At 34.0% G+C, this 144,179-nt stretch overlaps 2 protein-coding genes and 1 pseudogene across 3 annotated transcripts in view; 1 reads left to right on the forward strand and 2 right to left on the reverse strand.

Moving 5' to 3' along the window:
- Positions 1–9,610: 9,610 nt before the first annotated feature.
- LOC145297660 (mitochondrial intermediate peptidase-like) lies at positions 9,611–106,369 on the forward strand. 2 transcript variants are annotated; one of them, XM_080143829.1, is made up of 20 exons: positions 9,611–9,733; positions 25,968–26,270; positions 29,194–29,367; positions 43,121–43,209; positions 49,705–49,852; positions 56,003–56,121; positions 60,298–60,361; positions 63,812–63,968; positions 65,315–65,363; positions 69,376–69,439; positions 72,516–72,571; positions 73,965–74,118; positions 81,272–81,349; positions 86,032–86,236; positions 89,934–90,004; positions 92,495–92,593; positions 100,161–100,298; positions 102,052–102,173; positions 103,550–103,623; positions 106,165–106,369. In XM_080143829.1, the coding sequence occupies exons 2-20, from the start codon at positions 26,064–26,066 to the stop codon at positions 106,230–106,232; spliced, it is 2,136 nt and encodes a 711-aa protein (XP_079999955.1). In that variant the 5' UTR covers positions 9,611–9,733; positions 25,968–26,063; the 3' UTR covers positions 106,233–106,369. The 2 variants fall into 2 exon arrangements, with proteins under 2 accessions (XP_079999955.1, XP_079999954.1); XM_080143828.1 differs by lacking the exon at positions 9,611–9,733 and adding an exon at positions 9,873–10,153.
- On the reverse strand, positions 99,250–99,366 carry LOC145301510 (5S ribosomal RNA; annotated as a pseudogene).
- Positions 106,370–121,796: 15,427 nt separating the features above from the next.
- LOC145297659 (transmembrane protein 94-like) overlaps positions 121,797–144,179 on the reverse strand; it is a 222,808-nt gene continuing 200,425 nt past the window's right edge. Inside the window, exons 22-29 of the mRNA XM_080143827.1 lie at positions 143,306–143,414; positions 141,493–141,670; positions 139,163–139,408; positions 136,385–136,530; positions 135,171–135,268; positions 130,145–130,238; positions 127,847–128,008; positions 121,797–122,533 (exon numbers count right to left, since the gene is read on the reverse strand). Of these exons, the coding sequence (XP_079999953.1) occupies positions 122,461–122,533; positions 127,847–128,008; positions 130,145–130,238; positions 135,171–135,268; positions 136,385–136,530; positions 139,163–139,408; positions 141,493–141,670; positions 143,306–143,414 (1,106 nt within the window). The 3' untranslated portion in view covers positions 121,797–122,460. The remainder of the gene's footprint in view (positions 122,534–127,846; positions 128,009–130,144; positions 130,239–135,170; positions 135,269–136,384; positions 136,531–139,162; positions 139,409–141,492; positions 141,671–143,305; positions 143,415–144,179) is intronic.

The raw sequence follows: 144,179 nt of genomic DNA on the forward strand, positions 1-144,179 counted from the left end.
ATTTAAATTGTAGAGAAGAAATTTGTTTTTTTTTAACTAAAGCCTATTGATCCATTTCTCATCAAGCAAGACTAGTCAGATGAGTACAAACACAAAATGGCTATTTACAACAAGCTTCATATTGTTGCTGTATGGGTTTGACCGCTCCATTTATTTAGAAGTATTGCACACCCTTTCTTCTACTATTTCCTTAACAAAAATGCGTGCATTTCACTTTTTTACACCTGTTTATCACACCTAATCAACTACTAGCACCTAAATGTTGACCAAAAACTATGTAAATACAATCAACCAACACTTTAGATATTTCTTACTAAACCAAATTTGGTCATTAGTTAATTATAATTATTTGTTTGTTACTCAACACCTCCGTGGTAATATGCTTTCTATGAAATAAATACAGTGGACTTTGATTAGAAAAAGCACATTAAAAATCGGCCTTGTGCCTAATTTGCTCGGTGAGGGAGCAAATAAATACCAGGCTTAAACCAAACGGCCAGAGAGAAGTGTAGTATCTCTTCCGGCAGATACTGCAAGCAAAGATCATATGTGGGAGCATTGAACTTGGTCAATGTAGGGGCAACCCTTCATACCAATTGCAACGATTCAGCTCCCCTACTCCCCGGGGAACTGGTTTCCATTTCCCCTTCACTCCTCACATTAAAAATCGGCCTTGTGTCTAATTTGCTCGGTGGGGGAGCAAATAAATACCAACCCCACATATAAGATCATTGCCCTTATGGAAATCAGTTATTGGTCAATGTAGGGGAAACCCTTCATACCAATTGTAACGATCCAGCTCCCCTACTCCCCGGGGAGCTGGTCCCCATTTCCCCAATCTCTCCATATTAAAAAATGGCCTTGTGCCTAATTTGCTCAGTGGGGAAGCAAATAAATGCACAGAGAGTCAGGAGAACCCTTCTTCTGGCTGTTTTATCAGTTGTCGAATCCAGGAACAGGAGAAGACACCACCAGTAGCAGCAACAAATCAAGTTGTCATTTTCATGGTAGTTCAAACTACTCAAATGTGATTTAATTGCTTACACCATTCCTGTTGCCTGCTTCATCCTGACTCCAGTTGTCCTCCCCAGTTTCTGTTTCAACTCCTGCTCCAGTTCCCCCTCTGAATCCTGCAGCCCCTTTTCCAGCTCACTCCTTCAGCTTCTTCTCCAACTTGCTCACTCATGCAGCTCCTTTTCTATCTCTGGCTAACTCCTACTGCCAGCGCCTCATGTTCCAGTGGCTCCAGCTTCTTTCTGTGCTAGCCCTTCCAGTGGTTCCTGCTCTAGCTCCTTCCAGCGGTTCCTGCCTGTAGCCTCTAGCTCTCTGTTCCAATGCCCATCAATGTCCTTCTCTCTGTTACAGTGCCTATCAATATCTGGTTCCTTGTTCCAGTGCCCGGATCCTTTTCCATTCCTGCAACCTCTGTTCCTATCAATCCAGCCCTTAGTCGCATCCACAAACACTGGACTTACCTGAGATATTTTATCACACCTCAGTAATTGAAGGTAACGGAGATTGTATATACAGGATCAATCTGTGTGAGATGCGATCAATTGCTAGAAACTGGTCAGTGGGAATGGAAACATGTAGCTGAACATCAGTGGCTAGTGAAAGCTGCAAGAGGTATTGGAAGTTGCAAGAGGAGCTGGAGGCTGCAGAAAGTGCTAGAAGCTGTAAGAGGAGCTGGAGTGAGCCGGAGTTTGCTGGTTGTTAAGGCAGGCAGAAGTAGAAAGTGAAGTTTGCATAGAGGTGGTTTGTGGTAGTTAGCCCTGAAAAGGACTGTTTGAACTATTGCTACTGAGACCCTTCGGCTGCTGAGCTCAGACTTGACTGGGAGCATCAAAATCACATAGCTCTCTTTATGAAGAGTGCTGAAGTTTGAGGAATGGTGCCAATGAACAAAACAATGACTAAAATTAATTCCCGACCAAACTTCTCATAATCAAAAGTGTTTCAGATGTACATTGACTGTGTTTATATTAATTCCGTTTCAAAATCTGTTATTTTAGTTTATTTGTGAAAAGTGAAGTTCTATGTGTGTGAGTTCCCTCAATTGTGATAGAAACAAAATGGAAGTCGTTAAGCATGCATGCATGGGACGACTAAGAGAATTGTCGGTCACATGTAACAAGTATAACCATTATTTGCTTTTTTTTTTTTTTAAATTTTTAAGTGGAAGCTTTGATCTGACATACACAATGACAATTTGATCAGCACCCAACCATCAGCCCTCTGCAACAGTATCACCGCTACAACATCTACAAAATCTTTTAGATAAAGGATGATAAATGAACCCCTATTTTCCCTACACTTTTGAAGGCCTTGTGTATAATTTTTGGGTACTCCTGCAGTATTTTACCCACCGATTTCACGATCTTAGCCGAGCGTTGATCGACATCCGTCAGAAAACGCCGGAACATGGCGAGCGGTACGATACTCTATCAGCCAATCAGGGCGCTTCAAACGAACGCGCAGCAGACGGATAATTTTCATTGAAATTACACACATAGCGTTTCATTTCAGTTATTTTATTGTTCAAAGTAAAAATACACAGCCTTTCATTTCAGCTATTTAATTTAGCGATAAAAAAAAAAAAAACCGGGAGCTGTTGGAAACATATTTATGCGAATTTATGTGGAGACAAAAATTTGGACACAACTCTTCTTTTGTCTCCATAATAAATCAAATCGCGGAAGGCTACCCGGTTTGGGAAGGAGCTTCTTTCCACATCCTCTGAAAACCCTTTGCTCCCTACTTTGCCTCTCTACAGTCAGTAGAAAATCTTCCAGTCGGAACTAAAGATAAACAGTAATTGTTGCCCCCCCCCTACAAACATTACTGAAAAAAACAAAAAAAACAAAAACATTGTTGTTACTGTTTAATAACGTTTTGTTAAAAAAAAAAATGAACCAAAAAAAAAAAATATTCAACAAAATAAATTTATTTTACTTTAAAAAAACTTACGGTAAATGTTTGTGATTTATTTTATCCAAATTTTTTGTATTAATTTTATCCATTTTGTTGTGTGTTTGTGTAATATCTTTTCCTTGTAATGTTGTTGCTATTCACATACTTTTAGCGTTCTTGCACCGTAGCTCCGAATTCTCGGCTTTCGTCGGCGTTAACGCCGAAAGCGTTCGTCAACGCTCGGCTAAGATCGTGAAATCGGTGGGTAAAATACTGCAGGAGTACCAATTTTTGACCTGAATGTAAATTTTTATATTTTGTGCAAATAAATATGCAAAATGTAGTATTTGCTTTAATACAATGCTTTATTTTTTTCTGTCCTCGGCCACTGAAGAAGAAATCATTCCAGAGTGAGACAATTTAAATTTTGTCCCAATCCAGAGTGCTTTTTGGGAAGAGGGGAATGGATTTTCCTCACATTAAAAACTGACTTTGTGTCTAAATCAACCTTTGTGAGAGAAGCAAATAAATAGAGACTAACAGTCCCAGATTGTCAATGAAATGTTGATCCTGGTCTTGGTGGTCTACCTTACGAATTATATTTGAAGTTGTCGACCATTTTTGTACCCTTGTTGGCCTTAATATTTAACTCATGGTTTAGGAATGGGTGCATTCCTCAGTATTTTACCAAGTAAATCATTAATTTGCTACACAAGGATAAAAATGGAGGGGATTGGATAGGTAATTTTCGGCCCTTAATGATGTTAAACACAGTTAAAGATTTTGGCCAAAATCTTAGCAAACCGTCTGCAACTTGTCTTGCATCAACTTAAGTCTCAAACAGAGCCAAATAATTCAGGATAACTTGCACATGATATGCTTGATCACAGAAAAAGTCGACACTGAAGCTGAGCTGATAAATTTAGATCAGTCCAAAGTGTTCAATAAGGTCGATCATTGTTACCTGGAGGCAGTTCTTTCCTCAACTAGATTTGGTCCTCAATTTCGCTCCTGGATTTGCCTCCTTTATGCAAAACTTAGTGCACTGGTAAAGGTGAATGGTGTGAGGTCAAGACCTTTCAATTTGTCTAGATCAATTCATCAGGGTTGTTCACTTTCACTGATGCTTATGTGCTTGCATTAGAGTCTTTCCTTTGCAGGCTTAGGGTGAATCCGGTTCTTCGTGGTATTATTCTGCCAGGTGCTTTCACTATAAGTAAGCCAGCCTATGCTGATGAGGTGACAGTGCTTGTAACAAGCACTGCTGAGCCTAGAGTTATTGACATGGAAATAAGACGGTATGAACAGGTGACAGGTGCCAAAATCAAGTCTGTGGGCTTGCGAATTAGTGCTTGGAACAGGTCCCTTCAGGGGTCCTTTGACTGGACAGATGGACCTTGCAAAATACTCAGCATTTGGTTTGGTCCCGCCCTCCAGTTGAAGAAAAATTGGTTGGAAGCATTGGAAGTGGAAGCGTTTGTGGCCCCTGAGGGGTGAAAAAAAGCCTTTCTGACAGCCAAATATTGTCTCGTAGGGCGCTATATAGGGTTATAGTGGCAGGATCTGTTCAAGATGATAGGATTGAGAGGGTTGGTTTTGCAAATGTGGAGAGTTGTTCAGTATGGCCTTGGGCGCCTGGGATGAGGTGCCTCGATAATTATGAAGCTTCACTCACCTGGCTGATAATTAGAGATGCTCTCTGGGTCGTCAAAAAACTCTTTGCAGCAAACATGGTGGAGACATCAAGTTATGTATGATGTGGGGACTTTTTGTTGTTTTTATATTTTGTCGCCGAGACAAAATGAATGTGGAAGAGAAAGAGAGAGAGAGAGAGAGAGAGAGAGAGAGAGAGAGAGAGTATAGAAGAAAGAGGGAGAGGTGAGAAACACGTTTAGAAGACAAGCTAGTGAGTTGGTAGGTGACCCGGTCAACGACACACTTTATGACCCCTGCTAGTTACTAAGCAACAAAGAAAGAAAAGAGAGGGATAAGAAATGCATAGAGAAGAGAGAGAGAGAGGGAAAAAGAAGAAAAGAGACAATTTTGGGAAGGAGATGAAGTTTAAATATGAAAAAATAATTAAAAAAATTATAAAAATAGTAATTCTTTTTTTAATCTATAAAACAGTCTAAATGTATTTAGAATAGATTCTTACATTTTTATGTTGGCAAAATGTCCATGTCTTTCAGTGGACACAAACCACTCAAAGATTTCAAGAGTGTCATGAGTAAATTACTGGAATCCATATTAAATAAAGAAGTAGTCAAGCACTTCAGCAGAAATAACCACCTTAGTGACATGCAATATGGTTTCCGTTCTGCTAGATCTACAGCTGATGTGCTAACAGTTATATCACATAAGATTAGTGAATCTCTCAACAAAGGCTTCCTTTCTAGGGCAATTGCTCTTGACATATCAAAGGCCGATAAGGTTTGACATAAGGGCTTACTTCACAAGATTTCCAGCTATGGTATAACTGGAAATGTTTTCTCAATAATTAAATCATTTCTCTCTGATATGCTGATAAGAGTAGTGGTTGATGAGCAGCAGGGGTCCATCCTGGGCCCAACTCTCTTTCTGATCTACATCAATGATCTCCCAAAACACATACTTAAATCATTCGTTGACATCTATGCTGATGATACGACCATCTATGGCAACACATCAAAGGCCATAAATGACATAGCTCTCTCTGATTCCCTCTCTTCTGATCTTGAGCACGTGGTACAGTGGGGGAAGAGGTGGCTGGTTACTTTTAATGCATCTTAAACTAAGCTCCTATCTTTACATCATCAATGCTCTGTTCCTCATCTAACATCAATTGAAATGGATGGCTCTCGTCTTGGGGAGGCTTCATGTTTTGATGTTTTGACAAGCTCCTGGGTTTGACCTTTACTCCTGATCTGAAATGGAACACGTATATCAAGTCTGTTGCCCGGGCTGCTAGGAAAATGGTGGGATCCTTCTACTGCTCCAGAAGATATATTACTACTGATGCAATTTTCTATCTGTATAAAAGCCAAGTACATCTAAAGATGGGGTACTGCTGCCACATCTAGGTTGGAGCTTCTAAAAACAGCCTATCCTGCCTTGACAAAGTACAAAATAGACTTTGTGGTAGTAGAGGATGCCCTTTTCTCTTCCCTGCAACCTCTCTCCCTCAGAAGAGACGTTGTGAGCCTGTCTTTGTTTTATCGTTATTTCCATGGCAAATGCTCATCCGAGCTCCAGTCTCTGGTCCCCCCTCCCCAATCTTTCACAATAAACACCTGTCTAGCTGAAATCACTGTCAGTAATTTCCCCCACTCTTTATCTGTGCCTAAATCAAAACGTAGATTCCATGAACAAAGCTTCTTTCTGAGAAGTGCACACCTGTGGAATTCTCTTCCATCTCCCCGTTTCCCACCTGACTACAACTTGGATGTCTTTAAGTCCAACATAAACAAATTCCTGATTTAAGACACTTTATCAAATCTCCAATACCAACTATTACTACAATATTATCCCATTGATTATTGTACATACAATAACCCTTATCCCCGAGTGGCTAAGATAAGAGGTGATCCTCCATTTAAAAAAAAAAAAAAAAAATACCCAACCAAGTTTAATTTTACAATCAGGCCACCGATCGGGTGTGCAAAAACAAATCTCCGAAATCAACCCAAAAACTCTATTTGTCCCAACCAACCATTCATTAAATCTGGCTTGTGTACATGCCGCTTCTGTAGCGGTTCACTCTGTTACATTTTTTTTTTTTTTTGCATACTGGACCGATTATTCTCATTCTTTTCTGCATCTACACATCGCTGAGACATCTTGATTCAGTTGACCAGTCTAAGTATCAAGCGGACTTTGGTAACTAGATGGAGTAGTCGAGCAGATGCTGTAAATGTTGTGGTAAAAAATTATTGGAAGTCGTCATTGCCCTGGAACAGCTCACAGAAGAAGGAGAAAATGCAACCACAAAATCAGATGCATCTGTAATTCTCAACTCGGTATTGTCGTTTCGTTTCTTTTATTTCTGAACCTTTGGAAAACTATTCTCTCAGAAATCAATAATGCCCAGAAGTATTTTCAAGAAAAGGGGCTGGATCTGCAACAAAGTCCTGTCAGGCTGATGGCGTTCAGAGATTGCCTTCTTCAGAATAAAGAAAAGATGGTGGATACTACAATAGACAAGTCAAAAAACTCTGCTCTGAAATGGGGATAAGCATGGAGAATCGTATCCGCAAAAAGAAATGAATGGATGGTGAAGGATTGTGATACAGCACTGGGGTTTGATACTGAATTGAGATGGAAAATGCTGTCTGTCATAGACAGGTTGACTGAAGAAATATCTTGCAGGTTTCAACAAGTTCACAATCTTGCAAGTAAATATGCTTTTCTTACACCGTCAAATCTGCTTGATAATAATTATGATTGTCAGCTTCGTGAAGTTGACGAAGATATAGATAAAGATAAATTCTTTGCCAAAAAGAAGAAATTACAATATTTGTGAAAACTTCAGGAAAAGATAAAATCAATGGACCTCTTTAACTTTTGAACTTTATACAGAGATAACACCTTGGGGATTTTGTCCCTATTATTGTGATCTTGCTGTGCATTTTCCTTACCCAAGCTATTAGCATTGCAAGCTGTGAGCGCTCTTTCTCAAAGCTGAAGCTCATAAAAAACTACCTTGGATCAAAAATGAGCCAGACAAGGCTTACAGACTTTGCAATCCTCTCCATAGAGAGGGAACTTGTCGATAGAGTGAATTTTGACAGAGTTATTGATAACTTTGCCGAAAAAAAATGCGCAAAAAGTATGTTTGTAAATTTTTAACCGACTTGATGCCTTGAGATAGTTCTCTCACGAAAAATAAATTTATTTTCAATTCATAAATACATTTATTTAAAAGAATTTTGAAACTATTTTTAAAAAGCTTGAAACATTATTAACAACAACAAATTTCTTAAATTTTGCATTTAAACCAAGCCATTAAACACACGGATTAAAAAAAACATTGATACAAGACATTTTTTCTCTTTGGGAGGCTTGACCTCTTAATAATAACATTATGAAGAAAAAGAAAAGAAAACTACATCAGAGTAACCGCTCTTTGATACAGCCATGTTTTTTTTTTGTGAAAATTCGAAAATAACAACAATAAAAAAATAAATAAAAATGATTTTATCATTTCTTAACCTTTTCATGTTTTCAAATGTTCTCATTTAAATTTATAAATTCAAATTTCAAATATTCTCATTTAAATTCATAAAAAAAATGTTTTCTAAAATGTGTGACTTTCCATTTCTTAAGTTTTGTGCTTAAACCGAGTGATTACACACAAGGATTTAAAAAAGCAGCGATACAAGATATTTTTTTCTCTTCGAGAGGGTCGACCGCTTAATCATAACATTATGAAGAAAAAGAAAAGAAAACTACATCGGGCTATCCTCTCTTTGATACAGCCATGTTATTTGGTGAAAATTGTGACTTTAACAACTACAAAAAAGTAAATAAAAATGATTTTATCATTTCATAACATTTTCAGGTGTCCAAACGTTCTCATTTAAATTTATTATTATATTTGTTTGTGTATCGAATTAATTTAATTTAACATTTTTTTATCATTTGAATTATACATTTTTGTTTTGAAAAAATATTTGTTTTCTTTTGTTTCATATTAACATTTACATAATTCCCTTCAGATTAATGTTTACATACTTATTGTTGAAAGAAATTGTTAAATTAAATTAAAATAAAAAAAGGGGGGAATTGCGTAAACGTTAATCTAAACGGACTTGTGTAAACATTAGTTCAATGAAAATAAATATTTTGAGGGCTTTTTGGAATTTTGAAGGTTTTAACAGGTTGTCATATGCTAGCAGTGGAGGGCGGCGGCAAAAGAGGTAATCATATGCCAGCGGGGGGAGGGCAAACAAGGTAATCATATGCCAGTGGGAGGGGGAGTAAAAATTTAATTATATATCAGCCGGGGTACAAAACAGGTAATTATATGCCGGGAGGGGGGGACAAAATAGGTAATTATATGCCGGCGGGATGGGGTGGGCGGCAAATTTTACGACCGTCCCGGGAGGCAAAAACTGATGCTACGCCACTGGGTCAAAGTTAAAAAATTTTGACCTCTGCGGTCTCTACCAAGTTACTCAGCCAATTTCCGGTCTAAGCATTTGAAATTGTACATAAAGGGTGTTCAGAGATAGGACAAGCTTTTTAATCGGTTTGAGTCGAAAATTTGAGCTGCCAAGGAGCCAAAGTTCAAAAGATTTGACCTTTGCGATGTCTAGCAAACTACACAGACAATTTTGGCTCTAAACATTTGAAATTTATACATAACGCGTAATCACACATGCGGCCAGCATTTTAATCAGTTTTGGAGAGAAAATTTGCCTGCCAAAAGGTAAAAGTTGAAAGAATTGACTTTTGAAGATTCTACTAAATTTCTCCGCCAATTTAAAATTTTAAATTTTAGATCTAGGTAACTTGGAAATGGGTAAAACTTCTTTATATATATATATATATATATATATATATATATATATATATATATATATATATATATATATATATATATATATATATATATATACATGTGCATATAAAGTTATGAACAGTACATAGGGTCAGAGCAAAACCGGGCTGAACTGCTAGTATAATATAATAAATACGAAATCTGCATTAATCAAAATATCATATTAAAGCGTATTTTACGATCGGGCAATGCCGGGCGCGGGCGGCCTGCTAGTATATTGTTAGCCTTTGGGTTTGCTAAGTAACTGATTCATAGAGCGCCTGCGGTATTTTGGTGAAAGGCTAGGTAAGTTAACTAATGTTTACCCTCCTTCTCCCATTTTTTTTTAGCCCTGTGTCGCATTTTATATTTATTTATGTATTGTAAATTTTTATAACTAAATATCAACGTAATGCCGGCCCTATGTTACATGGAGGACCTTTTTTCTTTGCCACCGTTTGAACTTCAGAAAACTTCCTTAGAATTTAGCTTCCTAGTGAGTAGGCCTTTAACACATGGATTATTTGTTCATTTTCGACTTTACATTCGATACATTTTTTACTTAATTTAAATTACATTTTTTTTAAACTTCCACATAATATTATTTTTCTATTATTATTTCGTTGATACCTGTGTTTGGGGAGTTTTCTCCTCCCGCGTAAAGGTGCGATAATGGAGATTGTATTTATAACAAATGCGCAGATCGTGTTGAAATTCTTTTAATAAGTAAGTATCAATTTTTCGACCTCCCCTTTTTTTAAAAAAAACAAACAAACTGTTTTTGTCTTTTTACTATAATGAACCGTTTTTATTTTTATAGTGGTCATTTCTATGATTGAGACTTGAGGACGACAATTAAAATGTCATTTACCAAATTGGCTCCGACTTCTAAACCATGTTTTGATTTTCGGTACTTCAGCAGTTTACGGATCGTACCAAAATAATAACGTTATTATTTAGAAACCCTTCGTAACATGGGAGTTTGTTAACTATTTACTTTCATGTAAAAAATTAATAAACAAAAATACCGTAAAAATTGAATTAATCTTGAAAATCCTTACCCCCCCCAAAAAAAAACGCACCACCTGTAAACTGCAGACAGAAGTACTGTTTTTTTCTGCAAAAATACTTTTTAAAATATTTAAGTTCTTATTGCGAACTTTATTTTTGCACAGCCACAATATATATATATGTCGAAATTCAGTCAAGTTGAAAACAAAACAATAACATTCCATTCATTTTAATTTCTATGAATGGTTAGGTAATTAATGAATGGTATTTCAGTACTTATGGAGTCAATCCTGGGTCAATTTCGAAATGGTCTAAACATTTTACTATTTGAAAGACGATTTTTATTTATTTATTTGTAACCATAATCTAACCCTTCGTCTGCTATTTTTACATTTTTGCTTGGTAAATTTTTGCCACGTACCCTAGCGTCTATATGTCTAAACACCCCCAATCTCTCCATGTTAAGAACGGCTTTCGAAATACCCCCAACCTCGAAAGCCGTTCTTAACATGGGGGGGGGTATTCCGAAAGGCGTTCTTAACATGGAGAGGTTGGGAGTGTTTAGACTACGCTGGGGCAGGTCGTAAAAAAAAAAAAATACTTTTTTCTTGATGGCTTTTAAATTGCTTTTTTCGGCCAATTCTAGGACTAACTCGGTATTCTCCGTCAAGAGTATGTATGGCATAAATCCAAGAAAAACACATGGTGTAGAAACATGTTTTAACAGAAGTGGTCGTTAACGATGACGCCACCCGCTAAACATCCTTTTCTTTTTTGTTAATTTCTTGCGATTATTATAGATTAAGCGCTAAATTTTCATATTTTTTAGTTTTATGGTAATTAATCTGCTAAAATTTCCCCCAGTCAAGAAGTAATTATCCTCCTCTGACCAAAGACAAAAACAGATACTATATTTTTATTATAGCCCGAAAATTGCCGCGGTTCTAGCTTGTTTTTTGGGCAATGTGCAGTGTGCACTGGTTTAAAGGGTGTTTTATTCCGAAAGCCGTTCTTAACATGGGAAGGTTGGGAGTGTTTATTCCGAAAGGCATTTTCTTATTTTCAACTTCTTAAAGTTAAGTCTTTGGGTGGTCCACTGGTCCACCAGTGCACTTTCAGTTTTTTTTTAGTGAGTCCTCCCTCATGTAAAAATTACGTTCGTCTTATTGGTCTTTAGAGTCATGTTACGTTAAAAGGTTCATTTTGTAAAATAAAAGCACATGGACGTTCTTTCCTTTATTTTTGTATGTTTTTGAAGGCGTGACTTGTTTTCCCCTGGATATCATAATTTTTTTCTAATCCACAATCGAATACCCGAAAATTCCCGAAGTGTGTGTGTGTGTGTGTGTATGTGGGAGGTAACGTGTTCTCCACCCATCTCTTCTCAGGGCACATAAAGGTCAGGGTCAATAGTGGAGGCGCCCTTGAGAGGGGGACGACAGAAATCGTAAGAAATGTCTTACCCTTTCACATGAAACTCGACCTTGTATCAACTTTCACCTTCCAAGAGTTAGATTTTTATCGAATCTAAGGCGCAATGTTTCTATTGGACCTTTGTTGGTTATTGTAAAAAAAAAAAAAAAAAATGCGGGAAATAAAATGTACAACCATTAAATGTTACCAAAGGCAAGATGAGTTAACTTATCCAGGTAGGTAGAAGAGTTTCCTGTATGTTTTTATTTTAACGCTTTTTTTTTTTTTTTTTTTTTTTTTTTAATAGCGTCAAGTCTGTTAGAACAGAAAAAATAGGTCTCATTGCAGCCATGTGGAGCTTTGATAATTGCTCAAAAATCGAAAATTAAACTAAAATACTTGTTACTCTGGGAATCCTTATCCCAAATTCGGGGAATCTGTACTTGTATAATGTTGCATGTTTGGAATGCATATGCACACTACTGAAGGAAGTCTGTAATGTAAGAAATATTAATCTAAGAAGTCCTTTGAAATAATCACATCTTGGATTTGAGGTTTCATGCTGTGATTATAAGCCACTTGACTCCTAAAAAAAATTGATGTCCCTTTAGATAATGAGAAACTTATGCTTTATAGATAAACTTGTCCATGATTTTAAAATAGGTGGCTGATTGGTTCACCGCAAATGACACACATATGCATATATATATTCTAGTTAGGTGGGCAAGGAGGATCAGTTGGATTTCAGAGAGTGATAGGCTTTTAAACCTTAAGATGATGGACGATTTGTGTTCGATTGGAAGATAAGTTTGTCCTGATTTGCTAGTTTCTTTTTCAGTACAGACATCGAGTGTTGCATCTTATATAACGTTGACTTGCAACCATGAAAAGTTTGGTCATGGTCAGAATTTTGACAGAATTTCAACTTCAGATTTTTTCAAATTTTCATACAAGATGGATTTGATGCTCTTTAATAACAGTAACTCCCATGCAAAACTTCAACATGAGTGATCAAATTTTTCCATGGTTTAACTTTGGTAATTCTTCATGCAATACGGAAAAGTAAGGCCCAAATAAAATGTGATTATGTTAAGATGGAAATATGCAGTCTCACGGCTTATGTTCTTGTTAGTTTTATGACTGGGATTTTAGCTTCATTGTTGTATGCATTGGTGCATGTAAATTGGTATGTGTTAGTGATGTTATCTATAGTTGTTGTGTTAATCATCTTCGGTCTTTTAGTCATCTGTGAAGAGACTTGTAGTAAGTTTTTCTTAGAGCGGCAACTTTTTGTTGCAAGTACCAAATGAACACTCTGGAATTTCTCTCTCCGCCACATCGTTTTATTTTTTTTCTTCCTTTTCCTTGGCTCCCACTGTGACGTCATGCTCATGCCACTGATTGGTCATTTGCATATGTATTGGTAGCTTTGTTATATTTGGTCCCAAATAGAATGTGTTTGGCTTTGCATCAGTTTTGATGTAGCAAAATATGCATATTTGTAATTAGCGTGTTATTAGGAATGTTATTTTTCATATATGTTGATTGATTGGCAGTGGTTATGAAAGTTAACCCCTCCTCAAAAAAGAAAATCAAATAATTTTGAAATTCCTACATAATATGCTGTTGGCAACAACAGTAACCTCACTTTTTACTCAAATATGTTCGATATACAGGGTTAAATGATAAAATTGTCGCCCTAGAAAAGATGATTTCATTTCTGTTTGAATAACCGTTTTTTTTGTTTTTTTTTTGTTTTTTTTTTGTTTGTTTTTTTTTTTTTTTGTTTTTTTTTTTGTTTGTTTTTTTTTTTTGTTGCAGAGCATCTACTAGTTGGCCAGTTGTGTACAAATCCCAAGAGCGATAGAAGCCTTCTTTCATGTCTGAAAGTGACAATGTTCACTGAGTGAGATCGAAGATGCACTGCTGTACAACTCATGCTCTCTACTAATCCAAGTTATGACAACAGGACCATTGCCAGCTCTCAAAATGCAAATTTGGATGGTTCAACGCTTGAGGGCACAGCTCAAAGAAGTTTCTGGCCACAGTTATGGTCTTTGGTGTGGTGATCCCCTGGTGCAATCGGATGGCTGCTGTCAAACCCTGAGTGTAGCAGCAGGACGGCACTGACCCACAAGTCCAAAGAGACCCAGGTTTGGCTTCAGGAGTGCTACGATTTTATACCCTTATCTCACTAGCGCCCCTCTTCCCCTGATCTGAACTCATTGGGCTAGTTCATTTGGTCATATGTTGAGAACATCACCAACATGACCTCGTACAACACCAAAGCCAGCCTGATCACCGCCTCTCATTGAGCTCCTGCCAGCGCTTGTGGAGAAAGTATGCTCCAAGTTCCAGACCTGTATCGAGGTGGTGATTGAGGCTGAAAGCAGTTACATTGAACAGATGTCAGCTCTATTACATGATCAAGTTACTTGAATTGATTTTTTTCAATAAAAGTTTTAAAATAAAGCTGTAGTGTTGTTTTCTTTAGGATGACAAATTTATCATTCCACCCTGTAGAATACTAAAAGATAACATTGAATTTAAATTGTTACAGTCGCATTTGCGAGTGATTTTTTCAAAGTGGCGACTAGAAATAATGAAACGCTTATCTTTTGACGATTGCATTTCTTTCACCGACCATCTTCCAAAAAATGAATGAAAAAAAAAACATCTTTCATTTTTTATTTTTGTTTTTAATAAAACGAACAAAGTTAAATTATGTAAACAAAAGTTTAATAGAACAATAAGCTGTTTTTTTTTTGTTTTTTTTTAATAAGGCTGTTTAAAGAACATCTGAAGAAATTAAAATGTTTATACCTTCAAATATCAACATAAAATTTGTTGTATATTTAGAATTACACTTATTAAAACAATACAGAAAAATCTTTATGATATGCATACTCATCACAGAACGGAGATGTCGTATTCTAAAAATCATGTGGGTTTGGCTAGTAAATGAAAATACTTAGTTGTCAAAGCTCAATTAAAGATTAATTTGTCCATAGAGCCCTGTGTTGTGTGCTAGGATTTTCTTTTTATGATATTACTACAGTTGCTAGTTTGCGCATGAATGAAAGAAAGAGCTTATAAAATGAATAATCGTTTCTCCCTTTACTTGTATAAGATCATTTTCTTTATTTCTTTTTTTTTTTTTTTACTCTTGTTCATCTTAAACAAGGCATATTGCCACTTGGATTTAAGGAGCTACTATTTGGAATGATATCTTCAAGGGACTATGTAAGGAAATGAGCAAGATATTTGTTCACATTACATTTAAACTTTTGCATATCAGTATAGTCAAGGAAGCAGGGAAGGAATTCCAAAGTCTAGTAGTCCAAGGTTAGAACCTATTAGAGTAGAATCTTTCTGGAATCTAGGGACTTCTATAGTAAAGGAGTGAGAATTTATTTCAAAATGGGTTTGTTTTGGTATGTCAAGGGGTTTACAAGTACATCATCAGAACACATTCCATTAAAGTACTTGTCAGTTACGCAGATGCAGCATTGTGGTGATGGGAACGAGGTTGGTGTTTGACATTATGGGACCTATTAGATTGAAGACTCTTTTTTGGGGGTCTGTCTAAGAGGGAGAGACTAATGGTGTAAACACCAGTCTAAATGTAGCAACGATACTCCATAGATGTGTGAATAGTAGCTTTGTAAAGATACAGGATGCTCCCTGATGTGAATAATTTTCTAGAACAGTAGAGGAAAGGACCTCCTTTGCAATGTCTTCAATGTATTTGTTGTAGTTTGTTTGAAAATATTAAACCAAGGAGTTTGAAGGTAGTGTTATTAGTTGGGACTATTGGTGGTTAAAAAGGCTTTCTTGTAACTGTTAAAGGAAAGAAGCTTAGTCTTAGTAGTATTAAATTAACGTTTTAATGTAAAATAATTTTTGATTTTAGGGTCATTTTAACGTTTTAGGGCAGTGTATTCTTTGTCCCAGCTCCCATTGGGGTCTTGGTGTACTCACGGTCATTGATTCTGCCATGTCCTGTAAAATAAGGGCAATCGATGAATAAATAATGGAGATATCACAAAGTGTACACGGGGCCCGTTTTTTTTTGGGGGGGGGGTTACCCTGTATAATTGGAAAAGAAAGCTTGTGTTCGTGTTGAAAAAAGGTGTCGATTATCTAGTTGAAAATAGAAAGAAAGAAAAAAAATTAATTTAAACACAAGTGAAGAGAAAAAAAAAAGATGCATAATTAAAAATTATACACAACAATAAAAGTCCAAGAACACTTGATTGTGCGTGTGCAGGTCAATTGTATAAATATGTATATATAATGTGTAAAAAAAGACTATAAATAATTGAAATAAAGTGCACACGCATCGAACAAGAACTAATGAATATATACTATACGTCACGATCATTAGAGCAGCTATGAACATACACATAACTCAACATGCTTGGGTTGACCACGAGGGGGAAAAAAAGAAAGTGATCGTTAAAAGAAATAGCAAACACGCATTCAAACAGACAAAAAAAAAGAATCAAGATCGTCACAGGAAAAAACATAGTAGATAGATAAACAGATATATAACAAAGAAATACGAATGATTTCAATGGAAAAAAAAAACATTTTATGGAAAATGACAAATGAACATATTTTATGGAAAGTGACAAATAAACATATTTAGTGAAGAAAAAAAGGTAATGTAGATATGGTAAAAATGAAAAGAAAAAGACACGCAAAAAATGTATATGTATTATATGAGATATACATTAATATCGCCTGTTTACGAGTGAAAACAAAGGAATTGTGTGGAATTCACAGAAAAAAGAATGGTACTTAAAATTGTACTGAAAGTAAGAAAAAATGTTTTATTTAAAGAAAAAAAAAATTTTTTTATGCTAAAATGTGGTTGAATTGTGAGTTATAAAAGTAAAAAAAAAAGAAAAAAAGGAGGTTGATTTGCCATAAAGGAACAGCGGATAGTGAACGAAAAAAAGAGAAGCAAGGTTCAATGTGTGGGGTTTTGAATTGTTCGTTATGTAATGCCAGTGCGCATTGTTTGGTCTGTTGAATTTAATTGTTTTGTATTTTGATGTGAATTGTATTGAAAAAATGTTTATGTAATTGTGTAACCTTTGTTGGGGAAGTTCTCGCATTGACTTACGAAATATAGAAAATTATATAGAAAGAAAAAGAGAGTGGATGAGGTTATTTTTCATTCTTATAAACTGGTATTACCCGGAAATGAAAGTTTGTTTTAATGCGAGTGAGTTATAAATTTGTTGTTTTGACTGGAAAGAACTATAAAAAGAAAAAAAATGTTTTCGTGTTTCTGAACATCTAGTGAAGTAAACTGTTGTATTTTTTTTTTTACTGTTGTGATTTTGTGTAGATTATTGTGGATTTTTGTTGCATTTGAGTACATTATGATGATTTGTTGAACTGTGTTATTAGACGGCCACCTCGACATTATATATTTTCTCCTTATTTGTTAGCAATAGAATAAATATTAATATTTGTTTGAACTGAGCATGAGTGCACCATTTCATTCTTTTTTTTAAATCCTGCTACTAAAGTCAGTCTGAAGGGATGAGATTGTGCAACCATATCTATTTCTTATTTATTTTCCTCCACACGAGAGCAGAGTTAGATACAAGATGAGGCTTTGATGTTGAAGATCCAGCTCCCCAGAGAAGAGCACTCTGGATTTGAATAAAAATGAAAATTACCTCAGTCATTAAGGATTTCTCCTCATTGACCGAGCCCAGAAAAAGTGAAGTGGAGCATCAGAACAGATACTACACTGTGATACGGTCTTGAAAGCCAAGGAGTCAACTATCAGGTATTTCATCAGCCACAGAAAAGGAAAAAAAAAGATTTCATCATCTTTTAGATTGAAATGTGAAGCAAAGAAAAAAAAAAAAAAGGAGGTGAAAACCCTTCCTTTCCCCATTTCTGTTAGGATTTAGTCTCATTTCTCTGCGACCCTCAAGCAGCTATGACATGTCTCCACGTGTGGAAGCATAGGAAGAAGAAGTATACTGGCCAGAAAGAGGCGAATTGAAATGCTTAGCTATCTGTTTCCCTAAAGCAGAAAATATCCTAATTAAAAGTCATCGTGAAAACTGAAACAAATAACGGCAAAGACACCTACACCGAACGACGTCATAAGATATGAAGACAAAACAAAAAATGAGTTTAACATTTGAACTTTTTCGTCTTACTCTAAAACTGAATACATTATGAAGAAGATATAAAAAACAACTCGCTGTAAGTTGATATTGAACTATTTCTCATTTCCTTAGGACAGACTGAAAATCAATTTATTTTTTTTTTGTGTGTCTCATAATTTCCAGTTACATGATTTCTTTCTTTCATTTCAAGAATTTTGCTCAGTTCGTAATAGCTAGAAACACCTCAAGCCCCGTAATTCGAATATTTTCTTTCCTTCCATTTTTTTCCCTATCTGTTAATAAATTTATTGTTTGAATTGTGTTCGCTTCGTTATTTCTCGCATTTGTTATGTTCAACCATTTTTATTTTTGCATCTCGTTTGTCTCATAAGAATTGGTCCACTTTCTTTGGTTCGACCTTTCTGTAAGGAAGGAAATTGTATCCAATGCGACCTCACGAGTCATACTCCTTCGCGGAACTTGTTCCTGAAATACATATTTTATAAAAAAAAAACCTTTTAAAAAAATCCCTCTCTCCTTTTTTTTTTTCTTTTGTTTTTATATCCCTCTCTCCTTTTTTTTGTTTTTTTTTGTTTTTATATCCCCTTTCCTTTTTTTTTTTTTTACCCTTATCACATGTGCACCCTCCATATCTCCAAACAGGGAAGCATATATGACAGTGTAAAATCGATTTTGTTATGATTGAAAAATGTTGATGTGATTGTAATATTGGTTGTAAAACATTTACTTAGGAAGCCGTTGCACCCTAAATCGGTTGAGTTGATTTTAAGTAAAAGGAAGAGTAATATCTGAATAATTATAAAGAAAAAAAATGAATTACAAGATGGCTAATTGAGATATAGAGGTCAGCATGGGTTACGATGATAGGTTGAATATTGCACTATGGTCATGATTTATTTTATTATTTTTGGAGGTGATTCGCATGTTTTTTCTTTTTGTTTTGTTTCATGATTTTCTTTGGCTATAGATGGTTGCCAGGAAATTCAGGGTTCATATTCGCTATGGGCCAAAAGAAGCAAATTTTAGCTGAAACTTGGAGAAATTGCTTTTTCCACATAGTGAGAAAAGATGCAAGCAAGAGCCGCTTATGTGCCTCAGTGGGCTACAAATGCCTAACTTTGGAGAATACAGATTAATCCTCTGACATGGAGTGGATGGTTATAATGGCAAAGGATTGCTATTGGGTTGCAAATCACTGCTGACAAGAAGTGACGGGTGTATAAGATAAAAGAAAAAAAGGCCAGTATATGTAGCACGTTAATTAGTAGATTAAATCCCAAACAGGAGTGATAGTATAACAAGATACCTTATTAAGTCTTTTGATAAGTATATATGTGGGTTGACCATATTTTCGTACTCTACGCTTTGATGGAGATGTAGAAAAAATCACACATGGTCCGTTGAAACGATAGTTAGGGAAATAATGGGCACCATTTGCTGGGCGTCTGATGAGATTAAGGTTAGTTAGCGGTATAACATTTTTTCCAGATCTGTGCCGAGAGCTGTGGTTTTCAAAGCTTTGAAAATCTGGGTGATTAGGTACATAGAAGATATCTTGTGTCTTTAGATAGCTGACCATCATAGATCTGCAAGTAGGGGTTTCCATTTTGTTCCCCGGAATTATGGTGTGATTGAGATGATGTAATGTATAAGTTGATGATAGAAATACGAGGATGGTCTAGGACACCCGAAGGAAAGGGGAGTATCAGAAAATCCGGCGGACGAGTGAATTGTCGAGAGGTCAAGGATTGAGGTGTTTATGGTTATAGATTTTCTTCGACTTGATGAGAAGAGAGGCTCTTGTATTGAAAATCTGAGTTGATGAAGCTATGGGCTGTTTTAGCCAGCTGCAGTTATCGGCATAGTGTGATAGATCGCTCCACATAGCAGACAAAAAGCAAATGGGTTCTCGCTAAGGTAAAGTGCAGGTGGTGATGATTATGGCTGCAAAATTATAAAGTCCGGAACCTGTACATCTCCAGGACTTGTACAGATTAACTACCCATCGGAAATTCTTCTGAAACTACACATAGCTTACAACTTGAGATGATCAGATGACCATTAAAATATCTGCAGTAGAACGAGCTTGCCTAAATCTGTATTGTCAGTTAGAGAGAAGATTGGCTTTTACTGTGTAGTAGACTAGTGTTTGATTGATCAATGACTAAAAAGATTTTAGTGAAGAGAAGGGAGAGACTGATAATTGAGCAGCTCAGTTCTTTCACCAGAATTCTTGTATACTAGTACCACAGAGACAATTTTCTGTGATTCTATGCATTTTTTGGTTATTTTGATATGCCTACTTTTGACTGTGACTCTTTTGCTCTGACAATAATTTCTAGCAGCTATAAATTTTTACTTAAATGTACTTATAGTGTATGAATCTGCGGTATGCATGTCGCTTTTTGCATTGTAGCTGCATGGGTTGAAGTGGACCATGTGCTTCAATTCCATTCAGTTGCTTTATTTGCACATTGTTCAGCAGATAAGTAAAAAAAAAAATATTAGTACATGAGGCATCTCTGATGTCATCTGATGGCTTCCAAATCAACTTTTTTAAAGTATCCTCTTTTTTTTTCTCTCTCTCTATCTGTCCTTTTTTTTCTTCTTGTTTCTCTCTGTCCTCTTTTTCTTTTTGTTTCTTAAGTGTCCTCCTCTTTTAGCATTAAAAATGTTTTACAAAATTTAATTTAAAACTTTATAAGAGGTGGATATAAAATGTTAATTAACACATTCCAGGCTATTGTTTGCTGCAAGACTGTTACTGTTTACAGAAGCACGTTTGAACCAAAGTCAAATAAATATCTGATGAAGAGATCTTGAAATATTATAGAACACAGATATTCCATCAGACTGGCTTACAGGTAATCACTGTACAAATATAAATATAATGTGTATAAGAAATATATGAATATGTACACATGTATTTGTAATTTGTATTAATAAAACTTTTTCACCTGCTTCAGTTTGTCTTTCCGTTACCTCTGCATTGTACCGCCTTCTATATATTACATTTAATTAAAACTTTATGATAAGATTTTGTTTAAAAATTCAGTTTTATTATTATTAAGAAAATTTCCAAAATTAGCCAAGTATGGAAGCCCTAAGCTTGTATCTTTGTTATGAGTGAATTTTTACAAAAGATAGGTATGATACTTATAAAGACAGAATTCCCCCCACCCCCATAGCAAATAATAACAGTAAAAAATCTTGTAAAATAAAATTGATTAATTTTTGTTGTATTATCAAGAAGAAAGATTATTAAATATTTTTTTTACCCTCTATAAACCGGTGAAGTTTCAAAAAATTCCCCAAAAAGCTAAAACAGGGAAAAATGGAACTGATTGTTATTTCTACATATTTTGACATAAACAATGGAAACAACGCGATTTTTAAAATTCTCTCAAAAATCAAATAATTGATCAATTTCGTTTATTTTTTTAGACTTATTTAAAAAAAAAAAAAAAAGAAGCCAAACTATATATAAACTGAAATAAAATGATATTAAAAAAAAAAAGAATTCTCATATCCGCGCCCAACAACTACTGGAGTACTATGTAGGCATTTGGGCAGCAAGATGTCGGTTCACGTTACACTTGAACTTCTGCATGTCAGTACACTTGAGGAAGCAGGGACTTGGAATGGAATTCCAGAGTCTAGCGGTTCTGGGGAAGAAACTACTGGAGTAGAAAGATCTTTTACATCTAGGGATCTCTACTGTGTGGGGATGGGATTTAGCTGCCTGTCGGGTTTGTCTACGTCGTGGGGGCACAAGTGTCTGCAGCTCGCCAGAGCATTCATCATTAAAATACTTGTAGAACAGGAAGAGGGATGCAACATTTCATCGATAGGACAGGCTGAAGCTTAGATGCCAGTTCAGGGCCTATCAGATTGGCGACTCTTTTGAACCTTGTCTAGGAGCGAGAGACTAGTAGCAGATGCACCAGCCCAAATTTGACAGCAATACTCCATACATGGGCGAATGGTGGTCTTATAGAGGTACAGGATACTTTTGGGTGTTAATAGTTTTCTAGCACGGTAAAGAGAGCCTACCTTCTTCGCAGTGGCCCTGGCAATGCTTTCAATGTAATCGTTCCAACTTATGTTTCCTGTGAACGTTAGGCCAAGCAGTTTGAAAGATGTACTCTCAGATAAAGAGTCACTGGCCATTGCTATTGGTGGCAGAGAAGGTTTCTTGTAATTCTTGAAGGAAACCAGTTTAGTCTTGACAGCATTGAATGTGACCATCCATTTTTGTCCCCATTCCACTACAGATTGGAGGTCATCCTCTAGTGTTTTTGCCATTTCTTTAGATATGTGTTCATTTGTTTTCCTGTCATGCCTGTTATAGAGTGTGGTGTCATCAGCATATATAGCCATCTCAGAGGCAATTTTGTCGGGGAGGTCATTTATGAATATTAGGAACAATAGAGGACCAAGGATAGACTCTTGAGGCTCTCCCGCATTTATATCATATTGTTTAGCTGTTCGACCGTCAAGGACAACCTGGATTTTTCTCTTATCTAAGAAGGATTTAATTATGTTAAGTATTCTACCTGTGATACCGTATGATCTAATTTTCCTGAGGAAAGCCTCATGTCATATCCTGTCAAAAGCCTTAGATATATCTAGAGCTACCACTCTGCCTTCCCCGCTTTGTCCAGTGAATGTTATATACGTTCAGAGATTACGCTTAGGATGTCTGCTGTGGAACGGGCTTGTCTAAATCCATATTGTTGGTCAGTTAAAAGTTTAGCATCTGTAAGGTGATGGACTAGAGCATGGTTAATTATGTTCTCAAATGTTTTGGCGAAAAGTGGGAGGAGGCTAATGGGGCGATAATTTGATGGGTCAGTTCTTTTACCAGAATTCTTGAATACTGGTACCACAGAAGGAGTTTTCCAACAGCCCGGAAAGCAAGATTCATTAAGGCATTTGTTGTAGAGTTTGGAGAGAACTGAAGCTACTTTGGCTGAGCACGTTTTTAATAGCAGAGCTGGGATGAGATCGGGTCCACATGCTTTTGAAGTGTCAAGGTTTTTATGATAGCATGCACCTGAGCAGGGGTGATTTTTAGATCGTCTAGCGTGGCGTCTGTCTGCAAAAGAAAGTCAGGTAAGGAGTGGTTGGAGGGTCCAGTGTGGAGTTTGAGGCAAACTGACTGGCAAGCATGTTAGCCTTCTCGGTTGCTGATCAAACAACCTTATGATTGTTGGATAGTGGGGAATTGTTGATTGCCCATTATTTACAACACTGTTGTAGATTTTCCAGAAGTCTTGAGTTCCTAATTTTTGTGCTTCAATGCGTTTTTTAGTGGTTTCAGTAAATTTTCTCTTAGCTGTCACTATTTTTTTTCTTAACATTACTTCTAGCTTCTATATACTTCTGTTTGTTTGAACTGGACTTATGTCAGTTAAATCTGCGGTATGCATACTGCCTTTGAGCAATGGCAGTTGCGCAAGTAGAAGTAAACCATTGGGGAGAGTGGACTTGCTATAAAATTTCCGCATGGGAACATGTGCTTCAATTGCCGTTTTGAACCATTCAGTCGTCTCATTTGCGCATTGTTTAACAGGAAGAGACAAAATATTTCCCCATGGGGCATTTTTGATGGCTTCCCAGTCAGCCTTTTTATAATATCTTGTTGTTTTGAGCAATGGCTCTTCAGTTTTGGGTCTAGAGTTTAGGGCGATTTCTACCATTATCACTGCATGATCAGACTGTCAGCATTTGTTATACAATCCTCGGGAACTGTGGTCAGAAATAGATCTAAAAGTGATGCGTATTGTTCTTGTTGGTCAGGGAAACGGGTTGGAAACGTAACCATTTGTGATACGGAGTGAGATATAGAGAAGCTATGTGTTGTGCTGCCTGCTGCATCTGTGTAAGTAGAGAATCCAAGCCAGTTTTTGTGGTGGACATTAAAGTCACCAAATACATGTACTTGTGCGCTAGTGTCGAGGGAGAGTGATGTGTCTATGCTGTCAGAGACTTTGTTTATTATGATGCAGTCCTGCGTCAAGGGAGAGCGGTAGAGAAAATAAAAGTAGCTAATGTTATGTTGCATGTTTAGTCTAAAGCACATAAAGGCTTGATCGTCCGATTTTAAGTTTGTTTCTCTAGTCAAGGGGAGGGTGTTACGAATGTAAACTCCAAGTCCGTGCATATGTCTGTCAGAGTCCTTATGGCAGAGTGGGAGATATCCAGGCTTGTTAAAGTAGTTAGAGGGGATGAAGGAGTGTAGGTTAGTCTCACTTAGTGCTAAGATATCCGGAGTATTTGTTAGGAGAAATGCTAACTTGACTAATAACTGGACCAAAACTTCAACAAGGTATAATGTATATTTGTACTGACTTTTTTTTCCTATATTTTTAACAAATTTTGAGCAAAAAAAAAAGTGTCAGTAGGCAGGCAGGCTTGAACCTATACCGTGAATGTGGAAAAGAATGTGAAAAAAAAGTGACATCTTTGCCATTATCTATTGCCAAACCAGAAGTGGCGAAGGTTTAAATTAAGGCCAGTCAAGCAAAAGGAGAGGATGACTTTCGAAAATATCAGCAAAAAAAGCGATCCCCCTCCTTGTAGAAAAGTGCCCAGTTGAATGTGAAGGAATTTAGGTTTTTAGCTAATTTTTCGATATTTGTCGTCTCAAAACAGTACCAATCTTGTGAAAATCCATGACCTCTGTCGAAAGTTTTAGGCAGACATATGGTTATACATACATACATTTAAACAGACAGGTGAGATTTATATTATAGATGTTTAATTAGTGTTTTTTTTTTTTTTTTTTTAAATTGCAGCCATTGTGATTTTTTTTTGTCATTTTTTAAGTTTTGTCAATTTGCAATGTTCAAATCAAATTTTGCCCATTTTATGGATTGTAAAGTAAATCATGTAGAATTTAAACCTTGATCTTTCTTCTTCAACATAGAGTAAAAATTATGATGAATTAACTTAATTTTACTAGTTTTACTTGTATTTTTAGTTATGAATGTCGAAAATTAGTGTTCATACCAATATAAAAGATTTGCTAAAGTGTACATTTCACCCATTTTTCTGCCTAACTTGTCAAATTGTTTACATGTTAGAAATGATGTGTTACCTGTTAAAGTTACTCATAATTATTTTTGACTGCATATGATTTTCAACAATATTTAAGACTGGGTGTAAAAATATATCTTTGCTATTATATAAAAGTCACTTTGTGTGTTACACATTACATTGGCAAGGGAGATAATAAAATTTTAGCAAATGATTTTCTCTTAAACCCCCCCCCCCCCAGATTTATTATAGTCTGGAGATATAGCTTAGTGGTAGAGCATCCGACTAAAGATCAAATGATCCCCTGTCCAATCCCGGGTTTACCTCACCATTTTATTTCATTTTTTTCTTATTAATGAGTTCAATTTAAAATAAAAGAAGAGGTACCATTTAAAATCGCCTCAAATCATTTCTTCGTTTGCATATTTTAAAACTAAACATTAATCAGAAGTGACTTATCCAGAGCATTCATCGTCAAGCGTAAATATCAGCTGATATGATATTGTAAACAAATACAGAAGGAATTTGATGAACGGCATTATTATTATTTTATTTATTTTATTTATTTATTTATTTTTTTTTTTTTTGTGAATTATTCCACTGGGCAAATTATTTCTTGTAATATATAATATTCACTAGAGGATTGATTATAGAATGATACATATGCAATCTGCATAAATTAAAATATCATGCTTAAGCATATTGTATGACTGCGCAATGCGGGGTATCCAGATAGTGTGTGTGTGTGTGTATATCTGTCTGTCTCCATATTTTCAAACTCTCCTCTTGAACTAAAAATCGCAGAGTGGCACTAGGAGCCTCAAATGACTAGTTTGTCACTTTATTATTGGAAATCAATTTTTAAATCTTAAAATTGCTGATTAACATGCATTTTCTTTTACTTCTCTTTCCAGATTATGGAGTTTCAAAACTTTGGAATGTACTTATTGGCTTAAATCTCCAAGAGGTTGAAGTTTAAAAAAGAAGATTTTTCAAACTTATTGATCAAAATGAATTTAAAACGCTGGATATTCTTATTGGGATCAAACATCCTCAAAAGTCAAAAATGTGAATTTTTGTCTCCATCTTTCCCAAGACAGTCATTTGGTTTCATACCAAACCATAATGTTCATACAACACAGCAGTCATCATTGACAGCTGCATTCAACACAAAACCAAGACAAAAATTGAAATTCAGTTTGAAGAATGAAAGCACTGTAAGTTGACTCTGTTTTCCTTTTGACTCTAATTCAATGTGAAATTTTGATGCAATTACAAGTTCCAATTTTTTTAAATTTGATGTATGGGTCTAATGCTCTTTGATAACGGTAACCACCATGCAACATTTCAGCCTTATCAGAGAAATAATTTTTGAGTTATCACCATTTCTATAACTTCAGGAAATCTTCATACAATATGAAAAAAAAGTGAGGTCCTAGAAAATTCATATGTTGTTAAACAGAAGTATGTAGTCTCAACATATATCATTTGAATATATACTAAACAACAAGTGTATGCTTATTTTCAGATTCATACCTGTTTGCAAGGAACATGGGTAACATGTATGTATGACCTAATGAAAATATTATAACTGAGAGGATAGAAAAAGGAAAGCAAGATGGAATGACGGATGGAAGGTTTCTTTTTTTTTTTTTGTGGAAAATAATAAAGTCATTTACCAATATATAAAATTATCTTATTGGATTTTTGGAAGTTTACCATTGATATCTTCTGTCGAACAGTATCCATATTTCACTCTAAATAGCAAAGTTTTCTTTTTGTCTTTTTTTTTTTTTTGTAATAAAAGTGTTTCTGAAAGATTATAACTTTTCGTGATCAAACAATATTTTTAGGGAATTAATTCCTATCTCAGTTAAATAAATTGTTTAGAGTTAAAAACACTTGGATTGGATTATTTTGTGTTCTTTTTTAACCCACGACGGAACATTTGTTTTTCACCTAAGCAACAGCCCTTTTCTTTTTTCTCTCTAACCAACAATTAAATCAAAAGCAAACGAGGCAATATCCAAAACTGAAAGACTCCTCTCACCGTTTTTATGTACCTAAATTTGCATATTTGTATTATTCTTATATCGGAAGAATTTCAAGTTTGTGTACCAGTGAACCAACTGTGAGTGCTTATTACTATGCCTTTCTATTACCACAGTTACCTAAAAAAAAAATGTGTGCAAATTCTTTTTCTATCCTTTGCAAATGATTCAAATTTTAGTATGTTATTATGGATGATAACAACTACCAGTTGTCAAAATTTCAGAGTTTCACAGTTATTTCTAACAAATATTAGGTTTAAAAATTTTGTCCCTTAGTTTTGGACGCTATTGTATCTGCATTCAGCTCTAGCTGAAATATCTTCATAAAATTTTCACAATTTTGAATTAAAGAAGTACATTTCATACAATATTGTTGCTCTTTTTTGTCTTTCAGCTTAAACAAGGCATATTTTTACTGAAGTGTAAGTGACTATGATAGGGATCAGATTTATAGGAGTGGTAGCAAGATGCTTGTTCACAATACATTTACCTTTGTGCAAGTTAGTATGGTTGATGGAAATAGGGAACAGGAAAAGCGCATTTCTGCACCCTCGGAAAAAAAACAACTTTGAATAGACACTGACTAAACAAAACAACTTTTTACTATTATTAATCCAGAGGTACTTCATAGTGTCTGCAAAAATATCCCCCCCCCCCGCCAAAAAAAAACAATGGTACCATATCAGTTAAATCATTTTCTTTTTACCCCAAATTAGTCCACATGTGAAAAATTTCAAAATCTGATAAATTCACAAAGAAGGCTTCATTTGTAAGCAAATCTGATACCATTTTTGTATTCACCTGGTCAAAAACTTGAAGTGATTTTTCAGGCTCACAGCATGTTTCAAAACATGTTCCAAACTAAAAATATTTAAAGACATGTAATTATTAAAGTGTTGCTCAGATGATGTCTTGTACAATTTATAGAAAATGCTGTAAATCGATAACTGCTCGGAGTTTCGTGCTCAAATTTTTAGAATTTCTTAGTTTTTATGGTATCTATATGTGGTGTAAGTTATAAAAAAAAATCTGAGGATATGAATTTCAAGCCTTAGATGATTTGACATGAATCCCCCTGCCCAAAATTAATCATTTCTTAAAACATCTTGTAGCTGAACATTTTATAAATAGAAGAAATTGTTAAAGTGTTACGTGTTTGTGTGTCTAGAGTTATTCACAGCAACACGTATATGATTTAAATAAAAAAGACTGAAAAGAAAAACAGAATCAAGTTATAAAAAGAAAAATTTATTTGTAAACAAAAGTAAAAGAAACAAGATTATTTTACATTAAAATAAATCATCTAAGGGAGATAATAAAAAGTTTTTAGTTATTACTATAAGTTAGAAATGCTAAAATAACTTTCACAAATATAATTTACTTTGGTCAACATCAAAATTCAGGAAGATCTATATTTACCAATATGTTGTCCATTATGGATTGTTTGCAGTGGTTTGTTTGGCTTAATGTTCAGTAGGCTTGTTTTTACGACCAGAGATTATTTCAGTTCTCAATTGTGGCCAGAGCTAAATTGATTTTTAGCTAAAAGGTTGCCTCCAATTTTGTGTCCCTTTCACTTGGTGTACGAATCAATAACTAGTTTTACAAATGCATATTCATATTCTATTTATAGTAACTGCTGGAACCAACAAAAAAAAAGGAATACAACAAAAAAAAGAATACAAAAGGAACCTGGAACCAACAAAAAAGAAAAAGAATACTTTTGTCAGTTATTTTAAAAGTGTCTAGAAAGGCTTATACGGATATTTTCTCTTTCTAATATTAAAGTAATATTATTTATGTTATCTTATATATTATTTTAATTTATATATTATTAATATTTATTTTGTATTATATTTTATATTTCATTTTTTTATATAATATTCCACATATTATTATTTTATAATATTTAATTATATTAATAAATATTTTCATTATATATTATATTTATTAATTATTATGTTTGGTTAATTATATTCTTTTGTGTAAGAAATTGTAATTTCATATTTTAAGAGGAAAAGATGTTCTCCTATGACAAAAGTATTGATATTGCCCTTGTATTTTATTTTGTTGTTTATTTTTCTTTCAGGGATTATTCTGCATTCCAGAGTTGCAGGATTATACTGGTTTTTATTTGTTGAAAGAACAAGTTGAAAATGATGTCGAAATATTGGTAAAGGAAGCTCTTGGTTCAACGCGAAGCAGAAAAATTGTGGAAGTTTTTGACCAATTATCAGATTCTTTATGTCGAGTGGCGGACATGGTAAGTTTTTTTTTTTTTTTTTATTACAACTGTGATAAGACCATGTGTACTCTCCCACTTGACAACAATTGCCGATTCCAACGTTGTGTGCCATGGTCTTCTTCTCCTTCCTTTCTGGTCGTGTTATTAGTGACTACTGAGGGGGCGGGGGCGCATGGGTTTACATGTATAAAAAAAAGCAAACACAACTTTGACACATTCCGGTATATATCGGATGAACTCTGGGTGGGTGTGTGTGTGTGTGTCACTATTACAGGAAAAATTTATTGAGGCCTCTTTGTTGTTAGTTTGTGTCAGCTAATCTTGATTTCCTAAAGCTCTCTTGATCTGGTTCAGCCACAATCTGCCTTCAATTGTGTCCAACTTGCAACTCTCCTCAACTCAAAAGCTATCCTTAACTGTCACAAACCCAAGACTGTCTGTAAATTGTCCCTAACTGTTGCAGACTGTCGTAAAACTCATCACCACCTCCAAAATTGGCTGCAACCAACCTCAAACTTGCTGGCTTCCATTGTTTGGTCCTTTGTTCCAAATTACTTGATTAACAATCCTATTCAGCTTCTTTTCTCCATTCTCCTGCTAATAAACCTATTTCCTCATTTCTTTTCTTTCTCCTCTACTTTCTAACTCTCGGGAGGGGTGCATCAATAGTATCACACAACTTCTCTTCAATTACTTGAAAGCAAGTTTCTTAAGATAAAATGTGTAGTTAAGGAAGTAGACATGGGCAGTAAGCAAATAGAAGACGGTAATAAACTGAAATAAAAAAATAAACTGGTTGAACATAATTGAGGGTGATTCAAAAACTCTTTTCATTAGCTATGATACCAAGATGTAGGGGAGGGTGTCACTCATTTCTCAGCATTACTCCACTATTATTTTACATCTTTGGTATGACTTAGCTGAGGATTGAACACCAATCTCCTGGCCCATTAGCAAACTCATTCATTATTATCATATTGTTAAATGAGCTGCTTTAAAAACAATAAATAATCTAATAATATGCTGTGTATTTGTGTCCAGGGTTCGAATCATTTAACTGATGGTACAGTCATTGCCATACTGATGATCGTTAGTGAACATGAAACCTGCATGTCTGCTGACATTATTTATTTATAATAAATAATTATTAAAGCCTTTTTCAAATCAAACACTTTGAGAGAAATATATAAAATTTCTAATTAAGCAATATTACTTAGTTCTCTAACTTTATGGAAGATTGAATACACCTGAGACTTATTATATTTGTAAACTAGCAAGGAGACCTGACAGAGCCCTCATTACCTAAACAGTCACATGATTTGCTATTCAGGACATGCCGTAGCAAAAAGAAAAGCAAAAAAGTTGATTCTGATTACACTATTAAACCTGATTTTTCTTTGATCAGACACCGATCCCCTTGTAGATGTTAGAAGGTGATGACTGAATGTCAAGTGAACCAAAGAAACAATAAGCTTGATTATTGCTACATACTAGATTTTCTGTTCTGAAACTAGTAGTCATTGAATATCAGAAACTGAGGTGTATTTTAAGACCAAAGACAAATTGTTCTCCAAAAATGTCATCAAATTATGGGAGAAGCATTGGAATCGGTGTTTCACCCTAAAAAATTATCTGGTGCTTATTCAGAATGAAACCTGTTTCCAAAACAAAAATACAGAAAAATCTTTGATTTATATATCATACCCATCATGGAATGAATGCCCACAGCCCACTCGGGAATGCTGATCATGCTGTGATTATGGTAGAAATCGCCCTAAATTCTCAACCCAAAACTGAAGAGTCACTGCTCAAAACAACATATTACAAAACAGCTGACTGGGAAGCTATTAGGGATCTCATCAGAAGATGCTCCAAGGGGAAATATCTTTTCTCTTCTAGCTGAACAGTATGCAAAAGAGACCACTGAATGGTTCAAAACAGTAGTTGAAGCACATGTTTCCACACGGGAATTCTATAGGAAGCCCCACTCTCCCCAATGGTTTACTTCTACTTGTGCAGCTGCCATTACTCAAAGGCAGCATGCGTACTGTAGATTTAACCGACATAAGTCCAGTTTAAACAGACAAGTTTATAGAAGCTAGAAGTAATTGTAAGGGAGAAATGGTGATAGCTAAGACAGAATACACTGAAACCATCAGAAAACGTATAAATCAAAGCACAAAAATTAGGAACCTGCGATTTTTGGAAAATCTACAACAGTGTAGTAAATAATGGGCAGTCAATGATTCCTCCACTATCAAACAATCATGAGGTTGTTTGCATGGCAACCGAGAAGGCTAACATGCTTGCCAGTCGGTTTGCCTCAAACTCCACATTGGACCCGGCACACCACTCCCTCCATGATTTTCTTGTGTCGACAGACGCCATACTAGACGATTTGAAAATCACCCCTTCTCAAGTGCATGGTATCATAAAAAACCTAGACATCCCAAAAGCATGTAGACCCAATCTCATCCCGGCTGTGCTATTAAATAAATACTCTGCTGAGGTTGCTCCAGTTTTCTCCAAACTTTACAACAACTGCCTTAACGAATTTTGCTTTCCCGACTGCTGGAAAACTGCTTCAGTGGTACCAGTTTTCAAGAATTTTGGTGAAAGAACTGACCCATTAAATTATCGTCCCCATTAGCCTCCTCTCGCTTTTTGCCAAAATATTTGAGTCCATAATTAATCAAGCTCTAGTCCATCATCTTACAGCTGCTAAACTTCTGACCGACAATCAATATGGATTTAGACAAGCCTGTTCCACAGCAGATATCCTAACTGTAATCTCTGAATGTTTATACCATTCACTGGACAAAATAGGGGAGAGTAGGGTGGTAGCCCTCAATATATCTAAGGCTTTTCACAGGGTTTGGCACGATGGTCTTCTAAGGAAAATCATTGTATCACTGGAAGAATATATAATGTAATTAAATCCTTCTTAATTAAATCCAAGTTGTCCTCAATGGTCATACATCTAAACAATATGACTTAAATGCAGGAGTACCTCAGGGGTCTATCCTAAGAACTTCATTATTCTTGATATTCATAAATGACCTCCCTGATAAAATTTTTTTGAGATGGGTATATTTGCTGATGATACCACCCTCTATAGCAGGCACGAGGGCAAAACAAATGAACACATATCTAAGGAAATGGCAGAAACACTAGATGAAGACCTCCAATCCGTAGTGGAAGGAGACAAAAATTGTGCCAAGACTAAGATTGTTTCCTTCAATAATTACAAGAAACTTTCTCTACCACCAATAGCAATGGCCACACATTACCTGAAAGTACTTTCTTTAAACTCTTCAGCCTAATGTTCACAGGTGACATCACAAAAATGGCATTGCGCCTTGTTTGGGGTGAAAATTGAATATAAAAAAAAAATTTACTTAAGTGGATCAATTTTTTTTCGTTTTTTTTTCTTAGAGCAAATCATTTCTTTGATTTTCAATAGTAAATTGTATCTATTACAAGGCTAATTTTGATCTCTCTAGCTCGAATTGTCTCCCCCCTTATTTATAAAACATGGTGGTTCAAAACCTGTCTCGCTTCCTCATAAACTTTGATCTTAGTTAAAAAATATTTCATCAATTTATATAATTTTTGGAATATGACATCTTCATTTTGTGATGACTACGTACATCATAAAGGTTTTTTTTTTTTTTTTTAGAGATTTTTCTATATTTTTGTTTTGAAAATATGTTTAATTCTAAATGAGCACCAACTATGTTGATGAATAAAATTTTAATTTTGCCTAAGAATTGTTTTATCAGTTAGACGAGATTCATTGAGTAATATGTTATAAACTGCATAAAGAACACTTTAATGAATGGAAATGTCAAGGTTGATGGCTTTTGGGAAGGACAGCCATCATTTGAGAAGCATTATCTTCCGTCATAAGAAACTGAAGAAAGATGCATACTAGAAGTTTGACATACTTCTAACACAATTTGTGAAATCTCAAACTGCAAAAAAAATTATGTAAAAATTTGTTTCAGTAATGTTGGTATTAGAAGTTACAAATGTTATACTATTGCCCCCCCCCCCAAGTGTTAGGAAGGAAAAAAATGTTTATCAACAGAACAATAGATAGGAAGTTGTTCAGAAAGAAACACAAAAGAAAGCTAAAATAGAATTGTTAATCAAGGTGTGATAGTAACAGGAACAAGGGATTGGTCGATATATTTTAGAGTTAGTTTTAGGAGTGTCAGTAAGGTTTGCGACAGTTAACAACAGTTGAAGACAGTTTGCGAACCGTCTTTGGCTTGCGACAATTGGTGACAAAGTTGAGGACAGAGTCCAGTTTATGGCATTTTGTGGGTTGGAGGTCCCTTGAAAGAGATTGGAGTCTAAACTGGTGAGAATAGATTGGACTGAGGATAAAATCGCTGGAGACTGACACTGTCAGACAACATTTGAGGTTTTTCCTTCTATGCTACACATACCCACAACAGATTTATGTCAAGTATTCATCTTGTGTTGTTTTGTTGTAGTGTGACTGCAAATGCATCAGTTTTTGAAAAATATATATGGTTTGAGTTGTGTTTCTACCAGGGTTGCGGAGTCTGATGGTGAAAGTCCGACTCCTTGAATTCTTAAAATGACGACTCCGACTCCTTTGATATCTTAGACTCCGACTCCCGACTCCTTGACCACTATGTGGAAATCTATTCTGCAGATCCATATACCAACCTCCCACACCTATTCAGCATTTTATAATTACTTTTCATGTATATCATTTTTTATGTCTAACATTCACGTGTATGATAAATATACTCACATATGCACTACACCAGCTTTATTTATTTAATGTTAACTCCTAACAAGGCATATCACCACTTGGACGAAAAAGGCTACTTTTTGAGACCATGTCTAAGAAAGATTAGCCAGATGTTGGTTTATGTTACATTTAAACTTCTGCATATCAGTACGACCAGGAAAGCAGGAAGGGAATTCCAAAGTCCAGCTGTTCAAGGGAAGAAACTATTAGAATAGAAAGCTTTTTGGCATCTAGGGACCTCAACAGTGAAAGGGTGAGATCTTATTGCTGAACGGGTTTGTCGGAGATATGTATGGGGTACAAGTGCAGCGAGTTCATCAGAACACATACCATTAAAACATGCACAGAGATGCAACATTGTGACGCTGAGACAAAGGATGGAGCTTAGTTGATAAAGTGGGACAGATTAGATTGACAACTCTTTTTTGGAACCTATCCAAGATGAAGAGACTAGTGGTAGATGCACCAGCCCAGATGTGGCAACAACACTCCATGCATGAGCGAATGGTTGCCTTGTAGAGGTACGGGATACTCTCAGGTGTGAGTAGTCTTTTAACTCGATAGAGAGAACCCACCATCTTTGCAGCAGTCTTTGCAATGTCCTCTATGTATTTGTTCCAGTTCATATCGGCCACAAAGTAAAATATGGTAAAATAGTCCCCATAAAGGAGTTTAAAGGTAGAATTCTCAGGTAGGGTGTTTTTTTTTTTGTTTTTTTTCATCGATATAAGCAGTTTGAGAGGTGTCTTGTAATTTTTAAAGGAGAGCAGCTTAGTTGTCCTAACATTAAATGTTACCATCCATTTGTGTCCCCATTCAACTATGGTCTGGAGGTCATTTTCTAATGATTTTTCCATTGTCTTGGATTTATTTACATCTTTTCTTCCCTAATGCATGTTATAGAGCATTGTATCATCAGCAAATATACCCATCTCGGACACAATATTATCAGGGAGGTCGTTTTTGAATATCAGGAATAATAATGGTCCAAGGATCGACCCCTGAGACACTCCCGCATTAATGTTATGCTGCTTGGATGTATGTCCATTAATGACAACCTGTGTGCTTTTATTATCTAAGATGGATCTAATTATATTTAGTAAACGTCCAGTTATAACGTACGATTTAATTTTCATTAGCAGCCCTTTGTGCCAGACTTTGTCAAAGGACTTGGATGTATCAAGTATCGCAGACATGAGAAGGGGTGATTTTTGCATCATCTGATGTGGCTTTAGTCCTCATAGGGAAATTTAGGAGAGAGGTGTTTGTTGGTTCTAAGGTGGAGTTAGACGCAACCGCCAGGACAGCAGTTCCGCCTTTTCCGTTACCGTGCATGTAACCTTCTGGTTGTTGCTCAGTGAAGGAATTACTGATTGCCCTGTTTTCTCTACTCTATTATAGATTTTTCAGAAATTAAATTCTATGCATTCCCTGATTATTTCAGCATGCTTTCTTTTGACTGTCACTATTTCTCTCTTACGATGATTTCTAACATCTACGAATTTTGCCTATTTGTATTTGACTTATGACGTACAAACTGGCGGAATGCATGCTGTCTTTGTGCCATAGCAGCTGCACAATTTGTAGTGAACCATGGAGGTGAGTGGGGCTTACTATAATACTTCCATGTGGGAACATGTGCTTTAATTCCCGCTTTGCACCATTCAGTTGTCTCATTGGCACTCTGTTCAGCAGGAAGAGAGAAGATATCGGTCCATGGGGCATCTCAAATCTGTTCTCTAATAGTTTCTCAGTAAGCCCTGTTGTAGTACCTTTTAGTTTTGAGCAATGATTTCTCACCTTGAGGTTGGGATTTAAATGTGATGTCAACTGATACCACGAGGTGTTCTGCGTTTCCAAGTGGACTGTGGGCATTAGTCACACAATCCTCAGGTACTGTGGTGAGGAATAGGTCAAGAAGTGAAACCTGCTGAGGTTCACGATCTGGTAGGTCAGTTGAAAACATTACTGTCTATGTGAGGGAATGGGCTATACAGAAGCTATTAGTGGAGCGTCCAGCTGCATCTGTGTAACCTGAGAAACCAAGCCAATTTATATGTTGGACATTAAAGTCACCAAACGCATGTATTTGTGCATTACTATCCAAGGAGAGTGCTGCATCTATACTATCAAAGACATGATCGATTAGGATACAATTCTGACAGCAGAGAAAATATAAGTAACTAACGTTAGTCGAAAGCACATAAAAGCCTGGTCATCCGTTTCAAGATTTTTCAAAGACATGATCGATTAGAGTAAAATCCTGACTTGAGGAAAAAACAACAGAGAAAATATAAGTAACTAACGCAGTGATGAAATGTTAGTCGAAAGCACATAGAGCCTGGTCATCAGATTCAAGATTTTTCTCTCTAGTTTAAGGGAGGGTGCTACGAATATAGACTCTAGGTGCGTGCATACATCTATCTGAGTCCTTACGGTAAAGATGGAGGTATCCTGTAATGTTAAAGTAGTTTGAGGGGATTGAAGAGTGTAAGTTTATTTCACTTAATGCTAAGATATCCGGGGAGTTTACTAAAAGGTAGTCTACATCATCTATATTACCTCTAAGCCCACGGATATTTGTGAAAGCGAACCTCAAGAGCGGAGTCGAATTGGTTTTCTTTTTTTACATGGTGGTCACCAATTATCAAGGCCTGGAAGCTACTCGGTGATAAGGGTTATTGCATGTATAATAATCAATGGGATAGTATCATAGTAATCGTTAGTATTTGAGATTTGATAAGGTGTCTTATTTAAGGGGGGGGGCGGTTCATCAGGAATTTGTTTATGTTGGACTTGAAGACCTCCAAGTTGTAGTCAGGTGGGAAACAGGCAAACGGAATAAAGTGCCACAGGCGTGTACTTCTAAGAAAGAAGCTTTGTTCATGGAATCTATGTTTTGATTTAGGAACAGATAAAGAGTGGGGAAAATTATTGACAGTGGTTTCAGCTAGACGGGTGTTTATCGTGAAAAATTGGCGAGGGGGAACCAGAGATTGGAGCTCAGACGAGCACTTGTCATGCAAGTAACGATAAAACAAATACAGGCTCACAATGTCTCTTCTGTGGGAGAGTGGTTTCAGGGAAGAGAAAAGGGCATCCCCCACTAAGCCACAAAGTCTATTTTGTACTCTGTCAAAACAGGATAGGCTGTTTTTAGCACCTTCTGCCCAGATGTGGCAACAGTACTCCATCCTTGGACATACTTGGCTTTTATATAGATAAAGAATTGCATCAGCAGTAAGATATCTTCTGGAGTGGTAGAAGGATCCCACCATTTTTCCAGCGACCTTGGCAACAGACTTGATGTATGTGTTCCATTTCAGATCAGGAGTAAAGTTCAAACCCAGAAGCTTATCAAAACATAGACTCCCCAAGATGAGAGCCATCCATTTCAATTGATGCCAGATGGGGATCAGATCGTTGATGATGTAAAGATAGGAGCTTGGTTTTAGATGCATTAAAAGTAACCAGTCACCTCTTCCCCCTACTGTACCATGCGCTCAAGATCAGAGGAGAGAGAATCAGAGAGAACTTTGTCATTTACAGCCTTTGGTGTATGGCCATAGATGGTCGTGTCATCAGCATAGATGTCAACGAATGATTTAAGTATGTGTTTTGGGAGATCATTGATGTAGATCAGGAAGAGAGGTGGATCCAGGATGCACCCCTTAGGGACTCCAGCATTAATACTGTGGGCCTCTGATTTCTGCCCATCAACCACGACTCATGAGCCTATCAGAGAGAAATGATTTAATAATTGAGAAAACATTTCCAGTTATACCGTAGCTGGAAATCTTGTGAAGTAAGCCTTTATTCCATACCTTATCGAAGGCCTTTGATATGTCAAGAGCAATTGCCCTGGAAAGGAAGCCTTTGTCAAGAAATTCACTAATCCTATGAGATATAACCGTTAGCACATCTGCTGTAGATATAGCAAAACGGAAACCATATTGCATGTCACTAGGAAGGTTATTTTTGCTGAAGTGGTTGACTACTTCTCTATTTAATATGGATTCCAGCAGCTTACTCATGACACACAGGAGACTTATTGGTCTGTACTGAAAGGGAGATGACTTATCACCTGAATTCTTAAATACAGTAATTGTCTGTATTTTTTTTTTTTTTTTTTTTTGAGATGAGGTGTTTTCATTCATTGAGATTGTCGGACTGACTTCCTCATCTTGGTTGTTATAGTCACAACATTTCGGACGTTTTGCCCTCCGGCCTTCATCAGGTGTTTTGTATCGAACTGGGGAACTGTTTCTTAGAAGTCTCGAACCCAAGCCTTTATTATTATTACGGGGGTACCGTGTTCGGACTCCAGCTAGGCTCTGGGACATAGTTGCTAATTCTCTGTTTTGAATGTTACTTTTCACTGCCTTCGTTCAGGATTGACCTCAGCACCTTTGGATAACTGTAAACTTTGATACAATGTCTAGGACCACTCGGCCATATGTCCTAGTGACATATGGCCGAGTGGTCCTAGACGTATCAAAGTTTACAGTTACCCAAAGGTGCTGAGGTCAACAAGTTTGAGGGTACCGGTTTGACAGTTGCTGATTGCTATTTCCAACTGACAGTACAGAAGCCTTTTGATAGTGCTTAGAGCGGCTGTTCTATCATCAGTTGTGTAATATCGGGATATTTGTAGTGCCATGTCACGCATGGAAAGGCACCCTGCACTCATTTCTGGTGGGCGTTCCCGAGGCCACATTCTTGTAGATGAGGAGCCGGCTGATGGTCTATGTGTTGCATGATGGTGCCTATGCACATGCGTTTTGCCTAGCACCTCAATCTAGATCTGAAACTACTAAATAGAATGAAATGATAGCTCAATCCAAAAAAATGTTCAAACCAGACAGACACACTCATACCTCCTCCCTTGAGGCTTGCATTTACACATATCTGAGGACTTAGAACTATCTTAGAGGATGTAGAATAATTTCTCCTAGCAAACTCCCCAGATATCTTAGCACTAAGTGAAACTAACTTGCACTTCTCCATCCCCTCTAACATCTTTAACCTTTAACATGTCTGGTTATCTTACACTTTGTTGTAAGGACTTTAACAAGAACAGACTTGGAGTGTATATTTGTAACACCCTCCCCATGTCTAGGGAATCTAAACTAGAATCAGGTGACCAGGCCTTCATGTGCTTTAAACTAAATTTACAACATAGCGTTAGCTACTTGTATTTTCTTTATTGCTCTCCATCCAGCCAGGACTGTATTATAATCAATCATGTCTCTTACAGCATAGATGTAGCACTCTCCCTTGACACTAGCACCAAAATACATGTATTTAGTGACTCTAATGTCCGCCACAGAAATTTGCTTGGCTTTTCTAACTTCACTGACACAGCTAGTAGCATCATCCATAATTTTGCTATATCCCATTCCTTGACACAAACAGTAACATTCCTGACTCGTCTCACAGATCGCCAGGACCAGCAAGCCTCACTTCTGGATCTATTTCTGACAAGATCCTGAGGATCGTGTAACAAATGCTGAGTGACCACTTAGGAATGCTGATCATGCTGTGATAATGATAGAATCACTCTAAACTCTCGACCTCAAGTTGAAGAGCCATTGCTCAAAACAACAACGTACTCAAATTAGGCTGACTGGGATGCCATTAGCGATCGCATGGGAAAATATCTTTTCTCTTCCTGCAGAATAATGCGCAAATGAGACTACTGAATAGTTCAAAGCAGCAATTGAAGCATATGTTCCTACACGGAAGTTCTATAGCAAACCCCACCCTCCCCAATGGTTTACTTCTACTTGCGCAGCTGCCATTGCTCAGTGGCAACATGTATACCGTAGATTTATCCAGCATAAGTCTTGTACAAACAGACAAAGTATATAGAAGCTAGAAGAAATTGTAAGAAAGATGTAGCAACAGCTAAGAGTGAATATACTGAAACCACCAGGAAATGCATTGAAGTGCAGAAATTAGGAACTCATGATTTCTGGAAAATCTACAATAGTGTAGTAAATAATGGGCAATCAATAATTCTCCCACTATCCAACAATCATGAGGTTGTTTGCACAGCAACTGAGAAAGCTAATATGTTTGCCTGTTATTTACCTCAAACTCCATCTTGGACCCAGCAAACCATTGCCTCCCTGATTTTCCTCTGTGGACAGAAACCACACCAGATGATCTGAAAATCACCCCTTCTCAAGTACTTGATATCATAAAAAACATAGACACCTCAAAAGCATGTGGACCTGATCTCATGCCGGCTGTGCTATTAAAAAAAAAATGCTCCGCTGAGGTTGCTCCAGTTCTCTCTAAACTCTTTAACAAATGTCTTACCGAATCTTGCTTTCCTGACAGCTGGAATATTGCTTCTGTGGTACCAGTTTACAAAATCTCTGGCAAACGAACTGACCCATTAAATTATTGCCCAATTAATCTCCTCCCGCTTTTCGCCAAAATATTTGAGTCTTTAATTAATCAAGTTCTAGTACACTACCTTATACCTGCTAAACTTCTGTTTGACCATTAATATGGATTTAGGCAAGTCTGTTCTATTGCAGATATTCTAACTGTAATCTCTGAACGTATATACCAAGCACTGAATAAGGCAGGGGAGGGGAGGGCAGTAGCCCTATATATATATAAGGCTTTTGACAGGGTATGACATGATGGTCTTCTCATGAAAATAAAATCTATGGTATTACTGGACGAATACTTAACATAATTAAATCCTTCTTAAATGAGAGAAGAATCCAGGTTGTCCTTGATGGGCGTACGTCCAAACAATATAATATAAATGCAGGTGTACCTCAGGGATCGATCCTTACCGGATAAAATTGTCTCTGACATTTGCTGATGACATCACGCTCTATAGCAGGCACATGGGGAAAACTAATCAGCACACATCTAAGGCAATGGCGGAAACCCTAGAGGAAGACCTTCACTCTGTAGAGGAATGGGGTCAGAAATGGATGGTAATGTTCAAAGCTGCCAAGACAAAGCTTGTTTCCTTTAATAATACATGAAACCTTACCAACCACCAATAGTTATGGCTAAAGATACATTACCTGAAAGTACTTTGTTCAAACTCCTTGGCTTAACATTCACAGGGAACATGAGTTGGAATAAATACATTGAGATCATTGCAAAGGCTGCTGCAAAGAAAATGGGCTCTCTCTCTACCGTGCTTGAAAGTTACTTACGCCTGAAAGTATCCTATACCTCTACAGCGCCACCATTCGCCCATGTATCGAGTACTGCTGCACATTTCGGCTGGTACATCGACCACTAGTCTCTCGCTCCTGGATAGTGTTCTAAAGAGAGTCGTCAACCTGATAGGTCCTGAACTGTTATCTTAGCTTCAGCCCTGTCCTATTGACGAAATGTTGCATCCCTCTGCTTGTTTTACAAGTATTTTAATGGTGGATGCTCTGACGAACTATACGCTCTTGTACACCCTCAATGAAAATACCCCCCACAAACCCGACAAGCAGCAAAGTACTACCCATACACAGTAGAAATCCCTAGATGTAAGAAAGCCTTCTACTCTAATAGCTTCTTCCCCAAAACTGCTAGACTTTGGAATTCTCTTCCGGTTTCCTGCTTCCCCAACTGTACTAACATGCAGAAGTTCAAGTGTAATGTAAACAGACATCTTGCTGCTAAACTCCCTACATAATACCCCTGAAACTTAGATCCCTGATAGCAGCCCCCTACATCAAAGTGGCAACGTGTCTTGTTTGGTTAGAAAATGTAATTGAAAAAAAAATGGTAAAACCAAACAGGAAAACTATATAAAAAAAATAAATTTATTGGAGTCGGAGTCGGATAAAAAAAACTCTGACAACCTTGTATTTTTAGAAATCCGACTCCGACTCCAGCTAAAACCTCCGACTCCTTCCGACTCTGACTCCGACTCCGCAACCCTGGTTTCTACATACAGACTCTGGAAAAGAATGTACTTCAAACATCAGAAGAATCCATCAGATTAATGCAGCAGTTTTCTTTGCATATTTGTCGGTTTTGTACCAGAGAGTGTAACTGATTGGCAAGATTAAGAACAAGTTGGGCATAAGCTAAAGTTTATTTATACCAAATATGTTTGAATTTCAGAAAAGATTGAATTTTATTAATGATTTCATGGGTACACATTTTTGGGAGGAGTTCACTCTGTACGCTCGGGAAATTTAGGGGTTATATTGAACTTTCCAGCTTTGAAATAGCTGCCATTGAAGCAACATTATCTTAACCAAACTAGTTTTAGCTTTGTAACTATTTGGTTCAAATAATAATTAAATGACTGAACAATACTATAGCAATTAGGTTATATTATTATGGTATTGTTTGATGATTAAAATATTACTTGAATCAAATTGCTATAAAACTAATTTGGTTAAGATGACGTTATTTCAATGGCAGCTATATTAAAGGTGAAAAGTTCAAGATAACTGATTTAGTTTCTTTTTATTGTTTGAGAGAAAAAGCAATTAAATATGCAGGAATCTTTTCAAAATTTAGGAAAAGATAATCTATTTTAAATTTGGTGTTTCTTTACAATGTATCTTTTAAACTAATGTATTTCAAGTGAAAACATGAATTCAAAAATTCTAAAAAATGATCCAGTAAAAAATAATTTACAAGTAAAAATAGAATTTATCAAATTATAAAGTTTTATTGTATGTGGAAAAGTTGTCACTAATTTAGTATAACAAACAAGGGAGATAAACCCTTGACAAATTAAAGCTCCGTCATTTTTAAACCAATACATTTCAGAATGTAATTGTGGCTGTTTTTTTTTTTTTTTTTTTTTTTTAAATGCATCTAGCATATCTGCTGGGTCAATTTTGTAATTTTGGGAAATTTTAATAATTTAACTATGACACATAAGTATGTAATGTTTTCATCTGAAATGCGTTAGTTTAAAAAATCACCAATGTAGACAAGCACCTTAAATTTGAAATGTATCACTTTTTTTTTTTTTTTTTTTTTTTTTAGTCTGAATTTGTACGGCTTGCTCATCCACAAGATGACTATGCTAAAGCTGCTGAGGATTGTTGCATGTCTTTGTCTGGCCTTGTAGAACGGTAAGTTTTGGAATGAGGAAACATTTTTCTAATTAAAATTTTGTGCATTCCTATTATTCCTGGTATTTGTATTAAAACTCAAGAAATAATATCCAAAATTGATAACTATGTGGCAGCCTAAGTTCACACTACTGTATCCAAAATAAAAATGTTTAAAACTATTTCTGCATATATGTTTGCACTCGTCTGAATTTATAAAATCAACCATACTTTGAACCCATCAGAGAATATTTTGAATTTATTTGAAAATAACCCTCTTGGAGCCACATAGACCCTATATAAGACCATATTTTTCTTCAATAAACCAGTTGAGCTGATATCTACAACAGATCTAAGATCAGCGTTGCCACATCTCCCATCTGGGTCTGTTGCTGTCATCTCAATCATTCAATCAAACACTGTCATAAACATATGCACGCAGATATTAATACTCACACAGATACACAACTCATTAACTCTCTCATTATCATATGCTCATGTAAGACCAATGTATAAACTTATTGATTGAAATATTCCTAACCTTTCTCACGGAACTTTCCTTTTATTATGACAACAAATGAACATTGACTCTTATTAATAACTTTTAATCAAATATAATTTGTATAATTGAGTGAAGAAGTTTCATAATTTTCAATATCTCAGCTAACGACCCCCCCCCTTGTTTTACGAGGAATCTAATGATATTGACAAACTTTCTATGTTTTGCCTATTGATGTAAACTCTCATATTAAACATAAACATTTCTTTTGTGAATTTATACTTTTGAACTCAATATTTTGTTTGTGTTTCTCATACATTTCTCTTGCTCTCTCTCACATTTAATTATAAACCTGAAAACCATTTTCAACTGAAAATGACTCCTTAAAATTTGCTCATCATTAAAATCTCTCGCTCAAATTGAAACACTTAAAAGGGGCCTTCCAAAAATATATTTTAAATTAAATCAGTTTGCATAATAAATAATCTAACATATGAAATAACTATAAAAATAATTTGTTCTTATTTTATAGATATTAATACAAATTAGCAGGACCCGTAGAAATTCCGAAGAATGAAAAATATATTTAATTAGCAAATATGTTTTGATAAAGCTGATATTTTTATGGATAAAACAAAAAACTAATTGCAAAAACTCAGCAAATGAGTTTATTAACATTTCTATGGAGTGTGCATTGTATTTTCAGTATAGAACTGACTCAAATGAGATAAATTAATAAATACTAATAAATTATGCTAATAATTGTGCTACATAATTTAAGAAAAATAATAGAATAACATTAGAAGAGACAATCTTAACTCTTTCAGTCCAGCACTTTTTGGTAGACAATGTTTTTTTTTTTTTTTTTTTTTTTTTCTTCCCCTGTTTCTTTCGAATATTTCCTTTTTGGTGAGTAACATTTTGCTGACTTTCTTCAGTGAAGTATTGCTGCATGTCGAAATTACTAAGGGTTCCTTTCACACAAAATTACAACAATGCTTGTATATTATCATTATCATGATATTTGAAAATGAAGCTAGATTGAAGGGAGGTCACTCTCATATTCTTGTCTAGGGTTGCCTAGTTAACCCTTTTAAAGACAAATTTTATGAATTTGGCCTTTTTTTTTTTTTTTTTTTTTCAAAACCTTTTGACCTTCAAAATTTCTATTTGACCTATGGACTAAGGAAGGAACAAGCAGAATATTATATGACTGAAAAGCTCATCTAGTAGACCATCTGTGACTCTTTGTATCACAGGTCACCTAAATAAGATACTTGCACCCCTCTCTCTGATTTGATGCATAACATCATCCATGGTGTATGGTTATCCCCATGTTTTTATAAGTGATATCATCATTCATGACATGGAATTTTATGACCTCATCTCTTTGTGATCTCCTTCAGTGTGTATTTCGACAAACAAGACAACAAACAAACAAAAAATAATTTACAGGGTTTCAGTAATGTCAGGCCTTCAGCCTAAAATAATATGCAAGGTAGAATTATCTCCCTCACATATGAAGGGCCAGAATTATCTCCCTTTGAACACGCATTGTATACTTGAAAATTAGAAGTAGGCTTTTGTAAATTTAATATAAAAAAAGGCTGTATGTCTATCTGTTTCCAGATTTTCAAACTCTATCTCCTCCGAAACTAAAAGTCGCAAAGTGGCACTAGGGGCCTCAAATGATTGGATTTTTTACGGACCATTCTTTTACGAGATTTTAGCCGGTTAAAATAGATAGTTTTTAAGGGATCAAAAATATTCCAAAATTGAAAAAATTGTTATATATTTTGTACATTCATCTTACTTTATTTTTAATAACAATTTTTAATCAGTTCATATGCGTATCATGTTGACACAGTGATAACATCACCAGCTTTCAATGTTAGTTTTGGTTTCAATTCTAGCTGATGGTACCCAAATACTTTTTTTTTTTTTTTTTTTGAAATCACGACTCTATAATAATATATATGAAATCTGGACAAATTAAAATATCATATGTAAGTATATTTTATGACCGCCCCTCCCCTCTCTGCTAGTTAGATACAAACAAAGTCTCTTTAAAGAACATTGGACAATCATTGTGCATTTGGCAGGTTTTAAATCATCCAACTTATAAGTTTTAATAAATGTATTAAACATCATATTGCAATCATTGATCTATTTTGGGCTATTACTGAACTTAAGTAATATAACAAGTCGTATATGTGCAAGTTCACAGTTCTACCTAAATTAAGACAAAAGTACAGAAAATACAAAAAAATCTTTATGATGTACGTGCCTGTCACAGAATGAAATTGTCATTCCAAAAATTACATAACTTGATAAAGTAATTTTATTTTTAACTAAAAAAATTCAAATTTATGAGTAAGTAAAAGGAGCTGTCTAGTTTCGCCATCTTAAAAAAAAACACAATTCAAACTTGTTAGATCAGTCTTGTGATTTTACATTAATCACTTAAAATTGTTTAAAAATGATTTTCTTTATAAAAAAAAAAACTACTTGATCAATTTACGTGATTTTTAAATATGACTTCTTCATTTCGTGACGGTATCTACATCACAAAGAGTATTCTGTATTTTTGTTTTTTATTTAGGTTTAACTGGATTAAATTAAAGAGTATTACAGTATATCAAGATTAAAGTAAAAATACTTAACTCAATTTAACAAAATTTTAACATATAAAAATGTTGCTTTAAAAATTAAAATAAAATTTGTTATTAGTAAAAATTCACCAATTATTTAAAAAATATGAATTGCAGATTGGTATGCATTCTTGGTTAAAAATTACAGGAAAAATACTTCGCTAGTGTTTGCTCTAATATCATATAAAATAGAATTAAGGCAACTGTTTAATTTTTTCTGTGTAGATTATTATTTCCTATATAAAAACAATGGTGGATTTCTTTCTGAATTCATTTTAGGTGGCAAAGGTTGTCTGACTTATTTTCTTGCTTTCTTTCCCTCACCACTTGAAATGGTTTTGTCTGCAGTCATGCTTGCTAACTTTTGCATTAATGAGAGGAATTTACATTTATTTATATGCAAATGAATACGCTTCAGTCTTTATCATAGAATGGAGGATTACCAAATGCTTATTAATATCCACATGCTTATTAATATTAAAAAGATGTTCATAAATGAACAGTTATTTACTAGATTATGTAACCAAAATGTTTAATTTCCATGACATTTTATATTTCTATATAGAGAATATTAATTACTCTTATTGAATGAAGATAGAATAGCACGCAGAAAAATAAATTTTAAAAATGTTCTCGAATATTGGCTGTTTCTATAAAAGAATACTTTTTAATTACCAAAAAAACAAAACAAAACAAAAAAAAACAGTCTACCTCTTTTCTGGAACGCTATCAAAATGTTTGGTTGTTGTTCAGAATTCAATTTAATTAAAAAAAAATCAAAATACAGAATCTTTATGATGTATGTATCCATCACGGAACAGAAATACCGTATTCCAAAAATCAAGTAAATTGTCAAGTAGTTTATTTTTATATATAGAAAATTTTTTAATTTTTTTAATTTTTAATGATTTTAAAAGTAAATTATATACATTACAAGGTTTATTTTGATCTTGGTAATTCAAATTGCGTTGTCTCAATTAAAAATAATTTATTGGATCAAAACAAACTCTCGTTTCCTCATAAAATTTTATTTTATTTTTTTTTTTTCGTTAAATCAATTACTTGATCAATTTACATAATTTTTGGAATATGATATTTTTGTTCAGTGATGGGTTCATACATCAAAGATTTTTCTGTATTTTTGTTTTTAATTAATTCGAATTCTGGACAACTACCAAATTATTTATTTATTTTTACTCATTCTCGATAAATAAAATATTAAAAAAAGATTTACTGTAATCAAGAAGTGAGTTTGGTCATTAATTAAATAAAATTGATAAAAGATTGGTTATGGTCTGGTTTAATTTTGGGCTATCTATGTCTTCGTTATGGTGAAAGTCACACTTTTGGTCTACAAAAATTGCCTGAGCAGTCTTGTTGGCATTACTCTGTGATTAGCAATAAACTAACTTAAGGTAAAGCTTTAAAGAACAGACCTCCTAAGACTGAACCTTACCTCCACCCGACAGAAAGTAACTCACTGTCAGACTGATTGTTGAAGACATACCCCTGAATGCTTATATGCATTTTATTAAAGCCATCTAAAAACGAAAATGTGTGTGTGTATTTTTGTGTATGTCCGCAAAAGGTTTTTTTTGTCGGCCTTCTCGGTCGGCTCGCTCCTTCTTAAAACTTTTTATATCACATATAAATCGTAATATCTACGACTTAAGAACAGGTAGGGGGATATTTAATTTTCCCGACTTTTACCAGCTATTTTTCCATCGCTGCGTCTTCGAAAAACGAATGATGGAGCGGGGGGAGACATTAACTGGCTTGCAGCGCAAAACTAGGTCAAACATCATGCGACTTCCTCGCACCTGTATATTTCACTTTATAAAGCTTAACTTAACACGCTTATCAATTCCTCTCCCCTCGTGGCCGAGATGGCTAGGTCTTAGTTTTTTTCCATTTCCTTCCAGCTTCGCGCCAAGGCTTCAGAGTTCAAGCCTACCTTCCTACTAAAACATTTTTTTTTCTTTTGCATGTCCAAACACCCGGGCAACGTTTTTTTTAACCCACCCCCACCCCAACTCCAAACACCCGGGCAACGCCGGGTACCCCCTGCTAGTCTATATATATAAAAGCCAAAATGTGTGTTAGTGTGTGTTTGTGTGCATTTTTTCTGTACGTCTAAAAACTTTTTATATACTCCTTAGATAATAATATGTACGATTTACGAAACGACGTTGTAAATATCTTTTATTTCAGCAACTTTTATCTGACAAAATTTGCGCTGTGAATTCGTTTTCTCTACTACTGCTATGGCGTGATATTTGACCTAGAAAACCATATGTTGACATTCAGCCACCTGCGTTTTTAAACACTTCTTTTCGACTGTTCTCAAGTCCCTCCTTTGTGGCGTCCTGCTATGTCATCAGATTATTAACTTCAATGCTTCGGGTTCGAGCCTACCTCCCAAAACTTTTTTTTGCTGTTTTTTTTTTTAATATTTAAAAAGGGTTATTATTTCATTTATTTTTGTTTTGATCTAAACACACACACACATACAAACACCCGGGCAATGCCGGACACCCCCGCTAGTCTATAATATAAAAGTGAAAATGTGTGTGTGTTTGTGTATGTCCGGTAAAGGCTTGGGGGGGGGGCTTGGATATTTTATATGGTACCTAGATTATAATATCTACGATTTACGAAACGAGCTTGCGTGTATCTTTACTTTTGGCAACTTTTATATGCTATTTTCACGATATTTCTTGGTCTACACGTGTTTGTTTGGTTTTTCAGTAAAGAAGCGAAACTGAATCCATAGCAAAAGGCAGCTCCCTGGCACTCGTGAAAAGGACGTCCTGAAAAGCAATGAGGTTTGATCAATACAGGAGAAACAAACCCCTTATATCAGACAATTGTTATTCATTTTGACACTCCCCTGTTTATGGGGAGGTTTTCCCCAACATCTTGGGGGAAACGCAGACAGACTAAACTGATGCAGAGGAGAGGAGAAGGGGTCTAACAGTGCAGGACCTACTAGATTTGACACTCTTTTTGGGGACCCTGTCTAAGAGTGATAGATGCACTAGCCAAGATGTGACAACACTACTCTATGCATGGGTGAATTGTAGCTTTGTAAAGATGTAGAATGTGATCTGGTTTGAGTAATTTTCTAGCATGGTAGAAGGATCCCACCTTTGCCTTGCATTTAGCAATGTCCTCAATGTATTTGTTCCAATTCATGTTGCCTGTGAATGTTAGGCCAAGGAGTTTGAAAAATGTTTGACAACCGTTGGTTGAGAAGGTTTTTTTGTTGTTAAAGGAAATAAACTTAGTCTTAGTAATAATAAATGTTAGAAACCATTTACAGCTCTATAGCACTACAGATTGAAACTTGTATTGTTTTCTTTCTAGCTTAAATACAAACGTCGATTTGTACAATACTTTGAAAAATGTTTTAGAAAATGGAGACATTGTTCCGATGGATGATGTAGACAAACATGTAGGAAAATTGTTTGTTTTTGATTTTGAACAAAGTGGAATCCATCTTGATGAAACTAAGGTAAATTCCTTTCTCTTTTTTCTTGAAATATTCGTTTTTTTAATAAAATATTTTTGAGTCTCTTTTTCACTTGTTTCACTTTGTTTAAACTAATATTTTTTAGTGCGTCAATAAAAGAAATGAAAATTTACAATTTAAAAAATAATGTCAGTTATTTATTTTCTATATCTTCTTTCAAACTTTCATATGTTCTTTGCTTTATCTTCTTTCAGTTGGATAAACTTCAGCATTGTTAAATTATCTTTTAAAAATTAAACTGGGTACATTTTAAACCAAAAAACATTTTTAGTTGCGTGTGATTGTGATGGAAAAAATTTGTTTCATTTTAAAAAAATGTGTCTCATTTTTTTGTTTACTTATTTAATTCTCTTGTTCTGTCGGGCGTTTTTGATATATCTAAAATTTTGTTAAATTATTTTTTTATTAGACTGTACAGTTACATTCCTTTTAAAAAAAGTTAACAAAATATAGCTAAGTTTTAAGTTATGTGTAAATAAAAAATAATTAATTTCACGTAAAAATGTGCATTTTTTTTTGTTTAATGTTCTTTCGGGCGTTTTTGATAAATTTGAAGATCTTGTTAAATTATTTTTTAATTACTTAAGAAATAAGAACTGAAAATATAGTTATGTGCATGTGGCGCGTAAATGAAAAAATTAATTTCACTGTAAAAATCCTTTTCTTTTTTTTTTTTTTTTTTTATTAATTTAATAATTTCCAAGACAGTACTTCTACAGTTTATCGCCGAAAATGGAGATACCATTTTTTTTTGTGCACTTGTCATTAAAATCCGAGGGAGAAATCAGTATTTTAAACTATGACCGAAGTTAAAAATAAATAAGATATTAATTACTTCTGGAAAGAATTATGAAAAAAAGTAAATAAAGAAAGTGGAAGAGAACATATATCCGTAATTGCTTAATTGGTAATATTTCGATTTAATTAATGAAAACGGGGAATGTTTTTCATGAAATTTATATATATTTTTATTATTAAAAACAGAAAATGAAAAAATTATTAAAAACAGAAAATGGAAATGACATATTCATAATTGTCTAAACTGGGCGAGCGCCATTTGAAAACCAAAACATTTACTGTATAAAAATTTATCAAAATATAAGTGTAAAAACATTTATTGAAAAGTTTGCATAAAAAAAATATATTTTTAATAAAACAATTTTGTAATGAAGGCAACATTGGATTTTTATAAAATATTTTTTTTTTTAACAAATAAATAATTTTAATGAAACATTTTTTTGAATTAAAGCAACTTTAAAGGGTCAACAACAAATTAATTTAAATGAAACTGAAAAATCATTATCTAGTTTAAGTTTTTTGTTATTTATTTCATGCTTCGGTCATAGTTTAAACTGATTTCTCCCTCGGATTTTAATGACAGGTGCACGAAAAAAATATGACTTCTCCATTTTCAGCGATAAACTGTACAAGTACCCCCCGAGACCTATATGTTCTATCAGGTGTTTTTGATAAACTTGAACTGAGATATCTCAAGGTTGTGTTAGGTGTCAAAATCAACACCAGTGAAAATAAAGTTCAACTGGAAGCTGCTCTCTCTGACTACTTGAGAAGAAATCCAGTTGATTCATTTCAACCTCCAAAGCAACAAAAAGGTCCCTTAGTGAATCTGCTGAACATTCAGATAACTCCTGCAATTGTAATGAAGTATCATCCAGGATATCTTCAGTTATGAGCATCAAGGACAATGGGTTGCTGTCTACTATGACACCAACTTTTACATTGGCCAAGTCATTGAGGTTATATCTGCATCTAGCGCTGTAATAAAATTTTTATCGCAAACCTAGGTAGAAAAGATTTTTTTCGATGGCCTTTGTCAGATGATATTGCACAGGTAGAGTCAGCATTTGTTTACAGATGAGGTTTTGAGGTAATGCCAGTTTCAAGTGATAAAATTTGGAGTGTTATTGATATCTCTACCATAGTAGCCTATGAAAGAATTCTGAGAGAAAATCAATGTGAAACTGGCATAGGGCCAACCACTTCCCTAGACGAATTCATAATAAAAGGATACTCTAACTTAACATCTAAATCTGACCCCCAAGATCGCCATGGGCATGGAATATGTGCCTACATTAAAGATGGCTTTCCATGTAGTAGGGATATTTCCAGAGAAGACCCTAATTTACCTTATATGTGCTTCCGGGTTGCACTTGCTTACACCACTGCATTTATATTTGCCCTCTATCGCCCCCACAACAGTGGGGTTACTATCTTTAAGAGCATATCTGCGAAAATTGACCACATCCTGTTTGCTCATCCTTCGGCTAACATTCACATTTGCGGTGACTTCAATGTCCATAATGTGGAATGGTTGACCCACTCAAATAAGACCGATGACGAGGGAAGGTTCTGTCATGATTTTGTCGCTGCCTATGACCTCACTCAGATTGTTCACGAACCCACCCGTGTGCCCGATACTACCGGTCAGTATACAAGCCTTCTAGACCTTTTCCTCACAACTTCCCCTGAGCTGTGTTCATGTTCCGTTCTATCTCTGGGATCCTCCGTTGTAGCAGTTAAGATAAAAATGAAATGTAATAAGTCTTCAGATGTACCTCTCCACCATACTGTATATCAATACTCTGTGGCTGACTGGGATAGCTTCGTACATTCATATCCGATCTACCTCTGCATTCCATGTTTTAAAAAGATGTGTCCTCTATAGTATCAAACCTGACCGAATGGTTAATTGTAGGCATAGACCGATTCATACCATCCAAAAAATTCCAACAAAAACCTAACAGCCAGCCATGGTTCTCCCCAGAATGTGCTGCTGCCATTGCGCACAGAAATCATTTTTTCCATAGCTACCAACGTAGTAGATGTACTGAGACTAAAGCTGCTTTTAGGACTGCCAGCAACCACTGTAAAAGAGTAATAAAAAATGTAAGAGAGCTATATGCTCAATCCGTTAAATCCAAAGTAGCTGAGCAGCGGTTTGGTTCCCACCAGTTTTGACAAATAGCAAACAGGATCCTGAACAGAAGCGTGTGTTCTATCCCAACCATCATCAATGGACCGGAGATCATATCGTCAGCATCAGACAAAGCCAAACTATTTGCAAAGAACTTTGCAGCTAATTCTAACCTATGTGACGAACCCCGTATTTCCTCCTATAACAGACAACATGCTATGCAACATACAGATATCTGTACGTGATTCCAGTAAAGCAACTGGCCCTGACGGCATTCCAGTTATAGTGCTGAAAAACCTCCAACCAGAACTTGCCCCCATACTTACAAAACTGTTTAAACGTTGCCTTAAGGAGAAGTGCTTTCTAACATCCTGGAAAACCTCATCAGTATGCCCTATATTTAAGAATTCAGGTGAAAAGTCATCTCCCTCTCGGTACAGACAATCTTCTTAGTAACATGCAATATGGTTTCCGCTTCGCAAGATCTACAGCAGATGTGCTAACGGTTATATCTCATACGATTAGTGAATCTCTTGACAAAGGCTTCCTTTCCAGGGAAATTGCTCTTGACATATCGAAGGCCTTCAATAAGGGTCTGCTTCACAAGATTTCCAGCTACGGTATCACTGGAAATGTTTTCTCAATTATTAAATCATTTCTCTCTGATAGTTTCATAACAGTAGTGGTTGATGGGCAGAAATCAGAGGCCCACAGTATTAACGCTGAAGTCCCTCAGGGGTGCATCCTGGGCCCAACTCTCTTCCTGATCTACATCAATGATCTTCCAAAACACATACTTAAATCATTCGTTGACATCTATGCTGATGACACGACCATCTGTGGCCATACACCAAAGGCTGTAAATGACAAAGTTCTCTCTGATTCTCTCTCCTCTGATCTTGAGCGCATGGTACAGTTGGGGGAAGAGGTAACTGGTTACTTTTAATGCATCTAAGCTCCTATCTTTACATCATCAACGCTCTGACTGGTTACTTTTAATGCATCTAAGCTCCTATCTTTACATCATCAACGCTCTGATCCCCATCTGGCATCAATTGAAATGGATGGCTCTCGTCTTGGGGAGTCTCTATGTTTTGATAAGCTTCTGGGTTTGAACTTTACTCCTGATCTGAAATGGAACACGTACATCAAGGTTGCTGGAAAAATGGTGGGATCCTTCTACCACTCCAGAAGATATCTTACTGCTGATGCAATTCTCTATCTATATAAAAGCCAAGTACGTCCAAGGATGGAGTACTGCTGCCACATCTGGGCAGGAGCTGCTAAAAACAGCCTATCCTGTTTTGACAGAGTACAAAATAGACTTTGTGGCTTAGTGGAGGATGCCCTTTTCTCTTCCCGGCAATCTCTCTCCCACAGAAGAGACGTTGTGAGCCTGTCTTTGTTTTATTGTTACTTGCATGACAAGTGCTCGTCTCAGCTCCAATCTCTGGTTCCCCCTCGTCAATTTTTTCCCGTCTAGCTGAAACCACTGTCAATAATTTTCCTCTTTATCGGTGCCTAAATCAAAACATAGATTCCATGAACAAAGCTTCTTTCTTAGAAGTACACGCCTGTGGCACTTTCTTCCGTTTGCCTGTTTCCCACCTGACTACAACTTGGATGTTTTCAAGTCCAACATAAACAAATTCCTGATGAACCGCCCTCCCCCCTTAAGTAAGACACCTTATCAAATCTCAAATACTAATGATTACGACAATACTATCTCATTGATTACTGTACACGTAATAACCCTTATCCCTGAGTGGCCTCCGGGCCTTGATAAGTGATGACCTCCATGTAAAAAAAAAGGAATTGTAGTAAGACCTTTGCCTATAAAATATCTTACTTGTTTACTTGTCTTTTAAGTTGAAAGTTTTTCAATGCTTGAAAAAAATGACTTGTGACTTTTTGTATAACAAATTTTTAAATCTTATGGTTGTTGGTCCTTTTTTGGCGAGTTTAAATTGCCTGAAGTAAAAATATTTCTGTGGCAAAAAGTTTTGTTATTAGAAACAAGGCAAACATTTTTTTGAATTCCTCACACAAAAATTAGTAAAGTTGCAAAGTTTCAAGCTTCTACCTCCAATGGTTACATTTTTACAGCAATTTCAGTAACGTATACTTTTGACTCATTTTTTAACCCTTTTTTGCCGTTTTTACCAAATTGTCTGTTTGACTGCTTTTACATGGTCCACAATTGAGTGGTTTTATCAATTTATAATTAAAAGAAAAAATTATCTTGATCTGTAATGTGTTATGAATCATACTAAGAAGATTCAATGCATTAGCTATTGAAATGAAATTGATATGAAGAAAGTTGCATTTCCATGTCATATTTGCACTTTTTCCCCATTGGTAGTGGGATTTTGCCTAGTGTTTAGGTTGGTTTCATCTAATAATTATTGCTTTCATTAGTATTAATTTTCATTTACCACAAGATGACATTACATTTATAAGGATTTTTCACTTGTTAATAGTTTAGTTTTAGCTATAATATGAAATTTGGTTTCTGGATCATGATAGCAAATTTTCAACTTTCCGACAAACGTTGAACGATCATAACTTGATGGCTAATTGAGCTACCAAAATAAATTGTGTACTTTTGTTTATGGTTTACAAAAATCTATGTGACCACATTAATTTTTTTTTAGATATAATGAAAATAAAATTTTGGTTTGGGATACCTACTCAATATTTATTAAATTTCAAATTTCTCCTGGAATATTGTTGAAAGATACCATCACTTCCAAGTTGAGAAATTCATATTGATTTCATATTTTTATTTTTCATTGACCACTTCCTAGTAGTATTGTGTGTATCAATGCCTGGTATACACTCAATTTCATTGAGACTACCTTTTTGTTGAAGTATATAGATAAATTGTTGACTACAAATAATACAGAATATTACAAATATTAATTTTACAAACCATTATTGACCAAGTCAGGCAGCATGTTGCTTCCTAATTTCCTAGGATTCTTCCTGCACTCCCATCTTGAACTTTCAATTAAGAGATGATCACCACTTGAATGAATTTATTATAATTCTGAGAATGTGTTTGAATTAAGTGCATAATCATACTAACAAAGTGTTTCAGATGGATTTTAATTTAATACCGAATTTTGATTGAGCTTTTGCTTTTTAGTTTACAAAGGCAATCATGTTGTTAATTGTTTTTCCCTTTTTTTGTTTAGAGAAAGCAATTTGTTCAATTGAACGAAAGCATATTAATGCTGGGCACTTATTTTGCCCAGGGATGTCAAAAACCTGCTCCAATTCCAAAAAGTCAACTTCCCGAAAATCTTCGGAATTGGTAAGTAAACTTACGTTTATTTATGAAAATCAGACTTGTATAATTAGAAATTTTCTGCACTCTTGCCTATTCTTAATAAAAAAGAAAAAAAAATCACTGTTTTAAGGAATCAACTATTGAAGAAGAATCATAGAATTGTGATTTTCAATGATCAACATTTAAAACATGATTCATAGTGTCATAGTCACAAAGTTGACAATCTTGTTATTGAAATAGTGGCATAATTCAATTAAACATGAATAATCATTTGTCATCACACAAGAAAATGAATACTTCCTTAGAGAAAAAATATGGATGATGGATGAGTCAGTCAATTCTTCGGGATCGCGGGGACACTGCATTATTTCATACTGTGTATTTTGAGCAAAAATAGTCTGGTAGCACCCATACCACTTCAGACTTCATATCACAAACAGTAACTGGTCTTACCAAATCATTGCATATTTTACTACTGACTAGGCTCAATATCGCTTTACTTTGGTGAACTAAAGGGAACTCGTGTGCCAATATGATTATGCCGGATATAGAGAAAAAATATACTCGTAAATTGAAAATCATATTGAAAAGTAAGGTATCAAGGGAAAAAAAATATACAAAATCAATATTGAAAAATTCCCAAACTCCATTTGTAATGTCTTACTAATGTCTGTTTATCGATTATTGTACTCTTTTTTGCAATAAACCTTTCTAACTTTATTATAATACTAGCAGTTCAACTCGGCTTTGCTCGGGCCCTATGTACTTTTCATAACTTGCCCTACGTGTGAATAAATTTTATGTAAGATTTTAAATGTTTAGACTAAAATTTGTCTGAGTAATGTCGTAGAGACGGTAGAAGTCAATTTTTTAAAACTTTGACCCCAATTTTTACCCCCTTACTATTATTTTGGTCTCAAAATACAAGGTTTTACCCATGTCCAAGTTACCTACATCTAAAATTTCAAGTTCTTAGAGCCAAAATTGGCTGCGGAATTTGGTAGAATCTGCAAACGTCAATTCTTTAAACTTTGACCTTTTGGCAACCAAATTTTCGACCCAAACTGATTAAAAAGCTTGTCCCATCTCTGAATACCCTTTATGTAAAATTTCAAATGTTTAGACCAGAAATTGGCTGAGTAATTTGGTAGAGACCGCAGAGGTCAAATTTTTTTTTTAACTAGTACCTCAATTTTGACTCCTTAACATTTATTGTTTTGGGCTCAAATCAAATTATAAAGTTTGATCCATGTCCAAGTAACCTACATTTAAAATTTCAAGTATTTAGGTACAAATTTGGCAGGGGAGTTTGGTAGAGTTTTCAAAGGTCAAATCATTGAACTTTGATCCCTTGACAGCAAAATTTCTGGCCGAAACCCAATTAAAATTTTTTTCCAAATCTCAATACTCCTTATGTCAAATCTCAAGTCTGAAAATTAACAGCTATTCGATAGGGAAATATACACAGACACACATTTTCACTTTTATAGATATACTAGCAGTTCTGCCCGGCTTTGCTCGGGCCCTATGTACTGTTCATAAATTTATGTGCATATGTATATATTAAAAAGTGAATGTGTATGCAATGCCTTTCTATCTAATAGGCTTCCTTAACTACCATAGAGAAAAGTTGATAGAGACCGCAGACGTCAAATTTTTTAAAACTTTGACCCCAATTTTGACTCTTTAACATTTATTTTTGGGGATTCAAATTAAATTAAAATGCTTGACCCATGTCGAAGTACCTTACATCTAAAATTTCCAGTGTTTAGACCCCAAATTGGTGGACGAGTTTGGTAGTCTGCAAAGGTCAATTCTGTAAACTTTGACCTCTTGCCAGCCAAATCTTCACTCAAAAACTGTTTAAAAAGGTTGCTGAATGTCTGAATACTCTTCATGTAACATTTCAAATGTTTATACCCAAAATTGACTTAATAGTTTGCTATAGATCGCAAAGGTCAAATCTTTTAAACTTTGACTCCTTGGCAGTCAACTTTTTGGCCAAAAACCGATTAAAAAGCTTGTCCTATGTCTGAATACATTTTAGGTAAAATTTTAAATGTTTACACCAAAAATTGGCTGAGTAATTTCATAGAGACCTTGAGGTCAATTTTTTAAAAACTTTGACCCCAATTTTGACCTCTTAACATTTATTGTTTTGGGCTCAAATCAAATTATAAAGTTAGATCCATGTCCAAGTAACCTATATCTAAAATATTAAGTGTTTAGACCCAAAATTGGCGGAGGAGTTTGGTAGAGTTCTCAATGGTCAAATCGTTGAACTTTGACCTCTTAACAGCCAAATTTCTGGCCGAAACCCAATTAAAAAGATTTTCCCAAATTTGAATACCCTGTATGTCAAATTTTGATTCTGTAGACCGAAAATTGACAGAGTTATTTGGTAGGGAAATGTATGCAGACAGACACACGCACAGATATTTTCACTTTTATAGATATATAGATTATTTATTCCTTTCAATTAAGTAGTATGCTTGTCCATCATATTCCTAAACATTCGTAATGACTTAGTAATGTCTGCCTACATACTCCTTATAGCAATAAACTTTTCTTCCTTTATTCTACTATCATTTTTGATTATTCCTTCTGCTCAAGTAACAAATGTGTATATTGTAATGCTTTTCAAGTCCTCCAATGCTGTATTATTTGCTCCTCTATTGTTGGTAGCACTTGGTCAGGTTCGCAAGACTTTTAGCCCATCCTGTAGGTTCATGTTATTTAGTTGCTTTTTTTTTTTTTTTTTTTTTTTTTAATAAATAGCAATTAAGAAAGACTCTTTTAAATTTTTAAAATCTGATTAAAAATAAGGAAGTCATGTTTATTTTTATGCCTTGTACGTTTGAATATTTTTCCCTCTTTAAGACCAAATGCATTTTGTCACATTTTTTACAGTACTTTCTTTTTCATAAAAATGTTATATCTTTGTTAAAACACAAGATTAAGCAACAAAATTTGCCATATAAGTATATTTTTGTGTCAGAATATGCCACTGAAAAATCTCAAGAAATTAATAGTTTTTAAATAATCTACAGTAAATGCGCATAAATAGGCTGCAGTTCCTTAAAAATGTCATGTATCCATTAAAAGAAAAGAAGTTAGAGAACTCAAAGTTGAATTGTACAATTTATGTACAAGAAACTGACTCGTTAGAGAACCGAGTATACAATAGTAGTAATAAAAAAATAAATATTTATTAATTTAAAACTACTAATAAAACTAAAATTTATAGATCATTCCCCAAAAGTGTATTTTTATGTTTGAGAAAGTATCTGCACATTTAACATGTTTTTATGGTAATGGGGGTGAAATAACATCTATATAGTTAAATATTTAGAGAATCGGTAATTTCGTATGGAATTGGTAATTGTATCGGAATTGGAGAAAATATTGAAATCATCCCATCACTAATGTTTATCTAATTACTCTGATCAATATAGTGCTCAAATATACTTGGTTATTTACTTTTCTCTCCAAATTTGTGACATTTCTATTCTATGAAAGTCCAAAGAAAACACAAAACACAATATTTTTGCATCACAGATACTATACTTTGATCCTAATCCAATAAAGTGTATTTTAAAGGGTGTGAAGGGTGATAATGTAGTACATGAAATGCTGTTGAGGACTTGCATAAATCCCCCGAAACAAATAAATAAAAAGAAATACACTACCAAATAATGTAAAATAAACTTTTGTTTATTTTCGTTAAAAGAAAAGAAATTACTTTTTTAGTGTGCGCCAAGATGGCAGTTGGTATGAAAGAAAGAAGGGATGAAGAAGGTGAAGACTTGAGAGCGTGAAAGAAAAAGTCTGACTATATGTTGTGGCGAAGTGAGAGAAAGAGAGAGTCAAGCAATATTCTTTAACGTGCGAGAGAATCTGTCATTTCAGCTACTGAAATAATTGTCACCTGAATATTCATAAAATTAATAAAACAAATGTCACTTTGTAAAATGAATTTATTTAAAATTGTATTGTATTAGTCGATCGAACAACACAATTTAATTTGGAACAATTAATTTTCAAATGAGTAAAATCAGAATTGTTTATCTTAGCGACATTAGATTAATCACCAATCACCATCTTTGCTAATCTGATAAACTCCTTTTTTTTCTTCTTTTTTTTTTTTTAAGTACTTGTAATTTTTAAATATTTATTTTTATCGTTTTATTTTTTTTCTAGCTTCAACTTACACGGAGACAATGTGATGGTTGCTGGGTTATTTTCAGATCATTATAGTGATTTGGTATGTTTTTCTTTTTCTTTTTTTGTTCATACAATATTTCAAAAATAAATGCAAGGAATCAAATACTCAAATAATTGGAAACATATAACTAAAGTGCCTTATGGCATGCAAAATCCTCTGACTTTAGATGTGAGTCATAAGCTATAAACAAATATCTAGTTTCACTTGAATTAGAGCTAGTTGAGACAGGATAACCAATTTCTGTGTAAGACAAGGGAGATGGGTGAGAACTCCAGATGTAGAGAATGTATATCTGCATGGTGAAGCTATTAAATTTTGTTACTTTAGTGATACCATTGGAGCACAGGTTGGAGCAGGTGCTAGCATGATTGCAAGTGTTAGGTGTGGATGGTGCAAGTTTGAGGACCTTTTACTATTACTAATCAGTGTTTTTTTTTTTTTTTACTGTTATTTCACCCCAAACAATGTACAGTGCCCCTTGGACATAAGGGGCTACTATTTGGGACAAAATATACATAGATACTATGTAAGGAGTTGAGCAGCGAGATGCCTGTTCACATTACATTTGAAATTCTGCATGATAATACAGTAAAGGGAGCAGGGACTCTGAAGGGGATTCCAAAGTTGCAGTTCAAGGGAAAAAACTAGTATAAGGCTTTCTGGTATCTGGGGATTTCCACAGTGCAAGAGTGGAATTTTGCTGCTTGTCAGATTAGTCGGGTATTTACATCGTGGGATGCTTTGAGTTCGTTGAAGCACATTCCATTAAAATATTTGTAAAGCTAGCACAAAGACGTAACATTTCGACAATGGGACAGAGGTTGGAGTTTGGTTGATAGTGTGAGACTTATTAAGTTGGCAACTCTTTTTTTGAACCCTCTCTAAGTGCAAGAGACTAGTAGCAGATGCACTAGTCCAGATGTGGCAACAATACTCCATACATGGACAAATTGTGGCTTTGTAAAGATACAGGATACTGGCAGTTATGAAAAGTTTCTAGTACAATAGAGCCCACCTCTTTTCTTTGTCTTGGCAACCTTTGCCTTAGATGTGTACATTTGTTTTCTCCTCGAGTCTATTATAGAGCGTGATGTCATCTGTAAATATACTCATCTTGAAGACTATTTTATCAGGAAGGTCATTTATGATTATCAGAAAAACAGAGGTTCAAGGATCAACCCTTGTGCCATACCTACATTTATATTGTGTTGTTTTGATGTATGACTATCAAAGACAACCTGGATTTTTCTCTTATCTAAGAAGGATTTGATTATGTTAAATATTCATCCGGTAATAACATGATTTCATTTTCATGAGAAGACCATCATGTCAGACCCTATCAAAGGCATCTATATATATATATATCTAGAGCTACTGCCCTAGCCTTCTCCTGCCTTATCCAGTGTGTAGTATATATGTTTAGAAATTTCAGTTAGAATATCTGCAGTAGAATGAGCTTCGCTAAATTCATACTGTCAGTTAGAAAAGACTTTAGTATCCTAAAGACTAATAAGGTGATAATTGAGTCAGTTTTTACACCAGAATTTTTGAAAACTGGTACCACAAAAACAATTTTCCCACAGTCAGGAAAGCAAGATTTGGTAAGCCATTTGTTAAAGAGTTTGGAGAGGGCAACCTCAAAAGAGCATTTTTCTTAATAGTGTAGCGGAGATGAAATAAGGCCCACTTACCATCATCGATCAAGACAAGAGCCTATCAGGCATGTCTATGTGGTGTGATGATGTACAGAAATGAAACGTGGTTAATGAAGGCTGAGGACATGTCATGACGAGAAATGATATAAAAATGATAAATAACGGATATAATCTGAGTCTTAAAGGCAAGCTTAGTTATTATGAGCTCGGAGGAAGATTAAATCTGTACAGTATAGTGAGATATGTGCAGAACAGGTGACTTTTATGGTATGTCTACATTGAAAGAATGTAAGTTGTTGAGTTAGTAGACCTAGAACAGTTGAGTAGGTTCAGTTCATAAGGGAATGCCAAAGAAAACATGGGAGGAATTGATACAAATGAACTTGATGCATAAAGATATGTTATTTTGGAAGTCAATTTTTTTTAAGCTGTCCATGCATGTAAAAGACGTTAAATCAAATATGATGATATGCTCAATGTGATCATACCAAAATGTAAACTGTGCAGTATCTAGTTTTATAAGTGTTTATAACAGTTATAGTTATTGTTCTCCAATGGACTGAACTGTTTATAAAAAAAGACTAGAAACTTGGTTTGCTAAAGTTTTTGCCATAACTAAAAAAGGGTTATTAATGAGGTCGGGCAAGGACAAAAAGACTTGTTTTCCTTCTGAATATTTGAAATGCAGTTCGAAAAACCACATTTATGAATCAGTTTTGTCTGCTGAAGAGGGCACATTGCATTGTCTCTCCTAATCATCATGAAAGAATGATGAATGTATTTGTGGTATCTCTCTGTTTGAGGAAGCAATTAAAAAATGAACTCTTCACTATTCTTTATTTATTTTATTTATTCTACACTGTCATTATTAGTGGAAAAAGAGTTACAAATATCTTCCACTCTATAGACCAATGCATATTTATTTGTATATAAGTAAATATACTTATCTCCCATCACACAAAAGTTAGCTTGTAAAACATGTATTTTTCTAACCCTCTGGACAAAACCATTTTAAGTGGTGAAGGGAAATGAGAAAGCAAACAGCAAGTCAGACAACCACCTCAGATTAACCCTGTTGCATATAAATTCAAGAAATTATTTCATGACTAAAAAAATTCTCAACTAAACTTCTTTTCTAACACAAGTTAAGCTTCATCAAAAATAAAAAAATGAAATTTATTGATTATTTAAAGTCATATATGGTTTTCAACTGAAAAAGATTAAAAATATTTTATATATATATGTTATTCTTTGAATTTTTTTGGATTATTTATTCTCGTTCTCATTTTCTCGCAATGTTTTGTCCAATGTAATCTTTGACCTTCTTAAGGTACGTCTTGTCGAATTTGAGAATCTTTATGGAATTTCAAACTGAACACTTTATTTAATACACAGGGCAGATTGTTCTCGCTCGATCAGCCATGATCGGGTGGAAATCCTAAGTAATTTTTACTTATATTCTTTGTATCGCCTGTACTGAAGAGTGAACCTTGAAGCTGCAGAATACTTTATTGTATCACTGGTCTACATGCATAGACCCATGACACAACAGTAAGTGTTAACAGTAATAATGAGGAGGTTGTAGGTTCAGTTCTCAGTATGTTTGATGCTAAGAATATATAAAAGAAATTACTTGAGGCTTCTATTTGCACATGGCTGATGGAATGAGAACAATCTACTCGATTAAGATCGGAAGTTACATCAGCCGAAACTTTGTGAGAATAATGTCCAAGATGAGAACAGTAGTCAAAATAATAGAAATTATCGATCCTCATCGCACAAATTGCAAAACATAAAAGATCAGTTTTGATATGTTTTTTCTTTTTGTTCATAGATACGTGAAGCTGCTTATAAAATATTTCTTCAACATAATTCACATCAAAGTGAATTATTGGATGCTTTGCTTCATGCCCGATTTGCCGTGGCACAACTTGTAGGATTCCCAACATTTGCACATCGATCGCTGAACGGGACCATGGCAGAAAATCCAGGTAGTGTAAATTTCTTATATATTTGTTACTAGCAGGGTTGTCTGGTGTTTCCCGGGACAAAAGTGAAACCTATTTCTCTTAAAACTTATAAAATGACTGTAAGAAAGAAATATTTTGCGTTAACAAATATTTTCATGTCTTGGATAAAATATTTTTGATATGAGTATTTATTAAGGACTAGACTGGGTGCCCGACATTACCCAGGTGTTTGGAGATGTGTGTTGGTCAAAACAAAAAAAAAAAGAGTGGCAGTAGGTAGGCAGACTCGAACTTGTACCGCGAAGGCGGAAAAGAAAGTGAAAGAAAATCTGACGTCTTAGCCGATGTCTCCATGACGCGATCGGCAGTCAAAAGCATTGAAACTAATCAAAGTCAATCCAACAGTGATGATGACTTGCTAAAATGGCTGCGAAAAAAATCACCCCTCCCCTGTACAAAACAGCCGAGTTTAGGGTGAAGGAATTAATGTTTTTGGCCAATTTTTTGATATTTGTCATCCGAGACATCAACCTTCAAAATAATACTGATCTTATCAGGATCTGTCAAAAGAATTTGTGGGACATACATACATACATTTAAACAGACAGGTGAGATTTATATTATAAACTAGCCTGGGCACCCGGCATTGCCCGAGTGTTTGGAGGTGTGTACTGAAAAAAAAAAAAAAGTGGTAGTAGGCAGGCAGGCTCGGACCCGTATCGGGAAGGAGGAAAAGAATGTGACGGACCGGAAGTGGCGAAGGTTTAAATTAAGGCTAGTCAATCAAAAAGAGGAGATGACTTTCAAAAATATTGGCGAAAAAAGCGATCCCTCCTTGTAGGAAAGTGCCCAATTGAGGGTGAAGGAATTAATGTTTTCAGCCAATTTTTCGATATTTGTCGTCCAAAGGGTAAAGTTTCAAAACGATACTGATCTTGTGAAAATCTGTCAAAAGTTTTAGGCAGACATACATAGATACATTTAAACAGACAGGTGAGATTTATATTACAGATGTAAGCAATGCAGAAAACTGAAATAGTGAAAGAGAAGAAGAAAAACAAATAATTGAAAATAATATTTGGTATGAATCTTCACAATTTTTTTTTTTTTCAATAAATCTTTTATATAAAATAACAGTAAATATAAAACTTATTGTTAATATTAATAAAATCTAGTGGAAAAAAAATCTTGATATTTCAGGAGAAAATTTCTTAAAAAAAAATGCAAAAATGAAAGTTCTATATTATCTAAATGAAAGAAGCATCAAAGATGGCTACCTTTCAACCTCAGTAAATATCTGTATACTTATTTACCAACAATACTTCAAACAGCTACCATTCCCTTTCATATTTTATTTTCCTTTTCAGAAAATGTGATGAAGTTTTTAGATACTCTTTCTGAAAAGGTTAAAAAAAAGTAAGTATTCATATTTGTGAGTTATGTATAATATTGCTTGTAAATCTGAAATTGAAATTTATACAAATAACTTGAATATCTTGTTTTGTGAACAAAATATATTTGCGTATTTACATTATTAAAATGCCTCTTCTATGTGTATTTTTGTTTTTATAATTTTTTTATTAAAATAATTTTTACTAAAAGTTCATGAAAAAGGCACTTTTTAAAAACTTTTCACATCAGTAAGCAGTTCACAGAATGTTGAAGAAGCTAAAGATGAGACCTTACGTTCCACGTGTGCTTCAAAGTTTGCATGATGGAGATCAAGGTAGACGATTGCAATTTTGTGAAATCTTTATAATGAAGTTAATGTAGACATAACTTTCCTTGAAAAATATGGTGATGGTCACATTCAATGCTGCCAAGGCTATGGTGAATTTACAAAAAACTCTGAAATATATTTATGACAATATGTTATGTATAACATTGTTTTTTGGTGGATGCTCATATTTGTATAGTACTATTATTAAATGAAATGATTAATTTACCTATGGAGTAGGAGCAGAAAATTTGCAAGTAAAATAGGCAATCTGTACAGGATTTGAACTGTGCCTCCCAAAACAAACAACTTTTACCTGACATTGGTTTTACCATATGTTTACTTAAATACCAGTATCTATGTGTCTTATCTAAGATCCAAAACAAATCCACTAATTATAATATTACTTGCTGTAGTGCAACAGAAGAGATGTATAACTATGCCAGAGCCTCAAATGTCACCTTATTCCAAACGCATGTGCCGTGGTTTTTCTACATTTTCTCATTATGGCCGTGGCTATTTTAGTTTTGGCTGTCACTGAGTGTGAAGCATAGTTTACAATTTGCATACATTATAAAAAACAACAAACACACATTTTATATAAGTGAATATTGGATGTGAGTATGTGTGTCATTGGGGTCTCGTCGTTTTTGTCTCTATTTCTGAACTAACCCTGCTCTCTCTTAAGTTCAGGATATCTGCTAAAGCCTTGTTTTCAGAACTCATATCAATGTTTTATAGGCCAGATGCCTTTTCTAACACCAACTTAGTGAGGTGATGGGTACCAATGTTTTTATTGAGATAAGTTTATCAAGACTAATTGGGTATTCACATGCCCTTTTTGGGTTCATGAATGTGTAGCAGGGTCAGTTGACAGGGAAAAGAAGGCCAAGAAAAACCTAGGATAAAGAGGTAAGGATGGATTTGAGAGAAAGAAGGATAAATAAAAACCTAGCCAGAGATAAGTTAGTTTGGAAGTCAGTTTTTAGAAGTTGTCCAACACTTGTCAGCATGTAAAACAAATGTTAAACCGGTGATAGCAGAATAGCATAACAAAGTCTGCTTTCAAATGTAATTTATCTAAATTTCATGTTTAAATTATTTTTGTTTTTATAATTTTTTTATTGAAATAATTTTTACTAAAAGTTCATGAAAAAGGCACTTTTTAAAAACTTTTCACATCAGTAAGCAGTTCACAGAATGTTGAAGAAGCTAAAGATGAGACCTTACGTTCCACGTGTGCTTCAAAGTTTGCATGATGGAGATCAAGGTAGACGATTGCAATTTTGTGAAATCTTTATAAATAAAGTTAATGTAGACATAACTTTCCTTGAAAAATATGGTGATGGTCACATTCAATGTTGCCAAGACTAAGCTTGTTTCCTTCAATAATTACAAGAAACCTTCTCAACCACTAATAACTATGGTTAAAGATACATTACTTGAAAGTACTTCTTTCAAGCTCCTCGGCTTAATGTTCACAGGCAACATGAGTTGGAACAGATACATTGCTAGGGCTGCTGCAAAGAAGGTGGGCTCTCTATTGTGCTAGAAAGTTACTTGCGCCTGAAAGTATCCTGTATCTCTACGAGGCCACCATTTGCCGATATATGTAGTATTGTTGTCACATTTGGGCTGGTGCATCTGCTACTAGCTACTCGCTCCTGGACAGGATTTAAAAAGGTCACCAACCTGATAGGTCTTGAACTGTCATCCCAACTTCAACCTCTGTCCTATCAAAGAAATGTTGCATTCCTCTACCTGTTTTACAAGTTTTTAGTTGTGGATGCTCTGACAAACTACAAGTCCTTGTACCCCCTCAATGTAAATACCCCCGACAACCAGCAAAATCACACCTCTACACAGTAGAGATCCCTAGATGTAAGAAGGCCTTCTACTTATAATTTCTTCCCCAAAACTGTTAGACTCTGGAACTCCCTTCAGAGTTCGTTTTCCCAACTGTACTGACATGCAGAAGTTCAAGTGTAATGTGAACAGACATCTTGCTGCTCAACTCCCTACATAGCATCCCTGCAACTTATGCCCTCGATAGTAGCCCCCTACATTATGGTTGCACTGTGCCGTGTTTTGGATGAAAATGGAATAAAAAAAAATTTTTTTTTAAAAGATGAAGAAACCTTTAAGTTAAATGGGCATATCAACTGTGTGTATTGGAGCAATGAGAATCCTTATGTCATCTTGGACAAGGATATTAATTTGTCAGGAGTAACAGTTTGGGCCGCTATTTCTTGTATGGGATTAATAGGGCCAATATTCTTTGAAAGTACTGTGTATCAAGATAATTATTTGCATATGCTACAAACGAAATTTTGGCCAGATGTGAAAATCAGAACGATATTTTTATTCAGTAGGATGGAGCTCCACCCCATTATGGGTTAAGAGTTAGGGAATGGTTAAATGAAAATTTTGAAGGTAGATCGATAAGACAAAGGGGACCAATTAAATGGCCATCACAATCACCAGACCTAACACCAGACTTTTTTTGTGGGATGTATTGAAAGATAAAGTTTATAATCTTTCGCCGAAAACAATTTGTGAATGAAAAAATGCAATTTCAGATAATTTTCATGGAATTACCATTGAAGTGTCTGAAGTGTCGCTGGTAAAGTTCAGAATTATATGGAACATGAAAGGAGAACATTTTGAACATCTGAACTAGATTTTAAAGTTTATAGCTTTGGTATCATTTTTTTCCTTAAATTTGGTTTGATTTTATTTCTATTGACCAATTTTGATACCATTTTTTTAATTTAATAAATCTTGTATTTACCTTTTACTTTTATTTACCTTTGAAATACATTCATATTAAAAAAAATTTTTAAATATTAAAAAAAAGTTCTAATTTTGTTTCACTCAAAAAAAAAAAAAAAAAAAAAAAAGGCGTTACTTATGCTGCACCCTGTATATTTAAGCATATTTTATGACCAGGCAATCCGCCCCTCCCCTATCAAATATTTTTCCATCTATCTGCAACGATTTTACCTTTTTTAAAATGGAAATTATCAGAAGTCAAAATTGCCACTTTTTCTTATTTGTTTTTGACCTTGATAAGGCCTCCAATCTTTGCACTCTGTACTTTGTAATCTTGTATTCTACCTCCATTGGAAATTAACACTAGAATTGAGGAAGATTAAGTATCTATAAATGCCAAATCAGCAGGCATAAACAATAAAAAGTCAGAAAGTATTCAATGACAGTCATAATATTGCATTTGTGCTTAAGTTGACCACTTAATTTCCTAAAAAGAGCTCAAATTTATTTTCTTAAAGGAACTTTATAAAAATAATATTTAAAAAAATAAATATTGATTATTTTTATACCTAATGATCTGATGCTGGATGTAATTGGTAGGATAGTATGCTGCAAATGATGCAAACATATCAATCTTATTAATATCACACTTTTCATTTGAGGTGGTTAAAAACAGAAATATCAAAATTGTGCAAAACTCTTTGAACCAGGATTATTGAATCTGTGGTTTTGGAAAGCGTCAAAGTGGGACTCTTGAATATTAGAAGATTTAAAGGAGTCTGAGTCAAATAATTTGGAACTATATTTTTATCTAAATTTTTTTTTTTTTTTTTTAAATTAATATTTTTGAGAAAGAAATAATTATTAAACATCAACTAACATGACAATATTTTTTTATTTTTAGATTTCTATTTGAAATATTCTGATTTTTTTTTCCAGAGCTGATGAAGATTATGCTGAAATACTGAAACAGAAAATGAGGCATTCATCACATCCTCATTCAGTAAATTATTTTTTAATTACTTTTTTTTGTTAATGCAATAGAAAAAATTGAATATGTATTTTGACATATTTTGTTGCATATGCACTTAATCAGAAAAAAAAATGACACATTTTTAAGCAAAAAGGTCATAAGTTTGCTTAAAAATGTGTAATTTTTTTTTATTAGTTCATTTTCTCAATAATTACTTTAGTAAGAGAGATGATAGTTCTATGTTTCTTGTTGAAAATATATCTTTAAAAGTAGAAAAAGGTTTTCTGCCAACATCAACTGTTTTTCTCTTTAACCAAACTCCGGATACCCTACCACCATCATTTATTGCCAATTGTAAACTCAGTTGTTGTCCAGAATTAATCCTATATTAAAAAACAAGAATACAGAAAAATCTTTATGATGTATGTCACCATGACTGAACGAAAGATCATATTGTAAAAATCACGGAATTGATCAAGTAGTTTTATTTTTATGAAAAAAATCGTTTTTAAACCATTTTAAGCAATTAATGGGAAATCGTAAGCATTACAAGGCTGATCTTGCAAACTTGAATTTATCTCCCTTTGTTTCTTCAAGATGACTATGCGAGAAGTTCTGTTTTGCTAACTCATAACATTAAAAAAATTGGTATTTTATTAAATTGGTATTAGAAGCATAATTAAAATTTCTTTTTCCTTTTTGTTTTTTTCTTTTTTTAATAACTAGCAGTCCAGCCCGGCTTTGCTTGGGCCTTATGTATTGTCCATAACTTTATGTGCATATATATATATATATATATATATATATATATATATATATGTTTGACTCCAGTCCAGGTAACCTACATCTAAAATTTCAAGTGTTTAGACCCAAAGTTGGTGGAGGAGTTTGGTAGAGTCTGCAAAAGTCAACTTTGTAAAATTTGACCTCTTGGCAGCCAAATTTTTTCCCAAAAATTGACTAAAAAGCTTGCTACATGTCCATAATGTAAAATTTCAAAGATTTAAACCAAAAATTGGCTGAATAGTTTGCTAGATACCTTGGCAACCAAATTTTCAGTCAAAAACTGATTAAAAAGCTTGCCCTATGTCTGAATACACTTTATGTCAAATTTCAAAGGATTAGACCAAAAATTGGATGAGTAATTTGGTAGAGATGGCAGAGGTAAACTTTTTTTTTTAACTTTGACCCCAATTTTGAACCCTTAACATTTATTGGGCTCAAATCAAATTAAAAAGTTTGCTCCATGTCCAAGTAACCTACATCTAAAATTTAAGAGTTTAGATCAAAAATTGGCGGGGGCGTTTGGTAGAGTTTTCAAAGGTCAAATCGTTGAACTTTGACCCCTTGACAGCCAAATTTCTGGCCGAAAACCGATTAAAAAGATGTTCCCAAATCTCAATACTCCTTATATCAAATCTCGAATCTGTAGACTGAAAATTGACAGAGTAGTTTGGTTGGAAAGTGTACACAGACAATTTTACTTTTATAGATATATAGATTAATTCTTACTAATTTTAGACAGTATCTTATATATCATCAAAGAACAAGAGTTTTTTTTCTTTTTTTCCCAAGTAAAATCATTTCCTTTGTGTTGTTATGCCAAAGGCATGCTTTGAACAAGGTTCAACATAAAAAAAGGAAAAATAAATTTGAATGATATTTGTCTTTTTTTTTTTTTTTTTTTTTTTTTTTTTTTTTTTAGTACCTTCCAAAAACAGTTTAGTCTGTTTATTCAAAGTTCATAAAATTTAATTTTCTTAATTAATAATAAAAACTATTTGATCAATTTATATGATTGGAATGTGACATTTTCGTTTCATCATGGGTATGTACATCATACAGATTATTTTTGCTTTTAATAAAGGGACAAGAGTTGTAATTCTTTCAAGAGTATAGAAGACAGTTGCTTTTTTTTTCTTTTTTTTTTTTTTAGAAACTGAAAAAATATAATTTCCTTATAAAGGTGGATGTTTCTTAGGTCTTTGACTTCAATTTTAAGTTTTCTTAAAAACTAATGTAGACATGTTAAAAGTTTTTGAGTTTTATCTTAAATGAAATTTACCTGTTCCTTTCGCCAATTGCTTGTCTCCTTCCTTCCCAGTTTTTATTTTCTCATCAAAAGTGATTGGAACTAATTTCATTGAATACGAACATTGAAATGACAAATTCAAATACACTTGCTACAGAATCAACTAGCACATAATTTACTGTTATTCTTTCAAGTTTTCTTCTTATTTTATACAAAATATATAATTAACACCATTTTATTTGCACCTAGTTCACATTATAAACATATATTTTTGAATAAATGGGTTAAAGAAAAGTTGATACTTTTTCAAATTTTTTTGTAAATAAAACTATTATTTAGATTATTCAAACTACTCAGAAGCAGAAATGAACAGCTTTATTTTTTGGGTTCTCATAAACAAACAGTATGAGGTTTATGTTTCTAAATTTTTGAGACAAGGATTGATAATTTGTGTTATTTAAATACTTCAGACTACTATTCTTATCTTGAGTGTTATTCACAGAACGTTTCCGTTGATGTAACCTCAGACCTTCTTTAGATATATCTTGTCAAACTCTGGATTCTGTACATAAACCCTTCTTTTAATCCATAAGAGTAGCATGCTCTCATTCTGATAAAATGATTTAGTAGAAATCAGTATGGATAACACAAAAAATATGACTGTGAAATACTATGGACTTTTAACCCAGTCATGGCGGACAGAATGAATGCATGCTACCCTCGTTCGAAATTCCATGTAGATTCCAAAGTTTGACAGGATACACCTATATGAGGTTGGAGGTTATAACTGAAATGTCTAAATAACACTCAAGATGAGAACAGTATTCTAGATAATGAATTATCAATGCTTATCTAAAAGTTCAGAAACACAAAACTTGTACTGTTGGAGTCAAAAATAAAGCTATTCATTTCTGTTCGGGAAACGCACATTTTGAGATCAAATTCTGTCATGAAAATTATCATTTTTTTTTTCTTTTTTTCTTTGTTTCTTTTATTTATTTATATATTTATTTAAAAAAAAATTTCTTTGCTTCTTTTATTTATTTATATATTTATTTTTAAAAAATTTTCCAGTACAATGTGAAGCCATGGGATCCACCTTTTTATGCAGCTCTTGGACGACAAGAAAGGTGAACTTGGATTAATTTATTTGTCTTTTAAAATCTGATTCTGTTCAGTTGTTAAGTGCTTAAATAGATACCATTGGGAACTATGCAATAGGCAGGCTGTCAGTTCTGGTAAAATTCTGTCCAATAATTTTAATGGCTAAAAATGTTATTTTTAGTCTTTGTAATAGTGATATTAAAAATACTGCTTTGTGGCAAATTTGGTAAAATTCTGTCCAGTAAGTTTTGAGCATATATAGTACTAATACAACATTTGAACTTTATGTCCTTGAATGCTCTTTGTTTATTATGAATACCTGCCAATATGGCATTTGTAGGAACTTAATTTCCTTCAATACTTGTGTTAATTGCTGTGGCCTAGAGGTAAGATGCTTGCCTATGAAGTCAAGAGTGACTTTGTGACCATGTTCAAATCTCCCAACCAGCAATAATCATCACTTTCTACACTTATGATTGCATAAGCATAAAACACTAGTGTCTGTAGGTATAAAAATAATTGTTAATATTTATTTGAAAAATATTATAACTATATTATATATATATTGATTCCCCCCCCCCCGAAAAATGTAATGCTTGGTAGACACAGATACTACACTATATACTGCAAAAAAGTAATATCGGGAGTATCCCTATATGAAAAGAGAAGGTGATGCCTCTTAGTATGATATAATGACAACAGAACTGATACTACACTATCCCTCCTTCCCTAAAAAAAAAACAACAAAAAAAAACAAATGTAATCCTTGGGAATATTATTTCATGACAGTAGATCAGATAATACCTCAGTTCCTCTCTCCAGAGGAGGATTCCTCCCATATTCTTAAAAATGGAGGTTATTCTTGAGAGGATAATCTTATGACAACAGAATGGATACTATAATACCCATATAAAAGATTTTCTGATTAAACCCTGTGTTTCTTCCATTCATTTAATAGTCACAAAAATATTATTTTTGTTTCCTTTGCTACGATATTTTCATTAATTTAGACCAAGCATGACAGATGACATCCATCTTTCCCACACTTTTGATGGCGATGTTCCTGATTTGTTTTAAATACAAATTTTTTTTTATATTTTCTGCAAATAAATGATTTAAAGTGTAGTATCTGTTTTCAATTCAAGACTGTCCTTGATCGGACAGATATCCCAGACATGTTAGCTCTAATCACCTAATAATGACTTCAGTGGCTTGGCCATGCCAGGCGAATGCATGCTGAGAGGATCCCAAAGGATATTCTTTATGGTGAGCTTGCATCTGTTTCCAGACCAGCATGAAGACCTGTCCTATGCTACTTTATTAGTACATCATATTTCTTTCATTGAATTTGGATTTTTATTTAATTTTATATTCTCCTAAAAACAAATTATTTTATGATTAAAACTTTTTTTTTTTCAGATGTAACATTAACAATTCTGATTTATCTCCTTATTTCTCCTTGGGATGTTGTATGGAAGGATTGAATAACTTGTTTAAACAACTATTTGATGTCAAACTACAGCCTGTTGAAGTGGAGATTGGAGAAGTTTGGTCATATGATGTTCATAAATTAGTAAGTAAAATAAATATTTTTTTTCTTGTACGATACTTAGTACGATACTTGTTAATGAGCTAAAGCAAAGAATATTTTCATCTGATTTCATCCCAACAAAAGGAGGGAGGACCTGTCAATTCACCCTTGTCCGTTCGTCTGTCCGTACTTTTCTCAATAACTACGCCTTGGAATTATTTTGAAATTTTGCACAAACATTAAACATGATATGAGTAAAAAAAAAAAGTAACAGAATGGATTTTTCGGGAAAACTCTGGTTGCCCCCCCTAGGGGTGCCTTTTGAGTTAAAATGGCTAAAATTGACACTTCTGTGCTTATTAAAAAATTGATGCCTTGGATTTTTATAAAACTACTCTGAAAAGTTGCAACTAACTGATTTCTCTATACTTCACGATAATTCTTGGGTGTGCCATAGGGGTGCTTTTAGAACTAATAAAAACACTCCATTTTTGGGACCATTTGTCCAAAATTTTTCTGTGTATGTCTATTTAGCAGTTTTGCATGATACTGAACTCAAATTTAAATATATTAAGGCCTAAAAGTGCACCGCTTGTTCATTTTCACCAGGATTTGACATCTCCTGGGGAATGAGGGTAAGGAGGCAATGCTGAACTTGGTAATTTTTTTTTATGCCTCGTTCACTGTGCACTCACGGGGGACCATGCATGCTTCACTTGTTTTTCTTCTATTTGTATGAATAATAAACTAAAAATGTCTGATATTGGCTGTACTATGATCAACTTATCCCCTCCCCCATCTAGACTTATGTCTCCCTATTTACTTGCCTACGAGGGTAGAGTTTGAAATGGCTGGTTTTTGATGTAGGGGAAAATCTAGTTCCCTAAAAAATGGACATTCTTGATTGGGACAAAAGTTAAAAAAAAAAATGGCCTACACATAAATATGGCTCCATATGTCACATTTATTTTTTCATTTTTATTTTTTTTTTCAATTTTCACCCCAAACAAGACACAGTGCCACTTTGAAGTAGGGGGCTACTATAGTGTTTCTGCCATTTCCTTAGATATGTGTTCATTTGTTTTCCCCTCGTACCTGTTATAGAAAGTGGTGTCATCATCAAATATACCTATCTCAGAGACAATTTTATCAGGGAGGTCATTTATGAATATCAGGAATAATAAAAGGTCCAAGGATAGATCCCCCCCCCCTCGAGGTACACCCGCATTTATATCATATTGTTTAGATGTACGACCGTTGAGGACAACCTGCATTTTTCTCTTAATTAAGAAGGATTTAATTGCATTATGTATTCTTCCAATGATACCATATTATCTGATTTTCTTTAGAAGACCATCATGCCATACCCTGTCAAAAGCCTTAGATATATCGAGGGCTACCGCTCTACCCTCCCCTATTTTGTCCAGTGAACGTTATATATGTTCAGAGATTAGTTAGGATATCTGATGTGGAACAGGCCTGCCTAAATCCATATTGGTTGTCGGTCAGGAGTTTAGCAGCTGTAAGGTGATGGACTAGGGCTTGATAAATTAAGGACAAATATTTTGGCAAAAAGCGGACAAAGGCTAATGGGGCAATAATTTAATGGGTCAGTTCTTTCACCAGAATTCTTGAAAACTGGTACCACAGAAGCAGTTTTCCAACAGTCAGGAAAGCAAAAAAGATTATAGAGTGATACCTAACAGGCTGATTGAAATTGAAACTAAAAACAATCAACAGATTGACCGTTAGCTAATTAAAAAATTTAAAAACAATGTAACTTAAAAAATTATATTGAAAACATATTTAGAAATTAAAACAGGTTCTGATTAATTCTCTTTAAATTTATAAATTATTTATGTTAAAAAAATATAATTCTTGAAGTTACACTGCTTTTAAATTTTTTAATTACCTAACGGTTAATCTGTTGATTGTTTTTAGTTTAAGTTTCAATTGGCCTGTTAGTAATCAGCCTGTAAATGTGACAAATAGGGCCATATTTATGAGTTGGCTGTGTCTCAATGTAAAAGGATCTCTCCTCTACTAACCAAGGATAAAACACTTTGATCCCCAAAACTGAGAACACCAGTATCTTAGTAATGTATACAAAAATTACAATAAAATTAGGTAACTTTGATATAAACAATATTAAAATTTTAAATAAATTCTTACGATAACCTCCCCTTGAAAAAATCAGTTATAATTTAGGTTGTTTACTATTTAAAATATTTATTTTCAAACTTTATTAATGTGATTACATGTAAATTTTTATCGATTATCAAATTTTTTTTCTTTTCCATTCAACATTTTTACATATGTTTACAATTCCTCTAGAAAATCATTAAAGTTTGTTGAAAATGCAAAATAATAAAGAATTTTCAAAACTTGACCTTTCAAAAAAGAAAAACAAAATTTATTTACATTACGGTCTAAGTGGTATGCTCGTTGTTTTAATTTGCAAACTAAATGATGCAATCCACCCAGAGTATTCGAGGTAGTCTCTTATGAAAGTGGCATGTTCAGGATATTTTTAGACAGCTGGTATTTTGTTCAGTACTCATGATTCCACATGTGATTGGCCCAGTGTAGCTATATCACTTTGTATTTTTAGATTGACCAAATGATGCTTTGGCGTTTTCAGGCAAAACTATGGATACACTCTTCTCCAATATCAATAATATTTCAATCATTTAAGAGGTCTCTAAGACCGCTGCCATCTTGATGGATAACATAAATCCTGCACCTAATTGCATCTGTTCATCTTGCATTTTGTATCAAGTCGAAACTTATTTCTAGCTTGTTTCATACGCAGCTGTCTCTAGATATTCTCCCGCTTGCATTTCCATCAAATTCTCCTCTCTTCATCCTCCAGTTGCTGAGAATTCTTTTGAATTATGCTCAAACACTCCTCGTCCTGCTCCTCCTCCTCCTTGGATGCCTTGTCCTTTTAGACTGCAATTTTGGTTGAATTATGCCAGCTTTTATAGTTGCATCCCTTAGCATAGACTAGCTTGGGTGCCTGACGTTGCCCGGGTGTTGTAGTAGGCAGATAGACTCAAACCCGTGACGCGAAGGAGAAATTGAAAGTGGAGGTGTGTGTGTAAGGGTGTTGGTTGAGCAAAATAAAAAAGAAATTAGGAGTAGTAAGCAGGCTCGAACCCGTAACGCACCAGAAGAAAAGGAGGTGAGAAAAAAACAAACGTCTTATCGATGCGCCCACCGTGATTGTGACGTCACAGGTGGTCGAAATAACGTCTTTTATTCAACAGCGTTGATGCGAGGTTTGAATGGCTTGCAAAAATTTCAGCGAAAAAATCGACCCCTCCTTGTAGACAAGTTCCCAGTTGAGGGTGAAGGAATTAATATTTTTAGCCAATTTTTCAATATTTGTCGCCCAAAAGGTCGAGCTTCAAAAGGATACCGATCTCGTGAAAATCTGTCGCCTCTGTCAAAAGTTTCAGGCATACATACATTTAAACAGACAGGTGAGATTTATATAATAGATGAGGAACTAGAAACTGTGCATGATGCGGTATGAGAGAAAACATGAAAGATAAAGGAAGCTAAGGAGCATTTTGAGAAGTTTGGAGATTAAGCATAGGGTTCTGTTCTAGTTATAATAGTATTGGCTCGATTGATAGCCTGACATATTCTACATGAGTCTATTTGATCTTGTGCTAATTCACTTGAAAGCCTTCACCACTTGAGGCGATTATAAAGGAGTACTTAGTTTTATTTTTCCACCAGTGAAATATGGCAGTTCAAAATAACATGTAAAACTTATGAATATACTTATCAATGAAAAATATTACTGAATACTAAAAATCACGGAAAATAAGAATTTTAATAAAACATAAAATGAATTTACTATTCGAAGTTCATAAACTCTGAATGACATTCCTGTCAAGCCAATGTGGCATAAAACAGAATCTATGTTCTAAAATAAAGACACTACATGGTCTTGTCATTCAGGGTTTCCGGACTCTCTATAATATTTTATTTTTATAAAACATTTGTATCAAACCAATGTGATATAGATTATCTCCCTTCTTCTAATATAACAACACCATCATCTTGTTATTCAGAATTTGTAGACTCCCAATAGTAAATTTTATTTTTTATTAAAATTTTCCATAATTTTCAGTGTAAATCAATATTTTTCACTGATATTCATAAGTTTTCCTGTTATATTATTTTGAACTGCAGTATTTCACTTTAGTCCCAATAAAAATAACCAATATTCACATTCAGCTTAAAATCAGTTGGCAATCTTATGGCATTAATGTCAGGATCCTAAATGGAGTCACAACCCACTGGTTGGGAACCACTGCTTTATACTGTCCAGATTTAATCTTCCTCCAAGGTCATCAGAACTAATCCTGTCTATAAGACAAATTACACATCCATCCTATCATTCTCATATCATTTCTCTCCATGTACTGACAAAGTTTCATTTCCATACATCATCACACTGCATAAACATGTCTGATAGACTTTTTCCTTGGTTGACAGTATTAATTCTCTGCTGGTTAGTAAAGGCAGAAGTTCACTGGACTTTCTCCATCCACTCTTAATTCTCGTAATTATACAAACAGGCCGTCAACCACCCTTATTTCTGCCTGTATGAAAAAACATGCTATGCAACATGCAAATATCTGTGCGTGATGTCACCAAGCTAATCAAAAACCTTGATTTCAGTAAAGCAACTGGCTCTGACAGCATTCCAATTATAGTGTTGAAAAAGCTTTAACCAGAACTTGCCCCCATACTTACAAAGCTGTTTAAGCATTTCCTTAAGGAGAATTGCTTGCCAACACCCTGCAAAACCTCATTAGTATTCCCTGTATTTAAGAATTCAGGTGATGGGTGATCTTCCTCTTAGTACAGACCAATTAGTCTAATCTGTGTTTAATAGAGAAGTAATCAACCACCTCAGCAAAAATCATCTTAGTGACATGCAATATGGTTTCCATTCTGCTAGATCTACAGCAGATGTGCTTATGGTTATATCTCATAGAATTAGTGAATCTCTTGATGGAGGCTTCCTTTCTAGGGCAATTACTCTTGACATATCAAAGGCCTTTGATAGGGTATGGCATAAAGGTTTACTTCATAAGATATCTAGCCTATCCTGCCTTGACAAAGTACAAAATAGACTTCGTGGCTTAGTGGGGGATGCTCTCTTCTCTTCCTTGCAACCTCTCTCCCACAGAAGAGACGTTGCGAGACTGTCTTTGTTTTATCGTTATTTCCATGGCAAGTGCTCGTCCGAGCTCCAATCTCTGGTCCCCCCTCGCCAATCCTTCATGATAAACACCCATCTAGCTGAAACCACTGTCAGTAATTTCCCCCACTCTTTATCTGTGCCTAAATCAAAACATAGATTCCATGAACATAGCTTTTTTCTGAGAAGTGCACACCTGTGGAATTCTCTTCCGTTTGCCTGTTTCCCACCTGACTACAACTTGAACGTCTTCAAGTCCAACATAAACAAATTCCTGATTAATCGCCCCCTTAAGTAAGACGCTTTATCAAATCTCCAATACCAACTATTACTACGATATTATCCCATTGATTATTGTACACAAAATAACCCTTATCCCCGAGTGGCTTACGGGCCTTGATAAGTGGTGATCCCCATGTAAAAACAAAAAAGCTACAGCATAGCTGGAAATGTTTTCTCAATTATTAAATCATTTCTGTCAGATAGGTTCATAAGAGTAGTGGTTGATGGGCAGAAATCAGAAGCTCACAGTATTAATGCTGGAGTCTCTCAGGGGTCCATCCTGGGCCCAACTCTCTTCCTGATCTATATCAGTGATCTTCCAAATAACATCCTAAGATCATTTATTGACATTTATGCTGTCGACACTACCATCTATGGCAACACATCAAAGCCCGTAAATGACTTTCTCTCTCCTCTGATCTTAAGCACGTGGTACAATGGGGAAACCCGTAGCTGGTTACTTTTAATGCAACTAAAACCAAGCTCCTATCTTTACATCATCACCACTCTGATCCCCATCTGGCATCAATTGAAATGAATGGCTCTTGTCTTGGGGAGGCTTCATGTTTTGACAAGCTTCTGGGCTTGACCTTTACTCCTGATTTGAAATGGAACACATACATCTAATGCGTTGCCAAGGTTGCTGGAAAAATAGTAGGATCCTTCTACCATTTCAGTAGATATCTCACTCCTGATGCAATTCTCTACCTATATAAAAGCCAGGTACGTCCAAGCATGGAGTATTGTTGTCACATCTGTACAGGAGCTGCTAGAAGCAGCTTATCCTGTCTTGGCAGAGTTCAAAATAGACTTCGTAGCTTAGTGGGGGATGCCCTTTTCTCTTCCCTGCAACCTCTTTCCCACAGAAGAGACGTTGCGAGCCTGTCTCTGCTTTATCGTTATATTCATGGCAAGTGCTCATCTGAGCTCCAATCTCTGGGCCTTGATAAGTGGTGACTCCTATGTTAAAAAAAAAATATACACCTGCTCCACTCTGTGCTCAAATGGTAACAAGGTTACAAAACTTGTCAATAGCAGATAGTGAAGAAAAAAGAATGTATTCAAACTGATGAAGCATATTCCCTCTTTTGACGTGTCTGAATTTTTTTAGATGAGGATTGGTTATTTGTATTATTTGGATTAATTGGACTACTGCTCTCATCTTGAGTGTGATTTTTACAATGTTTCAGTCGATGTAACCTCCGACCTTCTTCAGGTGTATCTTGTTGAACTCTGGGCGCAGTGGTTTGAGTACTTGGAAAAATCAATTGTAAAAAATTGTGAAGGTTCAATCCTCTCAGTGTGAGCGACCGAAAAATACAATTGCAGATTACTTAGCACCTCTATCCAGTCATGGCTGACGGAACAAAAGCATGCTACCCTCGTAAAATAAAGAGTTCTACTGAAAATTCCATCAAAATTCCTGAGTTCGGCAGAAACATTCCTGAATTCGACAAGATACACCTATAGAAGGTTTGGGGGTTACATCGACCGAAACATTGTGAAAATCACACTCAAGATGAGAATAGTAGTCTGATTAATCCAAATAATATAAATATTACTTTTCCTCTTAATTTAAAAAAGAAAAATTTATCTATTTATATTTTTACTGATTATATTTTTTTGATTGTAAAAAGTAAAAAATATATATATTTTTTTTTTTTTTTTTTTTTTTTACTTCTCTCTCAGGCTGTTGTCCATGGAACAGAAGGTGTCCTCGGTTACATTTATTGCGATTTTTTTGAGAGGATAGGCAAACCAGTTCAGGTAATGGCCCTTTTTTTTTTTAACCGGGAAAGTATATATCATTTGAAAATTGGGGATTGCAAATGTTTTAAATATTTATTTTCCATATTATTGATACATAGGTTCTGGGTGTCTTACTCTGTTAGAAGCTTTTATGAGGAACCATCATAAAGTTATTGGTTTTATGACCAGATTCATTTTTTAGCGACATTTCTTCATTTTGTGTTTTGAGTGTTGTATAATGTTAGTAAGTGCTTATCATTTTGTGTGAAGTGTGTGTTTTTTTTTTGGGGGGGGGTTATTTATTTCACTTTTTGTATATAGGTGTATTTAATTTTTTTTTTTTATGTGTTTAGGCATATGCATTTTATATTTTGCTTGCCTTGTTCAGTATGTTAATATATGTATTTGTATTTCTTGTGATGTATGTATGACTGCATCTGTATGTATATGTAGAATATAAGTTTTTTTTGTTAGTATTTTTGTATCTGATTTTGTCTATGTATTTATCAGTTTATATTAGGGGTGTGCTGATTAATCGGCTGGTAATCAGCCTAATTGGCTGATTAATTACTTTTCTCTTTTCTATTAAATTTAAACTATTTCATCAATGCCAAGTAACTCACTATATAGCTTTGACACATTAACATAATAACTGCTAAATTACCTTAACATTTGTTAAGTGTTTGCCCACTATTATTAGCAATGCACATGGACGATAAAACTGTTTAGATAACCACAGATTTCAAGGGGCTTCTGCTAAAATAGTCATATTTTACAAACCAAAGCACTTTAAATCATCAAAATATCACTGTTTTGTTCAGATATGAATATATTTGAAATGAATTAAATAATAATGTACATTATATCTCTTTTGAGTTTTAAGCAAATAAAGTGATAAAAACCTGAACATCATGAAACAGCGTTTTTGGTAAGGTTTTGTAAAGAAGAAAGAAATATTGCAATATATTCATTTTTAATCAGTTCTAGATTTCGATTTCAGTTTCTTGTACAAAAATGTAAACTTCTTTTCTGTTAATGGATACATGGCATTTTTAAGGAATTGCAGCATATTTATGCACATTTACTGCAGATTATTTAGAAACCATTCATTTCTGGACATTTTCAGTAGCATATTCTGATTCCTTGCTCAAAAATGCACTTATATGGTAAATTTCATTACTTAATCTTGTTTTAACAAAGGTAGAACATTTTTACTTAAAAAGTAGTGTAAAAAATGTGACAAAACGCATATGGTCTTAAAGAGGAAAAATATCCAAATGTGCAAGACACAAAAAGTCATAACTTTAATTTTAATCGGATTTAAAAAATTTAAAAAGATTCTTTTTTAGCTTATCCAGCTCTTTCTATGTATGACATTATTGAAATATGTTAAGCCATTTCAATGTGTATATTGCTACTATTATGGCTTTTTGCCTTTATAAATAAAATTACAAAATACAAAGTACAAGTTGCAAATGAATATAATTAAACAATTAGATATAAAAAAAAAGGAATTGCAAACCAACTACAAAGTACAAAGAGTAATTCTTTAAGTGGAATAACTATAAGCTGAGGTTCTGCACCTGCTGCTGCTCTACTTCTTCTATTTTTGCTTCCTGCATCCTCTTCTCTCATAGTCTCTTTAGTATTTAAAGTTTAATACTTTTTAGTTGTAATATACAAACATTAGAGTTTATCCATTCTCAGGATGCAGCCTTTTCTTCGTAGGTTCATACACATTACCACCTGTAGTAAAGAGCCTCTTACTCTCCACAGATGAAGAGAGTGTGCATAAATATTTTGAAGCCAGTTTACTCAGCAGTGTCTTCTTCCACCACTGAAATATATCACCACCTCTTGTGAGTAGTTATAAACCTACATAATGGTCAAGTTCGTTTGTGCACTTAAGCATAAGGGATTTACTCCTTTTGAGATTAGATTGTGATTCTTGTATTTCTGTTGTAGTTGCAGTCTCCTGGTTTAACTCGGCTTCTATCTGCTCTAAATTTTGAACTGTTACTGTAGGCTTATTTAAAGCTAATTCATCAAACAGGCTTGAAAGAGATACAATTTTACTTTCACTTTGATTTTCTTGACCCTCAACAGAGTTTGAAGAGGTGTATCCTGTTGATTCTGCTTCATTATGATCAGTAGAAAGTAGACAAAGAATTCAATTCTTAGTGTTTTCCATGTCATTCTTTTGAAATTTAAATTTGAATCTTGGATCTAGGAAAGTAGACACACAATTTTTTATCATTTAGATTGGATGAAAATCTTGTTTCCATTGCATTGATTCATTGATTCCATGAAAGTCAGAAATATCAGAATTAGATTGGACAGCTTTTGAAAGAAATAATCTCAAAGCTAAAATTGTAGGTGTTCTCGATATGGTTGAAGTTCTGTGACTTACTTCTTGGTGATTTCTTCAAATGGACTGGGAACTGGACAAATTTTTAAACAAGTTGGTAATTTGTTAAGGTAGGAATGTTATTATCAACAGCATATATTACAAGAGATTTTTTTTGTTCTAAATTTCTTTTTAGCATATACTATGTTGAATTCCATCATGTGGTCACATCTTGAATGAGTTTGTTTTTGTACTTGAGTTAATTTACTAATTGCTAATGGAGAGTGATTAAAGTGAGACTATATTTCAGTTAGTTGTAATGATTGTTTTAACAGCCTATTTGAAAAATGATGAATCATTTATTGAGAGTTCCAATGTATGTATGAAGCATGATAGTGACATTCCCTGACACCAGCAACCATATTTTTTCCTGAATTCCACAAGACTAATAAACTTTGTTGAAAATTTTATACTCATCCAGAATAATGCTGTGCAATTCTTAACTTCTTCTTGCACCTGTATGCGCCCAAAGCAATGGAACAACTCTAAACACAGCTCTGCACTGTTCAGAGTCAACTGTTATTAATGTTATAAAAATGTTGTTACATTAAATAAAGTAGTTGGTAGAAAAAAAATTGGTAAATGTTACCTTTAACTACTACACAACACCGAGAACTTTAGTTGGGTCCTTTATAGGTTTTCGGGTGCGTTAAGAACAAATATGACATTTAAATCCACCACAAATTTATAGTTTTGCTGATATAAAGATATTGTATTTTTCTTATATAATAATGTTATGGTGGCCATGTTAGTTTGGCCAATAAGCCAAACAACATGGTCACTAATGTAGGATCATAACCTATGGTTGTATGTATGTATGTATGTATGTCTGCCTAAAACTTTTGACAGAGATGACAGATTTTCACGAGATTGGTATCATTCAGAAGTTCAGCCCTTCGGACGACAAATATCGAAAAATTGGCCAAAAACATTAATTCCTTCACCCTCAACTTGGCACTTTTCTACACAGAATCATCCTTTCTTTTCGATTGTTTACCCTTAATTTAAACCTACATCACCTCCGGTTTGGCGATGGGTTCAACAGTAAAGACGTTAGGTTTTTTTTTTTTTTTTTTCACTTTCTTTTCCTCCTTCGCGGTACAGGTTCAAGCCTGCCTACCTACTACAACTTTTTTTTTTGTTCAACATCACGCACCTCCAAACACCCAGGCAATGCCGGGCACCCAGACTGGTTATATAAGAAAAGGACCATGTCTTATATCAGCAAGACTATAAATAAGTGGATTTAAATGTCATATTCGTTTTTAACGATCAGAAACCTATAAAAAAACAAACTACAGTTCTCGGTGTTGTGTTATAGTTAAAGGTAACACTTACTAAAATTTTATTTCCTCAAAGTTGCATTTTATTTTAAAAAGAAAAAAAAAAGTTGGAAAAATTATTGTATGAAAAAAAATGAACAAATCTCTTATTAAAAAATTCTGACTTGTGTGAATCATTCTGCTTCACATATATGCCATGAAAAAGTCCCTTCTGATTTAATGGTTACCAGATAAAAAATATTCTGTTATTCTGAAAAACAATCAAGTTCATTTGCTTATCTTAAAACTGGTAAACATTAATCAGAAGGGACTTTTCCTGCGCATTTAATGATTATTGTTTTTTTATTTTCTTTCTTTGATTATTGTTTTTTATTTTCTTTCTTTGATTATTGTTTTTTTATTTTCTTTCTTTGATTATTGTTTTTTTATTTTCTTTCTTTGATTATTGTTTTTTTATTTTCTTTCTTTGATTATTGTTTTTTTATTTTCTTTCTTTGATTATTGTTTTTTTATTTTCTTTCTTTGATTATTGTTTTTTTATTTTCTTTCTTTGATTATTGTTTTTTTATTTTCTTTCTTTGATTATTGTTTTTTTATTTTCTTTCTTTGATTATTGTTTTTTTATTTTCTTTCTTTGATTATTGTTTTTTTATTTTCTTTGATTATTATTGCTTTTTATTGGATGTTTGTACCAATCAGAGATGCATCTTTGGCAATCAGTCTGACAGTAACTTTATTGCAATTTGGCTGAGGTATGGTTCAGTTCTAGAACATTTACCCTTTTAGGCTTTACTTTATCTCTGAAAACTGATTGGTTTCAAACTAACTGCTTGAAGCACCCCTACCGGGGAATGCTGGCAGGCCTGCTCAGGCATTTTCTAAAGACCAGAATGTGTTTAACCTAGTGTGTTGGCTTTTCAAATCCCACCTGACCATGAATCTAATGTCTTGGAGAGAAGGTAAATGAGCAAAGATTCTTGCTTAATCATTTATTTGTCTTCTTTTCATAGGACTGCCATTTTACAATTCAAGGTGGAAGGCAGCGTGAAGATGGCAGCTATCAACTCCCCATTGTCGTGCTTCAACTCAACTTTCCCATTCCCCAAACAAGTGTTCCATCACTCCTGACGCCTGGCATGATGGAAAACCTTTTCCATGAGTTTGGACATGCAATGCACTCCATGTTAGGTAGAACAAAATATCAACATGTTACAGGTCAGTTGTTGCCCTTCACTCTCCCATTTATACACATCTGCTTCTACATGGTCACAAGGGAAGACTATGATAAAAATGTGACTCTATTATATAACTACATTAGAACCCCAGGATATGGCATTAATCTGTTCTATGGTTGGGATTGTGAGATGAAATCGCCATATGGCGAGGCCTAAGCAAAATTTTATACAGTACATATTATAAATTAGTAACAAAATACAGTATAGTATATAATACATATGTATATAATTAAATGATATTATACAAATAACACCGTAAGGCGGGGCAAATACCATAACCAGGGGTTGGAAAATAGATCATATTCCATATCGTAATCTGAAAAAAACCTATCCTGGGGCCACCATATGTATAATTCTTTCTCTGCTGTCAGGAAATACAATTGAAGATAACATTTTACTAGGAAACCAATTTTAGTATTAGTTTCGTAAATATGATGTCTGTCTTATAGCAAGATTCTCTACTCTTCTTTCTCCCATAAATAACAAAGTGAACGGTTGACTTGATTTTGTTGAAAATTATGGAAGTTATAAAAAAAATATTAATAAAAATGGTAATATGACATTCAGGACAGATCCTCATTCATTCATGTTGAGGTTACCAGTGAGTAAAAACTATACAATTTTAAAACAAATTTCCAATTCAAGTAAAATGGTTACAAGATAAAGATAGCACAGCTTCCAAAGAAAATGAAAGGAAAGAATACAATTTGATAAGTATACTATCTTTAAATTAAATATAATAATTAAATGGATCCTTATTAAATCTAATAACATTTAGTTTATTAATAACCAGCATGGGTACCTGGCGTTGCCCGGTCAGCATGAAGTTCCGTTTGAAACACACCTGCTATACTAAGGATATTAATCATTTTCTATTGTGGGCAACATCGATACCCCACAACAATTTAATATAACAATTTCAATACCCCACAACAATTTGAAAAATAAAACAATGAATAAAAAATATGTAAATGTTATCGCTTAAAAAAGAAAAAGTACCTGATACTCTTTCCACCAGATATTTCGGTAAAAGGAATACAAAGAGAAACTATTCTCCAGATCTCAAGCACGTTTTGTTACCCGTGCGCAGGAGCCCCCCCCCCCCAAATAATAATAAAAAATCAAAACAACTTTTGTTTCAATCCAAATAGCAGCGAGTGCCTGAGCAACCGCAAAAAAAATTTAACTGCGTAGACAAACTCAAACCTGAAACACAAAAGAAGTGAAAAAGATAATTTATAAATGATTTTGCCAACTGTACCACGATGACTTATGACCCTGAAAAAATGATGTTTATAAACATTAACACGTGAGTGACTTGCGAAAAGTTTAAAAACAAAATGGAATTCCTTTCACTGGCTTGTCTTTTTAAAAAAAATTTTGTATTTCTAAAACCACTTTTTCCACTGGCGTTTTTTTTTTTTTTTTTTTTGTAAATAAAGGAAATTTTCGATTTGTTTTTTTTTTTTTTGTTTTTTTTTAGGCTTTTTTGTTTCTAAAAGTGTGGCTTAAGTTTCAATTCCCAGAATGGTTAAAGATTCTGTATAATAGTTTCAAGAATAAAAAAAAAACAAATGAAATCCTTTCAGTTTATTCGTAAGTGTTTTTTTTTTTGTTTGAATATTGAAAAAAAAAAAAAATACAAAACATTTTTCTGTCTACACAGAATTATTTTTCACGTTAGAAACTTACTGAGATTACCAAATAATTTTATTTTGTAAAGAGCTTTTTTTTTTGTGTTTTGAAGTTTCCAGGGGAAATAACTTTAGACCTGTTTCTAAAAAATTGATATCGGAAATAATAATTTCAAATAAATTAAATATATTATCAATATAATTGTTATTTAAAGTTGATTAAATAACAATCTTAAAAAGAACACTTAAAACAATTCTCTCGTTAGAAACTATAACCAACATAAAACTATTTAGTAAAATCGATTTTCCTTAAAAATAAGGTTACCTCTTAATCATATATTTTGCAAGAATCACATATATATATATATATATATATAAATAAATGAATTAAGTAATGATCCTTTTGTATATATTAATCAAATTGTGAACAAACAGACAGAAATACAAATTTATATATATAGATAATAAAATATCTCCATTCAGTCTTGTAAGAGTGGTTGCACATGTAATTGTGAGGCAAGGGTTGCACAATCTTCCAACCATATCTCCCTTTAGTCGGCACTGCTTGAGTCCAGTGGCAAGGAAAAAGTCGAGGATGACTGGAAACAATGTCGAGATAAGCAGAGAGCACATACAACACCTGGAATTCTCAAATGGTCATCCATTTTAGTACTGACCTAGTCCAATGTTGCTTAACTTCGATGATCTAACGGGAATCGATGTTTCAACGTGAATTATGCTGTATTGGACTGACAAGGTGCTTGAGAGAACACGTCATGTGCACATTTCTCCTCAGTTTCCCTGAGACAACACGATGGCGCCTTGATTGATTGCTTCTAATCGACCATATCATGCATGGTGTCAAGGTGGGGTAGATAGTGTGGGCAGCGGCAGCCAGCTGTCACTGCAAGAACAAAAATTAATAATTATGTTAATAATAACCAAACCTAAGTGATTAATGATGTGAACTGAAAACTTGAGTGTTGCAAGTTCATGTTCAGTCTGTTCCACAGAAACATTTTCATCAAACCCACACTTGTCGTGGAGGTAAATAAAATAACTTGATAACTTGTATGTTTTTCTAACAATAAAACCCATCCATATGATCCACTGTTGTATTTATGTAATATATTGCATCACAAATTTTGCTGAATTTTTTTACCTTTCTATTTGTCATTTACAATCCTTATTTTCTTTGATTTTGCTTAAAGTGAATCTGCGTAATCTTCCGTTTGTTTCAAAATAGCAATTAACCCTTTGTTTTGTTTTCGTTTTGAAACGTTTAAAATTCATAAACAGTCTGAATTATTTAAGTTAAATATGTTTACATTGATTAAACTCAATGAGTTATTTTTATTTCATGTGTTGAAATGTTGTTACAAAAAATGAGGTAAATTTGAGTAAACTTAATTACATTGTAAAATTATATGCTGCGCTTGTTCAATCGTTAAAAAAGTGACTCTTTATGGTTTTTAAGTTGCACACAAACTTTTAATAGGATAGGTTTTCTGCCTTTTTTCTTCTTTGCTTATATCCTGTTTTTCATATAATTTACTTATATCTCTCTTGTAATGTTCTGGGTACCTGCATTTATTTTACCTCTTTTCTTTATCCTTCTCTCAAAATCAGGAAACATTGCTATGAAGCATTCTTCCAAGATTCAAATTATTATTAATCAATAGTCTGAATCTTGGAAGAATGCTTGAATCTTTTGAAGTCGGAGTTGTCGTTAGACCTTATACCTTCTGACTCTGTAAACCCTGATCATCCTCCTATTGCTACTGATATCATTATTACTTGATGCTAATCTGACAAAAAAAAAAAACAAAAAAAAAAACTGTAAGATAATTGTGTGTAATTACACTTTACAAAAGTCTGAAAAAAGGAATGCCTTAAACAAAGAGTAAAATATGTATCATACAATTTAAAAAAAAAAATTGTTCTATTTTTATTTATTTATTTATTTTTAATTTATGTATTTTTTAATTTATTTATTTTTATTTTTTTATTTTTTATTTATTTATTTATTTTTTTTCTCGCCAGGGACCAGATGTTCTACAGACTTTGCAGAAGTTCCTTCTGTTCTTATGGAATATTTTGCTTCAGATCCAAGGGTCAGTTTTTTCTTTTCTTTTCTCGTTTTCGTTTTTGCTTTTCTTTTCTGCTCTTTGACTACCTTTTTTGTTTGGAATCATTTTCCATTTTGTATATCTGGGTAACATATCAAAATGCAACTCTGTGTTCATACCAGGCAAAGGTACATTCTTGACCATTAGTCCGATAGTGATTTTGTTGCTGTCAAACTGAGGTATAATCCTATTCAGCTCTAAAAGGTCCACAATCCCAGGCTTGACCATCTATTTGAGAAGGGGTTAATTTATTGCAATTAAGTATTTGTGAAACCATTTTTAACAAATGGCAAATCTTCTACAGTCTAAAACTGCTGAAATAGTTCCAATCTTGATTCTGATTGTTTAGTGTTTACTTTTTTTACAATTATGAATGAATTATTTAAATGAAAAATATTTATATGTTGCTAAAACGACGTTTTTGTGGGAAACAAGATTGCAAATCAGAATCAGAGGTTTTGAAATGGGAGGTCAGTGTTGGACTAATTAGAATGTTATGAATTGGAGTCAGAATGTTTTTAATCTTTGAATAATTAATTCTGAAGATTGAAATTCTTTAAATTGAGGAGTCAAAGTCGTATATTTTGGAGTCGTCTGAGTCCAAGTCTGGCATCTTTGCAGTGAGATTAAATCGGACCTTATATCTTTCAACATTGCAGTCCTGGTTTTAGCATCAATCCAAATAACTTCTTTTTTTTTTCTTTTTTTTTTTATCGCCTATCAACAATTATGTAATACGACACAAAATACATATCTGAAATGATTTGTTGTATATGATTCATTGAACATAAGTTGCTACTTTTACCCATGTGTAGAAGATATAAAAGAAAAGAGAAAATTGTGAAATTATAGATTCCATAATTAAGAAAATGTCTTATTTTCAAATTAAACTCTTTGTTTTTTGTTTTTTTTTTTTCACATTTACTGTATTTTATGACTGGGTAACATGCTAGTCATAAAAACTGAAAGCATTTCAAGAAACAATATTTCGAAAACAGACATTTATATATATATATATATATATATATATATATATATATATATATATATAAAAGAAAGAAATGTCTCTGTTTTAGAATACTGTTTCTTGAAATGCTTTCAGTTTTTATTTTATGACTAGCGCATTACCCGGTCATAAAATACACTAAAATATGATATTTTTATTCATGCAGATTTCATACTTATTATTATAAAGCCAATTCCTATTAATTATATTGTACTCATTATATAGTAGTGATTTCAAAAGTTAAAAATATAACGAATGCAATCACAATGCAGGTCCAAATACCTTGTATATCAAATTTTAAGTATATAGATCCAAAATTGATGAAATAGCTTGGAAAAGACCCTTCTGAGATAAATTTATTCTAAATGCAGCTCCGAATGCTATGAAATTATGCACAATGTAGAAAATATGCACAAAAAAACTTTGTTACAGTGAAATGAAACTAATCATCCAATAAAAAAACAAAAAAAAACAAACAATGAATTAATAAAAATTCTTTGTTAAAGAAATATGCAAATTAGTACAAACATAAATGCGTGTGAAAGGTGGTAACACACATACGATCAGAAATGTATGTGAACACTCCCCCAGTCCCCTTCAAGAAGAAAAATCCCTTCATTTGTGAGTGAGAAAAAATTCACTTTGGGGATACTACTTGCTCTATCCAAGATATTGAGCACTTCTGTAAGCAGACCTCAAGAGCACTACTAAAAACAATCTTCTAATCCACCCTCACCCTTCTAGAAGCGAAATTATTTAAGTGATCAGTGAAAAAAATAAATAAACAGAACGCTTGTAGAACGCTACTAAAAGCACTAAATATAATTAAAGATGCCTCCAGAGTACTACTAAGCTAAATTTTTCCCTCTCCTTTGTAGTTAAATCATAAGAGTAAATTCACACAAAAATTTTTTTGACTTATTTTCAACATGAAAAGTTTGCTAGAAATGACATCATGACATTAAAATTTGAGATGGTGATATCGTGACAAGCAAATTTAGAGTTTTAACATAATAATAGATTGGTCTAATGGATACTATTATAGACTTTAGAATCCATGTTGAATAAACCAACCCAAACATCTGAATTAAATAGAATTTATTGATTACAAACTGTTTATTTATGCAAAACAAGTTTTTGACCTTGAAGTATTTTTTTTTTTAGCTTCTTAGATTAAGTAGTTTCATGCCTTGTCTGGAACGACACCAAAAAATTAAATAACCCATAAAAGATTAATATATTGTAACACAAATCAAATCAGAATTAACCTGTTTTTGTTAAAAGTTATCCAAGATGGCATTGTTATAATCCTGTTGCGATAGGTATTGTTAATTAAATAACTGAAAATGTTGATTTGTTTTGAAATGAAAATGAAACAAAAACTTGTTTTTTTTCACTTGATTGTGTATACGCCATTGTTGCTGGAGCTATTTTATTATCATTTAACATGTTATTCCCTTAATCTTTAGGTTTTGTCAACTTTTGCTCGACATTATAAAACAGGAGAACCTTTGCCCATGAAAGCTATCAACAATCTCTCTGCTGCAAAAAAAATGTTTGCAGCTTCTGTGAGTAGAATTTTAACGTCTCTACCTTCATGTCTTTCATTTTCAATTGTGATAGGAACGAAGGATAACAAAGTAATTCCTATAAAAAAAAATATGTATTTGTGCCAACTCACTTTATAATAGCAATCTAACTTCCCCCACCTTTACCCAGGAATATATATATATATATATATATATTTTTTTTTTTTACACAGTGATCACCACTTATCAAGGCCCGGAAGCCACTCAGGGATAAGGGTTATTGCAAGTACATTACGTTAGTGTGGAGATTTGATGAAGTGTTTACTTAAGGGGGCGGTTCATTAGGAATTTGTTAACATTGGACTTGAAGACATCCAAGTTGTAGTCCGATGGGAAGCAGGCAGACGGAACAGAGTTCCACAGGCGTGCAGTTCTAAGAAAGAAGCTTTGTTCATGGAATCCGCGTTTTGATTTAGGCACAGATATAGAGTGGGGGAAATTTTTCACAGTGGATTCAGCTAGACGGGTGTTTTTCGTGAAAGATTGGCTAGGGGGGACCAGAGATTGGAGTTCAGACGAGCACCTGCTATGGAAATAACGATAAAACAAGGATAGGCTCGCAACGTCTCTTCTGTGGGAGAGAGGTTGCAGGGTAGAGAAAAGGGCATCCCCCACTAAGCCACAAAGTCTATTTTGTACTCTGTCAAGGCAAGATAGGCTGTTTTTAGCAGCTCCTGCCCAGATATGGCAACAATATTCCATCCTTGAACGTACTTGGTTTTTATATAGATAGAGAATTGCATCAGTAGTGAGATATCTTCTGGAGCGGTAGAAGGATCCCACCATCTTTCCAGCGACCTTGGCAACAGACTTGATGTACGTGTTCCATTTCAGATCAGGAGTAAAGGTCAAACCCAGAAGCTTGTCAAAACACGGGTCCTCACCCAGACGAGAGCCATACATCACAATTGATGCCAGATGGGGATCAGATCGTTGATGATGTAAGGATAGGAGTTTGGTTTTGGATGCATTAAAGGTAACCAGCCACATCTTCCCCCACTGAACCACGCGCTCGAGATCAGAGGAGAGAGAATCAGAGAGAACTTTGTCATTTACAGCCTTTGATGTGTTGCCGTAGATGGTCGTGTCATCAGCATAGATGTCAACGAATGATTTAAGTATGTGTTTAGGGAGGTCATTGATGTAGATCAGAAAGAGAGTTGGGCCTAGGATTGACCCCTGAGGGACTCCAGCATTTATATTGCAGGCCTCCGATTTTTGTCCATCTACCACTACTCTTATGAGCCTATCGGAGAGAAATGATTTAATGATTGAGAAAACATTTCCAGTTATACCATAGCTGGAAATCTTGTGAAGTAGACCCTTATGCCATACCTTGTCGAAGGCCTTTGATATGTCAAGAGCAATTGCCCTAGAAAGGAAGCCTTTGTCAAGAGATTCACTAATCCTGTGGGATATAACCGTCAGCACATCTGTGATAGATCTTGCAGAGCGGAAAACATATTGTGTGTCACTAAGAAGGTTATTCCTGCTGAGGTGGTTGACTATTTCTCTATTTAATATGGATTCCAGCAACTTACTCATAACACACAGGAGACTTATTGGTCTGTACTGAGAGGGAGATGACTTATCACCTGAATTCTTAAATACAGGGCAAACTGATGAGGTCTTCCAGGGAGTCGGAAAGCACTTCTCCTTAAGGCAGCGCTTAAACAGTTTTGTAAGTATGGGAGCAAGTTCTGGTTGAAGCTTTTTTAACACTATAATTGGGATGCCATCAGGGCCAGTTGCTTTACTGGAATCTAGGTTCTTGATTAGCTTGGCGACCTCATGCACGGATATTTGTATGTTACCTAGCTTGTTCTGTGTTATAGGAGGAAATATGGGGAGTTGATGGTCTTCGTCGCATAGGGTAGAATTAGCTGCAAAGTTCTTTGCAAATAGTTTGGCTATGTCTGACACTGACGAGATGACCTCTGGTCCATTGATAATGGTTGGGATAGAACGCACACTTCTGTTCAGGATCCTATTTGTTATTTGCCAAAACTGGTGGGAACCAAGCCGCTGATCAGCTACCTTGGATTTAACAGACTGGGCATATAGCTCTCTTGCATTTTTTATTACTCTCTTACAGTGGTTGCTGGCAGTCCTGAAAGCAGCTTTAGTCTTAGTGCATCTATTACGTTGGTAGCTATGGAAAAAGTGATTTCTGTGTGTGATAGCAGCAGCACATTCTGGGGAGAACCATGGCTGGCTGTTAGGTTTTTGTTGGAATTTTTTAGATGGTATGAACTGGTCTATGCCTACAATTAACCATTCGGTCAAATCTGATACTATAGAGGACACTTCCGTTTTAAACATGAAGTGTAGAGGTAAATCGGATATGAATGTACCGAAGCTATCCCAGTCAGCCATAGAGTATCGGTATACAGTACGGTGGAGGGGTACATCTGGGGGCTTCTTACATTTCGTTTTTATCTTAACTGATACGACGGAGTGGTCGGAGGATCCTAGAGGAGAATGAACGGAACATGAACATAGCTCAGGGGAAGTTGAGAGAAAAAGGTCTAGGAGGCTTGCATATTGACCAGGTGTATCGGGCACACGGGTGGGTTCGCGAACAATCTGAGTGAGGTCATAAGCAATGGCAAAATCATGACAAGACCTCCCCTCATCATCTGTCTTATTTGAATGGGTCAGCCATTCCACGTTATGGACGTTGAAGTCACCACAGATGTGGATGTTAGCCGAGGGATGTGAAGACAGTATGTGGTCTATTTTCTCAGATATGCTCTTAAAGATAGTAACTCCGCTGTTGTGGGGCCTATAGAGGGCAAATATAAATGCAGCGGTGTTAGCAAGTGCAACCCTGAAGCACATATAGGGTAAATTAGGATCTTCTCTAGAGATATCCCTGCCACATGGGAAGCCATCCTTAATGTAGGCACATATTCCATGCCCATGGCGATCTTGGGTGTCAGATTTAGCTGTTAAATTAGAGTATCCGTTAATTATGAACTCATCTAGGGAAGTGGTCGGCCCTATTCCAGTTTCACTTAGAAATAATATGTCCGGTTTCATCTCCTGTAATTGGATTTCAACCTCTGGAAGGTTGGAACGTAGACCCCTGATGTTGGAGAAGGAGACCTGGTAGTAGGGGTCTACGTTGGAAGATGGGGTTCTAGGTTTAATCGAGTTTTTATTCTGGAGATATTTCATGTTGAGGTTTTGGGATTTGTGGAATAGGTCGGCATACTTGGTTAGAGCAGTACAGAGAGGGAAAGTAAGAGAGAAAAAGACAGGAAAAATTTTTTTTTTTGTAGCACACGAAAAGGTAAAGCTGTAACAATTACCCACTAATATGGCATCAAGAGGCCCCACCAGAGACTACTGCATGGTCCAGATCCACTCACGAAATGGCAATACAGCAGTCCCAGTACTTTGCGCCTGCTGATAGGACAGCCTCCTTAGTGGTTAATCCAAAGTTCGGGTCCCTGACTATCAGGTGGATAACGTCAGCCCAGACAAAACGTTTACCTCCAGCACCCTTACTAGTGACATGGCCACAAGGACAGACAGAAACAGAAAAATTTCCGACATCTCAGACTACTGGTCACCAAGTACTACTGACCTTTGTTGAACCCATGTTCATCTATACTAAGTCAATGAAATTTAGGTTTGATTACGTTATGTACAGTCAGATCAACAGGGTTCAGATGGGAAGCCCCCTGGATTTTGCATTGGCGAATATTTTTGTAGGATTCTATGAGTCGATACTGTTAGTAATATATTGAAGCCCTCAATATATTTTAGATACGTTGATGACACTTTTGCAGCCTTTGTTTCTGAGAATGAAGCAAAAATCTTCTTCGATAACCTTAATTTTCTCCACACAGCACTATTATTTACTATGGAGAAAGAGAATGAAAGTTGCTTACCTTTCCTGGATGTTTTGATTGAACGTAGTAAGAATTCTTTTCTTTACTACAGTTTATCACAAACTGATTTTCACTGGTCTTTTTTTGGTAATAGTTATCTGGAGAATTTGATTAATTATACTATTAATAATCAAATAGAAAAATACAATTCTCCTATAGTCCTGGGTCTGTTCAAGTGTCTTGTTTATTTAAAACTGCCTTGGATTGGAGTTGCTGGTCAGTGTTTGGGCAGACAAATTATTAAGTCTGTAACAAATTGCTTCCCGTCTATTGTGTTACGGTTGTTTTTGGTGTAAAATCTGCATTCCCCCTGGCCACAAAGGACAGTTTGCCCCACATCACACAAAGCAATGTTGTTTATGAATTCAATTACTTGTGTGAAGCTGGCTATGTGGATCGAACCTCCTTGAATTTGCAGACATGCATCAACCAACATATACTGGCAGAAATTAGACTGGGCAAGCCACATTGTTTTTGCTGCTTTTCTGCCTTGGAATCTGCCATTGTCCAACATCTAATTGAAAATCCAGCTTGTTCCAATGCCTATAAAATGGACTGTTTCAGAATATTGCACTGGGCTGACTCTCTAAATCATTTAAAGATTTTGGAGTCACTCTCAAATGCAAGCCTTCTTTTTGTTGACAAAAAGAATTTGATAAGTCATTAGACTTGTTTTGCTCGGAAATATATTTTGATCCTTCTCATACATCCTCCATCTCAATTGTACATATATTTTATATTATTGTGTATATATTTTATATTATTGTATGCATATTTTATATTATTGTATATATATTTTATATTGTATGTATATTTTATATTTTGCACAAATTCTTATTTCTTATTTGCGTTTTTATTTTTACTTGTTTATCCCTGAGTATTTGCTCTTGCAAATTTGTTTTTTTTTTTTTTTTTTTGCATCTCTTGGTTTACCAATGATAACTTCTGATGAGTTTGTTGGCGAAAGGGGGCCCTAGGCTTTTTTCATATATTATTTTCAAAGTGCTATATAGTTTTTGTACCGTTAAAGTTATTTAAATTAAAAAGAAAGTATCTCTTATAAGAGCGTTTGTCGAATACAGCTTAGCCAAACAAGCTACCCTAAACCTCCATCACTACCTTAACTTGGAGCATGCAACATTCACAATGTTTGAACAGCAATTTAATTTTGTCAATCAGCTTATCCTTGGTGTTGCAGGCAGTGTGGTTGTTGTCATTCTCAACTGTGCCTCCTAGATAGGGTGGCAGTCGGATGAGTTTGGGATGGGTGGGCAAATATTGAGACTAGTGAAGCATGAAAGCTTGATTCCTGTCCAGAATTCCTCCTATATTAAAAAACAAAAATAAAGAAAATTTTGTATGATATACATATCCGTGATGAAACAAATATCTTATTCCGAAAATCATGTACGAAAAGTTGAATCACTCACAAAATCTTCCAATATTAGAAAGAAATAATGTTCTTTTAATCCCTCATACAAAAATTAATCAAGTATAAAAGTTTTAGGCTTTTATCTTTTATGGGTAACTTTAAAAGATTTAATAAAGTGTACATGTGACCCATTTTTCTGCCCAATTGCCAAATTGAGTTTCTGGCCATGTTTATATGTTAAAAATAAGGTTTTTATGGAGCTGTTAATAAAAAAAAAAAGCGTTTTAACTTAATCTGTATGATGTCAGCGATCATAAGTTTCAATGTGTTAGTTTAAATAAATCTTTTATGAACAGTCAAAGTTGCCCTTCTGTATTGTTCCTGCAGAATTATTTTTGATGGCATGTGATTTTTACCAATGCTTAAGACTAGGTATATCTAAGAATGATTAATTAAATGTATATTATACTAGCAGGGAGATCTGACGTTGCCTGGGACTGAATGACGATCAACAAATGTTTCACACTCCCATATTTTTATTGTCATCGAAATCAGTGAAATTGTCCATTTTTTAAAATCAAATTGATCGATTTCCTGCTCTAGTTGGGGATCAATTGCAGTGCACTCGGAGGAAGCTTCACATGCCTCCCCACAGTGACTTAGTCCACAATACATTGTAGTCTACATTGCACTGTAAAGAACCTACTGTTCATTTTATAAAATTTTTATATAATGGTCTGAATTAAAGTTTAAAATGCAAAAGTCAAGTTAGTTCAGTTGTGCTCTAAACAGAAACATTCATTTTGAACATACCCCTGTTATATCAAAGAACTTACTGTTGATTTTATGTTGGGTTTTTCAGCTTGTGTGGTAATAAAATTTTTTAAATGCACTTGTAATGATAGGTCTGTATAAGGTGTTAACTTTGGTCAAAATCGTCTGTTCCTTCTTTCATCAGATTTTTTTGATTATCAATACTTATGGAAGACATTCCAATACAAAACCCATCTTAGAACACTGCCAGATACATAAAGTAGATTTGTGTGAATTTCATAATTGGTTCAGCCATTTTGGAGTCTGTAGGAAACAAACTCTCAAACACACACAAAATTCCTTTTATATAATAGATAATTGTTCAACATTGTTTATCAAAATTTTCATTTATTTGAAGTTTTTCTCTTCAGTTATACAATGTGTTTTGTGTGATATAAAATGCAAGGTCAATTTAAACAATCCATCCATCCATAGCCCTTGATCCCCTGGAGGGGCATAGGCCATCTACAACTTTTGTAGATGTTTTTGTAGTGAGGAGTTCTTTTTTACAGGGTGCGGGTGCTGGCCCCACACCCAACCTTCCCAGAAAGTACATACAGCGCCTAGCCTTCCCAAATGGTCACCCATCTGGTACTAACCAGGCTCAACATTGCTTAACTTCGGTGATCTGGCGAGAACCGGTGTGTCAACATGATTGTGCTGTATATAATTTTAAACAATGTCTTTTTTGATTAACTTTGAATGGTCATAACTCAAGTACTAATTGAGATACCAAGATAAATTTGGTAAATTTAAAATATTTTGCAGCATTATATATATATGCATACCTAGAAAGTTTTTTGGTATCTTGAAAAAATCATCAGTTTGGCATACCTAATATAATGGAAATATATTGCAAACTCCTACATCGGATAAACCCCCATATTTGCCGATATATTCTGAAATTACATTAGCAGACAATTAGATGAGTATTTTTCAGTATGAAAAAAAGATTATGCAATAATATTGTGGGGTCTGTATTTGTGCCAGACGCATATAGAATACATGGCATAATATACAACAGATGAAGGATACACCTGTGGAATTTCCACAGGTTCCTATAGTTTTTATTTTTTCTAGATCTTAAATGATGCCGAGCTAAAATTTTGTCAACAACTAAATTTAATTTTGATCTTTTCTCACATCATGTAAATAAGTTAACCAATCAACTATCTATTTTTTATATGGTGTTCTAGCTGACCCTAATGTCAACCTAGTTAATAATATGGGATAAGCAGTATTTCTTATTTTAAAAAGAGAGGATCAAGGGGGTGTCAATTTTTGCCTACGCTATTCCCCTATCAGAAATGTTCCTGGAAGCCCTACCTTAAACCAATAGCAAAAAAAAAAATGTGTAAGGGAAAGTCGTACAACTTTTTTAATTACAAATGTCATTTTCACAAATATAAATCACAAATATAAATCACAAATATAAATCTGGACTCCTTTTTAACTTTTGCAGGATCTCCAACTTCAGGTGTTTTATTCCGTGCTTGACCAAATGTATCATGGGAAGATCCCTCCTCCTGAAACATCCACCACAGACATCTTGGCTGAAGTGCAGAACAAATATTATGGTATTAAATATGTTCCTGGCACAGTAAGTAATTTTTATTATTAATTATTTAGGTATTTGGTACCGCACTGAAATAATAACATTATTTCAAAAGCCATTCTTAACATGGGGAGGGGAGGGTATTTTGTAACTATTTTTGTGCTTCCACCTAACAATTTAATAAAAAAAAAAAAAGATAAACATGAATTTAACCTGATAAAAATTATTTAAAAATACATAAGTACCATTATTTATGTTGTTTTTTATTTATTTATTATTTGTTCTAGTTGGGGATGAGGCATCCCACTAGATGTCTAACATTCACCTGCTATCGCATACATTTCAAATTGAGATCTGTTTAAGTTTCTAACTTCTTTTTAAGTGCAATTTTTTGTATTTCTCTTGCACTTGGTTAACTAGGTATATTTGCCAGACAGTTTTTTAAATTCTTTTTTATGAGTCTGGTTGCTCCTATAATTACTGGAATGATGGAGATCTTAAGATTAGTTTCTTTTCATGTTGTACATTAAACCATGGTATTTCATGTTGTACATTAAACCATGGTATTTTATGTTGTATATTAAACCATGGTATTTCATTATCTTTTCCATCTCAATTATGTTTAACCCAGCATCATTGGAGACACTAACTTCTAAGCTTGCATATTTCTCCTTCTTATCTAATGTTATTTTATCTATGTTAGGTCTATTCAGATTTATTAGCACTAATATAATATTTTTAAAATATTAATCAACCATTTTTATACCTACAGACACTAGTGTTTCATGCTTACACAATCATCAGTGTAGAAAGTGATAATTACAGCTAGTTGTAAGATTCAAACCTACTAACGTCACCCTTGATTTTATAGGCTAATATTTTTACCTCAAGGCCACCAGAAATTAATACAAGAATTGAGGGGAATTAAGTACCTATACACATAGTAAACAGTCAGATTATTTAATGACCAGAAGTCGGACTGTTGCATTCACACTAAAGTTAATTACTTTTTCTTAATTCCCTAAAGAGGGCTCAACTTCAATTTTTAAAGGGGCTTTATAACTGATGATATCTCCTAAAATGTATTTTTGTGTGTGATTGAAAATAAAATGAAAAGCAACAACCTATTCAAAGATTGAACTTGCAGCATTGAGAAACTTTTTTTTCTTAATTACATCATTCTCCCCTTCTCCTTTTTGTTTCTTTTAAAAATTTAATTCAGTTTTAAACAAACTGTTTAAATTTGTACCAAAAAATTATTAACAGCAATTATGGCTGACAGAATGAAATCAGCAGCAACGTAACCAAAGTCTACAGAATCTATATAATAATACACAAAGACAATTTCATATTTATAAGTATGTTATCACCCCTCCCCCCTTTTTTCGCTTGATCATCGAAGATGCAATATAAAAATAAAGTAATTTTCAAGAGTTCTTGCTGTGAATGCTTTACAGGAAGGAACCAGAAATTGGAGCTCAGTTGAGCATGTTATATGGAAATAATGATAGAGTAGAGAAAGAATAACAACACCTTCACAAATCATAAATTCAGAGCTTATAAATTACTTCATGAAAATATTGTGGTTCATATTTTCCTTGTAAGAACGCCTTTGAAGCATGTCATCTTAAAATAAAATCTTATACTTAATAGGATCTTTTTTATGCTTAAAATCTTTTACTCATTAAAAATTAATTTATACTAATAATAATTTTGGTTTTAAATTTACACCGTTGATTGTGGATTTCGTTTTAATGAGAAAATAATCTTTTTTTTTTTATTTCTTTTCTCCCGTTAGGCTTGGCAGTTGAGATTTGTCCACCTTGTGGGTTACGGAGCGCGTTATTATTCCTATCTTTTGTCTCGTGCAGTCGCTTCTCGCATTTGGGAAAAGTGCTTCAAAGACGATCCGTTTAATCGGTGAGTATAGTTTACGCAAGTCAATGGATGTTTAACAAAATGGAAAAGTAGGTTGAATTGTGTGTGTTGCGGGGCCGAATGTCGGTGGCAATTGACCCTACAACTAAAAGATGACGCAGGCAAGAAAAAGACAAACAACAATGGCGAAGAAGAGATGACAAATACAGTTGATTGAGAGTTGGAGTACTGCTTGTGTTCGAATTGAAGTGGCTTTGTAGTCGTCGCTGGAAACTGCCAAAAGGTGTGGGCTTGCTATGGAAGGGCGCTGAAGACTGCCGAAAGGCACCATACAAGTTGCAGGAAGGTGCTGGGAACAGCAGGAGGAGGGTTAGGCTGCTGTCGAGTGGGTAGTCTAACCCCTACTGTGGTGGTATGGCTGCTGCTGCATTGGGTTAAGCTGCTTACGGGAGGAACCACACCACTTGGCGATCTCGCTGTTTTTGACTGCTTGTTAAAAAGCCTGCTGTATTTATACTTGTCCGGCAGATGTAGTTGTAGACAAGTGGCTCCTGGCATTAATCATCATTTTCGTTTTGGATTTGTGTTTATTTTCATGTTTTAACATATTGTAGGGAGCCATCTGTCTGAGGATTGTTTTTACTTGTTTGTATCCAGTTGTAGCTGATAAAGTCGTGGATGTATCCGAATTGGAATTGTACTCTTACAGTGTTCCATGGGTTAGTTATCTGTGTCAATGTACATGCCGGGTGGACGTCGGCTGTGATGTTTATGCTTTGAATATTATTCTATTTTTGATGAGTGTTTTTTTTTGGTTGAAACAGCGACACATGTATTCAATGAAATGTTATCAACTTTTAAGTATTAATATTTCATAAGTTAGTTTCAGAGAAAAGGAATACTACAGAGATCTTAAATTTTTAAAAATAGTTACAGAAAATTTTTTTGTTCTTGTTCTGTTCTATATTAAACAAAAAAAATAAAAATCTGTATGATATACATACTTGTGACAAAATGAAAATATCATATTCTGAAAATTATGTAAATCGATGAAGTAGTTTTATTTTAATAAAGAAAATCAAATTTTATGAGTAACCGAAGAACAACTGTCTTGAAAATAATTTTAAAAAAATGATAAAGGAAGATAACTCAATAATTCAAACTTGCAAAATATATGTTGATATGTCTACAAATTCCCATTAATCGTTTAAAAATGATTTTCTTTATAAAAATAAAACTACTTTATCAATTTATGTGGTATTTGGAATTTGATATTTTGTTTTGTCACAGATATGTACAACATACATATTTTTTTATTTTATTTGTTTTTTTTAATATATTTAAGAAGAAAAGGCAAAAAAACATTCTTTACAATTTCTTCTTTTTCATTTTTCTAAAAGTTTTAAGTTTCTTTTCAGAACTATGGGTGAACGTTATCGTCAGAAGTTGTTGGCTTATGGTGGTGGGAAACCACCACGTGAATTGATTGAAAGTAAGTTTTTTTTTGTTTTCTGAAAATATATACATGTAAGTGTGTAAGAAGGCTGTTAGCAATGTAGGATACCGGGATGGAGATGTGATGAATGAACAAACAGATGAAGGTCACATTTCAATTATAAATCTTTTTATATTTATTTTTCAAAATTTTTCATATGTAATTATAAGTAGAATAGTAAAATGTTTTTGATAATTCTGAGATTAATCTTTTTCAAAAAGAAAACTACTTAAAAGTATGCTATAAAACACAATAAAGGACACAAATCTCGGGCAAACTAAAATATTAGCTACAATATTGGTTTCATTTGAGGTGCTTAGCATACTTCAAAACTGACTGCTTTGCCTGACAATTGGAAGGTGGTGTGGCAGGTTTTGAAGTAGGTGCAGTGTGTCTCCATTTTATATTGCCTCATTAAATACTTTTTTGAGTAAATATTTTAATCTCTGTTGGATAATGTATCATAATTTACATTAAAAAGGAAATGTAGATTTCAGATGAATATGGATTTTTTAAATTTTTATTGAAGTCGTTCCAAACAAAATATGAAATCACTTGATATAAGGAGCTAAAAACAAAAGATGATAATCAAAAAGAGAGATGCCTCGTCTTAAAAAGACCAAGGATGTAGGTAGGAGGGAAAACGGTCAGCAGAAAGAGAGTTCCACAAGTTTGCATTTCTTGAAAAGAAGCGATTGGAATATGAAGTGGTATTACAATGAAGTATCAAATTAATGGAGACCACTAGACTAGCAAATCAAATGAGCTGGAATAAAGGAAGCAGGGAATAAATCAGACGATTCTGAAGAACACCTGCAATAACAATATTTATAGAAGATGCTGACATTGGTAACATCTTCATCTGTGATGATGAAGGTGAAGAAAGGATAGGGTTAACTTACAGATATGCCTCTGAACCTTAAAATCCTTGAATGAGACAGAGATTTACCAGCACAAATATTACAACAGTACTTCATACAAGGTTTGATAGTAGATTTGTAGAGATGTAAGAAAGTATTTGGAGTGATAGAGAGAATCAACTTTGCAAGAAGCGGCAAGAACAATGGATCTAATGTATGTACTCATTTAAAATTTAAAGAGAATGAAAGATTAAGAGCCGATTTCTCAAGAATAGAATCATCCATAAAAATGTAAGAAAACAGATCATGCTTACAATTGAAAGGAACCGAGTCTTAACAGGATTAAACAAAGCTATTTCTTGCCCCAAACCACAACTGAATCCAAATCAACTTCCAGATCAACTGAATATTGCAACTGATCACAGCGAGATAGGTGAGAAAAAAACATGAGTATAGATTGGTATCATCAGCATAGATGTTAATCTTTTGAATAATATTCTGTGAATAATCATTGATACTGAGAAAAAATACATTTTGGACTTTTTAATCATCAAGTACAACTAATTACCATATGACATAAACACAACATGAATTTATTGACTTGTGCATTTTTTTTTGTTCACAAATCGTTTTTTTAATCAGTTAGTAAAAACATGTTCCTACCAGGAGCATTTTATTATTTTATTTTTTGCTCAAATGATTATATAATTGTGAAAGAACAAAACACAATGCATAGTTAAAGCAAAATAAATTGTTTGCAATTATGAAAAAAATCATTTATTTTTTTTTTATCAGGTTTGAATTCATGCTTTTAAACATGATATATGTTTAAAAATATTTTGTCTTTAATAATAATGATAAAATATTTTTTGTCTTTAATAATAATGATAAATTTTTTTAATTTAATAATGATAAAAAATATTTTTTTGTCTTTAATAATAATGATAAAAAATTTTTTTTTATCTTTAATAATAATGATAAATATTTTTTTGTCTTTAATAATAATAAAAAAATTTTTTTTGTCTTTAATAATAATGATGAAAAAATTTTTTTTGTCTTAAATAATAATGATAAAAACACAAAATAACCATCCATGTTAAATCACCAACGCTAAATGACGATTAACTTGATTAGTACAAGATGGATGATCATTTTGATATACTAGGTGTTGTATATCATCTTCTTTAACAGGGATATACTTATTGAGGATTGTATGTGAATTTTATGAGCTGCTACACTCAGTGGAAGGCAAAATGCCTGACATTGTATGAATACGATCTTATTGTTTTAAGTGTGTGCAACTGATAACGTATGTACAAACATAAAATGCTATAATATCGTTAAAAGAAATATTTTTTTATCTGTTAATTAAAATTAATCTGACACTCTATCTATAACACTTTCTCTTTACTAAAATTATGTCCTACTTAAATTTGTTCACTTTTTATGATAGTTAATGTTATTGATTTTAATAAAACAATTTTTTTTATTATAACTAAACTCAAATCATTCAATTATGAAATGTTCCTAAATTAAAATATGCCTAAATGAACTAAAACTGTTAATAATAGTAAATTACATGACTTAATTTTTATGGTGTGTAAAAAAAAAAATTTGAAAACTTATGATTTAGTTTCATTGCCAGAAATGACTAAAGAACCTTTTTTTTTTTTTTCAGATTTGTTGGGAGAAGAACCAACAATGGACAAATTGGTCAGTTCACTTGAACATGAACTGGAATTATGATTGTAATTTTTACAACCATTCTCATTAGAAATAGGATGACTTAAAACTAAGTCTACTGCTGATAGTCAAACAGAAAAAAAAATAGTTGAAATGGGGGTGGGGGGAATAAATGTCAGTTTCCAAATGTTGAACTTTTACATTTCTTTCTTTCTTTTCTTTTTTTTTGTGTTTCAAAAGTTAAATCAATATTTGCAATTGAGCAACACATAAAAAGTTATGTCAGGTTTTGCCAAGGATGACAGCAAATTTGGATGAGATTCAACGGAAAAATGTTTCCAGATTGGGCAGAAATTACTTCAGTATAGATAGAGTATTCCAAGTGTGAAGGGGGTGGGGATTGCCATAGAGACCCATTGAAATATAGCGTAAACAAATTTTGTTTTTATTGTATTGAACAGATACATTGAGAGCATTGCCACAGCCACTGCAAAGAAGGTGTGTTCTCTCTCTACCGTGCTAGAAAGTTACTTACACCTGAAAGTATCCTCTACCTCTACAAGGCCACCATTCACCCATGTATAGAGTATTGTTGTCACATTTGGGATGGTGCACCTGCTACTAGTCTCTCACTCCTGGATATGGTTCAAAAGAGAGTCGCCAACCTGAAAGGTACTGAACTGTTATCCAAGCTTCAACCACTGTCCCATCGATGAAATGTTGCATCCCTCTGCCTGTTTATAAGTATTTTAATGGTGGATGCTCTGACGAACTTCAAGCCCTTGTACCCCCTCGACGTAAATACTCCCAACAAACTTGACAAGCAGCAAAGTCCCACCCCTACACAGTAGTGATCCCTAGATGTAAGAAGGCATTCTACTCTAATAGTTTCTTCCCCAGAACTCTTATACTCTGGAACTCCCTTCTGGGTACATGTTTTCCCAACTGTACTGACATGCACAAGTTCAAGTGTAATGTGAACAGACATCTGGCTGCTCGACTCACTACATAGTATCTCTGCAACTACTGTCCCCGATAGTAGCCTCCTAGATCAAAGTGGCACTGTGCATTGTTTGGGGTGAAAATGGAATATATATAAAATATATATATATATATATATATATTAATATAACTGGTTAATTAATTTGCATGTTGACTTCAAAAATAACATCTCATTAATTTCCCCTTTCTCCCTTTTAATTCAATGCCTATTTTTATTTTATTTCAGGCTTATTAAGATTTTTGATGAAGAGTCTGAAAGACTCTTCTACGTTTTGCGATGCTGAGCAATATTATAAATTATAAACCCCCCTCCCACTCTCCCTAATATGAAAACAACTTTTGGCAATGCAATGAATTAGTGAGTAACTCCCTCCCCACCTTACAGAATGAAATTCCACCATAATGCATTTTTGTTTATTGATACACCAGTCAGCCATTTCATTCCTTTGTTATATTGCAAATTATCCCCTTCCCTTCCTGTGGGAAAGAAATCTGTAAATCAAATTTTTTTTTTATCTTTTATGAAAAGAGGATTTCCAGTCAATTTATTTCTGGCATTGCAATTATTTGCTTCCTCAATTTCCCCAAGCAACATCAAGGTACCGTCTGTCCTGTTTGGATATCTGAAAATTCTTTATGAAGCTGCCTAATGTGGAGATATGAAACTATTGACATGATATTAATTTAAGATTCATTTTATTTCTTAATATAATACCTGAAAGTATTGTTCAAACTTCTCAGCTTAATGTTTACAGGGAACATGAGTTGAAACAAATACATCGAGAGCATTACCAAAGCTGCTGCGAAGATGAGCTCTCTCTACTGTGCTAGAAAGTTATTTACGCCTGAAAGTATCCTGTACCTCTACAAGACCACCATTCGTCCATGTATGATGTATTGTTGTCACATTTTGGCTGGTGCATCTGCTACTTGTTTCTCACTCTTAGAGTTCAAAAGAGAGTTGCCAACCTGATAGGTCCTGAACTATCATCTAAGCTTCAACCTCTGCCCCATCGACGAAATGTTGCATCCCTCTGTCTGTTTTACAAGTATTTTAATCATGAATGCTGACAAACTACAAGCCCTAGTATCCCGTTGACATAAATACTGTCAACAAACCTGACATGCAGTAAAATCCCACTCCTACACAGTAGAGATCCCGAGATGTAAGAAAGCCTTCTATTATTTCTTCCCCAGAACTACTAGACTTTGGAATTTCCTTCTGGGTTCCTGCTTCCCCAACTGTACTGACATACAGGAGTTCAAGTATAATGTGAATAGACATCTTGCTTCTCAACTCCCTATGTAGTATCCCTGCAACTTATGTCCCTGATAGTAGCCCTTTACATCAAAATGGCACTGTGCCTTGTTTAGGGTGAAAATGTGATAGAAAAAAATTCTTAAAATTCATTATTTAATTATAGAAATCAAAATTAGTTTTGAAAGAATAATATAAATTGTTAGAAATTTTTTTTAATTGATCTCAAAAAAAAAAAAAAAATAAATAAAAAATAAATAAATAAAAATTAATTTTCAATGCTTTAGTTTCCAGATAATTTTGAACTGACAGACAAGAATGTTTGGATACTAAATGTCTGCTCATCCACTTCTTTTCAAGAATAGTTTCTCTACATTCCTTATAAAGAGTGCAACATTAATATGCAATACAAATGGAAGCTTCTCAACCATCAATCGGTAATACCAACAAAACTTGATTCTTCCGTTTCTCTTTAATTTTAATTGAGTTCATTAATAGATCATTTCGAAATGTTTCAGATATTTGGATTCAGGGATTTCTTTTTTATACCACAAAAAAATTTTTTTGTTGATTTATTTGGCCTAGTTTGATGTTCTGTTAAAAACCTCCAATTCAGGAAATGTACATAGCTTTTTTATGTAAATTGAAGGATTTTATCTGTCAATCTGAAAATCAATTCTATGTGAAATTGTTTCTACATTGCATTTACTTGCAGCACCTTCTCCATCTTTCGTCCAATATAACAATGGAATTTTCTGAAAAAAATTGGCAAATCCCAGTTAGTTTATCCTTCTACTCACATTCATATCTGTAGTGGGTAAGCATTAAAGGTTGCGGTCAGAGCAGAATGCAAGAAAAATTCCGTATAGACATTAAAAATGGTTTTATATTATTTTTCTCGTATAAATAATTTAGAGTTAAAATTCAGTTAGTATTTTGCATGTCATTTGAGAAAATCACGCTTGAAATGTATCAACATTACCTGAATAAGTAAAATCAAAACAAGATGGTGACTGAATTTGACCTAATGTTATGCGATTTTGCTTATTCAGATAATGTTCATACATTTCTAGTGTTTTTCAAGTTTACATGTGTAATACTAAATGGATTTTAAATCAAAATGATTCCTCATTGAAAATATATTACATAAAACCATTTTAATGCCTATATGGAATTTTTCTTGCGTTCTGCTTTGGCCACAACCATTAACGTTTGTCCTGTGGTGACTTTAACGTTCAAAATGTAGAATGGCTCGTCCACTCTAGCAAAATAGATGAAGGAAAGTTTTGTCGAAACTTTTCACTTGCTCATGAGCTGACCCAGATTGTTGACAACTTCACTCATATACTTGATGCTGATGAACTTTTTTATAAGCTGATCTTTTCTTCTCAACTTGTTTTGAACAATGCACATCTACTGTACCGTCTCCTTTGATGACTCAGATTGGTTCAAACTAAGAATCTTGGTATTCCTTTCAATCACAGAGTGTATTGATATTTACAAACTGATTGGCACAGCTTCAAATCTTATCTTTGAAATTCCTCTGCATTCCATTTTCAGGAAAGTATCCAGTGTCATCTCCGATATATTTGATTAGTTAATTGCTGGTTTTTTGTTATAAAACCTCTTAAAACAGAGGCCAAACAGCCAACGATGATACACCTCTAATTGTGCTGGTGCCATTGCTTTCAGAAACCAATTGTTCAATTACTTTTATTGAATTAGAGGTATTGAAATCAAAGTTGTTCTTTAAAACTGATTACAGCCACTACAAAAAAGTTATAGAAATAGTGATTAAATCTAGAGTTGTTGAACAGAGGCTTGGTACCCATGAGTTTTCAAGAATAGTAAACAGAATCTTGAACAGATGTAAGATCTCTGGCTTCAACCATCATCAATAAACCAGAGCATGTGATAAAATCTTTCTGCAAAGAATTTTGCATCAAATTTCATCCGTATGTTCAGAATTTTGAAATGGATGACTTGCATCAAATCTGTTTCTAAGGTTACTAAAAAAATACTTTGAATATTGTACTGCTCCAAATAGTCATTTACTCCTGATGTAACTCTCTATTTTCTGTCAGTATTTTGATGATAGGTACTTGACCAATTTGAAATATGTTCATATCTTGTAATACATTCACAGTAAGAACTCACCGGGCTGAAACAACTGCAAAGAACCTTCGATTCTTCTTGTGTACCTAAAATGAAATATAGCTTCCATGAACAGAGTTTCTTTCCAAGAACTTCTTATCTGTGAAACACAATACAGCACAGCTGCTCCCATATGGTTTTAAATATTCTTAGTCGTTCTTTCAAATAAGCAAATCTTGTCAATTTCTTCTCAGTTGCTACAGTTCATCTTGATTAACCATCATCTTGTGGTGACTCTGGTAAGGTGATAAAGAAAACACAACAAAACAACTGTTCTTAAACAAAAGTTTAAGAATCATGTCCGAAATCATTTAACTTTCAGAAGCTATGAGAAATATATGTCTAAACTTATTCAAACAATCTATTGGATCAATGAGTTAAGGATACTATGAAATCGTTTGATGATCAATGTTAATTTCAAATGTTTTATTGTAAGAATATGACAAAACCATTTTATTTGAATAAAAATTTACCTTGCAAATTTATTTTTTCTTCAGGAAGTAAGTTTTAGCCCAAATGGGTGGGGGTAAGGCTAGAAAATAAAATACTTTAGCTAAATTCAACTTGAAATATAAAATATTTTATTTTTAACAATACTATACATAAATTAAAAAATATTGCCTTGAAAAATTCTTATAAATTAAGTCTTTTAGCTAATTCTACGTATGATCTGAAAGGTTCAATATAAGATGTTAAAAAATTATGAAATAACAAAAAGGGATTAAATTTTTTTTCTATGTAATCAGAATCTTCTTTGGGAGCAAGTAGAGATTCAGCATTTCAGTCACGTTAGCAACTGAAAAGGATGAATTTGCAATAACATTGTCAGGCAACAAACCTCACACTAATCCAAATGTAAACAAATTATACTGAAATTATTTGGGAAAAAAACAAAAAAAAAAAAAACACTTAAATTTTTTTTTTTTTTTTTAGAAATTTGTAGCAAGATCCCAGACCATCTGTCTTGCTTTACAAATAGCGGGAGAGAAGGTAGGAGGGAGGGGGTGATATTTGATCAAGAAAAAAAAGAAAATTGTCCCTAGGACTTTATCAGGAAAAGAAGAAAATAATAAATAATTGTTCTTTAAGCGGTTTTAATTTCCATTTTGTACTTATGTGGTAATAAGAAGCAAAAATGCCCATAAGAAATAAAATATTTCAATGGAAAAAAAAGAAATAAATAAATATGATAATGAGATTCTTGAGTTTGGCAGAAAAACAATACAGGATCGTTTTCTGGTTGAGTTTGGAAAAACAATTAAAATATTATGGAAACAATGACTTGGGTTCAATGTCTGTTTTGGTGTCATGGAGATGTTGTCATTTGGGTCTACCTGTTTTATTTAAATACCAGGCCACCAAGCAAGTGATAAGTTAGTTGGACAGATAAATAAATAAATTGAGCCTAGGGAGAGATGGTCCTGAAAGAGAAAGAAGAGGTTAACAAGAAAAGAGAAAATGAAAAGAATATAAAATAAAGGGATAGAGAAAGGAGTTTACGAGAGAAGAAAAAGAATAAGATAGTGGGATAGAGAAAAAAAGAGGTTCCGAGAAAAAAAAAAAAAAAAAAAAAAAGGTAATCTTCAATATGACAGAGGGGAAGAGGCCAATTTTATAAAAACGATTGGCTTTTTAGAATTAGGATCTCTTTACTGGCTGGCATTGAGACGTCCACATCGCTCTCGCCCCGCCTGGGGGGGGGGGGGGGGGGGGTTTGAAACCCTCATAAGAACTAAGTTAAAAAGCTCTTGTTCTTAGCTGGGAAATTAACTAGATGAACTTAAGTTATACAACCTGCATCATGAAGCTCGGATCAAAGAACCCGACTTTAAACAAGTGTAAAAAGATTTATAAATAATTATTTTGTTTTGTTATATAAAAATGACCCAGAGTTTTTCCTTGTTTCTCAATTGCCGGCCTGAATGAGGACACAGTTTATTTCAGGTATGCCCCGACGTCAGATGACTGGATCCAGCACAAAGCCAGAGTGACGGCTGCACGGACTTAGGGTCATGCACATTTTGTGTGCCCTGAGCAGCAGAGAGATATTTTCCAGTGACCAGTGAGAGTCTGGTCACCCTTGAGGGGTCTACCACTAGACAAGTAAGAATGTAGCCCTGCTGGGTTGCATGTATGTTCCTGTGAGCCGGGAGCGATGAACACGGCCAAGAGTACATGACAAGTATGCTCCCGTGAACCAGGTTAGTGATGGATGCGCCCGGCCCCCTGGACAAGAGAGAGGGCGTTAGGGTTATATTATGGTGCCTTGACCAGGATACCACATGAGATGTGCACGAATGAGTAACCACGAACACATTTTTTAAGCGTCTGGAATTCAGTTTTTTTGAAAAAAAAAAAGGAAAATGGCACAGAAAAATGTTTTAAAATCGGGAGAAAAAGAACTTATCGAAAAGAAAAGAGATTGAAATTGAATTTTGAGGGCATAGCTAAAAACATAATAGCCAGCTGTCAGAATGAATGAAAAAAAAAAAAAACTGCAGCAAGGAGGACCATGAGAGACGGAGAGATTGAAATAAACGAAGCAGATGATAAGAATGGACGCGAATATGTTGTCACTGATGAAAGAGAGAGAGGCAAGTCCCCTTAAAAGGCATAGCAGTAAACAGATTTTAGTAGACATGAGAAAAAGAAAAAAGCAGCAAGCCCCAAGACCATCTTGGAGCAGGGGCGAGGTATTGGCGAATTGATGGGCATAGGAGTGTCTCTGATCTATCACTGGTAGCAGTCCGAAAGGTTAGATTCGCTTTGAAATTTTTAAAAGAAAAATAGAGTTTTAAAAAAAAAGGAAAAGTAAATAAATAAATTATAATAGAACGATGGTCGTATAATGGTAGAAAGAAAAGAAATAAGACTGAAATAGAGTGACAGTTTAAAAAGAAAATAGAGAAAGAAAAGAAAACATACAGAAAGAGATCGACAGTTGACAGATTTAGAAAAAAAAAAATGCGATCGTTTCGTAGTTTCTGTCATATATTTTAATCATAGTCTATTGTTATAGACTAGCATCGGCTGTCAAGGGATAGAGAGAAATAAATAAGAAATTTTACAAGGATTCTAGCCATTGGGGAAACGCATAGTCGGTGATGTCGTGTATTGGCGGACTGAGATGCAGAGAAAGTTATGTTATTGACGTGAAAGTTGAGAAATGTGCAAGGTGTACTGGCTGTAAAGGCATGAGGAAACGTAATGGGAAAATGTGGCGAGGAAGCCGAAGAGAATTGTCCTAAATCTTACGCAAACCCTGCGGAGGGTGGGTGAAAAAGTGCGGAAGGCACTATACATATATAATACATGGAGTTTGACGGTAAATTTAACGAGACACTGGCCGTGTCTGCGTGGGATGCCATGGAAAAAAGGCATCTGGGAATACAAAAATAGATATACAGTCTCTCCGCCCGGTCCGCAGTGCATGACAGACACCATGACCCATTGGTGAACGGTAAAAACTAATGCAACATCAGATAGAAAGGTCAAATAAGTAAGAGCGAGAAAATACGCTCATGCCGAGATAACCGGAAGAATGGTTGTGAAAAGAGAAACCAAATAGGGATTGAGAGAAGTATACCAATCCTTAGAGAAATAGAAACCGGCGGTATCGATGCCGTGCTGATTTTGTAATGAATAGAAGCTCTCGTAAGAATAATTTAAAGATGAAGTAATGATTTGCCTGAGATTACTTGTGAGACATTTAGACTGTCAAATAGAGGAACGTTTAGTGGAGAATTTTAAAATTAAAGAAAAAAAAACCCTGAGATTGCAAGGAGCAAAGTTCCTATCAGCCTAGGAGCAGGTAACCATGTAGACTAGAAGGGTGAACTAGGTGGCATTCTGATAATGGGTTGGGTTGCAACTGTTGGTGCTGTCGTGTGCGTGTGGTGCTGACAGGCTGTGGCATGGGCTGCTCTCTTAGATGTGCTAGTAGATAGAAACCAATGGGGGATAGACAGAAACTAAAACGTGTATCAGGGAATTGAATCTTAAATCTTTTTTAGGATAAAACAAATGAAAATTGATAGAACTGTAATTTAATGTAAAAAAAAAAAAAAATGAAGGGAACTGTTTCGCTATTTTAATATTTGTATTGAAATGTACTATTTTAAAAAAAAAAAAATTTTTTTTAGATGAGGACTGATACAGTGTAATTGTGTAGCATTCTCACCTGTGTTGAATAGAAAATCATTTAGTGTGAAAACTTTTATGAAATGTGAATAGATTGTTGAAAGTGATGTTAAGGCATTTAAACTGAAAAAAAAAAAAAAAAAAATCATTTAGCCTTGGTGTTTTCATGGTAGATGAAATAATAAATTTCTTTTCGACTGTCCCATAGAAAGTCATTGGGTTGGAGAACTTTATGAAAGAAAACAAAAACGAAATAATGATCCAATTGGGAGTAAACTGTCGAGTCTTAAAGAAAGTAACGATGCTGATATTCTGTTTTGAAAAAAAAAAAAAAAAAAAAAAAACTTTTTTTTTTTTTTTTTTTTTTTTAAATACCTTGGTCGAGAAAGATTTCTCCCTCACAGGACAGGGGATTGAACATGTTGAGTGTAGTGTTGGAGCAGTTGTTACATTAAGTCCCTGGCCAAAATGGCGCTGCTGGGATAAATGGAACTGAAGGTTTTTAGATATTTTTGTAATCGAGCACTATTGGAGTATAGCTAATAATTTTTATGTGCCCAACATGTCACTAAGATTTAAAACCGAGAGTATTGATGATAAATTTGAATTTTTGTATAGCTGAAGAATGGATTGCCATTGAGCAAGTAGAGATAAATAAATAGAAGCGTAAATGTGACTTGACTGTGCAACGTTTGGTTGGAGTTATTTCAGTTACCAGAATACCACATTTACCCATTTTTATTTTGTTGACTTCGGACAATCACGTGAAGATTAAGTGAGATTTTTTTTTTGAGGATAGTGATTTGAAGAGGAGCAATTAGACCCACAGATGAACAATCAATTAGTTATGCCGAGATACAGTGTTTGAAAGACAAAGTTATAGAGGGTTAATCACACTAGAAATGAGTAGGGATCTTTGTTCGAGGTATGAATTATGAGAGGAAAGATCTTATTGCCATCGGTTGGCAAAATGCACTGGAAAATGTGCATGTGTGGGTGGTGTGCCTGAAAACTTTTTTGATCTCATAGGAGAGAGAATTGTATTTGGGAATTCTGACTAAAAAGAAACAGAGTTTAGCTGAAGACTGACTAAATTTGAAAAAGAAGAGAAATATCAGAAAAATGGATAGGTGGATAGGATCCGACCTTTCTTTTATTCAATGAAGTATGAGAGAAATCTGGAGATTGTTTTTTAATTAGTAGATAGCTGGATAAGGATGTAGGGGTTAATAATGAAGGAATTCCCCAGTGTTAAATGTAAGAAGAAACCAGGTAACCACAAACCACTGACAACAGCACATCTGAGCGAAGTGGGGATACCAATGAGTGCCGTCCACCAAAATCTGGATAGCGTGCATGAGCTGCAACTATCGACAAAACCCAAGGTTACAGCAGGGACCCCAAAGTCAGTCCCTAAGCCATCATTAAAAAAAAGAAAAAGAATGAAAAAGCAAGTATGAAAAGTGCAAATATTTTTCTGATTACTTTATGAAAGAGAAAATGAGTGAGTAGTTTAAAGGGTGTATGAGCCCTCCTTTGATAGTGAACTGAGCATGGTTATCTTTCCTCAGTTGCATGCACATAGGTTAAGTCAAAGAGAAGGACCTAAAATGAAAGGAAAAACAAAACATGTTTTGCATGCACATGGCCTAATGGGTTGCAGTTGTAGAGAAGACTGAAACAAAAAGAAAGAAAATAGAAACTGCTTTGCATGTACATTGTTTAGTCACCTTACAAGGACTAGTAAAGTGAAAAAAATGGGAGTTTATCAATCGAAAAAACAAAACCAAAAAAAAACAAAAAACAAATATATGCATGTGTAGGCGAATATAAAATCCCTGACTCCCAAGCTGTTGAAGTTTTGCATGGGTGCATGTTTAGTTATTGAGTTATTGCCATTTTCTCTGATGAACTATGAACTAACCACAAGTACATATGCACGCATACAAGCTCATACACTAAAATAAGCAGAACTATTAGAGCAGAACATTTTTGCATACCGAACGGACCATTAATCCAAGAACATTTTTTTTGCATACCGAACGGACCATTAATCTAAGAACATTTTTGCATGCTGAATGAACAATTTTTGTCGGCTGTTTTTTTAAAATTAATTTTTGATTGTAGAATCCCTAGTTTTGGGTCGTGCTTCTGATGCAGGGTGTTTCGGTGTAATTTGCAAGCAAATGACGAGGAAAAGGAAAGAACAGATGTAGCAAGATCCTAGATGGTCTTGTTTTACAAATAGAGGAAGAGAAAGTAGGAGGGGGGGTGTGATATTTGATCAAGAAAAAAAAATTTCCCTAGGACTTTATCAAGAAAAGAAGAAAATAATAGATAATTGTTCTTTAAGCGATTTTAATTTTCATGTTGTACTTATGTGGCAATAACAAGAGGAAAAAATCTCCATAAGAAATAAAATATTTCAAATGGAAAAAAAAAAAAAAAAAAAAATAAATATGATAATGAGATTCTTGAGTTTGGCAGAAAAACAATACAGGATCGTTTTCTGGTTGAGTTTGGAAAAACAATTAAAATATTATGGAAACAATGACTTGGGTTCAATGTCTGTTTTGGTGTCATGGAGATGTTGTCACTTGGGTCCACCTGTTGTATTTAAATACCAGGCCACCAAGCAAGTGATAAGTTAGTTGGACAGATGAATAAATAAATTGAACCTAAAGAAGAGGTTAACAAGAAAAGAGAAAATGAAAAGAATATAAAATAAAGGGATAGAGAAAGGAGTTTACGAGAGAAGAAAAAGAATAAGATAGTGGGGATAGAGAAAAAAAGAGGTTCCGAAAAAAAAAAAAAAAAAGAAGGTAATCTTCAATATGACAGAGGGGAAGAGGCCAGTTTTATAAAAACGATTGGCTTTTTAGAATTAGGGTCTCTTTACTGGCTGGCATTGAGACGTCCACATCGCTCTTGCCCCGCCTGGGGGGGTTGAAACCCTCATAAGAACGAAGTTGAAAAGCTCTTGTTCTTAGCTGGGAAATTAACTAGATGAACTTAAGTTATACAACCTGCATCATGAAGCTCGGATCAAAGAACTCGACTTTAAACAAGTGTAAAAGGATTTATAAATAATTATTTTGTTTTGTTATATAAAAATGACCCAGAGTTTTTCCTTGCTTCTCGATTGCCGGCCTGAATGAGGATACAGTTTATTTCAGGTATGCCCAGACGTCAGATGATGAAAGAGATAGACTGGATCCAGCACAAAGCCAGAGTGACAGCCGTACGGACTTAGGGTCATGCACATTTTGTGTGCCCTGAGCAGCAGAGAGATATTTTCCAGTGACCAGTGAGAGTCTGGTCACCCTTGAGGGGTCTACCACTAGACAAGTAAGAATGTAGCCCTGCTGGGTTGCATGTATGTTCCTGTGAGCCGGGAGCGATGAACACGGTCAAGAGTACATGACAAGTATGCTCCCGTGAACCAGGTTAGCGACGGATGCGCCCGGCCCCCGGACAAGAGAAAGGGTGTTAGGGTTATAAATTGTGTTCCAAATAGATCCTAATAACTAAACTACATTTATGAACTCGAGCTTTCACATCCATTCTTTTGATAAGACTAAACCAACCAAGTCTCCTGTTCCACACAACTCTTTATACTGCCTGGATTTAATCTTCCTCTGGACTTATCAGCTCTTAGCCTGCCTTAAAGGCTCACATTATATCATTCTCATATTTCTCTGTGCAACACATCCCTCCTCAACCTTCACTGGCCAAGTTTAAGTTCTACACAAGTGATAACTCTTCCTGACATCAACACTGGTAACTTACTACTGGTTAGTAATGGCAGCTTCTTGAACTTACTTGCACCAACTTCATTCCATGCTTTAATGGTATCACCAAGGTAACAAAACTTTGACAGCCTCACCATCCAAATAGATTTGCATTCAAGTTCTCATCATTATCTTAACACACAAACTAGTTATCATCCCTTAAGTCCACAGCATTTCTTGTGTATGGAATTCTTATTACAAGTACCACAAAAATTCAATTTGATTTCCTTTCCACAAAATCTAAACAAATTGACCTTTCATGGTTTCATAAACAACTTTCAACATGGCGTGCTGTCTAAATCAAAATTATTCTACAAATAAACGATTCATCTCCTTTCATGGGGAAACTAAACATATACATACTTATATTAATTCTAATGTGTTTTTAAGTTGTAAAAAAAAAAAATCGAGTTCCTAAGAAAAAATTTTTTGTGGGGAGGGGGTGGTTAGTATGTATTAAGTCTGAATGAATCAGTTTTTGACTTCTAAAATTACCAAATGTCCGACAACTTATTTTATGAATAACAATCAGAGCTGGATTAACAAATCTAACTTCTAGCATTCTTATTAGTCCGACTTCTTCAAAAACCGATTCCACAACTCTGACAAAACTACAAATTTTCAGTCAATAATCTTGTGACTATAGATTATTTTGGTTGAATTAGTTTTTAAGTCTTCATGAGAATGATTACTCGTTTATTTCATGACATTCATTTATTATTTGTATTTCAATTTATAAAAAAGTTACATTGTATATTAAAAAAATCTGTTTCAAAGTATCGTTTTGTTTGCTAAAATCTTTGAGTTATTAATTGAACGTTAGTTTATAATCTTGTAAATGCTAAGCTTCTTTCTGACCAACAGTATGGAGTTAGGCAAGCCCATTCTACTGCTGATATTGTAATCATCTCTAAATGCATATATACCACGTACTGGATAAAGCAGGTGAGGCTAAACAACATTATATAACTGCAAGTGTACATGGGGGCGATCTTTGGACCTTTATTATTTTTGATATATATAATGGTTTGAGATGGATATATTTGCTGATGACACCACGCTTTATAACAGACATGAGGGAAAAACTAATATACGCATATCCAAGGCAATGTGAGAAACCTTAGAAACTGACATTCATTTTGTAGTCGAATGAGGCTGTAAATCAATAACATTTAATGCTACTTCTTTGCTTTAACAATTACAAAAAACATTTTCAACCACTGATTGCTATGACAAATAACACCATACCTCATTGTTTGAACTTCTTAACTGGAATAAATACATTGAAAATATTGCAAAGACTGTTGCAAAGAAGGTGGACTCCCCTCTACCATGCTAGAAAATTATACCTGAGAGTATCCTATACTTCTGGAAAGCCACCATTTCCCTATACATGGAGTATTGTTGCCACACATGGGCTTGTGCATCTACTGCTAGTCTCTCCCTCTTAGAGTCCAAAAAAGTCTCAAGATCTAGTAAACCCCTACACTATTGACCAGGCTCCAACCTCTGTTGCATCACTGTACCTGTTTTACAAGTATTTTAATGGATGCACTTGTGTCTCCTTAGCATATATACTCCTAACCAATCCAACAAACAGCAAAATCCCACCTTTTAACTGTAGTGGTTTCTGGATGCTGGAAAGCCTTCTATTCTAATAATTCTTTCCTTCCTTCCTTTAGACTGCTCAACTTCATAATTCCCTCCCTGTTTCCTGCTTTCCTGACTGTACTTACATGCAGAAGCTTAAATGTAATGTGAACAGACATCTCGCTACTTAACTCCCACAATTCCCTGTTAAACATGATTCTAAATCAGCCTCTTACATCCAAGTAGCAATATGCCTTGTTTGGGATGGAAAGGAGTTAAAAACGATAGTGTCGTGCTAAATCAATTTTTTCCAATTGCGAGAATAATAATTAGGATAATAATATTCGATTCTTGTAGCTTTTTTTTTTTTTTTTTTATTATTTTAAAGAGGAAAAACAAATGTAATAAAATTTAAAAAAAATTTAGACCAAAGAAGTTTAACAAAGAATTGTCATTCATAATGAACGAGTTAATCTCAAAGTTTTCAAAAACAAACGTAATGGATATGTAAATTTATTTCCTCAGCGTTTTTTATCGATTTTGAAAAATGATAAAAGAAAATAAATTAAAACAACTTGTGACAATCCAATTTCTGCTTTTAGTATCGCAATGAATTTTTGGCATGTAAGAAATTTGTAAAAAGCCAATTAATAAAAAAAAAAAAAAAAGAAAAAGTCCTGCCAATGTTATTCAAACAGGAAATAATTTAAGCCCCCCCCCCCCCATCTCCTCACAACAACAATTGTATCATTTATCAAATAAGGGAAGAATTTAAATATTTATTGTTAAAAAAAATGCTGAGAAAATTTATGAAAGGTGGTTTTTTTTTTTTGCCCTTGTCCAGAATTCCTTTATATTTAAAAAAAAAAAAAAAAAAAATCCATATGATATACATACCCAATGAAGAAACAAAAATATATTCCTAAAATCGCGTAAATTGAGGAAGTAGTTTTATTTTTAAATAAGAGAATCAAAGAGTGATTTTTGTGTCAACATTTTAAAAATAATTTAAAAAATAAATAAACGGAGGAAAGAGATAACTCAACAATAATTCAAACTTGCAAAATTTTTATTATGTCTATGTTATGTTGTTCTAAAAATAATTTTCAAACCCCTAATTGGAATTAATGGTTTAAAAATTATTCTTAGAAAAATAAAACTACTTGATAAATTCACATGTTTTTTTTTTTTTAATATATTTTCATTTTGTCATTGGTATGTACATCATGGAGGTTCTTTTTTTTTTCCTTTTTTTTTTTTTTTAAATATAGAAGGAATTCTGGACAAAACCCTTTTTTTCTTCAAAGTGATTTTTTTTTTTTAAATTTCAAGTCAGAAAAATGTTACTGACTTACCACAACACTCTTGGAAAGGAATTTTTTTTTTTCTTAAATATATATATATATATATATATATATATATATATATAAGACCAACAAATAAACAAGTGTGTGATGGTGGAGAGTTGGGGTAGTGAAATAAAGAAATCTACATACATATGCACACATGTGTTAATACACATATATGCACATACAGCAAAGAAACACTCACTTCATATACTCCTCTTCCCCCCAATTATTGCAAAATTTTACTGTATGTTTTTTTTTTATCCAAATTCCTAAAAAGAAAAGAAAAAAAATGGCCCCAAAGACACTGGCCACTTTTAACAGAAATTAGTGGCAGAACAATAAATTTTAGCTTTTTTTTTTCCTTTTAAATTTGAAATATTTTTATTAATAAGTGTAATAAAAATGTCATGAAGGGAGAGTGAAGTTTGAAATGCTGCGTTTTGGTTATTTGGGGTCTGGCTTGTTACGTAACAGTTTGTGTGGGTGGGTGGGGGTCACTGTTAGTAAATGGGAACGAGGGAAGTGCACATGTGTGGCCTCCTTGGATGGTGTGGGCTTGAGACCTGTACGTTTCATAGTAACCTTTTTAGAATAGGGGACAAAACAAATGTGAAGGGAGTTGGAAGCAGAAGGAACTGTCAATAAAGACAAACAAAATTCAACTTCAACTGACAATTGTATCAAGGGGAAACAACCCATCACATCCAAGAGTTATCACATTTGAACACAAATCAGGCTGGCTTTTACTTGTTTTTTTTTTTTGTTTTTTTTTGGTGTTGTTTTATAAATGGTGTGTGCTTGCCAACGTGATACAAATCTCCAATGCCTGCCTGCCTACTCCCCCCACGTCAAGACAGCAGCAGCAGCAGCTTGTGAGTAAAGAAGGAATGGAAGATGAGTGAGAGCAGCTATATATGAAAACCACAGCAAATCCCACTACTTAAAGAGTCGGTAAATCTTTCTTCCCTTTCCACTTTTCTTTCTCTAAACAAAATGGTACAAGACACTCAAAATGGTGAGTTCATGCCCAGCTTGGTTTCAAAGGCGAGATGGGCTCTCTTCTGGTAGCGAACATTGAGCCTACAAAAACGAAGAAAAAAAAATGCAATTAGTCTTGATAAGATTAATTAAGACAAGACTGTAAAAAAAAAAAAATATGAATAGTTAACAAAGCCTGCCACCTTTCCATGTTAAGAACATAACATTTAGAAACCCATTCTTAACATTAGGAGTGGGGTCCTGTTAACTATTATTGTACTTTTAATGACAACTAAGAAAAGGTGAAAATAAGATGTTAAAAAGTTGGTCATGGGTGACACAAAGTGACTTCATAAAATTTTGTCATTTACATAGGTTATCTTTGATAAAGTCATTCCAAATTTTTCTCAACCTTTTCTTTGCTTATCCGCAATTGGAACGTGTGTATATCTGTTTATCCAATCACAGTTTTATTCAACATCTTCATACTAGGTAATTGCAATGCAGTGCTGACTTTAGTAGGAACATCTTCAACCTCAATAACAGGTAGTCAGAAGTGACCGTCATCAAAGCACATGACACAAATCCAGCAAACTCTAGCCATATCACTCCTCTGTATCCTCAGAAGAGCCAAGCTAACGGGAGCCCAGCATTCCCTTGCATATAACATGACAATACGAATATAGTTGCTGTAAACTATGCGTCAAAAATAAAAAGAAACTTGTGAAAAATACACCAAGCAAGATTTTAATTTACTGTGGAAAACTTTTTATATAAAATAGAAGTGGGTTTTGGTAATACCAAACTTAAAAATTTTACATAAATTTCAATTGGAAAAAAAAAAAATAAATAAATAAAATCAGCAACAAAACTATTTTTGTGAAATTACTAGGGTCTTTGTCCATTTTTTTCTCCATTCTACAGCATATGTTCTAGATGGCCTCCATTTAGCTCCGTGCATTTCTTGAGGCGCAGCATGAAGTTGTCCATGATGTTCTTACAGGCCGAATTGGTAATGGCTCTCATCTCCTCCCTGATGGCTTGCTTGAGTTCCGTGATGGTTCTGGGTTTCCCTGCGCTTACTCTGTCCTTAAAATAGCCCCAAAGAAAAAAATTTAGGGGCTTAGGTCCGGGCTATGTGGTGCCCATTCAAAATCAGTCTTGAGACTGATCACTCGGCCTCTGAAGTTCTCTTTCAGCCAATCTCGGGACAAGTTTGAGGTGTGAGAACTTGGTCCGTCCTGCTGGAACCAGAACTTGCTCATGAGCGATGGGTAGATGGTCTGGAGCTCACTCTTGAAGGTTTTGAGGACCTCCACATACAGCTCCTTGGTGACTGCCATTGCTCTGCCAGATTCTTCGATGAAAATTGGTCCAATGATACCTCTGGCCAAGATTGCAGCCCACACTGAGGAGAGTGCAGGGGCTTGGTGGCTACTTCATTGGGTCTGGAGGACCCCCAGAAGACATTTGTCTTGGAGTTCGCCTTTCCATCAAGATGGAAGTGGGCTTCATCTGAGGTCCAAAGGAGGTTAAGGAAACTTGATGTCTCCTCGATCTTCTCGAGTATCTTGACTGCCATAGCCCTCCTCTGCTTCTTGTCTGAGGCTGTAAGGGTCTACAGCGTCTGTATTCTGTATGGGTAAGCCCTGATATCGTTCACCAGCATTCTCCTGCAAGTCTCACAGGACATACCGAGGGACTGACTTTGCTTACGTACAGAGCGTTTCAGACTCTGCTGGAGAGACTCTCTCACTCTTTCGACCAGCTTGGCTGTTCGCTTCTTGGGACGTCCTGAGTGGCTTGGACGGTTTTCTCTGGCAGCGTTGAGGTTCTCCACGGTCCCATACTTCTTGAAGTGGTCAACCCAGTTCTGAATTCTGCTTTTGGATGGAGCCTTTTTACATTCAAACTGACGCATGAAACTGTCCTGGGTTTTCTTAAATGAGTCTGTAGTAAAATTTAACACAATGTATTCTTTATCCCAGCTCCCACTGAGGTCTTGGTGTACTCACGGTCGTTGATTCTGCCATGTCCTGTGAAATAAAGGCAATCGGTGAATAAATAATGGAGATATTACATAAAGTGTCCACGGGGCCCGTTTTTTTTTTATCACCCTGTATAACTAAACAATGAGTTAGCATGTTTTTTAAAGATCGTTTTTGATTTTGCTGCATCATCATTTTCTTTTTCATCTTTTGCGTTAGATAAATTGTTTTTTTACTTTAATTTGTGAAGGTATTTTTGATCTTCAAGTCTTGCTTTGATCAGCTTTTTTTTCTCTTTCAATTTGAAGCATTTGATTATATCTCATATGCTAAAATCTGCAATTCTGAGAAAACCCAGAACATTTTCATCACTGCTTCAATTGAATAAGCAGTATCAGCACACACTCAACAGCAATAGTTTTCAGATTAGGGGTTAATCTTCTCTGCAGTCCACTGCACTGCTTCTAAACTCAATGATGACAGTTTGTACAGAATACAGTTGCTGTCAACACCAAATCTGCTAAACTCTCAAATATTTCCGAGCATGCAAGTTAGAGCCACTGATCATAACTTTTGTCTTGTCCATATTAATCTGAAGGTCAATGGAAAACAAAAACATCAAATGTCTTTTACAATTTAAAATAGGATGGGACACTAGACTCTGCTTATTCCAACATTGCTTCTATTCATTGTAGATTTCTTTCTGCAGTCTGGGTCAAGAGAAATGCTATAAAACTCATCCACAGATGCATCCTTTCAGAGCATATCCATTGTCCAAACATTTGATATAAGTAGGTCAACATTTATGGATATTAAAAAAGTGCAGAAAATATCTTCTGCACAATGTTTTCATTTCATTTATCTCATTTTATTCAATCTTCATAGTATGAAAAACTATGGTGTTTTTAGAAGTTTGCTCATACACAAGTAGAAAAGTGTGATTGGTTGATAAAAAAAAAAAAAGGAATAGACAGAGTACACATCATTAAAACAGTAGTTTTTATGATGCCAATACCTAAGTACAAATCTCACACAAATCTAAAGGATTTTTTTAAACTGGATATGTGCTTAAAAAAAAGAAAAAAAAAAAAAGAACATTTTTTAAAACCAAGAGACCTATTTTTTGATAATCTACAAAAAAGTATACAATAAGTATTGGACATTAATTAAAAACATTATTTTTGCTTAAAATTAATTTTCTACAATATATGAACAATAAATGGCATTCATTGTAGTTATTTTCTTTAAGGCATAAATATTTTTCTTAATACTAGCTATAGAAGATAAAGAGAAATCGACTAATTGTACAAACACCATTCAAGAAGCGGGTATAGTATTGGTTTTACAATTAAGGGTTGATTGATGAACAATTTATTTTGTTTTTTCAACTTCATCAGTTGGGTAAAATTGAATGAAACAATGTTTCATAAGACATTAGAACAAATTAATGCAGTAGATATGAGCAAAGGTTTACAATTTAGTTTCATCCTACCACTATCTTCATTAACCTTCACGTGGACGTTCCTGTAAATATTTTTTTTTTACAATCAATGTCAACAGAATAAAGTTGCTTAAAATTAATGTCAACAGAATAAAGTTGCTTAAAATCAATGTCAACAGAATAAAGTTGCTTAAAATTAATGTCAACAGAATAAAGTTGCTTAAAATTAATGTCAACAGAATAAAGTTGCTTAAAATTAATGTCAACAAAATAAAGTTGCTTAAAATTAATGTCAACAGAATAAAGTTGCTTAAAATTAATGTCAACAGAATAAAGTTGCTTAAAATTAATGTCAACAGAATAAAGTTGCTTAAAATCAATGTCAACAGAATAAAGTTGCTTAAAATTAATGTCAACAGAATAAAGTTGCTTAAAATTAATGTCAACAGAATAAAGTTGCTTAAAATTAATGTCAACAGAATAAAGTTGCTTAAAATCAATGTCAACAGAATAAAGTTGCTTAAAATCAATGTCAACAGAATAAAGTTGCTTAAAATCAATGTCAACAGAATAAAGTTGCTTACAATCAATGTCAACAGAATAAAGTTGCTTACAATCAATGTCAACAGAATAAAGTTGCTTACAATCAATGTCAACAGAATAAAGTTGCTTACAATCAATGTCAACAGAATAAAGTTGCTTACAATCAATGTCAACAGAATAAAGTTGCTTACAATCAATGTCAACAGAATAAAGTTGCTTACAATCAATGTCAACAGAATAAAGTTGCTTACAATCAATGTCAACAGAATAAAGTTGCTTACAATCAATGTCAACAGAATAAAGTTGCTTACAATCAATGTCAACAGAATAAAGTTGCTTACAATCAATGTCAACAGAATAAAGTTGCTTACAATCAATGTCAACAGAATAAAGTTGCTTACAATCAATGTCAACAGAATAAAGTTGCTTACAATCAATGTCAACAGAATAAAGTTGCTTACAATCAATGTCAACAGAATAAAGTTGCTTACAATCAATGTCAACAGAATAAAGTTGCTTACAATCAATGTCAACAGAATAAAGTTGCTTACAATCAATGTCAACAGAATAAAGTTGCTTACAATCAATGTCAACAGAATAAAGTTGCTTAAAAACTCATAACATGCTGAGTTGCATGAAAATTACACTTTTTCTTGCGGAATAAAACCCAAAATTTCAACTCCTTTCCGGATTTCCAATTTTTAACAATTTTTCTTAATTCAAGCATATATGTATATGCTGCATAAAATGTCTCCAGAAAACAATTGACAGTTTTACAAAATGCATAAATCCCATCATATGCAAGAGTGGCATCAGGAAACACATGTCTGACCTATACTTTTGTATGGGGGAGAAACCTGCTCAACAACAAAATTGATAGTTTTATATTGTAAAGGCCTGCATAAGATATGGAGAGAATCAGTTGATGACGACCTCATACTAACAGGCAACACAAAAAATGTTGGAAGTCATTCACAAAATATTTAACCTTAGTTGAAGACATTAAAATAAACGAATTAATATAAATTTAAATATTTTAACTTACTTTTAAAAAATGAAATTAAATGTTACTTATTAAAAATTATTCATTCATATATATATATATATATATATAGATAGTAAGTTATAAAATATATATGGCGATTAAGCTACACTGAATATTCCGCGTTTCAGCCACTCTAGGATTCTTCAGGCTTATTCAGGTAAGCCTGAAGAATCCTAGAGTGGATGAAACGCGGAATATTCAGTGTAGCTTAATCGCTATATATATTTTATAACTTACTAACTAGCTCTACCTATGTATTGAGCACTGTTGAAGTAAATACTTAAAGTTTACGCATAAATTTATACTTTCATTCATATATTAATTTTATGAGTAAACGAAGTATTCATATATATATATATATATATATATGAATAATATATAACAAAAATTGTTCTTACTTTATTTCATACCGCTTGACCAATTCACTGAATGCGAGAGTCACAAGGGGCCAAATAAATGAAATGACCCAAATGGCGGGATGAATGTGAGACAGCCAATTCTTCTGGAAACCCCCATAGATTCCAGTGTCACAAAGAAAGAAAATGATCTGAAAAATCAGTCTGAAAAAAGAAAAGAAAATTTGATAGAAGTTCATTAGAAATTATTTATATGTAAAAAAAAAAAAAAAAAAAAAAAAAAATGCACTGTTCAAATTAAAATAAACCAATGAAGTCCCACATCTTAAAAGATAAAGTTCCACATCTTAAAAGATAAAGTTTGATCAAGAGTGAAACTTTTACAGAATTTCAACTTATATTTGATGTATGAATCTAATGCTCTTTGATAAGCGTAATAAGTTGCAGCTACAAGCCGCCATTAACAATGCTTTAAAAAATCATCTTGATTTCTGAGCCGTACAGTGATTGGCAGAAACATTTAACTTTGTTTCCTTCCTCTTTTTAGCCATGAAATGGCCACTGCTATCTACTCATTCACAATGTTTTAATTGACCACAAAACTTCTCTCTTGGGACGTAAACTTGCCCAGCCACAGGTTTTATTGTTGTCAAAAGAGGACTTAAATCTAACATAAGGACCTATGGACATGTGAACTCAATGTAACACACACACTTACACACATAACTTGCTTTAACTTAACAAATGTACATACAAGCATTTTCCTAATATGAACTTTTAACGACTGGACTAGCACATTTATCACACATACTTTCTCTTCATCCATTTCTAGACATATCTTTCTAACACCCTTCACATGTTAACGAAGATGATTAAGTTGTTACAAATATTAGAATGAAACATTGTTCATCTATTTTACACTAGAAACCAACATTTCAGCCTGATCAGATTAAAAGTTATTGAGTTATCTATGTCATAATTTCATATAGAAGCGACTGGGTGTTGCATAGCAGAACCCTGGTAGGTTGGTTGTTTTTGTTTTACGACATATCAACACTTTTCAGGTCATTTAATGCCGAATCCAGTGATTATGAAGGAAAAATTTTTAATAGAATTCTTTTTTTTTTTTTCAAGTCTGTTTCTATTTAACCCATAGTTGGGACCCTAACAGGTACTACCACTCCGGGTCAGAGTGAACCTGGGAGCAATGGCAATTAAAGGGTGGCTCCACACTGCCCAAAGCCCACAAGCTAGGGCCTCACCATCAGATATAGTTTAAGGTCATAATCCAGGACCACCCTGATAGGAGGTTAAACAATAAATTCGGCCACAAAATGTGACCAAGGGTCACGTGCGGAACATTCGTGTGGTGAAGGACGGCAAACAAAAAGGTGGTCACAAGTCTAGGGAGAGCCAGGAGATGATGTCAAAGCGAATGACCACATTCTTGCAAAACAATACCGATTGGAATTTCGGCCGATTGGAATTGTCATTCTAGGTCACATAAGAAACAGTGAGAAGACAACAACAACAAATGAGTGGGGTAGCAACAGTTTTCTACACACCACCCACAAGCCCTATGACGCAGCCATCAGATTTATCACTGTCATTAAAAACTTCTATGTACAGAAATAAAACATTTTTATAACCAGCTGCGTGTGTTTTCTATTCCACTGACGATTGTTTAAGTAAAAGGAAATGACGAAAGTTGTTAATTTTGAAATTAAATAGACTCAAACGAAATTGGCGACTCGGCCATCTCCATCAGTGAAATGTAACATGGGAACTGTTGTGAACTTGATATTCCCATGAAACTTCCTCCTTTAGGGGAAGCCAATCAACCCCACCTAGATTGAATGCCATTGGCATGCATACATAATTTCATACAATATAGACAAGACGTGAAACCATTTTTATGTTATCTAGTAGACGTATACAGTCTAACGATTGATTGTTGGTTCTGTACTTACATTGAAAACTAATTAAGCAAATATGGTTAAAATATAGAATTATACTTTGTTTATTTGTGAGAGGAAAGCAACTATTTGAAGTTAGAAAAATTACCCTACTTCTTATGAAGAACTTGAAAAAGATGAGGGAAGTAAGAGATGTAAGTTTAAAAGTCATGCAATGTTCAATTCCTTTGCTAGGTTGAAGTCCAGTGTACAGCAGCAGCACTAAGTGTACATTTGTGTTTGGATTTTATAGCATCAGCTATTTTTGAATTGATAATTTTTTTTAAATCGAAAAGAAATTAATTTTAATGCTTCGACAATTTTTAAATTGATAATTACATGAAAAGAAAAATGAAGAAATTGACTATGTAAAACTTTAACTTACATACAAAATACAACAATGAGCCAGAGACTGTTGGTGTATGGAGGCTCTTTCCAGATGTGATCTGATCGATGGACAAAACTGCCAGATATGAACACTGCAGAAATGAAAAAATTAAGTCAAAAACTGAAAATAAAATTCTAAAAATTTGGGGATCAAAAAACACTTTTATAACATTTATATATGGCTGATCCCCAAAAAATGACAGAAAACTAAGTGAAAAAATTTATCCACAATAATTTTTTTTCTTCTAAATTTTCCTCAAAGCAAATTTTCATCTCTGAAATTTAAATACAGGAGATTTTAGAATGGACTTATTTAAACTATATTACATTGTATACTTTGGTAAGCTCTTAAAACTAATTATCATTCCAAATTTTAAATGGAAGGCTTATTATTAGTTATTAATTTGTTTCTGAAGTTGCTTGAAAAATAATAGGATCAATTTTCTTGCAACCATTAGCAGAAAGAAAAAAAGTAAAGAGATTTTTTTAACACACTACGTTAAGGCAATTCTACTAATGCACACACAAATCATTCCAAAAGTAAAAACTCCTATTTTTTTAACTCAAAAAGTTGAAAAGCTAAGAAAACAGGAGTGGTACCATTAAAACAAGCAATCTTTTGTGGTCCAGAATTTATTTTTCTACATAGTCACCATCATTCTTAATGCACTTTTGCCAGGAATTCAATGACGCCTCTTTGCTACTGACACACGTCCATGACAAGGGTAGCATTCTTTAAGTCTCACACCATCAATATCTGCAACAAAGAAATTAAACTTTCAGATCATGAATGCATAAGTTCAGTCATCATAGCAATGCAATTTGCAATCCCCTTTGATTGATTCAGATAGAATAAAAAACAGGAGGTATTATTTTTGGAATGTCCCTCGTATATCTATACATATATGAAGCTGAGTTATTTGTCGTACTGACATTGATATTAAAAACCCACTTGTTTTAAAAGAAAATACAACTTCCTTATATACTTAGTTGTGATTATATCAGCAACTTCAAAAAGGATAACTAATTTTCATATTCCTTTAAAAACAAACTTTTATTAATTCACTATTCGTTTTGTTTGTTTGTTTGTTTTTTTTACTAATTAGATGATTAGTTTGATTTCACTATTATGCACAATTCTATTTGTGCATATTTTCTACATTGTGCATAACTGCATAGCATATGGAGTTGCATTTAGAATGAATATCTGTGGAACACACTACCAATTTTTGGTCTACAGATTTGAAACTTGATATATGGGGCATGCAGACCTGTGGAATGAAATCTATTTGGTTTTTAGCCAGAAAAAAAGCTGCTAAAGAATCAAAACTGAAACTTGGAAGGAATAGTTCGATGTAATGTGTATGCTCTACACATGTGCAAATATATATTTATGTTTAACTGTGTTAATTTGTCAAGTTTGATATGCATGCATCGTTAACTGAAAATTTTTTTTTTTTTTTTTTTTTTTTTTTTTTTTTTTTTACACAGTTATCACCACTTATCAAGGCCCGGAAGCCACTCAGGGATAAGGGTTATTGCAAGTACATTACGTTAGTGTGGAGATTTGATGAAGTGTTTACTTAAGGGGGTGGTTCATTAAGAATTTGTTAACATTGGACTTGAAGACATCCAAGTTGTAGTCCGGAGGGAAGCAGGCAGACGGAACAGAGTTCCACAGGCATGCAGTTCTAAGAAAGAAGCTTTGTTCATGGAATCCGCGTTTTGATTTAGGCACAGATATAGAGTGGGGGAAATTTTTCACAGTGGATTCAGCTAGACGGGTGTTTTTCGTGAAAGATTGGCGAGGGGGGACCAGGGATTGGAGTTCAGACGAGCACCTGCCATGAAAATAACGATAAAACAAGGATAGGCTCGCAACGTCTCTTCTGTGAGAGAGGGGTTGCAGGGTAGAGAAAAGGGCATCCCCCACTAAACCACGAAGTCTATTTTGTACTCTGTCAAGGCATGATAGGCTGTTTTTGGCAGCTCCTGCCCAGATATGGCAACAGTATTCCATCCTTGGATGTACTTGGCTTTTATATAGATAGAGAATTGCATCAGTAGTGAGATATCTTCTGGAGCGGTAGAAGGATCCCACCATCTTTCCAGCGACCTTGGCAACAGACTTGATGTACGTGTTCCATTTCAGATCAGGAGTAAAGGTCAAACCCAGAAGCTTGTCAAAACACGGGGCCTCACCCAGATGAGAGCCATCCATCACAATTGATGCCAGCTGGAGATCAGAGCGTTGATGATGTAAGGATAGGAGTTTGGTTTTGGATGCATTAAAGGTAACCAGCCACATCTTCCCCCACTGAACCACGCGCTCGAGATCAGAGGAGAGAGAATCAGAGAGAACTTTGTCATTTACAGCCTTTGATGTGTTGCCGTAGATGGTCGTGTCATCAGCATAGATGTCAACGAATGATTTAAGTATGTGTTTAGGGAGGTCATTGATGTAGATCAGGAAGAGAGTTGGGCCCAGGATTGACCCCTGAGGGACTCCAGCATTTATATTGCAGGCCTCCGATTTTTGTCCATCTACCACTACTCTTATGAGCCTATCGGAGAGAAATGATTTAATGACTGAGAAAACATTTCCAGTTATACCGTAGCTGGAAATCTTGTGAAGTAGACCCTTATGCAATACCTTGTCGAAGGCCTTTGATATGTCAAGAGCAATTGCCCTAGAAAGGAAGCCTTTGTCAAGAGATTCACTAATCCTGTGGGATATAACCGTCAGCACATCTGCGGTAGATCTTGCAGAGCGGAAAACATATTGTGTGTCACTAAGAAGGTTATTCCTGCTGAGGTGGTTGACTATTTCTCTATTTAATATGGATTCCAGCAACTTACTCATAACACACAGGAGACTTATTGGTCTGTACTGAGAGGGAGAGGACTTATCACCTGAATTCTTAAATACAGGGCAAACTGATGAGGTCTTCCAGGGGGTCGGAAAGCACTTCTTCTTAAGGCAGCGCTTAAATAGTTTCGTGAGTATGGGAGCAAGTTCTGGTTGAAGCTTTTTTAACACTATAATTGGGATGCCATCAGGGCCAGTTGCTTTACTGGAATCTAGGTTTTTTATTAGCTTGGCGACCTCATGCACGGATATTTGTATGTTACCTAGCTTGTTCTGTGTTATAGGAGGAAATATGGGGAGTTGATGGCCTTCGTCGCATAGGGTGAAATGTTGCAGAATACCATTGGAGAGCTAATAGTTTTGGTTTTAGATGTTGTGTAGTGGTTATGCAAGAGCCTTGCCCCAGCATTTGACCAACTGACCATTCCTTTATTGTAAATTGTACTTATTTTGTGCCTATTTTTTTAATGAAATGTCAGGAATTAATGTGAAAATTGTTGCCTTGAAAAAGTTTCTTTTGTTCCTTTTATATTTATATAAGAAATTTTAAAAAAGTATGAAAACAATGGCAGGAGCTAGTCATTTTCTGGTGTTAGGTTATTATTAAACATATAGCTATCTATCATTACAATTTAACACACCAAGAAAATGTCAAGCTGGCTTCGGGTGGGCCCTGTGTGGGTTTTTATGCAAAAATATTTTTTTATTTCTAATTTAATAAAGGTTTTATTTTAGGAAAAACATTTATTTTTGTCAGTGATTGTCAGGAATAATGGACATACTTGTCAGGAATTTTATGTCACAAAATTTTAATGTTGTTAAGTTGGATTTTAAAGATGGTAGTCGTTGACCCCTTTCAACAAGGTTAATTGTGGTAAACTTTTTTTATATGAAAGAGGTTATTCATGCCCAATATACATTTTAAAAATCTTTGTTAGAGGTTTGAGGTTCAGCCATATTTTGATTGGACTATTAATACAAAATCTGCATAAATTAAAATATATTTAAGTGTATTTTATGACTGGGAAATGCCGGGTGGTCTGCTAGTACATATATTTCTGTAACTGAACCAGCAGCACAATTTTACTATTCACCAAGATTTTTATTTTAAAACTAGCAGAACGCCAGACATTGCATAGTCATAGAATACACTAAGTATAACATTTTAATTTATGCACATTTCATATTTATTATAGAGTCAATTCTCTATTGTTTATTATATTGTACCCAATATGATTTTAAAAGTAAAAAAATATGACTTGAGTGCCATCAGCTATAATCGAAACTCTCCGGCCTTTGTTACTACCATTTGAGCTATTGTCAGACGGATAAAAAAAACAATTTTTTTAGCAGAAATGTATATATATTTGCACATGCACACACGAACACTTTAAGTCAACTTATGCCTGCCAAATTCTAACTTTTTTCATTGGACTCGTTAGTAGCTATTTTTACTAGTTATAAAACATACAATAATTTAACCTGCTGCTCTGCGTCCTTATGTCTCAGGAGATACAGTTTAAAAATATTGAGACAGGCAGACACACAGACATAGTGAGTTTTATATATTAGATTTCAATGACTAAGATATTTATAACATTCTTGATCATAACTAGCTCTATCAATACTCAATCTCATTTTATTCGCAACAAAATGATTATTCCAAAAACTCAAAAAACAATTTTTTCTAACAGATATTAAATTTTCACATTATGAAAAGTTATATGTACAAAAATTCTTCGTTTTTTTAAACATTTTGCACGAGTATGTATATTAAATTTATCACAAATTGATAAATTTGCAGAGCTGGATGTATTTTATTCAAAAAGTGTATCATTTCTTTAGAATGAGTATGCATTGGAATGTAAAACCAAAATCAACAAAAAAAAAAAAATCAAGAAAAAAAAACAAAACAAAACAACAAAAAACATACAAGGTGTTCAAAAGTAAATAGAGGAACAAACACAAAAATATTGCTGTAAACTATCACACAAATCATGACACCATATAATTTTGTGCCATGAAAATAATCAAACAAACTAAATTCTTTTTTACTGCTATTACTTGTCCCCCAATTGTGCTTTCTTATTGGTAGAGGTAACAAGATTTTTGGCTAACCCTGTATAAAAAGAAAATATTTATATTCAACACCTACCAAAATACAGCACCATCTGGAATAGGACAATGTTCTGAGCAGTGGTGAACCCGGCAGAGTTATCTCCATACCAGGAGTTCCAAAGGCCAGACGGGTTACTACAAGGAAAAGAAATAAATAAAATAAAAATAGAAATTAGCATATCAAAAAAAAAAAAATCAAACAGTATCATCAACATTGACAGTATATTATTCATACAAAAGTTTTCATTAAATTTTGCACTGAAAAGAGAAATGGTTTAACTTTTGTAATTGAATTTAATTAAATAAATCATTCCCTTTAATTAACTACTTTGATTTAACTAAATTTATTGTTATCAAATAAATCCTGAAACACCCTATTAAATTTTAAGAGTCTTCTTTACAATTGACTGCCATAAAAAAAATAATATTTTTCAAATAGCTACACTTTATAATTGAACTATTTTAATTGTCATAAACTTATATAATCTTAATGTATCCAGGAAAACAACATTTTAAGGATTTATTTTTTATTTTATTTAATACAGTGTCACATATGTGCGCTATGTTGCCCATCTGTTTTATATACTGCAGCAGCACAACTCTTTCATAGAAACAATAACAAATAATTATATTTTTGAACAATTTGACCAAACTAATAATTTAATAACCAAACAATACTGTACTAATTTATAAAAACAATATTTTAATATTTTGAAGAAAAAAAATATCCCAGCTTATTGTGAATAATAGAAAAATACTACTGGGCAATTTCAGAACAGGACAGCTAGTGTATTAACATTTTGAAAAAATTAAGAATAATAAAACTTATGTTTGTTATAGAAACACACTAAAATTCTGACTATTAGTGAATCTATTACAAAAATAAATCTATTTTTCTATATACACATATTGAAAACAGACTGTGTAAGCTATCCAGGATACAAGTGTTTGCTATTGAAGCAGAAAAATATTAGCAGAAATTACAACCCCCGCATACCTTATCTGAAAGGGCACTTTTTTGTTTTGTTGTTAAAATTAAGGCAGGAAGTTAGCGATGTACTTGCTCTATCTTGGCATTAAACGTTGTGCAACTGTGTTTCGTTTTAATCAAATCATAACTGAACATAACTTGAACAACAAATATAGATTAAAGTCCCCATGTCCTAACATTTCATTGCAATTAGAAGAAAAGTAAAAATTAAATTAGTAAAATTGAACAGAATGGGGGAAGGAAGGAACAGTTCTACTTACTGTTGGCTTAGATCAAACGGATAGCAAGGTCGTGTTTCATGGAAGACATCACAGATAAAGTAGAGAATTAAAGCAAAAGTGATGAGGGCCACGGTGACGGGAGGGACAAATCTGAAGATGAAAGACAGCACAAAATGCAGCAGCATCTACAAAAAAAAAAACAAAAAAAAAACAACAATAACAAAGAGAATTAAGAAGGACATAAAATTACAGGAAACATTCAGGGAAACAGGGAGGGATAAAGAAAAATAGTTTTTTTTTTTTATTTATACAGTTTTCAGATGTTAAAAAGATATTTTAATATTTTTGGTTTCGGTTGTTTTTATACACCATTCCTTAAAGAAGGTATCATTTAAATTTTAAAATCATCTGCAATGTGAACTCTGACCAAATGCAACACATTCAATCACAGGATTTGCATTTTCCCAGCATAGGTTACTCTAAGGATTTATTGATTATGTTTGTGTGCGATCATGTGGAACAGTCATCCAATAAATATCTTCAGTTAATGGAGATTTTGTATCTGTTTGAAACTGAAACTATACTATTACTTCTATTAATTATACTATTGCACTTTCAATGGTCCAATCCAATTTACTATTTCAAACTAATGTATCATTTTTCAATGTTCAATTCCAAGGATGGATTAGTATATGTTCTACTGTCATTATCATCGTCCTTTATATGTGTGAAGGGGGAAGAAGTAATATCCCTCCTCCTTTTTTCTTCTTTTGCGAGGGAGGAGGAGGATATACCAGCAAAAATAAAAATGAAAATCATTTTTGACAAGATTTCTAAGAATGAAGCTTCATTTACACATTTTATCTTTCTTGTGATAATATTCGCAAGTTTTGATTGTTACAACTGAAATTTTCTAAATATTTTTCTTTAAGTTTATTCTTACAGCATATTAACCCATTTCAAAGTATTTGATGTTGAATGCAATCAGTTTAAAAGATTTTATGCTTCTAAATATAATTAACTTTTTTATAACCAAATTTCAACTGAAATCCTTATAAATCTGTTTAATAAAATAATAATCGATTTATTCATACTATAAATGTTACCCTCACAGGTACTATAAATTCATATCAGAGTGGACATGAAAGCAATGGCAACTAAGAGGTGACTTATCCATGTCTTAACATTGGACCTTAACCATCAGATGTACTTCTGCGTTATATCCAGGACAGATAGGAATAGACAGAGCTTGAGTAGTTGATAAAGTTAGGAGATACGATAGGTAAAGAAAAACAAATATAAGAGGCAGCTAGTTTTGTGATGATTGGTAAAGAGTGTCAGAGGTAGTTTTGTGTCATGTCCAAGAATACATTCTATTTAATCCATAGATTTGACCCTGACAAGTTGTACTACTCTTGGTCAGAGTAGATTTGAGAGTAATGGGAGCTAAGAAGTGATTACTCTCTCCGAAGCTCCTCAAATTAGGGATTCGCCACCGGGTGTAATTTAAGGTCATATCCACTTATTTAGCATTTCCTTGTGCATTCACACATTTGTGAAGAAATTTGTTTCATTTGCCGATTTGATTATGTAAGCATTGCATCTACTAACACAAAAATATGCAGTAGAATTGCAGGTCGAAAGATGATAAGCAGGAAGTGTAAGACAATGGATGCAAATGACAAGAAAATATAGTTAGATGGTGAAGCGGTAGAAGTTGTTCAAATGTTTTGTTACCTTAATGATAGCATTGGAGCATAGGTAAGAGTTGATGCTAATGTGACTATAAGAGTTAAAAGAGGATTGAATATGTTCGAGAGAATTCTGTTTTTACTAACTTGAAGAGTGTTATTGCTACTGACCAAGAGAAGAGTTTGTGTAGCAGTGTAATCATGTATGGAAATGAAAAATGCTGTATGAGGGTTGAGGATATGTGTTGCATGGACAGGAATTATGAGAATGTTAAGATGGATGTGTAGTATGAGGGTAAAAGATATGCTTAGATCGTATGACCTCAGAGATAGATAAAATGTGGATAACATAGAGAAATGTTTGCCGAAACTTTAATTGACACGTTGAAAGAATGCCAATTGTTAGGTTAGTAGATTTAAGATCGTTGATGTAGCAGGTGAAGATCAGGGAAAATATGGGAGGAAGTAACAAGCATGGTCTTGAGGGAAAGAGGGATAAATAAAGACCTGGCTAGAGGTAAGTTAATTTGAAAATCAATTTCTAAAAGCTTTTCAACACATGACCTCTGAGATAGATGAAATGTGGATAATACAGAGAAATGGAGGTGAACGACAAGAAAGTTTTGTTACCTTAGTGATAGCATTGGAGCATGGGATAGAGCAGGTGCTGGTTAGGGTTGGACGGAGTAACCTGCCATTACAAACCAGCAAAGCGTAATCACTGTTGAACAAGGAAAGGATCTACCAGGCATGCATACAAAGTATGATGATGTAAGGAAATAAAAACTGGCCAGACGGGCTTAGATCTAGGGAAGGGGAAGAAGTGGTAAGAATCAATTTAAGAGCAAGATAAATAAAACCTGGCCAGAGATAGATTCGTTCAGAAGTCAATTTCTAAAAGTCATACACGTCAGCATGTAAAACCGATGATGATGATGATCATCATCATGACCATCAAGAAATTCATTTCATTTGAACATATCAACCAATCAAGTTCTCTATTTCATATCCATTAATATGATGTTTAGATCTCCCCCTCCTCTTTAATTCGATAAAGCAGATATTCCCAGTTGCCAAATATTTTCCACGTGGTCGAATCACACGAGTTGGGTTTATGTTTGCTTACCTGTTTGTTAATATGATCACAGTTCTTTGCAGTGGCTAGGGTCATATTGCGAGGATCAACAGGGTTGCCCATCAAACTGAGGCTGAGCAGGGGCACCACAATGAAAATTAGCCATAACAATTGGTGGCCACTCAATGGTGGAGGTAATAGAATTAGAGTGGCCAACACCTGCACCAACGTGAGGGACAAGTGACAGCAGAGAAGGAATTTGAAACAATTTCCCATAGACAAGACATGATTGCGTGCCTACAACAACAAAAGTGAAATCAATGAAATTAGCAAAGGCTAATGTCAAAACAGATTTTAAAATGTTATATAAAAAAGGAAATTTATAAAAGACAATACAATGCAGAGGTGTAATGCATATGAAGCAAATTAAGACATAATAGTAGAATAAGAAATGCAGTTTCACCTTTTATTAATACAATATGTATTTTTTATATATTTTTTGCATTGTGTTCTTACCTGTGTCAGCATGGTCAGATGGAATTTCTGTGTTGTATGATATTTCAGGAAATTATCCCTTCGTCAGATATGTGTTTGACTTTAGTTCAAACATGCATACTGGGAATAGTTTTATTAACTTTATATATAAGAAAATGATCAAAATCAAAGGAGATACTTCCCATAGATAGACCCATATCAACTTGAATGTTTCTGATTGTAATTTACAGAAAAGATTGGAAATGGAGGAGTTGTTGAACAATTAATTTGACTGAACAATTAATTTGTTGGTTTAATATTTTTCTCCAAAGCAATAAGTAAATCAACTGTTTTTTTTCCTTTTTTCTTTTCACGTTTCTGAATTTTTTAGATGCGGGTTGATTATTTGTATTATTAGTATTCTTAAGACTACTGTTCTCATCTTGAATGTTATTTTCACATTTTAGTTGATGTAACCTCTGAATATCTTCAGGTGTATCTTGTCGAACTCAAGAATCTGCATAGAATTTCCAAAAGAACTTTTTATTTAACCATGTAACGGGTAGCCAGCTCTCATTTTGTCTGCCATGAAGCTTCTAAGTAATTGAGAATTGCATTTTAAGTTTCACAAACTATTTTGACTATTACAAAACTTTTCAAGGTTATATAAGATGCGTGAATTCATTGGCTAAAATAACCAGTTATTTCTGTGAACATAACTTATGCATCCTCAAATTAAATCAGTTTTAAGTGCGATCCTGTTTTGACCATGTTTGGTGATGATTGATCAAGTGATGTTGATGCTAGGCTCCTCACACACAAAAAGTAATAAACCAAAAACATGAGTAATTATGCAGAGAAGTCATTTCGCCAACCAATGATTGACAGCATTAACGGGAAGAATTTGGTTTGTTCACCAGCTGTCTTTTACATTGACGTACTGGCGATTCTCTTGTGATGTTGTGTTTATGCTTCTAGTGATCCTGTTGTCTTTGTCCCTCATGCTACTTTCTATTTGTATTTCCTGTTTATTTCAAAAGTGATCAGAAGGCCTCGATTCAATTTTTTTTTTCCAGAAATTTTTTTTTAAAAGAATTATCATTAAATACAAAAGTTTGTAAAAACATTAATAAGTCACCATGAAGAAATATCACCATAAATAAAAAATCAACACCATAAATGAGAAATACATCTGAAAAAAAAAAAAAAAAAAAAAAAAAAAAAAATTAAAAAAATTTAGAGGGTATATCAGCTGAAACATAATATAAACATAGGGTGATGCTTAAATACCACACTTGGAATCTTTAATAGAATTCATAATCCTCTCTATAAACCAACTATATTTGATACAAAATTCAGTCTATGCCTGACCTTCCCACCAAGTTTCAGTTATGAATATCGGGCATTCAATGATTAGGCCAGCTGGGTATGACAGGAAAAAATGTCAATAACTCCATTTTTTACACTGATTTATAACCCTCTTCAGTTCAGAAATAGAATGGCACTTGTTTTGATGGCTATCTCTTTTGAGATAGCACCAAATAAAAATTGGAGGGATGGGGTAGAGGCACAGTTCGGTGAGTGTGAAAACTATTCTGGATTACACCAGCTACTGCTGAGACAATCACCAAAATGTCTGTGCATATCAGTGAATAGCTATAAAACAGACTGAAGTTTATATATCCCAAATTGCAACCAATCATGAATCTTGTTAACAATTCTATGGGTGGCATTTTTTGAGCTTATATGTGTTGGGGAAGACGGTTGTTGAAGGTGAGAACTCAGAAGAAAAACAATTCAATGATAAAATTTGTAAAATTGACAAACCCCTGAATATGCTTAAAGTTCGAGTGAAGAAAAAAATAAATAAATAAAAGGGGTGTCGAGTAAGAAAGTTTTGTTTTTACCTCTGCAATGAGTTGAATGAGGCTGATATTCTCATGGTTTCTGAACAGCAATGGACATGGACTCGACAATAAGGAGCTAGCTAAGTGCATGGGCGTTAGGTGTGCATGAATAGAACTCGGTTCTATAGTCACTGGTTCAGTGCGGCACAGTTGAGGATATAAAGGTTCAATAGCCAAACTGAAAAAATAAAATGAAAACATAAGATTTTCCGTTTAAATGAAAACGGAACAGATACTTGTTTTAAATAATGACACAAAAAAGAAAAAAAAAAAAAAGATAAAATAAAAAGAAAAAAAAAAGTTTAAAATATAAAAGCTTTAGTATAAACTTTTGAAAGTAAAATATCCTACAATCATTTTTTTTTTAATTAAACTTTTTCGAAACCCAAACCAAGTCCTTAAAAGTTAATAAATTGATGATTACATTTTTTTATGTTAATCAAATTGTTAAAGAAATCAAAAATTCAATAGGTTAAAATAAAAATGAAATTTAAAAAGATCATATTTCCAAATTAAAATCCATAAAATTCGAATTGGTTTCTGATTTATTTTAATTAAAAAGAAAAAGGGTCTCTTCTCCTTCACTCACATACCAGACTGAAAGCAGGTCATCAGTTTCCTTCTCGCATGTGTCACTTAAATCTTCATCCATTCTACAATTATCAACATGCTAGGCTGCTAGGATAAGCATCTTGTTTATTTTATTTTTTTATCTTTTTGAAAATAGTATTTCAGCTGTAGTTTCCAAACTAAATGGTTTCTTTGCACAAAGTAAACAGATTCAAACTTAGAATGGCCAGCTGAAATGAATCAGAGAATTTAGCCATCTCAGAATTGATTGAGCTTTATGCACCCCCCCCCTCATCCCGTTTTTGCATCAGGCAACAAAACTTTTTTTTTTTTTAAAGTTTAGTCATATTTTTGTAAATAATTTTGTTTGATTTATAATTTACTGATATAATGATACAGCAATAATTAAATTTAACTTTCATAATCCTATTTAAAAAAATATTGAAAATATTTGTAATTTAAAGTCTTGATTTTATAAAAGAACTGATTAAAAAACATTTCTTCATTGAAGCACATTCACTAAAATATAAATATTTTCGGCACTTGTACAATTTAGTCAAGACATTAAAAAATGAAAATACCGAAAAAAAAGGTTATATTGTACGTATCCGTTTTGGACTGAAGATCTCTGAAAAAAAATTTCATTTAATTTGATCGAGTAGTTTTGTTTTTTTTTACAGTGGAAAAACACGTTCTTATGAGAGTGTGTTGAAGTCAGCCATTGTGAAATTTGCTGAAGCTGAACAACAGGCCACGGGGAGATAACTCAATGTAAAGTGCCGACACTCCCTTCCCATCTTTAATTCTAGCTTTTCTTCCTAAAAGTCGAACCTTTTGCTCGGTATCATAACAAATTGTTTTTTCGCTGTAAAAAAAAAAACACTACTACTTGATGAAATTAAATGAAATATTTTTCCGGAGAATTTTGTTTCATAACGGATATGTGAAATATAACCTTTTTTCAATATTTTCATTTTTTAACGTCTTGACTAAACTATACAAGTACCATATTTTCTTAGAAAAAATTAATTAGAAGAACATCTTAGGGAGAGTATAGACAATGACGTCAGATGGTACATGTAATAACTCATAGACTGACCTCTTTTTTTTTTCTTTTTTTTTTTTTTTTAACCATATTTGGATTTGTTGCTATAAAATGACCAAACAGAAAAACAATCTTAAAAAGAGGCTTAAAAATTTTAATTCTTGAAGAGTAGGAAAAAGAATACAATGTATAACGTACCTACAGTCTGCTTGTAGAAAAATGCCTGTGTTCTTCACATTAAGGGAGCTGCCAACACACAACACAACCTCACCATACTCTTGCATTATTTTTATCATCTCTTTTGTAGCTAACGTCAAGAAAAAACAAAGTAATATTTCAAAAACAAAACTTGATTGTATAGTTAGAAAATTATAGGAATAAGATATATACACACATATGGTGAGCAAAAAGTAAATGGACAGTAAACGATAACATTCATTTAGAGAAATTGTAATAATATATGTTCACAATTGTAATGTAAACAATAGAGTTACCTATTCCACATACTGTCCACCTACTTTATAGATTATTTCAATCATCGGTACTTATCGAAGATATTCTGATACAAAACCTATCTAAGAACACTACCAGGTACATAAAGTACCTTCATGTGAAATTTCATAAAAATTGGCCAATCTTTTTTGGAGTCCATAGGGAACTCAAAAACATACAAAGTTCCTTTTATATAATATAGAAATAAAATATATATATGACGCTTCAAGATATAATCTACTAAATCAACTCCTTTGTGTTAACTGGGAGTCAAATATGTTACACATTTACTTATATAGGGCTCTACGGACAAATTTATCTTTAGTTGACCTTTAACAACTACATATTTTCGTTTACTAGCTAAATAGAAAAGTTACTAGCCAAACCCACATGATTTTTAGAATATGACATCTTCATTCTGTGATGAGTATGTACATCATAAAGATTTTTCTGTGTAATTCTATAAATTTTATGTTAGTATTTGAAGGTATAAACATTCTAATTTCTTCAGATATTTTTTTAAACAGCCTTTGTTAAAAAAAGAGAGTATATCGTTCTATTAAACTTTTATTGTTTAAAT

Source organism: Euprymna scolopes, chromosome 18 (assembly GCF_053919585.1).
Source record: "Euprymna scolopes isolate OS-2025 chromosome 18, ASM5391958v1, whole genome shotgun sequence".
Taxonomy (NCBI): Eukaryota; Metazoa; Mollusca; class Cephalopoda; order Sepiida; family Sepiolidae; genus Euprymna; species Euprymna scolopes.

Coding starts and splice junctions, on each gene's coding strand:
- LOC145297660 (XM_080143829.1), top strand. CDS start 26,064: ATGAATTTAAAACGCTGGATATTCTTATTGGGATCAAACATCCTCAAA. Junction 26,271..29,193: donor GTTTGAAGAATGAAAGCACT/GTAAGTTGACTC, acceptor TTTTTCTTTCAG/GGATTATTCTGCATTCCAGA. Junction 81,350..86,031: donor GGATAGGCAAACCAGTTCAG/GTAATGGCCCTT, acceptor TTCTTTTCATAG/GACTGCCATTTTACAATTCA.